Here is a 143,326-nt window from a genome sequence, read left to right on the forward strand (position 1 = left end):
TCCTTTTTGCATTTGAGTTTCCGTTACCTTTGCTGTAGGTTACCTGGATGTGCACAGACCTTCCTCCCTCCCTCCTTCCCTCAAAAAACCACTGAAATCATTTCACTGGCTCTATTGTCTGCATCTGGGTCCTTACGTTTTACCACTCTCCCTGTCTGTTGTGACATTTTGTGTGTGTGTGCGTGTGTGTGTGAGCGATCTAGAATTCGTTGGTATGTCCAACAGACTGTATTACTGCTCACATATTCTACATGTCCCTTTACAGTCTGAATCTTTCAGAGTTTGCAGAACAAATGTTGGCACATACTTGCTCAACTTGCTGAGATGAGACTTCATTCAAGAGTAATTGTCAAAACACTGAAGAGCCAGTGTTTTGCTATGTAAAACACTAATCTTATTAACATCTGTTACATTCAAATTAGTTCAGGTGTGACCTATCTAGTGCGGGACATTTTCACAGGAGCATTTGTCCCACCTTCTTTGATATGACTTGCTTTGTACTCCTTCCTCCATCCAAATGCTGTTTGCAATCAACATGCAGTCACGCATTGTTCTGGTTTTACCGTGCTGATCAACTTACAGCAGAGCAACGTTAACAAGATTGCTCAATCACAGAGGATTAGTTGCTGAGCGCAAACGGTGTCACACTGGGGCTCACCGTCTTGCTATTTGTGGCTAAAGGATTTTCTTTATAAACTGTATGGTTATAGGTAAAGAAGACACTTATCATTCCAGCATCCTCATCAAGCCAGACTTAATTATCATCAGTGAAGGCAGAATGTGAAGTGATCAGCCTATCAGAAGTATTCAAACTGTTGCATTATTGTAAAGCATTGTATGCTGCTTCACTCCTCCATCACATCTGTGGCTCACTACTGTGGAACTTCTTGAATGTCTATCAGTCTTATTTCATTGATTTGGTTAATTTTAACACTGAAATGAGATGAAGTTAGCCTTTTATCCCATTAATCATTTATTGTGAGTGAGGAGGGATCCTGACTCACAATTGGCTGGTTAAACACAATCAGGATATTGTCAAAGGATGATTGTGCATTTGGGAGTTTGTCTGTGGTTTTAAAATGCTTCATCAAAAACTCAAATAATTTGCTTCAATATTTAAAGAGTTGAACTGTGAATTATGTAATTGATTTGTGTATCTGATGTGTTAATAGTAGCACTAATTAAAAAAAAATGTGAAAGAACGGGATCTTCCTGATTTTGTGACATTCTACGTTGCCATTTTTTGACAATTTTAAATATATTGACAGTCATGTCTGCACAATCACCAAGAATCTACATAAGATAAAGCTGACTTGCAAAATTATGAGGGTGGACTGGATTTTCTACGACTCATATGCAACTTTCCTCAAAATAAGTCTGGTGATATTCTATATTTTTCATTTCAACTGACTGCCTTTGAGACCACACTGGAGGTTTTAGTGTTTTAACATTCAAGAAAGGTTTAGCCACATCACAATCAACTGTGACTCAAACCCCGAGAAAGAAAGAAAGAGTGTTTAGGAATGTGCTCCACTGGTGCCAGAATTAAATACAATCAACCATCCAATCTTATCTTCAGAATATTCAGTAATGAAGCGATGGAGACATGGCAATGGGCAAACCTCCACCCTCTCTCCAGCATACAGATTATTGTTTTGGCTTTACTTGTAAAAAAGACAAGGCACACCCAGTCACCATAGATATGCATATGCTGCTTGCAATGCTGATAATCTAATGATTACGTCTGACCCATTTCTTGCAAACAGTAATGAGGGCGGTCAGGTCCTGGAGAATGGATGTGAGAAACAAATGGAATTTGCCTGCAGCCCAGAAGATGTTAAAGAGGTAGCTAGTCGGTGTGAGTTGTTGCTCAACACTGCCTGTTCACTTGTGAGTGTGAAAACTCAGACGTAATTCATTATCTATAAAACAACTGGTGATGGAATTAAAAAAAAAAAAAAAAAAACCTTTTGAATTGAAAAAAAAAAATCTGCAGGAAAGGATAAGAAGATAACTCTCCTTTTAATACTTTTGATATCGTTTTTCTGAAATGTGTGTGTCCACTGGGGCTTTCTGTGCAGTATCCAGGCAGAATAATACAGAATAATATCGAGGCCTCTCTGCACAACACAAGCAAGTGCTGGAACACATCAGCCGCTCAGAGGAGGATCACCATCTTTAAATAGATGCATGATGTTTACCTGTGCTGAACTGGTTATCTCTCTCTCTCTCACACACACACACACACACACACAGACACACACACACACACACACACACAGACACACACACACACACACACACACACTGGAATGCTTTTTATCAACAAACACCCCTCCCTAATTCAGCTCCATAGTTACCAGTGCTGTCCCAACAATGCAAACACACACAAATACAAACACTGCCTAAATAACTAATTCTGGGTTTGGGGTTTTCAAACTTTTGTCCTGAGACAATTTAGCCACTTGGTACTTGTTATTTAGAAATATTCTATGGAGGGAGCAGATTGAATGAGCTTCATTTCAGTTCAAATGACATTCACCTGAATTATGCTTTTAAGTAGCGTAGTTTGTATTTAACACACACGAGGGAAGAGAGGGTACCATGTGTTTTTCTCAGTGTGATGCACATGGTCAGTTTTATTTGGCTTTCTTGCTAATGTTTTGTTTCTTTTCATGGTAAACTGAGACTCTTTTTTTAATTCTCAAGTGTTATTTTTGGATGGGACCAGAGAGGACTGCATACTGTGTCAAACCGCTGTGAGGCTATGCAAGCAACTTTAGCAAACCAGTAAGAGAGCATTTCAAATCAGGAGTTAGAAAATACTTAAGGAGGAAGAAGAGACATTAACTTTGCGACTGCAGATTATTGCTATGTGCGAAATTTCAATATGCCTAAGGTATGTGAAACTCTCTAAACCCATCGTGAGGATGTTCAAGAAGTGGGTCAGTGAAGCTCTGTGTGCTTGGATTGTACTGACAGGGAGGTTTTCAGGACTGCTACCACAGCTCCTGCGAGGACTGCTGCACACCAACAAGCAGCAGGGTGAGTTATGACAATGACAAACGCTGGCTCACAGCTGAACTGAGATGGTTAATGTTGGAAAAAGAAGAAATGTGCAGGAGTGGGGACAAGGACAGGATCACATCTACAAACTTAAATGCCCCCTCTCCATGAACAACTTGCGCCTCATTCAACAACCCGAATGAGCTGTGATGCTGATTAGAAAGACAAATGGATTCTGACCAGACTACTGTGTCTTCACCACAGGAACTTTCCCCAGGGAGTAGGATTCATTGATGGAACTCAGTGTGTTTCCACAGCAGGCACCAGGGTCTAAATTAAGCTCTGAGGACACTATTTTACCTCCCAAAAGTCCCTGCTCAGGGGGTAATACTTTCCAAAAGTACTCTGGGGGTGAAGCTTGCAGTGCTGAACGTTTTTGATTGGTCAAGTCCTCGCAGCACTTTCTTTCAGCCACCATTTTTAAAAATCTGCGACCACAAACCAGGTTGTGTTTTGTTCATTTTAATTGAGACTGCATAGAAATTTAAAGATTGTATGAATTATAAAAGCATAAACTGCCACTTATTGCTTTTGATTCATATGGTTTTTAATGTTGTTTTTTAAAAAATCTCACTTAGGTTAGTGTTGGTCACAAATCAGCAACTGCTAAGACAAAGAAAATTTGTGATGGAAAGGGAAGGGAGGGTTTTATAATGAGCCTTTGCCTGAATCTGATAGAACTGTTGCTGAAACCCGTCTCAGGCCACAAAAAATTTCCATAACAGCAGATCAGGTGAGAAAGGAGCTCAGGAAGATGAAGATGAGGAAGGCTCCAGGTCCTGATGGCATCAGCTCCAGACTGCTAAGGGACTGTGCAGATCAGTTCTGTGGTGTCGTCCTGCACATCCTCAACATGAGCCACAGTCTGGAGAGAGTTCCAGCCCTGTGGAAAACTTCCTGTGTGGTTCCAGTCCCAAAGACTGTGCATCCCAGAGAGCCCAACCCCTTCAAGCCAGTAGCCTTAACTTCTCACCTGATGAAGACCTTAGAGAGGATCATACTGAACCACCTGGTGAGCTGTGAGCTGGACCCCCTACAGTTCGCATATTGACCAGGCATTGGTGTGGAAGACATAGTGATCTCTTTATCACCTTGAGAACACTGGTAACACAGCAGGGGTCATGTTTTTTGATACCTCCAGTGCTTTCAACACAATCCAGCCATCACTGCTCAGGGGGAAGCTAAAAGGAGCTGGAGTAGTCTGTCACCTGGCTGCGTGCACCATCAGCTACCTCACCAACAGACGACAGTATGTGTGGCTTTGTGACTGTGCGTCTGATGTGTATCAATGGGGGAATGAACTTGAATACAGGGAAGTCATCACCAACTTTGTGAAATGGTGTGAACTGAACCATTAACGCCAGCACGACAAAGGAGATGGTGATAGACTTCTGCAGGAAGGTACCACCGACTACACTGGTGAACATCCAGGGTTTGGACGTTGAGATCATGGGGGAGTACAAATACCTGGATGTTCATCTCAACAACAAACTGGACTGGACTGGACTATCAACACAAATGTCCTGTACAGAAAGGGCCAAAGTGGTCATCACCTGTTAAGAAGGTTGAGGTCCTGAGGTCTGAAGTATGTAGGACATTGTTAAAAACTTTTTAGGACTCTGTGGTGGCATCTTCAGTTTTCTACACAGTGGTCTGCTGGGGCTGTGGGAGCTTTGAGGGGGACAGAAAAAGACTGAAAAAATCAGTCAGGAGACATGTCTCTGCTCTGTACTCCATCCAAGAGGTGGGTGAGATAAGTATGTTCGCCAAGCTGACATCAATCATTGACAACCCATCCCACCCCCTGTATGAGATGATGGGGGCCCTAAGCAGCACCTTCAGCAGCAGACCGCTGCAGCCACTCTGTAAGAAGGGTCACTACTGCGGGTTCTTCAGTCCAACTCCAACTGGATTTTTTATTCTCTTCAGTGTCCCCTTTATGTTCCTGCTACTGTTGCTGCTGCCTGTAACTACCTGATTAATAAAGTTTTATCTTATTTTAAAAGGGCATTTTTATCTCTTAGTTAACCACATATAGGAAACACGAGCCTGAGTTTTGGTTGCCAACTTGGTTGAGGGGTGAAGGGAGCTTTACCATTTTTATGCCTAATGACGAGCAAAATACCACCTTAACCTGTAGGGTTCAGCTCATTACCTGCTTGAGTAAAGCTGATCAGCTCAATCTTGTTTATAGCCACTGCTATACCAACCAGACTGACAGGCTTTCCTCTCCAGTGGGTGATGAGAAATTTTGCACCCAAATCAATATTTTGTGCTCACTCATTTTCTTTTTCTTTCCTTTTTTTGAAGCACCACACGAGCGCAGACAGTTCAGAGTGCATTAATGAAGAGTCACAGTGGCGATGAAGGCTGGACAAAGATAGCAGTGCTGGGAAATACTCACAGTGAGCGTCATCAGGGTGTCATGCCAGGGACTCTCCAGTGCTTATTCGTGTCAGAAAGCAGTGGGGGAGGGGAGGAGAGATCAAGAGAATGGGAGGAAGGTAAGAAGAGAGATCACCCTGGTAATTAAAGCAACTGTGCTCAGCTGTCAGTCAGCAGAGAGCAGACTTACATTCACAGGCTCACAAACTCTTTGTACTCCTTTAGCAGCTCTGGCACTCTTTTCTTTGACCGTCATGCTCACATGCACAAATGTAAAAACATCCCATCCATTCCTTTTTATATTGTCTGTGCAGCCCTCAGGGGGTTTCTCCCTCTAAATCCAGGATCCCACATATCTCTTTCAGACCAACAGTATTCAAATTCAGCAGAAGACTCAGACAATCTGCTTCCTTTTCACAATAAAGCCCCGAACAAAACTAACTCTTAGCCCTGCACTTGAGCCTAACTTGTCTTCCTCTGTTTATCTCCAGCCCTTTCAGTTTGTTTTTGTTTGTCTGCCAGCAGGATTTCTTAAACACCAATGAACAGATTTCTTTGTACTTTAGTGGGTAGACTGACCTTGTATACTGCCCACACGCGGGTCATTAATACAAAGGCCGTAGTAGAGAGGCCATGCATTATTCAAACCCTCAGAACAATGTTTTAAATTGTAGTCCAGACCACAGTCTGACCATAACAAATCATGCTGAACAACAGAGATAAATGTAAATTATGGACAGAACATCTACATTTCTCTTTGATGTAATAGTGAATGCATGCAATTTAAAATAATCCACTGGGTTTGAGTAGTTAGCTCCATATTACTATGAAAATGCAGGAGGATTCACAAAAGAGTCATTGAAACAAGCTTGCCATGTTGGCTTAGTGTCTTGGGAGAGCTGTGGTGATTATATATATGCATCTGCTTGTTTGATCTGTCCTGCACAAGTAACTTCTATCTGTGTTAGACCTGATACACTGTTCAATAATGGGGATGCTTTTGTTTTCTCGTCATCCTGAGATAACAAAATAATTAACTAATGATCTCAATATAATAGCATAAAAAAAATAATTGCAAGAACAGCTGTTCTCAGTGTCCGTAGATAGCAGCTTGGATCCTTCAATAAACTTTATTGTGCCAACATATTCAAAAGACTTGTGTCCTTCACCTGGGCACACAGTGTCAATGAGCCAAACTCAGAACCTCCATCAGACAAAACATTTTCACCTGTGTGTGTGTGTGTGTGTGTGTGTGTTTGTGTGTGTGCGTGAGAGAGAGAGAGAGAGAGAGAGAGAGAGAGAGAGAGCATGTATGTGGAAAGGTTAAACAATTCCTACGATGCTTAGAGGTACACTCCATCAATGCAAGGGTCAGCATGTGCCCTATATAGTTAAGGGAAGGGATCACGATAAATTCTTACATTTTATGATAAAAACTGAAATGTAAAGAACATCAATGCATGCTCATCTACAGAAATAAGTCGACAAATGTGCACAAAAATGTACACACATGCTTGAATGCACAGACACTATACTGTACGCACACACTCGTCTACATGCATGTGAAGAACATGGAGGGGTAGAGATGTGAAGAGAGTGGGGGGATGGGTGCATGGGTGTGAGGGGAGAGGGTGGAAAAAGCAAGAGAAAGTGGAAAAAAAGCAACAAAGTGTGTAACTATGTGTTTGACGGACAGAGGGACAGACAAAATGAGGAAGACAGAATATAACAGAGTGGAGTGGAATGAGTGGAGGAAATCAGCACACACAGAGCCAGAGAGAGTCGGGGGACGAGAGAGGAACAAATGTGAGACAGAGCACACGCTGTAACAGACAGAGGAGCAGGAGTTTTTGATTCCAGAGGTTATTGGTCTGAATACTTTGTGGTGTGAAAGGTGCCTTGTAGGAACACTCAAGATGTCCTCCTTCATGCATTCATCCTGCTGCTGGAATACTGCCTCAGAGAGAGATGGGTTTCTTTGAGTGAAAATTCAGACATGCAATTTAGAGGACAAGGTCCAACTTGAAACCAGCAAAACCTTTTTAGGACACTCTCTTTTGTCAAAGGGGATTTACTCTAAGAGTCAATAAGACAGTAATCTGGATTTATTGTTTTTCATATAAAATGTATCCATATATCACCACGCCTGCTTGTGATATATGGATATATTTCCTAGAAGAATATTTATGGACTATCATCTGATTTTCTGAACCAAAGTTGAAGTTAAATCCACAAGGTGGTACTAATGAGAAGGAACAGGTGGTGCAGATCTCAGCCTGATTACAGAATGATGAAAGTATCCAGCCTTGTACGTGCTGAGCAGTGTCGCTCCTGTTTGCTCCTGTAGAATTTCGGCTGATTCACGTGAACCTTGAACCTCCTCCACTAAATGAAGGTCATATTTCTTACTTGCTCCATCAACTTTCTGAATCATATTTTCCCGCTGATAACCTCGGGCACATTTCCAACGTCAATACTTTTTTGGTACAGAGTCCAATCTCCATACAAGGGCTGGTCGGCTTGTGTACATGTGCCAAACTATTGAAATCACCAAACTGTTAAATGACTCATTGTAGCAGTAAAGCACAAACTGGAGGCTATAATCATCCCTGTGATACAGATTTATGCATCGTGAACATATTTTTACTGTCAACAAATATGACAGCATGTCTAGTTAGCTATTGATAGATGTTAATCTTAGACTGGGTGGGAAAGTTCATTTTGGGAAAGTGAGTGTTCTCCCTTTTTTTTCTGAAAATCTACTGTCAAGCTGACTTTAAGCCCAGAAATAATATCAATGAGGATACACACTGGGCATTTGTCTACACACTTGCACTGCCCTCTAGTGTTTAATTTGCATTATAAAACAAAAGTCCACACACACAATCAACAGACCATTCCAGCAGCCTTTCCTTCCCACAAGCAAAATCCTGTCAGTTCATGTGTGTGTACACGCGTGTGAGAGAAAGAGCGAGATGCAGTTAAAGAGAAAAAGCCATTGAAAAAAACACCACAGCAGCAGCAGTTTACAGTTTATGGGTTTATTGGTTTGTGCTGTGGATGCTGCCAAGAACATCACATTGTCTCTGCTGGACTAACACGTTTGTGTTGTATTCTCAGTGACTTGCAGAAAACACTCCTCTGTGGCAACATGACTGGGGTGTTGAGATCCACAGGGCTTCACTCTCTCACAGAGTTCAGTGTCATGAATCAGGAAGAGTCAAAAAATGACACTCTGACTCTAAAACGTGACCAGAACAAAGGATATTCTGGGATTAAAGCTAATGGACACACACCTACATACATGTCATAGAGGTCTAGACCGTCTAGACATGTATAGGATTACAGTTCATGTTTTGGATACATGAAACTTCTCTGGACAGTAAAGGTTGTTTCTTTCCAACATCTTTTTGCTAAGTGCGTAAATCATATGTTTGATGTGAGAGTGGACTCCTCTGGACTAAGTGAAAATGGTAAAAATATAAAAACTAGCCATCATTATGAACACTTTGTATTTACATGGAAATTCAGTATAAAATTAAATATATAAACATGAAGGTAGATTTCTATATTTAGTCTATGTTTCAAATTCAGACTGATATTACAGATTTATCTGTGGACAGACAAACTCTATCCAGAGATATGTTCGTACACCACCTACAGTGCTATATACAGTATATCATACACATGTTGTCCTGAGATGAAACCATGCTATTTGCTCATTTAGACACATCATTTACACTATTGTCATTGTTAAGATAAAGTTTGAAATGAAAGTCTCACAAAAGACTATTGATATACAGCTCATCTCTGACCTTAAAATACTGCTTTCAGCTTTCAAGTAAATACCAGAGAATTTAGCAGTACATTTGTCTTGTTTCACAAAACAGAAAATAAGGACAACAAAGAAAAAAAAAAGAGAAAACATATACATAATCCAATTTCAGGTCATGTCTCTTCACATGCAATGACACAACACAATCATATTAAAATCTGCAGAAAACTTCAGGCAAGTGTGACACAAATACATCATCCATTCACAGCTGCTACTCAGTTAGCGTTATATACTCTTTAACATATTACAAATGAACAAAAACTGCGGAGCACTCAGAGACGTACCTCCCCGAGGCTGCACAATCATCAAAAACTTGTAGCTTTGATGAAAGAAAATATCCAGCAAGTGGATCATGATCTGCATTAAAACACACAGAGTGATGGACAATAATCCTGAGTAGATGATCGTGTCTGTGATTTGAACTGTTTTAAACCTGTCTATGAATGTTTGGGGTTTGTACAAGGATGAATGGTCCCAAGCAGTTCAATGAAATTCAGTGATCATGTTGTTGTGCCACCAATCTGCAAAGTGCTATTTGCAGGATTGCATAGAATTAATATGTGCAATCGAAAAAATGGAAAATTGTTATACCTATACAGCTCATGCAAATATATATTGAACCAGATTTTGTATAGATATACACAATTGGTTAGAAAACATTTAATGGAAAATCTGTGCTGGCATAAATACATGACAAAAAAATGGCACCCACTCCTCATGATTCAGGAGACATGGGCTGGAACAAAGTGCTTTGTAAATGGCCACATGGTGGCACCGTCAGATTCACATTCACACCTGCACTTACAATTACTTCAATAATACCACTAAAACTAAGTGGTTTTTGAGATATTCTGCTGAGGAAAAGATGCAAAAAAAAAAACAGCATGACCTCCTTTTTGGAGAAAATAACAGCAAGTGGGGGAGCGAGGCACACGGATGCAGGTCCCATTTTAATAATCATCATATATGAGAATAAAATCTGTTTTAGTGTTTTAGTGGCTTGGAGAATATGCTGTAGGCTCCTGGCGTTGTAGCTTTAAACCTGGTGCCATCTCTGCAGCTTCCATCCCCTCAGTGCAGATGTCTCATTCATTAACATAACAACAGTAACAACAACAACAACAACAACAACAACAGCAAAACAAGCTCACAATAAAAGTGATCTTTAAAACATTATAAACTCCAGCACCAGCTCGCTCAAGTCCACGAGGCAGTCCAATAATCAAGACTGTCCATATCCTCAACACAAGCACAGTGTGATGGTCCTGGCTTATTGCTGTGACTGTGTTTGTGGTTGAACCATGTCTGTGTGAGGTGGGGGTGTCATGGGATACACAGGAGTGTCATATTCTGTGTAAGCAGGGGGGAGATCGTCAGGCTTAAATTCCAGCTGAAATGCACAGAGAGAAACACAAAGTTAAAATCTAAGTAGCAGTATTTTTGCAGTCAATGTGGCTGAAGGTAGAATCAAAACGGGACACGATGGGATGCATCCTGGTCTGGCTGGTGATGCTTTCCATCAATATTGTGTCTTAGAATCACCTCATTGTAGGAAGGCGGCGCCTCAGAGTAGACAGTAGTGCTGTATCGTGGTGGTGGTGATTGGAGATCCTGGCTGTGTCGAGGCATCCTGAGGTGGTCTTCGCTGTCATTCTGTGACATGCCAGGGAAGGGGATGATATATATCGGGGGAGGGCGATCCTCCTGCTCACTCTGCGTCCGCATCGCCAACTCCCTCTGCTCCTCCCTGAAGCGACTGCACACCTTGCAGAAGGTCGTGCAGAACATGATGGTGAAGCCTAAGCCCAGCATGCCCAGGAATATCCTTCAAGCAGAGGAGTAGGAGGAGATGGATGAGAGGAGGATGAGAAAGAGGGAGATGGGTGCAAAACGGAGGAAGATGGACAGAGTGTGTGAAGTGGTTTGAGGGTGATAGGAAAGAGATGAGGCAAACAAGCAAGTGTCAGTGGGAGTGAGAGGAAAGAAAGGAAAGTGGAGAGATGGAAAAATATAGAAAAAAAACAATAAAAGAGAAGCTGCAGGAAATGACACCTTACGTTTTTTTAATCTGCGATTGACTTAAGCAACAAACATGTAGGCCTTTCTGTTTTAAAAAGGTCAGAAGAAAACAATAATGCTTGAGGAAAAACAGTTTTTCCCACTCAGCGAGGAAGTAAAGTCAAACATGCACAAAATAATAAGAAGAAGAAGAATAAATTACTAAAGAAACTTGCAGCTGAAAAGAAATATCTTACTCTAGGAAGGGAAGGTAGTTATCTGGCATCCTTAGAGCTGCTTGGACAAACTCTTGATGGACCAAAATGAGCGTGGAGTCAGAAACCACAGAACGATCCTGAAAGGTGAGACATTGCGACTGTGCCATCAATGTTTTATTTAACTGAAAAATTTTCATCACTTTAGAGCTCCATAACTTTAGTGTTTGCACATTCTTTCCTCTTCCTGGATCTCTTACAGGAAAATAAATGTGAACTTAAGACCCATAAACTTTTTGCCCCAGAAAAAATTATCCAAGAATACTTTATTGCCCTTCTCTAGACGGAGAGATAATAGTCAACTATCAGCGGTTGGCATTGTTACACAAAGATCTGACGATGACATTTACTCCACTGTGCTGGTAAACCTACCAGGTCAGCAGAAATATTGAGGTAATAGTGTATAAAGAGGTCACTCTATAGGACACTATAACAGTGTAAGATGTGGCATAATCAAGGCAGCATCTCTGGCTTGATTTTTATATCTTCAGACACTCTGGGTTGAGAAGATTGTCCTATCTTTTAAACTGCGTAGACCATTTAAAAACCCAGCGGATTACCGGAAAAATGTGTTGTCACAAAACTGAGAAGATGGCTGTTCCTGGTTCAGCTGATGTTTTCACAGTACAGCAACACACTTATACAGTTCAGCTGGTCAATCAGTGGCATATACTTCCCCTTATTATGTCATATATTTTAGTCATTGGACAGATTATGAAACACTGGCTAACACCCTTGAATCCCAGGTAAATCACTGCTCACGTCATGTCTATCAGAGGGGAGTTGAGCCGCTTTAGATTAAAATCCCAAAAAGAGTTCCTGACTCCTATGTGCCCCTTCATGAGTCTAACACTGAGACCACATTTAAGTGGGTTTGCCTCAAGTCGTAACTGCTGATACACTGTGGCTTAATTTCCTGCCTTGTGATCAAAGGTTTCAGTCAAAAATGATATCAATATTTGTCAACAGCTATAGCCCTTGATCTTGTACTGTGTACATATTTTAAGGTGGTCAAACATCACAGCTTTTTATATACTGAATAGATTATGAAACAAAGCAAGACAACAAGCAAAGACCACAAAAATGACATGAGAGGGGAGTGAGGTCAAAATGCAGGGGACGTGACCGGTTAGCACACTGGAACAGGGGCCAGGTCCGTAAATACTGACTAGACAAACAAACAGCTCCTAATATGGCTCATCTGAGATACTCGATAGTGAGATTCAGCTTTCAGAAATTGAGCTGTTAAGTTTCATAAACGGGAAGCAGAAGCAGAAAGGCCAACTCTTACCTCCAGTCCGGAGACGGCTCTCCTCAGGTGTACGACTGCGAGGGAAAACTCACCAGAGCAGAGTGCAGTTTCTATTGTGGGTGTGCTGATGAGGGGGCGGTGTGTGTCTGAGTGTGTGCGTGCATGCGTGTAACTGAGTGCAAACCCCAGCATGTATATCAACCCATGAAACACTTTCAGATATGTAAGTATTCTTTCCTGTGTATTTTAGTTTATGTTTATCTTATATACACACACACACAGGTGTTTTTCTTATGAATATACACTCACATATATGAATGTTTGTGTGTGTTTTATCAGCTGGGTGGTGTGTGTTTTATTAGTTTGTGCTAAAGGTCCATCATAAGAATTTATGGCAACATTTAAAGATTTAAAGTAACAGCTACCTTTCTGCACAAGGCCTCAGCCGAGAGCTAAATGACCTTAAAAACACGAGCAGCAGAGGACGAACAAATAAACCTTTGAAAACAGATTGAGCAGAAAGAATAAAAATCCTTCAAAAAACAATTATGATCTGCAGGAGAGAGAAAACTACAAGCATGTTTCCCAAGTCAGGAGCACCTTTATTGAGGTTCCCCAGTGTTTACATGAGCATATGGTCAATACTGGTGCTCCAGCGTCAAAGCGACAGGTGAAGACACAGCTTTTATCGCAGACAGCTGCTGAAGCCCTCTGTCTTCTAAAATTCTGTGGAGGAAGAGCTCGAGCCTTATGTGTGTGTGAACGTACATTCAGATCATGCTCAACAATTCAAAAATTCTTGGCACACTTGATTTTCTCAGAATAAATTAAAGAGGGTTTTTTTTTCTTTCTTTAATTCAGGTTTTCACAGGGGCTCTGATATTATGGATCAGGCCAACAGTAAAATTGGGACATTTGCAAAAGACTGAGACAGAGACAAACAAGGACAGTCAGACTTCAGATATCTGGAGTTTTAGTCCAGTATGAGTCAAACTCCTAAACCCCTGCATCCTACATTTACCATAATGCACCTCGATGGCCACACTCCACACACCACCCCTGTTTGTCTTCAAACCCAAACTAAGATAACCCCTGCTGATATCCCGATGACATCATCAGAGGTTATTTTCAGCCTTGAGAAACGTCCCCCAGAGGACCAGAGCACATTATGCAACTGTTGTCTCATGCTGAGTAGGACTTCCGTTGACAAGTGATTGTTGAAAATTGGACAAATACTCCTCAAACAGTTTGGCCACCTGCTGAAGTTTGGTTTTATACTGTGTGAGTGTGTGTGACTGAGCGGAAACACAGGTGACTCAGAGGATTGTGAAATTACCCCAGAATGCCAGAAATTGAATCTTTATTGCTTGCAGAGTGTGTGACCTGCTGATCAGAGGGGTGACAGGGTACAAAGGTTTCATCTGTAAAACTTCCAGCACTTAACATGCAAGGATTGCCAAAACAATGGAACACAGTACAAAAACAGAAATACAAATTGAAATTAAGTCAAATTAACTTTATTGATCCAACATTTTATTCAGCCAACACAACATTCGCCCCACAAAATAACAGAATTGCTCTGAATCCTGTCCTACAGAGGAGGGATTTTACAGTACCATAAAGCACTGCTGTGTTGAATAAAGCCTTCCTTATAGTGCACTTTCTTTTGTCATCTATATGACAATTTTAATAAATGTGCTAAAATGCTGCCAAGAAGGACCAGTGTTGTCAGAATTTATCTTCATATTGCCAAAACTGGGAACTCAAGGAAAAAAACGTATCTTACAGCACTGTTATCTTGAGTTTTAAGCAGATTTAAGCCTTTTATGATTCAATAACCTTCACACTGTGCAAAAACCTTACACGTGCTTTACGGTAACTAAACAGCATTCATCCAGGTTCATAGTCTCACATTTCTTTAGCATTTTCACTGCAGGCTGGAGGCAGTAAGCCTTCTCTCTTTCTTTTTTCTCACGTTAAATGAGATGGAGTGGTCTGGTTCCTAAATATTTGAGGACAAAAATATAATATTTACTATTTTGCACAATGATGCACAATATCTATATTGTTGCTCTCTGCAGTGATAATGCAGCATGAAGGAAACTTTCCAACAATATTCACACAGGAAACACTGTCTGAACATCTTGAACTTCCAGGTAAAAACTCACACACCAACACTTCATTTCACCCAAAACACAAATCCTGAAAACACACACACATACACACACACACATACACAACTCTGAGCACAAATGTTAAGGTGAGGAATGACCCTTTTTCATATTGATGTTACCTCGTCAAGCCTCATATGGGGGTTCTTTAAGGAAGTCCGTTATTTCTCGGATCTCTTTGAACCTGAGAAACACCCCCATTTAACAGCAGCTTCATCTTTAGGCTGTAGTTTACGGAGGTGGCACAAAGTCATTGTTTTGTCAGTCACAAGTAAGTCCTAAGTGGTGACACATAAGTCCCAAGTCAATCAGTCAGGTTTGGGGTCATTAACAACACACACTGAGACGGCTCAGGAACCAAAGGTTTTGGTTTTTTTATCTTTACATTTAGGGAGGGTGAGTCAGGGGTCACTGGTGTTATAATCAAAGCTGACTTGCAAGTCATCAAATCTCTGATTAAACTCTGACTCCAAGAGCCTTGCATCCACGCCTCTTGTTGATTCTGCCTTTAGTGACCTAGTTGTCCAGTCTCCATTTTTTTTGTTTACCCTGAAGCTATAAATCTTCATGCACGGCTCTTCGGCTGCGTCTGTCCAGCCAGGCCTGCAGCAGAGGAAGGTTGGTGTCCATCCAGCGGATGTTATCCTGGATGGTCTCGTAGGTCTGCCGGATACACCTCATCTCTGAACCCGTCTCCTCGGTCAGGGAGCCGAAGAAGCCTCTCACCTGAGCACAGAGCAAAGGAATCAAATTATAGCAAGATAGGAGAGACAGGAGATGTAGAAAACATGTGGACATAAGCCAAAGAGTGGATTTACACTTGTTTGCATACATAAATAATCAGATGCATTTCAAATAAAGAAGCCAGGATGTTGGGGCTACAGCAAACACTCTCCATAGACCGACCCGGCTTACCTCGTCTAACATCTCCCTGGTAGAATACTGGTTGGTCACCCCGGTCACCACGTATGATATGGTGTGAGAGCCCAAGTCAAATCTGCAGCATTGAAGCAAACAGAGTCACAATTCAAAGTTCAGAATACACAACTCTGCTAACGTTTCGTGGAAAAAGTATTTTGAAAGATTTGAGAAAATGAGAGAGGAATGTATTGCATATGCATGACGGGGCTGACTGACTTCTTGATCATGGTGTGCCAGTTGGCTCGGAGGAAGTCCCAGGCCAGTTTATAGCCGTGTGGGTTCTTGCTGACGGAGACGACCACGTCCGGGAGGTCCTGAGTCTTCATCACCTCACCGTGGAGGCTCTGCTCCATCATCCTGCAGACGGAAATAAGAGTAAAAGGAAATGCTGAGCGAAATAGGAGGGACACAAGAGGATAATGAAGGGGCAGAAAGAGATAAAAATTAAGAAATCAGTGGGCGAGAGCGGCGAGGACGACGGTGGAGAGTCTGAAAAGAACGGGGAACAAAGTGCTTGCAGAGGCCCACCACTTGAGCTTGTCCTGCAGGGGGCTGACGGACATTGCAGTCTTCATGCGGCTCTTTACAGACATTTGCAGCGAGTGGCGGTACTTCTCAAACAGGAAGTCCCACCCCTCTGGTGTTCGAGCTCCGATCACAAACACAGCCATGGTGACGTCCACAGGGAGGCTGAAAACAGAGAAGGCTTTCGGTTCAGTAACTATCTGGAAGCTTTTGATCTTACATAAAAGTGCATATAAACCTTAAAAGTTCAGCTCTTTCTACAGGGAGGAAGAACAAATACGCGAAGGAAGCCGCTGGTGTGCTCTTTAGGACTCACCTCATGTTGCCGTCTGAGTCCCTCCACTTGTTAAAGAGCTGCGTGGCTTTGGTCACACAGGGAGCGTAGTTCCTGACGCAGCCGAACAGCAGCAAGTAGCTCCTCAGCACTCGCTCAGACACTGATCCAGAGTCAGTCCACTCCTGTCGGTCAATCAGGCCCCGGAACAGATCTACAATGTAGTCCTGAGACACACATGCAGTCAGTCAGTCTATTTTTACTCATTTATGATGTAAAAGTTTCACTAAAAATTGATCTTATTTGCTTGGTGGATCTGAAGTAAACAATTATATGCAGTAGTATTGTCGATTGTCATCATTTTGGGCATTTTACAAACAAAATAATCAATGAATTAATCAAAGGAATGTGGAAGTGAATTGTCAGTTTTAGCCTGTACTGTAATCATTGACAAAAGAGAAGTTGCTGTTAATGTGCCAGGAATCAGCAATGCACCAGCAAAGGCAGTAAGAGGAAGAAGAATATTTAAACTACTAAAACTTCCACCTAGTCAATGTCCAGCACAGCGCTGTATGACAGGGTTAGAATACTGTAACAACCATTTTCCCCCAAATACGCTTTGATTTGAGAAACCTATAAGTGAGCCTACATCATTACTGAACCACAACTGCACCTGCAATTAGGCTCTAAATTTTAGGGAATGCGTTTTTCTTTGGGCCATCTGCAGTCTACTCAGTGTTTAGACTGAGTCGGTTTAAAGTGTGTTTTTTCAGTCCAGTATGTTCAGCTGATATTCTGTGATTAAATTCCAACAGTGCTAACACTAGACTGGCCTTTTATTTAGTTAGTTTTAAGAATAGCTTTGCTATTGCAACGAGTCTGTTAATTCCAGCTTGTTATAGGCATTATTGTCCACTCGAAACTGAAACAACAACCTGTTCCTGTTTAAATCTGCACAGATTTTGATGCTAAGCATCTACATTTCTTTTACCAGTAACTGGAGATTTCTTCTATTCTTACTGAACTGTTGCTCAGAGGCATCTCTGTCACTTTCCTCCCTTTAAGCTGTCATTCTTGATGAACCATTGTACAGTGTTTTGTTCTCCACCTACAAAACATTCCTTTTTTTCAAACCCTTCATACAAAATAATACAAAAATAACATCTATTTTACTTTCTACAACCATCCAACCATTCAAAAATACCGTGTCTCAGCCATCTGACTGTACTGAATCAAGCTTTTAAACGACAGTGTACATGAAATATTGTCTGCTTTCACTAACCTTCATCTGGTTCTCCACGGCAGCCATGTCTCTCTTCTCCATCAGTTTGTAGAGAGGTACGAGCTCTCCAAAGCCCTGAGTCACAGCCATGATCTCAGTCTCTCTGGACAGGTACAGAGACAGCTCCAGAGCCGTGTCCAGCCTCACCTTCCCCACACTGCAACACACGCGACCACAAATCAACACCATGCTGCACTAATGTTCCTTTTTGCAGTCATTGAATTTTAGGTTGTTTTTTTTTTTTTTAAATTTGGCTGATTAAAAGAACAGTACGGCAACAGTCAATTTCCAAACGAACAAACCACTTTGCCAACATTAACATTACATTAAGCCAATCCTATTCCTTCATTAAAAGTAGTTATCGTGTGACGCAGGTTCAGCTGTTAGTGTTCGATCTTCAAACAGACCTGACCAGCTGGAAGACGTTGTGGATGAGGTTGGCACGGTCGTTGCCTGTCAGGGCTGTGTGGTTGTGTTGCAGCAGTTTGATAATGGAGTTCCACCCTTCACCTGCGTAGTGGACCATGTAGTAGCCGCTCATGTCCACATTGAACTTCACCCAGTCCACCTCCTCCGGCAGGTACAGGACGTCTGCATGGAGGAGGAGTGGAGACAAGCTTTGACATGAAGACGACTTGCAGAATTAAAATTCCATGTATGTGCATAAAAGGTATAAAAAGAACAATGTAAAGGTCAGCATCCTCACACTGAGCAGCACACTCACCAGTCTTTGTCTTAAGCAGGAAGCGGTGGATGGTCTCAGAGGCGCTGGTCCTGTAGGTCAGTGGGATCTGCCACAGGAATCTATCAACACACAACCAGAATTGCATGTGCATTGGTGTACATGGCATGGCTAACCTGCACATTTCTGAAGGCCCCATTCCAGGTGCCGAACTGACTGTCTGCAGTCCCAACTTGTCACCCATTGAAAGTGTTTGGTGTCCCGACTATTTTTATAAACAGGTTTTTACTTCAAATGCAGGAAGAGGGACCTCTGCAAGGACTGACACTCTACATTCATGTTATCTGCCATGGCACCCAACATTTGACATTTTACCCTTGAGTGAGGGAGGGGTCGTCTGTCTTCAGGTAACGCTCCTGACTCAGCCTGACCTCGCGACCTCTGACCTCCACAGTGACCAGCGGGAAGCCCTCCTGCAGTGTCCAGGTGTCCATGATGGCCCTGACATCCAGCTCATCCCCAGAGAACCATTTCTGCGTATGCATACATACATCACACATTAAAATGCTTTGATATCATAAACAGTCACAGATTCACAGCACTGCCATAGACATGAGTGGAATACAAAGATCTGGGAAATACAGAATATGTGTAGTGAGTAGAAAATTATCATGTTTGTAAAATAGTTTGAAAAGAAACAGAAAATAAGATTTTTTTTGTGCTTAGTTGAACTCGTGTGTCACAAAGCATGAAAACGTACTGAAGCTCCAGACTGGCTGTTGCGTCTGGAGCAGAATTCCTTGTGTCTCATTCGGCCTTCGTCCAGATCATCCGAGCTGCAAACCTGGTGGATAGAAGCACAAAAGTTTAGCAGAAACTTTGAGAGGACACATTCTGAAACAGGTCAATGTGACCAGATGTCAATCATCATGCAGAGGTGTCCCGCCAAAAACATTATGACTTTATTGTCCCGTTGTCTTTGGATTTTCATTGTCAAATCCAAAATTTTCAGCACAATTTTCCGAACTTTAAACAGTGAACAGTGACTTAAATGTGACACCAAATACTGTTGAGTATCCCTCAGCCACGGACCAATACACACACACACACACACACACACACACACACACACACACACACACACACACGTCACTCACATTAGTCAGGCTCTCCCACAGGTGGCTGTTGACAGTGTTTTGGTAGCTGTAGCGCTTGAGGTATCGGATGATGCCGATCTCAAAGGCCTCAGGAGTCAAGAAGTCCCGAAGCATATTCAGAATACACGCTCCCTGAGATCAAAATAAAAAAAACACACAGGAATGCTGAAAATGAACAATTCAACTACTTTCTGTTGCACTTTTGTAAGTACTTTCAGCTCTTTGTTAATTTTGCTTTGATGGCATATTTGGGAATAACTAAATTATGCAAATGATGATTCATATAAATAATTGGCACGCCATCCGATGAGTCTGCTTTTAACCGAGTGTCCAGATCGCTGTTTGCACAGCTCCAACACCCGAGTGCATCAACACCACAGGATTGGTCCTCTGACAGAGTGAGGCTGACCTTGTCATACGACACGTCGTCGAACATCTCCTGGATCTGCGTGGGGTTTTCCACGTGGGTGGAGACTGGGTGAGAGGAGCTGAGCGAGTCCACCTCCATGGCCTCAAAACATTTCCCCAAGAAGAAGTCATCCTGGGAGAAAGGAAGTGTATTTACAGGAACATACCCACTGCAATATATTCCAGTGCTTATGCTACACTGTACCATTCATATCTTTCTTATTCTGCCTTCTGACGTTAACTTGGAGAGGCACAAATAGATGGAGAGAATGAATAAGAAAAGATACACTGTACTGTACGGCAGACTCTGACTGCTCATTCACATGTTTCAAGTAAGACACGGGTCGGTTTCCTGTGCTGGGCTCTCACCACTTGCAGCTCCGGGTAGGTGATGTCGAGAGAAACAAACTCCATGAACTTGGCGAAACCCTCATTGAGCCACAGGTCGTTCCACCACTCCATCGTCACCAGGTTCCCAAACCACTGGATGGAAGAAGAGCATTTAACACCACTGGATGGAAGAAGAGCATTTAACACACAAATGCATCTTTAGGTGTTTAAACGGTTAAACGCCACTTGAGACTCTGGATGAGACCAGATCTGTAACTACTGCGCATGCTGATATTTAGCATCAGCTTGCAGCACGAGACTCGGCTTCTAACAGCAAATGTCCGCCCCTACAGGTGAAGCAACTTTATTTTGTACGGAATGACGAACTGTGACGCCAACTTGTTTCTTTTATTCCTTAAAACAGATGCAGGCCAGCTACCTGGTGTGCCAGCTCGTGGGCGATGACCTTGGTGAGACCCAGTTTGTCTGAAGCTGAGGACTTCTCAGGGTCGAAGAGGAGCCCCGTCTCTCTGTAGGTGGTCAGCCCCCAGTTCTCCATTGCTCCTGACTGGAAGTCAGGGATAGCAGCCAAGTCTGCAGGGAGCAACAGCAAGCACATAAATACGATATAAATATGATACATCCACGTCACCTGCTGGTTCATAACAATAACAATAACATGGTAAAAACATGCATTTCCACTGACCCTGTTTGGGAAGCGGGTAAGGAATATCAAAGTAGTCATCATAGAAGTCCAACAGCTTGACAGCAGCATCCAGAGCGAAGGCCGTCTGGTCGATCTTCTCAGGCACAGCGTAGACTGAAATCTGATGGGGAGGAACAAACTCCTCAGTGTTCATGTTACAGCAGTATGTTAAGTTTCACCAACAGATTCATGGCTGTTAGGTTACTCAAAGTGAGAGAGCTAAATGACAGCATGGCCAGCGTCTGCTGTCCTCCTCACCTTCACACCATGCTGGGTGGTCTTGCTCACAGACAGGAAGTCAGACACGATGTAGGCCACCAGGTAAGTGCTCATTTTCACGGTGGTGTCAAAGTGATCCTCCAGCAAACCACCTGGCAGCTCCACAGTTTTTAGCTGAGAAACACAGGTGTGCAGTGAGCGAGATGGAGAAAAGAAAGGAGAGGTTAACCGGCCAATTACAGAGAGAGTACGGTGAATTATTACGTCTTTAAAGCTCTTCATGCTTCTTTACTGTTCGTGTTTCATTGTTTGACAGCAACAATGAAGACAGAACTCAATGTTATTAACCAATTCTTCCGTAATCCCTCTCTTGTACTGAAAGCAAACAGATACTGCTGCATGCATGTGCACCTTAGGCATGTTGGATATGGCTATGTGACGTGGCTCTCGGATAATCCGTATGGTGAAGTTGGCTTTGAAGGCCGGCTCATCGAAACAGGGGAAGGCTGCACGAGCAAAGGTGGCTTCAAACTGTGTGGATGCCAGAACCCTAATGATGCAAATAACAGTGAAATAAAAGTTATATTACCTGTAACATAACATGCTGTAAGAAGACTAAAAGGATCATTAAAGTTGCTGTATGCAGACATTTAATAATGAATCAATTCCATATTTGTTGTATAAATGAGACTCTCATCAACATGACTGATTACTGATATACTTGTGGTACTGTTGGTAGTTCTGTGTCTCGAACACATCAGCAAACCCAATAAAAAGCAGTTCTAAAAAGCCAATCTTGTCTCTCATGGTGTTGATTTATTGCGTTTATATCTCAGATTAACGGGGGACAGATCCAGTGATGTTAAAATGCTATATACAGCTCCTTTAAAGGAAACAGAGAAAAATGAATCATACCGGACTTCCCCGCTCCTGGTGCGGTAGCTGCTCTTGTAGAACCCGTGGTAGCTGTCAGACAAGTTGGCAGCAAACTCCAGCAGAACTTCATACCTCCTTCCTTTGGTCAGCACAGAGTCGGACAGCAGGGCGAGCTGGTGGAACTGAGGATACTCCAGAACCTGGAGAGGCCTCACACCTTCAGGTGCGAGGAGCAGCACATTGGATACCTGCATCTGCTTGGCGTGGAGAACGATGGTGCTGGTGTCTTCGTGCACGTCCAGCTGGATACGAGCAACGCCGCTGAAGTCCAGGGTGGTCAGGTTGGGGTGGATGGTCAGGTCATAGTGGAGGGGGGAGATGGTTTTAGGAAGTCGCATGCGTTCCCAGGGGAATGGCTGGCCATTTGTGGCTACTGGGCCATCTTGGGCCTGGCCTTGGTTTGGTAGCTGCGCTCCTGACGAGGGAGGAAAGGGGACGAAGAGGAGGAGCAGGAGAGGAGCCGCTAACATGGTGGAAGCAGGAAGTCCTCTCACCTGAAATGCAAATATCACACAAACACCTCATTATGTTCAGAAATACTGAAGCTTTATTGTACATTTATTTCTTTTTTTTGTTAAAACTCGATGAAAGCTGAATAATTTAACCACGCACACACAATAAGAGAGACAATGACAACGCACACACACGACAAGTGAAGTGGAAGTGCCACATTTTCGTTTGACACACATTTCCATTCATTTACGGTCACGAATCCCTATCAAGGAAAACTCTTATTTCACCAACACTGAGGCTGTAAAATCATCTGTTCTGACAGTCTTAACAGCAGCCAGCTGTCTCTCAGTTCCTGTAAAACGCTCAGCTCACCGTGTCGTCTTCTCCGCGCAGTTTAATCAGCAATGGTTCAAAGTGAAAGTGAAACAGATGAAGGACGTGTTGCATGCTGGGACACACCAGAGGAAACGGTGTCCTCTGTTTGAGTTCATTAGCTGGATCACCAGGACTTCCAGCTGTGGACAGACGACTGGAAACTCCAGAGAAGATGCTTTCTGATGTCAGGACGTCTGTTCATGTCTGCTGCTGAGACGCACCGTCCAGGAAACATGAGTTACAAAGAGAAACGTTTTCACGACCGTCAAATGCTGCAAAATACCAAGTTTGTCACTCTATAGCTATCAATGTGGACCAAATCAAGAGGGACAGATCGGTAAAGTAGGAAATAGAAGGAAACATCCTCTGACAACAGGAAGTTCCGTGTTGTTATGGTTGCGTTATGATATATTTCACCACTAGAGGGCGCCATTGCTATGATTACCGCTCATTTCAGTCCATAAACACATTGTACTGAACCAACTGAAATGAATTGAGCCGATTATTTATTTATTTATTTTTTACTTATTATAAATTCCTCTGGCTTTGAAAGGAGCTTTTCGTCAACCTCTGAAGCCAAGTGCAACGATGCACCTGTGATGAAGATTGAAAGTCATTTTAATTAAGTGTACAGTTTACTAGAAATGTACATACACAGCTCAAGGGTCAGCAGTCAAAAGAAAATAAAGTTAGAATACTTGACAACACAGCAAACTATAATATTGTCTCACACTAACATTGCTTTGATTGACTGATTGATTGATTGATTGATTGACCGATCGATTGCTTTTTCGTGACTGATTTCATGTGATGCTTTAACATTTGAATTCATTTAAAAATGAAATTAATCGTCTTGGAATTTGACCAGTTTTCTTCATGATCATGATATTTTTCAATCATGTTGTCCTCAAAGTAAAGCAAAACATGGGAATGATTCACTCAGTGGCTCAATAGTCCCAAGAGACAAACATTTTCTAATCAGCCCAAAACATCCTGCAATAAATACAGAATAAGAGAGAATGAGATGGTTTCTTTGTTTACTCCACAAAAGTCACACCCGTAATCCATTCCACTTTTGATTTTTCACTTCATTTTTAACAGGACTGTTATCAAACAGGTTGCACATTGAATTAGAGGAAGTCATGCGCCACCCTAACAAAGACTGTGCTCAGGGCATTGGTATGCAGAATGAAAGACGTGGCTATCCATCGGGCTATTACACTGCAAAAAGAAAAGTCCAAGTCTAAGATTTTAGATCTGGCAAGATAAATCTTCTTGCCAAGCAGTTTTTAGGTCATAGTTTTTGATCATTACACTTGTTTCAAGATTTGTCCTCCTCCATTATCTTTATGAGGTTTTATAACTTGTTGCTCAGGTTTTATTACTGGTTCTGAGTAATTTAATGCTTGAAGCAAAAATTTCCAGAGTTATAAAGCTGATCAATAATGACAAGAACAAAACTGTTTTGTTGAAGACAGAATTTCTGTGCATCCAGACAAATGTATTTGGTTTTAGTCTCACTGCACAACTATAAAGATAACTGTGGCTTCTTTGAGGCTGGATTTCTTTACTTGTTTTAAAAATCTTGTTCAATTAAATCTTCCTGTTCTGATATACAATAATTGTGCTTATTTTAAGGAATATTTCCCTCAATCAATTGCTTTTTTTCTTGTTTCTGAGTTTTTGCAGCATATATCCTGAGACTCACAGTTTAACAGAACTCAGATGATCTGAGTTCATTTTTCAAGGACACGGACAAGGAGGTCTTTGTTACAATATACAATTTATGTACTTATTTATGTGCTTCTGTTGTTGTCTTTAAGTCAATAAACTGACTGATTTACAAGCTATTAATGTAATGAAGATGAGGATACAGACTTCAGAGCCATTTCAAACTTGCCTCAGCTTTGACTGATAAAACATCAGCTCATTCAGCTGTTCAAAATATGACACAAAGCTGAAAAGACAATTTGGCAAACGATTGCCTTCAAGCCAACGTAGTATAATCTAATTCAGTTAGGTTTTGTTAGTCAGTGCGTTCATCTTTTAGGCCAACGTAGCCCTTTGTAGAGGGCCACTTTTTCATCCAGGACCTCCTTTTCAGAAATTTTTCAAATCATAATCTCACTTTAGAATCCGGTGAGGATCTACACAAAAATAAATGAGACATGACTGAATATCAGACGAAATGCAACTTTCCATGTATTAACATAGAGTATTAACATTGAAAATAAAAGGATTTACACCCCCTTACACAAAGAGTAAAGTCCATCTGAGTCTCATCTGCAAACATTAATGAGTAAACTTTACAATGAGCATGTCCCTTTCTTATGGGAGGTCAGCTGCACTGGTGCTGCAGTCATAATCTGGGAATCAGGTGCAAAGATTTTGTCTCGCATAAGTCTTTATTCATAAGCAACGCTGAAACACTCCTGACCTTTGGAGAAAGCTCTCTGTCAAGCAGACCAAAGAGAGGGTGAACTCATCCAAGACCTGATTCCTGGGAAGAGGATGATTAAGCAGGTGTTGATCGGGACTGTGTGCGGTGCTGTCGTACTGACCGCAGGTATTCTCATCGGTCACTACGGTATCCCCAAGAGCAGCAGCTCGCCGCCGTCCTGGGTGAATGATGTGGGGAAAGATGTGGACGAGGGCTTCATTGAGATGTTCTTGTCTCAGGTGGACAACATCCAGATTCAGGAGAACTTAAGGTGAGTGAATGAATGCTCAAATTCAGATTTTGTTGGTCTCTCAATGAGGTTTTTTTTTTTTTTTTTTTTTTTTAATTGTTCATGTGAGACCTACTGAAACAGCCTCCACATTGTCTTAATGTCTAAATAAGCTGAAGGCTCATCAGCAGTGTTATGAGGTCCCCTGTGAATAGCCCTTAGTGTGGACCTTTCAGGTTTTAGACTGTTCAATATCCAACATATAACAGTCAGACTTTTATTATACTCATCTTCCTCCACAGGGAGTTGACAAAAGTGCCCCACATGGCCACCACAGCTGGAGACGAGCAGACAGTGCAGTTAATGCTAAAGAGATGGCAGGACCCCCAAACTGGCCTGGACCAGGCCTGGACAGAAGAGTACAGCGTCTACCTGTCCTTCCCAGACCCCAAGAGGCCCAACACAGTCACTGTTGGTGAGTCGACAAGTTGTTGAATGTGCTGGAGTGAAAGAGGGGACAGTCACACCATCCCTCTCCATTCAGTATGTTTTTAAATGATGAAATTCACTGGTTCATTATCTTTTAAGGGTCATTAACAGGCAGCAGGTCGAGCACAACATTTCAGTATAAGATGGAGAGAGTCAACAGGCTTTATTTCATGTGCTTTGCTGTATGATTTACTGCTGTGAGAACTGCATTTGATTTATCTGCAACATCTGTAGGGTCATCCCAGGGAAGCCAAAGTCCTCAAGCCATTCATAAATTATGACATTCAGCTCATGTTTCCCATCGTGTTGCATCAATACCAACTTTAGCTGGAAGTAATATTTTTTGGTTTTGAAATAACATTTACATTCCACACTCAGACACACAGACACTGACTTCACTTCACTCACTTCACACAGATTAGTTCCAGTTTTGTCAGGAATTTTGGGCTAAGTCCCCAATCAGAGAGATTTTGACTGCATTTCTGTGGTTTCTAACACTGAGCAGGTCTTTATTCTGCCAGCAACCTGATGATTTTTACTTTACTGACTCAGCAGACAAGTCACCATGAGTTGTCCATTTCAGTGAACCCGGCTGGTACTGTGCTGCACAACGCCACAGAGAAAGAGAAGAATTATACTTCAGACCAAAATGATCCTGAGGTGGTTCAGCCGTATGCTGCATACTCCCCTGCTGGACACCCAAAGGTATCTGAAAATCTGTTTAGCTCCTTTAAAGATCCCTGACACCAGCCAACAGGGGTCTGTAGAGTAATTGTTGAGCTTCATTTAAATTTGGTGACAAACCACTACATTTGATTACTAATATATCTTTTAATCCAATGTTTCCTGTTTAAAAGAGGCTGTTTAAATGCCCGTTTGCTGAAATGAAGCATTCATAATTGGGATAATAATAATAATAATAATAATAATAATAATAATAATAATAATAATAATAAGGGAATTAAATCACTGAAACAATGAAAATCACATGATTATCACATCCCTGCCTCACATAACACAAGCTATCCTTTCATGGCCTTTGAGGCTTGTTTCTTCCTTCATCTTTTGATACAGATAATTAATATTTATCTGTTATTGACAGTCATTGTATGGGCTCATACAAATGTTTTACTAATTGTACTTGTACACAAAACGTGTGTTTGACTTGCAAGTCATTACTTGACTGTAACGATGTTCTAAGAATTTAAAATCTTCAAAAACGACAATAAAACTTCTGTTTTAAACAATGGTGGTACAACAAAAGTAGATCTGAAGCTTATCTGGACGTTTAGTTTGTCTATACAACGTGAATACTTTTAAAAGCAAACTGGCGTATGTGACGGCTAAAACCTTGCATGCACCAGTGACATTGCAAGTTGTAATGTAGACCAGCGGTCCCCAGCCCACCACGCACAGAGAGACTGAACAAAAAATGTTTTATTGATCATCAGAGTCTGAAAGAAGTTTTATTTTGAAAATCAGGTGCATCCGCCTGTGCCTCTGCACACATGTCAAACCGCTCGTCTCGGTCATGTGATACGGTAGTAAAAAAAGTAAGCCCAAAAGCTCGCAAAAATGAGTGAAAAACAAACGTCTTTGGAGAGTTTCTTCAGAAAGGGGAAAGGCCAAATGATGAGACAGAAGAAGAAGAGCCTACAAAAGAAAGAAAGCTGCATTTAAGAGATAATATCAGTCCTACTTAAAATACGGGTTTATCGCTTCAGGTGATTCTGACGCACCAAGTCCGCTCTGCGTAATATGTGGCGACAGGCTCGCGAATCAGGCAATGAAGCCTCCTCGTTGAAGAGACACAAGCGCAGGGCTCCCACTAATTACAACAGCTACATTCAGGGTAATGTTGGGTTGTATTTTTAATTATCTGTTTTTATTCGTTTATATGCCGGTCCGGACCGTGGCGCAAAAAAAAAGGGTAGGGACCGCTGATGTAGACTGAGTTAATAAACCAACAAGAGCCCATCTGTTAAGAGTGGATAAGCCTGGTTTATCTGTGATATTACTACCTGTGAACATCCATTGAAGGGAGGAGGCCATAATAAGGGATTTAATGAAAGAGGAGGCTGTGATAAGATAAAGATGTGAAGAAGGAAAGGGAGAAAGGATTCGCAGGAGGCAGTGTGATGTGATGAAGTTTATATGTTTCTTGTAGAAAGTGCTATTTTCCAGCTCTCCCAAGCTACAAAAAAAAAGAACAAAAGGCTGTTGTGATTATCTAAATTTGTGTTATTAAAAGCTCACATGATCTGGCACTGCATTGGTTCACTGGGTTGCTTCTTGACTTGCTGCTGTTGACACAAAGATGAATTTTTTGGTGGTTTTAGGGGAGACTGGTTTACGCCAACCAGGGGAAACCAAGTGACTACCAGCTGCTGAACCAGACAGTGGACCTCAGAGGGACCATCGCTATCACCAGATACGGAGGAGCAGGAAGAGCTGATAAAGTGAGTCACACTTTCTGCTAACTAGTGAGTGACTGACTATCCTGTTTATGTTGGGTCACTGTGTTACTCGCTTTCGAGCTTTGAGTGTCATAAATAGAGCCAACACCTCTAATCCTTAAACGATAGCTTTTATTGAGATAGGAAAGGGTATGAAGGACAAACATTTTACAACATAATTAGTTTACAATTCAGTCAATTCAGGGGAAATGTCTCTTCCATTAACTTTAATTAAAAGACAAATGAATGAACAATATTCAGCTGACAACCAGATGCCATGTGTTTCATCCAGGCCATCAATGCAGCACCCTACGGCGTCGTTGGTGTGCTTGTCTACACAGACCCTCTGGACATCAACGATGGTCTCATGTCAGACATCAATGAGACGTATCCTCACTCTTGGTACCTGCCGCCATCTGGTGTGGAGAGAGGTTCTTTCAAGACTGGCTATGGAGACTTGCTCACACCTTACCTGGCTGCCAAAGGTAAGCAGTGACTTGTGTAAACATGGTAGACGAGGTTCATGTATAACATTGTTTTTCTTTTTTATGGTGTGTTTGCTTAACTACTGCTGCACTTTGGCTCCAATAATATCCGAGGGGGCACTTTTACAAGAGCCACATACAGCTTCATATAAAGATAAAGCTGGGTAATTTTTAATTTTTTTATTTTATCATGTAACTTATTTCTAAATCCTTGAGCATCGTGCTTTATTTTGCAGAGGAAACCTACAGAATTCCTGCAGAGGACATTACAGGGATCCCTCCCATTCCAATTCAGCCAATCGGATTTGAGGATGCCTACATACTAATCTGGTTTGTGATGAGACACATCTGTTTATAGGAACTAATACAGCCCAAAGTTGCTGCTTATGAACTAATTTTAACTTGTTTTTTCCATTGTTCATTCCAGTGAGCTAGGTGGAGGAGCAGCTCCAGATGAATGGCAGGGGGCATTCAACTGTACCTACAACTTTGGCGGCCCAGGGTTCAAACAGACATCTGCTTTCAGCAACAGGTGCTCAACTGCAGACAAATTCAAGCATTAGCTGCATTTAAAGCTGATCAAGGAGCATTTTCTACGGAACAATGCACCTGTTTAAATTCTAAAATAATCATCAAACCTTTCTATTTTTACAAGCCTGATTCCAAAAAAGAGGCTGTGTAAAACATAAATAAAACAGATTGTGATAACTTGTTAATCCTTCTTGACATGTACTCAATTGAAAACAGTACAAAGACAATATATTCAATGCCTTACCTCATCAGCTTAATTGATTTTTGTAAATATATGTTGTAACGTTGTAGCCTGGTTCCACTCCTCTGAATTCTGCACATATCTCCATTTCAGCAATTCAAATAGGAAACATAAAGATAATGAAGTGAAAACAGAATGGCAGTTTGACCTTCATCTTATTTTGTACTAAAGTGTGCCAACGAAAAGCCTAAAATATCACATGTAAAGCAATTACACACTTAAAGAAACATGCAGAAGTATCGTATAGCAATGAATCTTCTAGACTTTTTCAGATCCCAGAGAAGAGAGTAATACATTTCTTTTCTAAATACATCATGTTGGAGAGGCAGCAGTGGAGCAGTGGGACATTTGTCTCCATTCCTTGTTGCTCTGAATACGATCCTCTTTTCCAGTGACGTGAAACTGGACATCTACAACTATGAAGAGGTGAAGAACTCCTCCAATGTGATGGGAGTTATCAGAGGGAGTGTCGAGCCAGGTGAGACTGGAAACCATGTCCAAATCTGCCATAAGACTTCATCTCTTTTCAGCTTGTGATTACTCTGCAGCTGCTCTGTGTTTACGTCCACAGACAGGTACGTGATCTATGGGAACCACAGGGACAGCTGGGTTCATGGTGCCATCGACCCGAGCAGTGGGACGTCAGTCATGCTGGAACTGACCAGAGTGCTGGGCATGATGGTCAAGCAGGGTGAGGAAATTAATACCTGAATGAACGACTAATTGTTCTGCATATGGAGCTGGATAATGAGTTCATCTCTGCTCCTCTCTGTGGCAGGAAAATGGAGGCCTCGCAGGTCAATCATCTTTGGAAGCTGGGGAGCAGAGGAGTTTGGCCTCATTGGGTCTGCAGAATACACAGAGGTGATTGGCAAGAGTTTGTACAAGTGAAAAGATGAAAAAGCAATAAAACACTCCCGAGTGTCAGTCAGATATAACTTTTCTCGGCCTGGTGTGAACAGTAGCTTATGGTGGCTAATGTAAGCTAATGCTAGCAATATTTAGACAGATATTCCTGTTTAAGAAATAGAATTTTGCTGAGCTGAGCGCTTTTCTCTACTTGTGCTACTGTTGCACTAAATTTACCATTAATCCATTGTCCATAATTTGTCACTGCAGTGGCAAGTAGTGAAGTCAGTATTGTTTGTATACTCACAGTACATACAGTGACAGTTATGACCTTGATCTTGTCTTTTCTCCAGCAATACTTCGCCAAGCTCAGTGAACGAACCGTTGCTTACATCAATGTGGATATAGCTGTTTTTGGTAAGATGCTCCACCTGCACTACCTGTCAGGAGTAAAGTAAATGTCTAATGTCTTGTAATAGTCTCAGTCCTTGGGTTCACCTGGAGTGATGCAGCCACTGTAGTTAAGCAAACATTTGGAAATTTCAGGTGTTTCTAAGGATGCTCTTGACGCTATCTTGTTGACAGACATGAACTATTTTGTGGTACACAATGTTAAATGTATGAAGAACTGGTACAATGGCTGCCACTGTAGGTTGTTATCGCTGACTGTGCAAGTTAATAGTGATGCTAATTCAAAACACTTATGTGTCTTCCACTCCTCAGCCAACGCCACGCTCAGAGCTTCAGGGATGCCATCAGTACAGAACGTCATCTTCCAAGCTGCCAAACAGGTGAGCGCTCTCAAAACTTAATTCGTGTCAGTTCGGGATTTTCTTTCCAGCATTGTAACTTGAACAACACTATTGTCCACAAACCACCAGAAACACATAAAAAATGTGTTTGTTTTCTAGGTCAATGCACCTGGACTGGACTCCACATCTGTGTACGACAACTGGATCCGATATTCCAACCGAACAAGCCCAACACATGGAACCATTCCCAGGTAACGATCACGCCTTTCTAATTTTCCCACATTTTGCATTGCAGAGGGCCAACATAAGAGGAGTATGACCATGTAGATGTATGTGTGGATCTGTACAACATAAGCTGTGTTACCCAGAACTTGTAGTCCCAGGAACCACTTTTCAAGAAACTAAAAGGTTCCCTCAGCCCATTGTTGACCTGCAGATTATGAAAAATGATGGTTAAAATAAAATGCTGTGAGAACACGACTAATCAGAAATGTTCCAAAGTTCCCATACTTTAGTCTCTAAACAGGGACTTTTTAGGGACTGAAATAATGTCCCTTGAACTCAGTGTAGACCCTGATCCTTGCAGTGGAAATGCACTGAATTCCTCCAAAGGTTTCTAGTCCCTGGGGAAAGTTCCTGTGGTGGAAATGCAGCTTACATAACTGTGTGCGGCTGAAAGAGAGCTGACGTGCTCAGCAAAAACAGTAGCTACAATTTTCATTTTTTTTGCTCTCCATCATTAGCTCAGACTTATCGGACTGCTTAGATAACCCCACATAGTCATTTTTTATTTATAGCTCCTGTAAATCATTGCAGCTTTCATTATTCGTTCGTTATTTGTGTTGTGAGGTGATTTGCATCTGAACATTCTTCTTTTCTGTCTTCCTTTGACAGAATGGGATACCTGACAGGAGCAGGGAGCGATTACGCTGCCTTTGTCCATTACCTGGGAATCGCCTCCATGGACATTTCTTACACATACGACAGGGTATGAAAGAAGTCCTCATGAACGTGTTGCCTTTGACTTGCTGTAATAGATTTTTGTCTGATGACAGTGTGAGTGCTGTAGAAGCCTTGTATGGTAACATTTCTTCAGATGTAATACAGTTTATTTTTTCCACCTAAACATGTGAGCCATGGCAGGCAGCAACAACAAGCATAACAAATCTGTTCAATCTGTGGTGCAGTGCTGTGGCCTCAGCTGAAAGCCTTATCATTTTATTCTTCTGCTGTCGTTTAGTTTCTCTTCACTGGGTCCAAGACACATTCCTCCTCCCTGCCAACTGGATCTTAAATGTGTTGCACTTTGCTGCCATACTGTACTGTTTTCTGTTTTCTTCTGTTCTGTTTTTTCATTTTGTCTCTTGTTTGGAATAAGCTGCCAGCCAAGAAAAGTTTTTCACATGTGGGAGGAGAGGTCACGAGTGAACTGAACTCATTTAGTCAGTCATGTAACTCCTATCATATGCATGTTTTTCTTCATACAGAGTAAAACAAATGCTCGGATTTACCCTGCGTACCACACAGCCTATGACACCTTTGACTACTCCTCAAAGTTCATTGATCCTGGTGAGCAAAGATGTCTCTCGTGTTATCACATGTGGCATTTTCTTATAAATCACGGATCATTTTTCTGTCACAATAGTACAGATTGTTTTCTTTTGGGCTGTTTCCGAATATGTTAACATTTGTTATAGTTGAACAAAATGCATTGTATTTCTCAGGTTTTCTTGTCTTCAACATCTCATTCTGCCACTTCCTCCTCTCAGGGTTCGTCAGCCACCAGGCCATTGCCAGGACAGCGGGAAACGTCCTCATCCGATTGGCTGACAGCTTGGTGTTGCCATTAAACTGCACTGACTATGCTGAGAGTCTGGAGGACTACCTTAACGTATCAGTGACCCTCTATCAGAAAGAACTACAAGCTAGGAATATCTCCATGGGTAAGCACAGGACAGTTAGAGATATTTCAGTGATGCAGGGGAATTTTTTCTGTTTCAGTATGTCAAGACAAGACTTCAGTGTTGCAAATGGGCCACTCAGTGTTATGTTTTTTATGCTCTTGACTTGTGTGCTTCCATCTTGGTCTAGGCAGCTGGAATAGTCACTTAACTTAATGCATTACTTACTGTTGGACCCAAGATTGATGATATCTCTGAGTGGAACCTGCAGTAACCAAAATGCTCTTTGTAGCAGGAAAACCCTGAAGATATAAGCTCTAAAAAGCGGTCTTCATGCTGCACCAAGAACAGAACAAACAACAGAAGGAGCATCTGTTTCTCCTACTTGTGGTCACAGAGGATTAGAGAGGGTGAAATCTTTGCCGAGAGGCTGCACAGCTCATCTGTGTCTTGTTTCAGAACCACTAAAACGTGCAGTGGCCAGCTTTCGCAGCGCAGCTACTCGTTTGGACCAAGTGATTCTCACTTCAGACCTGGCAAATGAAACGTAAGCGCACAAACATACATATACAGACATGTTGTCATCTTCTTTGTGATGTACAGAGAAATTAATGCCAGAGACCTCCCCCTCCATCTCTGTTCTCTTAGACCGCTGAAGACCAGAAGGATCAATGACCAGCTCATGCTGCTGGATCGAGCTTTCTTGGACCCTCTGGCCTTCCCGGATAAATATGCATACAGGTGAGAAGATGTCTCAAAATAAAGCTAAGCTAACCACAACGTCAGTGCACACAAAGAGTAGGAGGAGATGCGAGATGATGTGTCCTACTGACGTTTGTGAAGCTTCAACTTTTCCTCTAGTGCCACTATGAGTTTGACGATTTTGAATGAAATGTCTTGACCGTAATTGGATGACTTCAGTGAAATGCTGCAGACATTCGTATCTTATGCTGTAATAATTTTGGTAATCCCTAGACTTTTCATCTTGTATACAGTATGTGCAAAACAAAAGACATTCCCATCAGCCTCGAGTGTGCTTTGTGTTTAGTGCTAATTAACAAATCTTTGCATGAAAATTCAGAGGGTGAACATGACAAACATTATACCTGCTTGGCATCGGCATGAGTATAGCTCATGAGCCATTAGTATGTAGCTCACCACGGTGCAGCCTCACCAAGCTGCTAGCATGGCCATAGACTCGTGGTCTTCATGTTATAAAGATACTTGAAACTTTTTCTGGAGATCAATTAAATTCACAGAGCTATTTCCTTTCTGCTGAAAATCTTTTCCATCCCATTTCTCTTCTTCTCTGTCTCCCTCTTACACTCCTCCTCATTGCTTTAGTGTTTGACAGAGATTATCTGATTCATTGTGACTCAACACACCTCTTTATCTAAATTATTTGTTCAATCGCCTAGCATTGTTATATTGTTCTTTATTTCCTTGTGTGATACACAGGCATGTTATCTGGGCTTCAAGTAGTGCGGGCAAGCCAACCTTCCCAGGTCTGGCTGATGCCTACGCTAATGCTGAGTCATCGGGACTGTCCAGCGACTGGGGTGAAGTACACTACCACCTGTCAGTCCTGAGCCAAGCCATCGAGGGCGCCGCCAGCACACTGTTTGACGTCATATAGACAAGGCGGAGGGAGGAACTGTACTTGCTCATTGAAGATGAACAGTTGTTGTTAATACAGTTGCAGTTATTCTTCTCAGTGTACACAAACTGTTAGTGAACGACAATAAATACCACTAAGAACTATAATGAAGAAAACAGTGGTCACAAGTAAGTGGCACAAACATCCACCTGAGTAAAGCTCAGTGTGAGATGTTATCCTGCCATGTTCTTCAAAAAGAAAAAAAACTGTCTTTGTTTCCCTTGTCAAGCAATCAATAACCAGCTCTGATCTTGGTGATGTTTAACTTCATGGAATTTGTATCTCATCAGCTGCACCTCATCAAAACTGAGGACATGACAGGATAGCTGAACATTTCTAAGTGAACGCTGCCATTGCATCTAAATGTGTAAATTTATGTTTAAACTGGCTTTTCAGTGTTGTTTATACATGTCAGTAAACTAATTCATGTTTTTCTATGAGTTTGAAGAGATGTTTCCAGAAGTCTTTCCGTTATTCTTTTTTCTTGCAGAATTAAGATTTTAGTGGATTGGCAAAGGCGAATGATGGTACTCTCTGGATTTCAAAGATCAACCGCAGCACATTTCTGCTGGAACAAGATGTGTTTGACTGTCTGTGTGTGCCAGAGTATTTCCTCTGACAGCAGGCATCTCCCTGAGCCACCAGACTATATGGGAAAGAGAAAAGCAGGCGCTGCAGAGCCATTATAACGGAGGGATGTGATGTAAATTTAATGTGTTTGTGATGCAGAATTGAATAGATCAAGACAGTGCTCTAAAGTGCATATTTGGTGTAATGGCATACAGAGGGATAAAGTTTGAGTTAGATAAATTGGTGCAAAGGTTTTTTTCATATTGGGGTTGTCAGCTGTCGGGGATATCAGCCAATCAGCACTTTGATATGCAAGTGTTCCAACATGAGATGACTGTCAGAGCTCCAAACAGGCTAAAATATGACTTATTTCATGTGTCAAGTCTGGCACATTTCAACAGCACTGACAAACTGCACCTCATTGAAAACCTGCATGTACTCTATGGGCCTCAGCTGCATCCTGTTACAGCCTGCTTCCCCTCTGCAAGCCTGGATGTGGAGCCGCAATACTGGCTCCTGCCACCAGGGGTCAGAAAATGCTTTAAAAAAAAAATCGTACGGGCAAAGTCAGCATTTGGTATTAGTGTTTGTGTCGCTGTCACAAAAGCTGAGTGGCAGTGCTGCCTACAAAACCCAGCCCACTAATAGGTAATTAATTTCACAGATTCGCCTCACGAGGATGTCATCAATGATGCTTAAATTTCCTGTTGGGCTCTCCTGTAAACACAGATCTCTCAGGGACTAGTTTTATCCGGACCCCTCCTCTCAAGGCCACAGTGCTAGTCACGCCCACCTGAGCCCCTCTAGCCGTTGCAGAAACACAACTCTGTGGTAGCTCTGTAGAAATGAGTGGCTGTTTGTGTGGGTTGGTAGGTGTGAAAGGTAGGTGGGTTCATTGATTTGTATCCTTTATTCTCTCTCTCTAAAAAAAAAAAAAAGGTGGTCTCCTTTGGAGGTTTTAGAAGAACACACACACTCATACCCTGTTCGGAACAATACAACTCCAACCTGACATTTACAAATTCCCTAAGCCATCATTAAATACAAAGCTTCACAGGACACAATAGAGTCTTTAAACCTCTCTCTCGTTTGAACCAACCCTACCTCTGCACAACACACCTGATGGTCTCAAACACATTAGCTATGGCTACTTTGAATAAGCCAAAATATAAAACATATTCTGGTTTGTTTAACGCTTTATTGTTTACTACATCTTTCCATATGTGTCCCTTCATTGTTTGGATGTCTTCAGTATTAATGAATGAGAAGATGTGTCCAAACTTTTGACTGGTACTGTATATGTATATATATAGAATTTCTTTCATTAAATTGTGTTCATGTGGTTTTGTCTAGCTGCTGTATGTGAGCAAACAGACATTCTTGGAAACCATCTTTTGGGTGTTACCCAAGGTACACAATTGCAAGTTCAGGATCAGCCCATAATCCCTATTTTTAAGCACACACTTCTGGCATTGTGAACTATGTATTGCAGGAATGACTGGCTGTTTTGTTGGTGAGCTGTATATATAGATGTACCTCCGTATTTTAATCTGTGGAATATTTCCAGAGGATGGCTTCTCTTTTCAGCAATGCCGTACTTGACATTAACACGGTTTGACATCAATATTTGCAGAAGTGCCCAGAACAACCAAAGTCTGTCTCTGCTGGGCCAATGAGCGGTGTCTGTGGTGCAGCAGAAGCCGGGGGAGGAAGCACATTCTAGCTTTAAGGTTCCTCTCATGCAGATTTGTAACCATCTGCAAGAATGGAAATCGAACTGAATGTCTGTTCTCAGACTTCCGTTTGTGACTGTCAGCTGCTTCCTTTATTGTATTCTACATTATTATTTCACGTTTGTCTCTGAGGGGTGGAGGTGGAATAGCCTGTCACATTCAGTATCTAGTTGACTGAAATCTCTTCTTTATTTTCAATAAGATGCTGTTTTGAAGATTAGTTTTAAAGCACAGCACCACCAATTTTACATATGAAGCTCAGTTTCCTTGTCATGGTGAGAATTACCCTGCCTGTGAAACCAGCTATGTCATGTTTTCTTGTCGTCAAGTTGAAAAAAAAAAAACCCTTATGATGTCATGGTGATGTCAACATGGTTATCTCAGTTTGGTGCGTATTACTTTTTATTCAAATTTTTTCAACATGAATATCATCTTTAATCTCTCTCCAATTCAGCGATGCTGTCAAAACTTGTGAGCGTCTTTTCTTTCTCAGTAAACTTCCTCAGATTGCCTTTCAAAACAGAAGTGCAAACTTCACTGGCTTTCCTCCTGACTGTAACATGAAACTCAAACGCAGGCTGCTCTAATGATGGCTTTTCTTGAAGTAGTTAAGTGGAACACTTTGTCAAGAATTTACTCGAAGTAATTACTGATTTAAGAGTGTATTCAAAAATGTGTCATTGGAGGAAAAAGCTACTCCATTCAGAGCAGGAAGCACTTGTTTTTAGCAATTTTTACTCAAAGGATATCCGTCAATACAGAGCACTGAGTTGATACCTTGCATGTAGTGATTAATAAGGTAATATTTTGTACCAGGGTTGGCAGTTTATGACACTGATGAGGAATCTGTATTTAATGCAGAACAGTCACATCTGACTGATAACTGATGCACTTCACTGAGTCAGTAAAGTGCAGTAACAGCAACAATGTGGTAAAAAGAAGAATTTCCACAGTGGCTGTCAATCAAAAACAACAACAAACACAGGTGCTACCCGCCAGGCGCAGAGTTTATTCTTTTAAATATACATAGACTTTTTCCCCATATTAAATACCCCACCACCCTCCCCTCCCTCATCATCCCTCCCTCATCATCCCTCCCTCATCATCCCTCCCTCATCCCATTTCTTCCCTCACTGTCAATTCTCCGCTCTCTCTCATCCCCCCTCCAGAGAGAAAGCTCGTCCGGCTGAAAAACACACTCTACTTTGTGCAGCATATTGCTTATTAAGACATTTGCGAAAACATAAATTAAAAATACTACAGCTTGTTGTTTTTTTTTTCCATTTTCTGCTCCGACATCAGACTGTTCTGAACAGAATCTAAAAAAAAAAAAGAGGAAAATTTTAAAAAAAGAAACAGCACAGTGTCCCTCAGTCTGGCTACGTAAAATGGATTCCCCTGTTTTTCATGACATGGTATGACCCTCCTGGTTTGAAGTGTACACAGTGTCTGTACCACAGTAGGTGAAATGGTAAGAAGAAAAATGTACTCTTCAACTGATGTCCTGAGTTTGGTCAAATCACATGGGTGTGTTTTTTTGTTTTATTTTAATTGTGTTAAATGATAAGACATCCACGATCAAGATGGCTGACGACATTTCAGCCTTCGCTTTCACTAGTGTTTGTGTCTCTGCTCGTCTCCTCTCTGCTGGTCAGAAGGTGTGTGAAACGTGTGGAGGGAGGGTAATCATTCTATTCTCCCCTCAATCAGGGATGTGGTTATTGTTTTGTGGCCTTTCGTCAAACTGAAAGTTGTGGAAATGTTTGGTCCGATGAGGCGGCTGGAGCTGCAGGCAGAGTGAAGGACAGTGTGATACGGCACTAGAGCAAAATTCAGGTGTTTAAGTCACAAGGCATGCATGTTAACACTGAACTCAGAGAGTCGCCACCAGAAGTGTTGACGTGTGGAGTATGTGCTGTGTGTGTGTCAGTGTTCGTACAGATGAAGGTGCTGTAAAAGTCCTGCTTCTGCCTGGGTGAATACCGGACTGCTCCTAGTCTAATATTTCAATTTTTTTTTTTAGAGAGAATGGAAGATACAAGAATGCCGTGTTTGACTGAGTGGTTTTTGTTTTGTCATTCAATGGAGAGCAAATGAATAAAAGCAGGGCTTTTACTACCACCGACACTGTATATAATGTGTGCACCTGTGTCTCGTGTGCATGTTGGCATGTCTCATCAAGTCTCATCAAGTTTTGTGTCTATCATTCTAGCAGTCTGTCTGTGTCCCTCCCTCCTCTTTAGGAAGCACTGGAGGGGCTGCGCTGGCGTTGGGGAGGGTCAAAGGGTCAAGTTGGGGTCACACACGGGGAGAGTATTTAGGGTTTCTTGGCACCTCGGTGAAAGATTTCAGCTCATAAGGGATCCCTGTGTCCACTTCGATGGATTTGCGGGAGAATAGCAGCCGGATATCATTGTGCAAGTAGATCTTCCCAGATTTGGAGCTCTGGAATCTGAGAAAGCCAGGCCCAAAAAAAATGTGTTAGTAAGACACTCTTTCTTTCTTCAACTCGGAAAATTACTTTAAGTGCATGCAAGAGTTTGCCAGTATTCAAAGAAAACATTGCATAGGCAGTATGCACTTAATAAGATTATGCATTTAATTTTCAAGTATGCATTTTAAATCATTATCATAATCTCATGATACTTTTCCAGAAAACACAACACAAGATAATAAAGCAGAATTTAAGCATCAAGTGCGAACAAAACACCAGCTGTAAAAAGCAATGCAGCCAACTGAAGCCTCAGTCATACCTGAGATGTATCAGGTAGCAGAGAATCTTCTTCCTGTCTAGCACTCCGCCCCCTGGAGAGGCCTCGCCTTTCCCTTCAACCCCCTCCTCTACAGGCACCAGAAAGATACGGTGGCGCAGGAAGGTCATGTGATTGACAGGCATGTCGCCAAAGTTGTAGGTCACCAGGAACATCTTCACCACAGTTTTGTTGGGGTTAAATAAGGTCTGAGAACAGATGTCAGAGCAACGTCAGCACTGCAAACCACAAAAAAACACTGCATATACTTTCATTCTTGCAATAACAAGCACATAACCCTCATGTTTAGAACAAATGAGATATTTCATATAGTTTCTCATGGGCTATTTGGTCTTTTCCAAGGCAAAGAATAAGATGAGGATGAAAGAAATGACAGCTCACCACTTGAATGGTCCCTGCTTTGGGTATGCTGTATCCTTTCTTTCCAAGAGGCTCGAGGGATATCACCCCCTGCGAGGGAGAGACAGAGACATGGCACTGATTAAATGTCCTCAATCACTCATGGCTAAATGCCTCGAACTCTTTGGTATATTTTAATAGCTGTGAACTTCTACATCAGGGTCAGGATCTGGATTAAATATGTTCACATGAAACTTTCAGGGAGCAGCAGCATGACAGCAGCATTACAATGGTAATTTCCATTTCTGGTTTGATCCACCGATGAGGCACATCTGTATAGGTTATGCATGTAAAACCAAGTCATTATCAAAGCCACAAAACACAAAAAAACAAAAATAAAAGCGGACTAACTCTAAAATAACTACATCAAGCTGTAGTTACAAAGGCAGCTACGCGGGGAGTTATGTTAAATGTCAATTAACAGTTCAAAGAAGTGAACTAAAAGAGGCCTGACATTCACCACTTTTATACACAACAATTCAAAGTCAACATGAGGCATGAAGCTAAGAAAGTGAAAACAGCTGGTTTCCACATGGTCCAGTATAACAGCAGACACAGTTCAAGACTTCTTGAAAACAGGACTAAAGATGTGCACATGTTATTTGCTCGTCCCACCTTACTAAGGACTTCTGTTAGATGATTACATGTATGATGAATATATAGTATTCAGTGCTGATGTGGGCAGAGGCTTTGAGATATATGAATGAACAGAAAAGCATGGCACATATTTTTTTACATCTGGTTCTGAGCAAGCAAGCCAACATCAATCTTGAAGCCGATTCTATATTTATTATTGTTTTGGGACGTGTTCTGATCTCTAGTTTTGTTTTGTTTGTCTTTCACTGAGTGTATTTTCTTCATGCTATCGAACAAACTACCTGCAATAAACTGTTTTTTGTTTGGTTTATTGTTTGTGCTTGACGAAGCATGCACATAATCACACAATATCTTGCAAACAAACACACACGCTGACACTGACCAGGAAGGGTGAGGGCGCACTGTGCTCTGAGATGTCGTAGTATGTAACCTGCACAGGCAGGGTGACGTGCTGTGGGCAATAAGAGCCGCTGGCGCCGATCTCCGCCGTGAAGCCTTCGATTCGGCCAGACGGGGAGAATCGGCCCTTCAGTATCGACTCCTGGAACACACAGGAAGAGAGGAGGGTTCATGGTCATGAACAGGAGCCATTTGAAACTCTTCATACTATAAACATTAGGGTTCATTAAGGACACGGTTTACTGCTGCACTCTAAGTCAAGTTTGGCCATAGAATCGGAAGAAACGCCCTACTTTGAGTGTGAAATCCATAAAAACCCAAATTTCCAGTATTTATCTTAATTGAAACCAAAGTTCGGCAACACTGAAATAAAACACGCATCAGCAGGTAAACAACAATGAGAGCCAGGAAGAGGATATTTTGAAAGCATTAAACCAGGAACAAACATTATTGTATTGTTACACATTTAACCCAGTGTTAACTTCAACATATTCGGATCCTCTGTCCCAAAGGAAAGCGAGTATCTTTGATATGTTAACCATGTCATTTGGGCACTAACTTATTTTCTGCATTTACTTTTAGTCCTTATAATCCAGGGGGGGAGGCTCAACAACTATATTCAGATATACAGGGTGCATCAAAGCAGCAACAACTTTACAACATTATTATTATAAACATATTAATAATAAAAATGTTAACAATTTAAGTCCAGTTTTAATAAAAAGAAAAAAAAGACACATTGCCCTGAACATCAGGACAGTCACAATGCTGAGCATCAAGTATTCCAAAAATGTCCCAATAACTAGTGGGAAGTTTCCCAAACAAAGACTTAAAACTGTTTTTTTTTTTTGTTTTTTTTTTTATGCTGCATTAATTGCGTTAATTTCTTTATTTGTTTTAGCATTGAGATCATAGGTAGTGACAGTATTGGAAATTGGAAATAAATTGGAAACACCTCTCAATATAATGCAGTCTAGTACAACACCCTTAACTATGACCTCAATAATAAACTCATAATTACATTTACACATTTCCAACAATGACACCAAAAACTGATCATTACAAACTTTGTAAAGGTAGAATTTAGGCTGAGCTATTGTTTGATTTGCATTCGACGGCCCAGGTGTGCCTAATAAAGTGGCCACATAGTGTATATTGTCAAGGAAGAACCAAGACGTTGGTTAAGGCTTCGCAGTCATCTCGGACCTGCAGTTACTTTTGTCTCTTAAATGCCTTAAAATAATCTTTACAATTCTCACCTCAAAGTTGCCCAGTAGCGATCTGCTGATGGAAGATGAGGGCCAACTGGAGCGTGTGGAGCGGCCGGTGTCTGTGTGTCTGCCGCTGCGCAGCTGCCGACTGAATGTGACCACAAGCGCACACACAAAACAGACCGGTGGTTAGTGGTTAAGATTACACTAATTTTGTCTTAACCAACATGTCACATGCCTCTGAGTGTGTCTGAGTATTCAAGTCCAGACACAAAACCCTTTAATTTAGAATAACATACAACCGACGCAAACTCCCACCGTCTTTCCCTGTGTTGGCTCGCTAAAGTTTTAATACTGTTCTCTTTTGAAGGTATGACGGAGCACTCACCTTTTCAGCCGCAGCCCACTTTTTAGCCGTCTCCCTGATCTTGTGCAGTCCGCGGCAGTCTGAAGAGGACAAGAGGACGATTTACGTCAGCACTTAGCTATTCACCAATGAGTAACTTGTTAGAAATATTAAAAAATTAAATTGTCAATACACGTAGAGAAAATAAAGATGCTCAAAGAACAAGCGGGCATGTGTTGTTTTTTTTTTCCTGCGAGACAAATTTGTACGTGTACCTGTGTATTTCAGGTGTCCTCTTACTTACTGAGCACTGACTGTTGGATGCACAAACATTCCCCATTTCCAGGCTGCTGTTCAACATAAAGGCCACGCAGCTGTCAGATGACTTCTCACTAGACAAACCTATGCTACCTGCTAGCCATTTACTAACAACAAACCTTTCACTCATGGTTAGCTTACTGCCGTTAGCTAACCTTCGGCTACACCGGCTCTCTAAAGAGCTTGGAGCTCTTTGTCAGCTTGTCGTCTCATCGTCACACTCGATCAAAACCACCGACTGCATTTTAGAAAATCCTCCCGTCTCCCTTTTCCGTGTCTCCAAAAAATCTTTTTCTAGCCTTTATCTACTGAAATACCACCTGTGGCAGTTTAGTCTTGCTCCTTTTCTTGTCTCACTGTCCTCTCTGTCCCTAATTTGTGTCCTTGAGTCTTTCTTACATCTATCTGCTTCTCCCTCTGCTTCCCTCCACATACACTAAACACCTCTGTAGATCCCACCACTGTATGAAACCTAACTAGTGAACTCTATTGTCACCATTAGCACACTCCCCGTCCCACAAACCCACACACGCAAAGCTCTTTCTGGCCCCCCAATGTTCAAAAATGGCCAATTCACTTCCAGAACCATTTTTTAAGCAGGATGTATGTACATGTATGTGTGTGTGTGTGTGTGTGTGTGTGTGTGTGTGTGCGCGCGCGTTTATGTGTGCATGTGTAGACGCAGCATACTCATGTGCGGGAACAATGGACCCTCCCTCAATGGGCTTTATTCTGGAGCTACTCAGCCTGTTCCAGCGTGGTGTGATAATGAGCCGAGCATCACTTTATTCTTTCACTTTTGCTCATTCTCCTAGTCTCTCTTTACTTAAGCGTCAGCCTGTTTTCCAGGACTGTCAAGGCTCACAGATGTCTTACCATCCACCCCTGACTGAAGAGCTATTCCATATTCTAAGTTTTACACGCCTTCGCATACGGTGGTGTAAATGTTTTTGGTCTAAAAACTTGGTGTTTGCATGCAAATGTGCACATGCTGTTTTTTCATGTATGCTGCAATAAAATCACCTGGAGCTTCTTTCTCACAGTGGTTGTTAATTAATGTTGGAAAACTGCATCATCTGGCCATGAAAAAAGTCATTAGAAAAGAAGCAAACTGTTTTCCTAAAATCCAGTTTCCTTCCCTCAAGTCAGTTACTGCCTTGTTTTTACAGCCAAGTTGCTTAACAGCTTATGTTAGCCATTAGCTAGGATGATGGTTGGAACTCTAGGATGATGCAGTTGTTTTCATAAATGAGACTGCTCAAAGCAATTCCCAGAGAGAGAGATGTATGATGTGTATTTGTGTCTGCATGCGGGTGTGCTGACCTTAGGCCGGTCCCATGCAGTGGGCAGCAGGTGGTTCCAGTAAGGGGCAGCTTTAGCATCAGTGCTGCGACATGAGGCCGGGCCAAGCCCTGGAGCCAGCAATGACAGCCTGCTTCTCTTGGATGTGGAGGGTCCCTCGTCTTCTGAACATGAGTCCCCTGTGTCGCTCGGGGACAGAAGCCTCTTTTTGGCTGGCCAGTGGCCTCCAGAGGAGAGACGGTGGCCGTTAGTACTGGGGGTTTTCTCCCAGGAAGCCAGGCCATTAGAGGAGGAGGAAGCAGCCTGGGTGGCACTTCGCTCTGGTGGGGAGGATTCAAGTCCAACTTCCCATTCGGTGGCCTCGCCTGGTTCCTGCAGCTCTGTGTGGTGTGGAGGGGAGAAAGGGCCTGGAGGGCTGGTGGGACTGGCAGGGTTGGGAGTCTCGTACGTGGACATTTCATATAAGTAGGGACTGGGCTGGCCTCCAGATGAGCCATTACTACAGCTCTCATTTCCAGGGCTCCCTAGAGAGTAGGTGGGTGTGTGGCCCCCATTAGGTGCCTCAGTCCTGGCTGAGCCTCCGATGGAATGGCCCTGGTCACATAGATGACCGTGTGGGTCACACATTGGGGGGGATTTAGGTGAGAGTGGAGCAAACACATCAGGAATGGGCCTGTCATGATTGTGCTGAGTTGGGCGTCGGGAGGGGTTGTGGCTTGGGGAGAGGGGTGGAGACCTTGGTGACAGTCCCCCCTCAGAGTCTCTGTGCTCCATCTGTGTGCAAGGGTATACAGAACCAGGCCCACCAGGGCCCATCGCTAACCCCATCCCAACACCTTGAGCTGGAGCTGGCCCACATAGCACTCCTCCCTCCAACGCCTCCTTATCTGAGGAGTCCCCCAGGTGGGGGCGCTTATGAGTCAACTGGGGCTCCTCTAGCCCCCTTTTCACGCCCAACCGGACAGGCCTCTGTTGGGTATCAGTGTGGGATTCTGTGGAGGTAGAAAATCCCCCCAGCTGGGAGAAAATGGAGAGCTGGTAGACCTTTTGGAGCCGCAGCTCCTCCTGTCCAAAGTGCCTGGGTGCCCCTGGTCTGACCCCAGGGTCTAGGCCCTGTGTTGGAGCTGTAGGTGGAGGCAGGTCCCCCTCCTGGGCTGGAAGCTCTAATGGAGCCTTTTTGTGGGCTAACTCCACGTGAATGTGCCGCATGGTTTCTATGATGGAGGATAAGAGTCTTGACTAAGTTTTGTGCCACAGGGTCAAGTAGGTCCTCACAAGTGCCAGGAAGCAGAGCAAGATGTTCCACAGGAATAGGAAGTCCTATAGTTCCTGCTCTGATGTTGTCAAATAGTGTGAATCAGGAAGCTGAGCCGCACAGCACCTGAGAGGAACAAAATATAGTGCCACTAGTCAGGATGGATTTTCATGAAGTGATTAATGATGGTAGACCGTATGAGTGATGGAAAACATAAAATGGCATGAAAATTTTCAAAGGACAAGTCCTCAACAACAGTGTGAAAATATTTAGGGTCTCTGGGTTCAAAAAATAGTCACTTTAACCAACACTTCTGTTGCATTACATGACAAATGTTATGACTTTTGAATAGAAATCAATGCAACTCATATAGTATGTCTTTTACTGTCTTTTACAGTTCTCCACATAGCAGTACTGACTGACTGTCATAGACATACAGCATGAATCACACCAAGCAATAAATCATATCCATAAACAGTGAGTCAATTCATGTCACTGTATGTGAATATGATGTACTGGTTCTGTACATGCTCACTTCAGCCAGGCGTTACCTAACACACCCATCCAATTTTTACCTCAGAAGAAGTGCAGGACTATATGATAAAAACATTTCTTTATTGCGAGTGCAAAGGAATGGCATGCCTCAAACTGTTGCCTTTGACACACTTTGACACTTAAAATGACTTCACTATGTCACAGTGGTATCTGAACAAGGCAGAGGTAGTGCACCTTTTCCGCCTTCAGAAAATATTCTTGGCACAAAAACAGAGAGGAAATCAGGTATTTATATTTATAGTTTGACTTAACATAACATATAAACACTACTCAGGATCTTTCATCTCTGAAACAGCATGAAAATGCAGCTTTTTGCATTAACTACATTAATGGGCCACTATATATAATATAATTCATGTAAGACATGAGCCTAATTTGTCTCCTGGTTAATTAAAGACAGTGTACAAAATCTGTATCTCACCTCTGTGCCCGTCCTTGTCTAATCCTGCCCGTGTGGACAACCTGCATCTGGCACAACATCTGGAGGTTGTGTCTAAAATGGCCTACTAAAGGAACCCGTCTATCTCCATGGCAGCTGCCACGAAACGACGCCAACATCCCAAGTCGGGTAATCAGGAAACAGTAAGGACTCCAGTGGAAGCAGGAGTGAAGGAGCTGGGCACAGGAGCTACGACCTGAGGAGAAATAAAAAAAGGTTGGTGGTTTGTCGGTGAAGAAAGTCAAACTAACACCATGGTAGATACAATTCATGTGGAATACACCATCGCAAGAAAACTGTGATACACAGAATGGTCTGCAAGTGACTTAGAAATCTTAAAAACACAAACAATAAAACTTACCAGAGGGGCGGAGTGTCAGTAATGCAGGAGGCTCTTGAGAGGAAATGTTTCTGAACAGGAATCTGAGGTGACTCAATTGGGGCTCCCTCTGTGATTGGCTGATAGCCAGACACGCTCTCCTTGGTCACCTGGGTGTAGGGTGTGGCACAGTGTGGCATCATGACAGGGTCATTCCACCCAGAATCCCTGAAGAGACAGAGAGCCATGGAAACATATCAAAACAGTGGTGAGTGAGTTGCTTTTCCTTACACCCTGCAAATACACACACACACACACACACACACACACACACACACACACACACACACACACACGTTGACAGATGTACGGATGTACACATGTGAGTATATCTGAACAGACAGAGGAGGCACACAAACACGGCAAGGAAGGAAGTCGATATTTAAGTCTGTTACTGGATGAAGAAAAGACAAATCAATGAAATAATTAATACATTTCCTCATCATGTTAGTATTCAATAATTCAACCGAGGAAGAGATTTTACTCCCACCCTTTTTTTCATGACCAAAACACCGTGTTTTGAGTACAAAAACCCAAACACTCCGGGCTGATGATCAAACGTGGATTAGCAGTGAGTTGATATTTCCAGTTCTAACTTGGCACTAAATGGTGCAAGGCCAAGAGAAGCAGGACGTTTCCCGACCCACTTGGACCAGAACTTGGGAATGTGGAGCAGGGGGGAGTCGCAGTGAGCAGTCGCCACGGCAACCAGTAGCCCAAGGATAACGGCTCCTTTGTGCTTGGCCACAAAGAGGGAGAAAGAGAAAGCAAGAGAGAGAGGGTGGACGGTGGGGGGTGCTGGGGGGCAGGGAAGGGCGGCAAAGATGCTCCTCCAAGAAAATATCTACTAACACAACAAAATGGCTGTGTGTACAACCATTCAAAAAAATTCAACACACCGTGATAAAGGCTGATGTTCTGTTAACCTAAAGCTGGCAGAAGAAGAAGAAGAAGAAGAAGAAAGCTAATCTGCCTAAAACCCTGCCGGCACCCATGTACACCACTAAAGAAGCGAGTTGGTTCATAGTTGGTTCCCACATTGCAGCAAGCAGTTACTGCACTTCCTTGTATTTCTTTTTGCGTCATTCTGACGAAATTGTGATTATGCATTCAGTCGGGACAGCAGGGTCTTTAACCTCAACATGAGGGGAGGGATCATCAGCCAAAGATGACAAGAGTGAGAGGGATCTAGACAGAAAACTGTCCCCCCATATACATTCTGACCTGATTATATACAACTACAGCAAATGGTATATCATCAGGTAATTATGTTTTGTCAGGAGTGAAGCCTTTGTCACCTGTAATTACTCGCATGACATATGGTCCATATGCAGTCACACAACGCTGCCTTTGGGAACACCCAGGTGGCCAAGACTTACACACAAACACGAGTGCCTCTCCCAAAATTCACAACAAAGCGTTTTACAGTAGTTCACGCGTGTCCATAACATATATTTTGGAACAACCAAAGATGGCTTTCTTTACACCACACACACACACACACACACACACACACACACACACACAAAAAAAACAACAAAACAAGCAACACATTTTGAAATACGTAACACGTTCGTATTCTCACCATCGGAAGCTCCATGCCATGAAATAGCCATGGCCATAACTCATTGTTTTCTTAGTGGAATTATGCTAATATGAACAGGATGGTACATGGCAATGCCTCTATAGGTTCTGGAAATGTTTGGAGTCACATATCAACTACAGCCTAGGCCAGGACATTTGGAGGACAAATGCTGTGAAGCAGGATGTGATAGTTCTCAAGGTGGGGGACACTCCAGGGTGAAACTAGAACAGCCCCAGTCAAACAGGGAGATCTGGTTAATTTCATTTGCAAGACAAAAAGATGGATAGGTAGCATGACAGGTAGCATGACTTGCATATGAGAGTTCAATCAACATAATGTAAGCAATCTCATCCTCTTGTTTGGTGTCCCCCTGAAGACAGGTGAAGTCTCCAGGGTAAGCACCCAGGGGCAGCCACAGGGAGTGGGGGGTGGGGAAAGAATGAGAGAGGAGTCAACAGTGAGTATTTATAGTCATTGCCTATGTTAAAGCTCACTGGGAGTACCCTAGGGCTCTGTGCTAGGTCCCATTTGATTTCTGACCTTATTTTGAACTAGCCGAGCCAGAAACTAGCAGAAGCTGCCCAACCCTTTTCAGGTTTGATCCAGGAGCAAACAGAGGAGTAGCAACACTCAGGCTTAACCCCAAGAAAGGCTTCAGGTTGCGCGGCGTGTGTGCCTGCTCAGACTTGAGAACTTAAGAACTCTGTTACTACACGGCTTAACACTGTTGTGATTTTAATACACTAACACACACACCTGCCCTGTTTGACAATGCTCCCATATTCATCTCTAATCTATTTGTACAATCTGATCTGTGTAAAATACACGTGAACTGTGCACACTTACTGTGCAAATGACACAGAATCATACATTTGCAAATCTGTTTGCGCCAACAGAAAAACAGTTACAACTCTGCAAACAATTTGCAAACATGTAGGTTTGCAAACCTAGATGTTCAGTGGACCAATTTCCCCACTATGGATAAATAAAAAACATTACATTTTCACTATTATTTTTATATTTTTAAAGCTATTATTAAGAGTTATCGCTATATTAAAAAAAATCATCACCCTCAAAATTCATCTCGCATTTCCCTGATTGAATGCTGCTGACATGACGTATGAAGATGTTACACATCATTGTCAGGCAAAGCGCAATCTCGATGTAACATCTGCAGCATCTCTGGAAGTGGAGGAGCAAGCAATCACTCACAAAGAGACAGAGTGAGGGTAGAAATGGTAAGATGACAGGAAAAGGAATGAGAAACGCCTGACAAGAGGAAAGCAGCCAGACAGAGAGAGAGATTACAGCCCAGCCAAAGACCCTGAGGAAGGTATAAATATGGCAGGAGCAAATACAACTCCTGAGTGTCAGGGTCAACTCAGTGTTCACAGCTACACTGCATAAACCAGCCGCTGAGTTGGTTCATAGCATCAAAATTAAGCTTCACCAAACGGCAACCCTGCCTTCATATTAGTGAACCTTTTCAGGCTAAAACAAAATCCTTTTGGGCCACCAGAACCCACTTCTGAGCCCTCCTGAAAATGGACCAATGGACAAAAAAGCTGCAAAATGTCTCTGACTGTCCTCACGAAACAGCACTTAGTAAAATAATCAGACTTAACATTGTAGCTATAATTAAAAGGCTGGAAAATATTTGCGATTGGGAGGAAGCCCACACATATAAAATCCAGCTATTCCTGTTTTGCTCATACATTTTAGATTTGTTTAATTTGCATGTATAAAGGTGGAGGGAATACAGTGTGTGTGGGTGAAGCAAAGACAAATGAAGAAACACATGAAAAACAATAACAGAGGCTGTTTAGGTGCAGAAACCCAATGAGATGATGATTCAGTGAGGATGTGAAGAGGACCATGACAAAACGCATTAAAAAGGGGTACAGTTTACTTTAGGCCAGACATAAATCTGGATTGAACAGAGAATAGACTGAGTCATGCTGACAGAAACATTCAAATGGAATTAGGCTGTAATCAAACCTGGGAAATGACTGTCCAATAGAAAGGAGCTTAGGAAAACAATAGGAAAATGAGATGGGGAAGTAAGGGGAGAACTTGTATGTATAAACTGCACGGATCCAGAGCAGAAAATAAGGGAAATTACTATCCTGGCAATGACATCGTTCATTGTTCAACTGTTCAAAAAACTGTTTTTACTTACTTTTACCACTAGATTTTGTTTACTAAATGCTATTGTAGACTAAACCTAAAAGCTAAAATGCATGCTTCACAAGGACATCCCAACCTCAGCAACAGCATCAAGAAACACCACCACTCCTACTCACAGTCATGCATAAGCACTGAGCTCATGAGACATGGCTGCTGTGGAGCTCAATCGTTTTGTTCAGGAGATGTCACATCCTTAAAGGAGAATATTTTGCTGCTCAGATGTGTTGAAATATGTGCACGGCTGTTCCTTTAGGCCAAGAGAGACTGCGGTCAAGAGGTCAAAGGCCAGCAGTCTTGGGTCAGATGACTTAGAGCACATCATGAGGCCCAGAGGCATTTCATTTCATCATCATGAGAGAGGTGGTGTTCAAGGGCTGACACAAAGGCAAACAAGGTGCTGATCCACATGTAGCTAATGACATACACTCGCACTAGTTTAGTTCCACTGAGCAGTTGCAGTCTGAGCAACTAGTTTGAGATACTCATCAGTCATTGTGGCAACTGGGGCATCAGTATGTTGAACAAAAACATCTGCAAAACAGACAAAAGCACACTTAAGACCCTGTGGCTCCCTGTAAACTTCGAAAAGCTGCACATGGGTGAAATGAAACACACACACACACACAACCTTGCCATAAGAAGGTCTGCTGATGGCTCTGACCGAGGACCCAGCTCTCCGTGAAATGCATGAGAGTGAAGGGGGCAGAGTTCACAGCCAGCACCTCTCCTCAGAACTTACCCTCACATTTGGCCTGTGCAGTCATCCCAACACCCGGATGCCGCATGCATGTGTACACACACACGCAAGCCCAGACACACAAGCACTCACAGCACTGCCATTTTTTCAGCAATTCAAAAAAATGCAGCAAAGGATGAGTAGAAATAGAGCAAACTACTAGAATTACTCTTAATGTGGGTTTGTTTACAATCCTCATCAGAAATGCACCAAATGCAGCCACTGCATATTTCAGATGTTTTACTGCACGCTCTTTGACAATTGCAGCACTCCACCTTTGAGAAATTGTTTATGGGAGAACAGCTGCTCTGTTTACAGCAGTGTGAATTTATGAGCATTTGCCTGCTCCCTAACTAGTTTGGAGAAGCTATACTTTTATTATATACAAACATTTCTTGCATATTATATCATACTTAATACTGGTATGTGGTCCTGTAAATCCACAACATTCAAAAGCCAACAGAGTTGAAAACTTTAACAGAGTAAGACAAGTGGCTTCTGTTGCTGATTTCACCCATTTCAACACAGGTTTTCACATGGTTTTCTTCCCCTACGAAATACTTTGATGGTGCTAAAAAAAGTGTGAATCATTTCAATATCCTAAATCATAGAGACACAACAATGCCACAGTAATGAAAAAGCAAGGCTGTTAGCATGTGCTCATGTTTTCTATTTTTCATCCTAAACACACAAACACATAGCTAATCATTAAGAAAGGCGACTCTATTAAATGCCCTTCTTAAACACTGTGATTCACAATGGTACTAGCATGTTGCCTGATTAGTTACCAAAGCATCTTGCAAAGCATGCAAACTTGAAAATACATATTTTGCCCCAGCCACCTCCCACCAGGAGAGATTGGGGCATTTGTCAGCATTTGGCTTGAGTTATGTCCATCCTGTTTTCAATCTGTGACATCAATTTCCAATCAGTGGCATACACTAAGCTATCATCTTGAATGGGCCTTTTGTGAAGACTCTTGTCTCTAGCTGCTCAGCTGCACTCTGCCCTCCTTGTGTCCTCAGCCCACCCTTTACACCCAGCCTATAACAGAGGTGTGATAGCATCAGCACGAAGTTAGCGGCCTCCCAAATGCCCCGATTGTCTCATCAACTTTTAGCAGAACCCCACCCGACCTACTCCCAGGCTTGTCCTGTGCCTGGAGGCTGATAAACACACAGACACACACACACACACACACACACTTCTGCACACATTCTCCGACACAAAAAAGTTGCTAAGTGCTCCTGCAAACAATCACCTGTTGATTAGATTACGGGAGCCATCTAGAGTTTGGAAATCTGATGAGGCTGTGCACGACGGGATAGAATGACAGCCGACTGAGTGTGCGTCTGAGTATCAGACAAAGACGGAAGACAGGAAGAGACAAAGGAAGACAGAAAGTGACAGAAGGAGACTGGTTACGTTGATTGAAACTGATAAACCTCTGAGCAAGGCGCACATACAGTACTCAGGCTGACGAGTCATGGCAGTCTAAACTAAGCTGGCTCAGTGACATAGTTGCTGAGAATGCTGTTTGACACGGGGTCCCTTTCTGTCTCTCCCTCCCTCCCTCCCTCCCTCCCTCCCTCTGTCTGTATATCTGCCGGCCTATCTGTCTCTCTGTCTGCCTTTCATGTGGCCATTTTAGGAGACGTTGAGTCACCCGAGCGCAGCTGACAATACAACAGGAGCAGCATTATCACACTTGACAGCAGGAGAAGTTGTGACACTCACCCTCTAAGAAAAGATGGGGTTTATCTCGCTGTCTCACTCTCTGCCTCTCTCCTTTCTTCCTCTAATTCGTCTGGTTGCTGGATGGGTGACTCTGCTGCCTTGTCTTTCTGTTCTCCTCTGATTTGTATTTCCACCGGGTCAGTCTCTCTCTCTTTCGACTCTCTGTTCTGTTGCCTCTCTGTGCTTCCTTCCTCCTGAATAGGTGGCGTTGAGAAAGACACAGTCAAGTCAAGTTTTTCTGCTTCCCTCTGCTTGTTTTGTCAGGAGCCCTCCTCGCCTGCACTAGATCTCTCTCTCTCTCTCTCTCTCTCTCTCTCTCTCTCTCTGTCTGTCTCTCTCTCTCTCTCTCTCTAACTCTCTCTTGTTTTCTTCCTGTCTACCTCTCTCCACCCTCACACATACACAAATCAAAAACCCATCAACAACTCTCACCCCCCACCCATCTCGCTTTTTCCCTCCCTCTTCTTGTCTCTCTCAGGCTCCCCCCCGTCCTCGTTCTTCGTTTCTCTCATTCGCACCCCTCCAAATAATCTTGAATACAAAAGCCACTCCACATGCTAGCGTTCCCCCTTTCCTCTCCTCCCATTCCTCCTCACCCTCTCCTCTCTTCCTCTATCTACTCTCAGGCCCCTCCCTCCAACCCTCTCTCTTTTTCTCTCTGTGTTTTCTTTCTGTCGGTTTCCTCTCAGCTGATAGAGCGAGGCATGCTTTGCTCACTCAGCACTGAAGGCATACAGGGTAAAGGGGGGGACGCTTGTAGCCGATTGGCTAGAGAAAAGGGGGGTCAGCTGTACTAGCTGAGGTTCTGATTGGCCAGCGGAGGGAATGAGAGGGGGAGGGGGCGTGGGGAGCCAGAACTCCGCCCACCTGCTCCTGCTTGGCCTGTTCTGCAGAAGTAGAGACGACCAAAGAGCACTTTCCCCAAACAGTGTGTGTGTGGGTGTGTGTGTGTGTTAAATGTGTGTCCTTGAGATCTTCAAACTTGTTTTGTGTAGAGCATTTCACTTGTGTAATCTTGTCCTGTAGCGTGCCAGCCACATGTGTGGTTGTGTGTGTGCGTGCGCGTTAGTTAAAGAACAGTTAATAAAGGAGTTAATGCCTCAGAGATTAAAGATGCAAACGTTGATGCAATGCACCCTCCCCCTTCCTTTACTGTCTAATGCATACTCACACACAAAGGCAAGTGTGTGTGTGTACCATGAACTGTACAAAGCGCCTGTAGCCTACACGAGCCCACAAAAGCAAAAGGCTTATCTGCTGCTGGTGTGCAGATAGAGAATGAAGTGCATGTGAAAAAGTTTATCAGCTGAGTACCAGGAGCAGCCCTCAGCTGAGTGTGTTTTTCCATCTGTGAGCTAATAAGGAACAGTATGTTGACTAGGCAAGAACTATTTTGAACAGAGTGGTGTGGTTAAAGTACACACTGTGCGAGCCAGTGCATCACACACTTGCACTTATGCTCTTTCACCTCACACACACACACTCATTGTGAGTGGAGGTTACGCGAGTAAAAAGCACCGTGCACAGAACATACTTGAAACTGACGAGATCACAGTATTTTGCACGCAGCTTCGCCCGGCCCTCTCGTTACAGACACAAACGCACACCTGCTGTGTTATACATTATTCTTTTTAAGGACAACCAGGGTTGTGTTCTTACCACACGTGTGCTCGTCTCGACAACCCACTAACATCAGGTTGAGTGAGCAAATGATTATGTCATGATCATGAAACAATGGTTTTGACAACTTACAATGTTCAGAAGATGAAACATATAGGTATCATATAGGGAGGATGTTAAGTTACCTGCAGCCAGCAGATAAATTTGCACTCTATCAGCCTAATTGGGCAAGTATTTCATTTTGTGTAGCTGGGGAAAGTGGGTGAACTATATTTTCCACACATAGTTTTTTACTTTGCATTACTGTAATACTGGTAAACCGTCCGCCTGTGTGCAGTCATGCATGTATGAATGTGTGGAGAGCGGCATTTAACAATTTCATTCATTTTCATGAATGTTTAATCTTACGATTGTTCCCTTGATTAATCATTTAGCCTATAAAATGTTGGAAAGAAAGCAATAAACATCCATTATAACTTCCCTGAGGCCAATCTAACAAATTCAAATTGCTTGTTTATTCAGCCACCAGTGCAAATCCCCAAAATATTCAATTAACTATTCAATATCCTGAAATCATCACTCAGTTATTTTTAAAACGTTGCTGAGTAATTTTCTGCCAACTGACTAATTGATTAATTGCTTCAGCTCAACATGTACATACTCAGAGATGGATGCAGTGTGTATAGACCTGTGTGGTATTCAGTTGTTTTGGTGCATGTGTGTGAACTGTAAAAGTGAGCAGAGATGAGGTTTTGAATAACAAGACATGGCTTCAGCCACGTACCTCCAAATATAGAGATGTGGGGATATGAGAGAGAGGGGAGGGGGGAGGTAGAAGGCGTAGAAGACTGAGACAGCACGATAGACAGAGGAAGATAAAGTGACAGAGAGACAGGGGAAGACGGCAATGAGGCAAGATTTCTGTCCTGAAACAGGACCAGCTGCTGCTGTTAACAGCAAAGCCCGTAAAAACTGTAATAATGTGGACTTTCTGTTGGCAAGCAGCACTGTTATTTAGAATCTTGTGTTTCAGCATACACAAACACACACACACTCACACACTTCGGTCCCTTTAAGAGCCAGTGTCACCTTCCATATTTGGAAAAAAAAGGGGCGTGTCTTCTCTACGAAGACCCTCCTCCATTCAAGGACAGTCTAGGTGCAACTGAGGAGAAAGAAGCATTGAAAACACACACTCGCATTCCATCAAACACATGCATTGATGCAATCCTGACTTCAAATCAATGGCAGTGTTTGCTATGATGTCTATATGACGACGTTGGGGTACCCACCAGAACCAAAACAGCCAAGTGAAGAGTGTTGAGCCCAAAACCTCAGTGAGTAAACAGGTTAGTTGCAGTTTTAAATGACCTGTTTTAAAATATTGAAAACAAAGTCCAATTCACCCTCCTCCTGGGGAGGGAGAGAACAAAAGGAGGAGAGGAAGAGGGGAGGTGGAGGAAGGGTGGGAAAGGAAAGTGTGGTTGTCTGTGTGTAAAAAAAAGGGTGGGGGGGTGGAGGGGGTGGTCTGTAAAACATGTTTAAAGAGGCATGGACCCCTGCCCTGCCTGTGTCGGTGTCTGTTTCTACTGGCATGTGCGAGAGTGTGTTAGTAGTGCACACACGAGGACATATGTGTGCTTAGGAGGTGTGCATCTCTCTGATAAGTGTGGGATGGGCTGCTGCCAAACAGTGGACACCCAGAAAGCTCCAGTGTGCAGAAGCAAATATTACAGCTAATATTTACAAGAAAATTACAAGCAGCGCTGTGGACTTGCTGTGATGCAATGTGTTCAGTATCACTGAAGTTGCAGTAGTGTGGTAATGAGGTAGAAATATGGTAGGAACGCTGATGTTTACAGTAACAAGCATCAGTGCCTGAAATTAATCTTGACCTATGAAGAATATATTAGAGTGATTTCAAAACATTGAAATAAATATGACACCCTTCCCATTTTCAGAACTACACCGCTGACAGGATTCAAGTTTAAAGTGCTAAGTTAAAACTGGCTTTCCCACTTATGCAGCTCATGCACGCTTTTTGTCTTAGTCCTCATTTTCTATTTTTAGCAGCCTCAGTTATTATGTGTCACCACATGGCAATAACATTAACGGCTTTCTATTTTCAACATTTCCGCCCTTATTTCTCTGCAGGCCATAGTGTCTCATACATCCCACCTTCTTCCTTCAAGCAGGTGGATTTTACAGCTTGACTGACAGCATGAACCCACCCAAACAAACAAACACACAAACAAAAAAATCCCACAACCAACACTAATCAGATAACCGTTTCCTGCAGGTTGTTTGCCACCCTGAGTGGGTTCTTTACATTTACTTCTCTAGAGCACTGTAATCCGTTGAGATGAACTCTCTCTGGAAGGGCATGTTTGATCAGCTGTGTGTTGATAAGGAAGATCACTAAGTGGAAAAAGAGACATGCCTATTTAAATATGAGTATTTAACTTTGCTGCCAAGAGAAAACCTGTGTGTGAATATGTGTATTTGCTCAGTTGGCAGTTAAGCAACTTAACTGAACATTTGATCAATAAAACCCTGATGGCGATCGTTTTATTTGCTTTGCATTATTCCATATGCAGCTCATTATCAAGTGACTATGTATAGTTGTGAAGTGACATTAGAGATTGGGGTTAAGTTTAAAATAGGCAGATGCAGCAAATAGACATTTCTGAAAGTAAATCAATTTAAAACAATCGGCTGTCCAGATAAAACATTCCTGAAATAGCTTCTGTTTGTTTTTCCATGACCAGATACGTCTCTCCATCCACTTCTGCAATCATTCCCACCAGTCCTTTATTGATCCAATGTGCAGCAGCGCTGAGGGATGACTGGATTCTGCAAGTGTGGAAACTACTTTTGTGCATCCCGTAACTAGGCTGTTGTTATTAAATTTCCTCACAGAGATTACTAAAGTTTGGTGTAATCCAGTTCAATCAAGTCTTCCTTCCAACACCAATCCATCAATAAGAATTAATTATTATATTCCAGTATAGATATTTAACTACTGATCCTAAACATCCTATAGAAATGAGCAGTGGTTAACTCTGTGATGCTTTTCAGTATCTGGTCAAAGTTTGGAAAAAACAAACACAGTTCACTCACTTTTGCTAAAGGAAGATGGGAATAAAAGGGAAGAGAAGGACAAAATCAAGGAGTGATATGTACAAAAGACAGAGTGCAATGGGAAGAAATGCAGAGATGGGGAGGAGTGTGGCACCCTGAGTCTTGGTGACAGGCCGGGCCAGCTCAGAGGGTGGAATGTTCCAGAGAAATATGTTGCCTATTCATGGAGGACAGGAAATAAAGCTCTCTCTCTCCACCTCTCCTCCCTTCCCTCTCAGGCCTCATTCCTTCACCCTGAACTCAGCTGCATGTCTTTTTACCTCTCTCTGTCTCTCCTCCTCACTCTCTGTGTCTATGTGAGTTTCCACCTCTCCCCCTTCTTCTGGCCTTTAGGCGTTTTTATTCCTGTCCATCTTCCTTCAGTTTAAATTAGTTCCCTTTTTTCCCTTTCATGCTTGGCAAACTCACACAGCATGGTGGTGTTGTACCACTCAAAACTGGTAGCGGCTGAATGTCGTCCAGCCTGCCATCTGGGCAGTGAAACAAAAAGAAAAAAAGAAACCCCTTCTTTGCTATGTAGCTCACTAATACCTAACCAGGGCATACTGTCACTATCTAACCAGCCAACCTGACTCATGATTGGTTTCTAGCCAAAGTGGATGGTGCAGAAGATTATGATGGCAGTTAGAGTTCATTTATACCCACATTTGTAGGATGTGTGTTGAGTTTACAACAGCAGATAAAGCAGAAAGCAACCTTAAGGACAGGTGTTCACCTCAACTAAAATACCAGTGAAGCTTATACAAGTGCACGTTTATGAACACACACACACAGAGAGAGAGAGAGAGTGGCTCATCCATTTTGGTGGGGGGGGGGCATTACAGGGTGAAGGGCAGAGAGAGGTCTGCCTAGGGTTAATCCTGAGATCAGTCCAACACAAACACACACGGTTGCAGTCGTTAAGCAGCAGTTAATAATGAGAGGCTTTGGTACCACAAGAGTTGCTGCTCTGCGTGTGAGCCCTGAGGCAGGGCTGCGCACACTTCAGATATTTGCAGAAAGTCCAAACAGGCAACTCGACAAAACACGAGCAGCCTAAGTAAGCTGGACACAGGTCCAACGCATGCTGTTACCTCTGCATGAAAGCTGCCAATATATCAACTTACATGCAAAAACGTATCAGTTTTACTGCTGACATGCTTATCTGCATAAAAATATGATGCTGACACCTTGATTTAGCAGACATCCAGTCCAAGCAGCACATAAAGGTACAATTCATAGGCAATAACTGGCAAACTTGGCATATCTTTGTCTTCCAAAGTGCACCACTACGCACCATGAGGGGCTATACAGAGCTTGGGGAAAGGCTACACCCCTGCTACAGCGCTACAGCCACACTAGCATCTCGGAGAGGCTAAATAGTAGCATCAACATGCTAACATGCTAATAATGACAATGCTAACATGCTAAGGTTTAGCATGCATAATGTTGACCATTTTCACCACGGCGGTTTAGTTTATCATTAGTAAGCACGACTGGGGGATGTCAGTAGTTTGGAGGTATTTGGTCATAATACTGGACAAACAAACATGTTTGATCTAACGATGGTGCCAAATAGGAAGTTATGGAATCGGCAAAGTTTTTATAATTTACCCTGAGAGGCACATGAATTTCTGCAAGTTAAGTTTCATGACAATTCATCCAGTAGTTGTGAAGACATTTTACTCAAAACCAGAAATGCCAACTGCTATGGGTGCTGGAGGAAAAGTCAGGGCAAACAACTGTGTGGATTTGCTCTTAATCCAAACATACAAATCCAGCATGAAAGATAAAGAGTATTATTTATTTCATTATTATTATTATTAATATTATTTTAATGAGTGGGTGTCACAGATCTCCAGAGTGGAAGGTTTTTTCCAGTCTGTATAAAAGCCAATTTGAGCGTTGAAAGATGCATGCACAGGCACAGGCCTGACACACATACTCCACAGCATGGAGAGATGGGAATAAAGGCAGAAGAGCGATGGAGGGCTTTGATGCAAGGTAGGGCGGATGAGACAAATGACAACGTACTGCAGAGTAATGGACAGAGCAAACAAGACAAAGAAGAAAGGGAGAGGGGCAGAGAGTGAACAGGTCTTAGCTTGATAAGCCCTGTGTTGACCTATATAATGCAGAGATGCATCTGCCTTCCAACAGCAGCTCATTGATTCTGGGGCCGGTATATAAGCCATATCAGCTGACTAAATGGCTCACAAGCTCCATACATTAAATTATATTTAGCCTGTATCTGTGTATGCTGAACAAGGTTCCTCACACTGGATTTTAGACAGCCTTTTGGAGAAGGTTGTTCTTTATCTATACCTGTATCTAATTATGAGTATAAAGGCCTGATTTTTCAGTGGAGCAATACGTACCGAAACACATATTTGTCAATGTTCTATATAAATACTTCATCAAGTTATGAGTTTGTGGCTCTCTCTTCCCTTTTTCATTCATTGCTTCCAATCCAAAAACTTAAAATCCAGATAAAACGAGAGTATGTAGCTTTAGTGTCGTGATGTATCTCCGAGTGACACAGGATAGGCAGGTGGGAGATAATAATGTTGGGAAAAATTTGATTTGAACATCATAATTAGGGCACACATCACATTTTGTTATACAGGAAGAAATCGTGATTGGATTTTGATACAGGAATAATTTTTTTTAACATATATTGTTAAATAGGTGGGATGGGATGTTATCTAAAAGGATTAAATAGCAATTTTCCCTTTCATCTCATCTTTACCTCCACAACCTAACAAGCCGTATCCGTCCTTCACAAGGTCAATCAGAAGCAGCACATTAAAATGACATCCAGCACTGGCTGCAGTGGCCTGATCAAACATGGTGGAGCTTTTTGGGTTGTTTGAGTCACCGAGATTATAACACACAGAAATATAAAACCCCAAAGGAATAAAATTCTTAATCAAAACTGCTTATTTGACGACCTCATTATTTTGACTATTAATTCCATAATTGCATTGCTTTGTTGGGTCTTTGTCAATAGACTCCCATCCTTGAAACAGTTTCCCAATGCTCACTTATTCCAAGCGTCCACTTCAAAGCCTTCACTACCCTATAAATAGGTTAACCTGTTAACCACAGTTTATGAACTGAACACAGTCACAAACACATGGACCTTCTAGGTTTGTAAGAGGACTAATTAGTTCTTCTTACTGACAGACTGTTAAGTGGACTAATTGGCCTTTCTGGTAAGCCTGACATTAGGTTTAGTTACAGTGTGTGTGTGTATATACTGTATGTGTGTGTAAAGACCTGAGGTGACGAAGGGTGAGTGAAGGGTTCAGGGTTAAAGTGCAAATCCTAAAATGACTTTATCTCCATGGACCACCTTTTGCGAAAGTGACAAGTAGAAAAAAGGCTTCACGCTGAAGGCTTTCTCTTGTCCTTCTCTTGAGGACATGTGGTTATCATAAGTGAAAATACATGAAAACACACACAGTTCATGGTGCCCTCTGACCTCCTCTCTTGTTAGCTTTATCTTTCATCTCATACTGCTTCCGCTCTGTCCCTGGGTTGAAAGTGGTATCTTCTAGCAAACAGCATCACTTCCCCGAGGGGGTGTTGAGAAGATGTGGGGAATGTCAAAAACATCTAGTTACGATGGATTCACAAGCAATGGATCAAGAAAAATGACAAAAAAGATCTTTATAGTGTCACTAGTTACCACATGCAACACATAAGGAAGCATGTGAAGGACCTTTATTTTGAAGCATCATGGGTAAATCAATAAGGTTTATACTGTTATATAAAAGAGAAAACTACATTAAGTAGAAGCTACTAAGATTTATTTTAAGACAAGGTAGACACTGTTCCTGCCAGTCAACCAGTCAGCACTGGTTCTTGGTAATGGCTTGAGGCTATGTATTAAAAAGCATGTATTCACAGTGACATACACATGCTTAACAACTATTTGTGAGTACCTTCCCTTCTCTCAGCCTTAAACCTAATCCTTAATAGCTAAATAGCTCTTTCTTTAAGATAAGAGATAATTTAACTCTCATAAGGATATCAGTACAAATCGTGCATACACACACACATTGACACACATGATAGATCAATACAGGCCCAGAGCAGTGTTGAGTACTGGATCTAACCCACATAATCATCTGTAATCTCTGACATCAAATCCTGCAGAGACACACTGGAGGGCTGACAACAAGCCTTCATCAGCTCAACACATTTAATAGCCGACCCCACTTTCCACACACACATAAAAAGCGCTGCCAGGTTCACACGCAATAAAGGAGAATTGCAGCCATGAACCATAACCAGTCAGTCAGACAGCCATGAGAGGTATGGAAGGTATATTCCATGTGTTCGAGGTTGAATGTGCAGAAGACCACAGGATGAACAGCATCCCTTAACTTGGAGCCCTTTATGTTACGGATTATCAGATGAACTACACATGAATAAAATAGTATACTGCAGGAAAGGGCGATTTACAGGCAGTGCTAGACAGAGGCTGTAATATTGTTAATCTGGGCCCAATTGATTCAAACAGAATCAGGAGAAATTGGGCTCTTACAGTCTTACAAGGCTCAAGCAGAGTCACGTTGACCATGCTGTATTCATCTAATAAATAGCCTAACTAGGTACTGGTGGCTTCACATGGAGAAAACACACAGCTACTCATGACCACACTCCAGCTTAACTCATTGCACTTTGCTGGGCCATAAGCATGCAGTATATTTCCTTGAGGTTACTGGTAGTTATACATTTTGAAGTATGCAAACAGACCAGTCATCACTGGGGATTCCTGGCATTGTTTTCTTCCCATGCGAAAAACATCCCTCACTCATCCTGGCTGGGTTTCTGATCTCTCCCTCCCTTCCCTTTCTTTTGATGTGAGAGGATTTTTTAAGTGTCTTTGTCTCACCTGAACAGACTTTTATTTTCCAAGTGTGTTTAAGCATTTAGGAATTTAAGTCAAAGAGGCATTGTGAACGGGACATGCCCAGACTCAGGACCCAGGCCTGCTGAACAGCATGCACCTCACCTTCAGGGTTGGTTACAGCAAAGATCTGCATGACGTCACACTCAGCTGAGGACAAAGCCCACTGGTTTCTCCCAGACAGGGAGGTGGGGGGTAGCTGTCAGAGCAAGGCAAGGACAAGCGAGAGAGAAAAATGTCGACTTGCAGATGGATTTGCTGCAGCAAAGTGTGTGTGTGTGTGTGTGCAGAAATATTCTATTTGCATATATGTGAAACAGCTGGATGATCCCATATGCACGTGTGCTGTATGGGTGATGTAGAGTGAGTGCAAGTACATACAAGTGTGCTTCATGTGTATGTCAATGCCATCATGCCCTGCTGCTTTGCAGCTGATCATAATATCACTGTAATAACTGACTCAACTCTAACACTTTATAGATTTTATATATACTGTAAGAAGAGTTTAGTGCCAACATCAATGCTCCCTTCCCTAAATGATGCAATGCAACTCCCAAGTGCAAGCCAAGGGAACAATACGCCCACTGCACTCAATGCTATCCTCTATCCCGTAAGCTTTACAGTGATGATCATCAATCCACCCGCTGAGCTACAGTCATAATCTCACAAATATATGCTCGTGCTGCTTGATCCCTCCTTCTTGCACAGGCCATATATGCACAATGCCAGGAGGACATGAGTGTGCAGTTATGACAAAATAAGATATTTAAACATGCATTTTGACGGGACACGCACACACCCATGACAGGTGATGGATGATTAATACACTAGGATTTCTATCACTTTGTCCCTCACCACCGCAGACTGCACGCACGCACATAAAGGAAGAGTGAGGCAGGCAGACAAAGCAGGGGAACGCCCCCCACACCAAGATATACTGTCAGGTCATCAGCTGGCTTAAGCTGGATTCCACTCAAACTTTGCTCACATTCACACATTAATAAAAAAAAAGATGCCAGTGAAAACCTGCATGTTTAGAGTGCAAACATTTAAATACTGAATAACCTGAACCTTTGTACAATTTCCATACATGGCGACATTTTAAGTTCGTACGATGCAGAAGATAAAGAGGCAACTAGCTAGCAAAAATCGAAGATTTTGAAGCCTACTCACCTAACAAAAAAGGTGGACAGCCTGAACTGACGCGTCCCTGTCGTCTGGGAGTTTGGCCTTTTTTGTTATCTCTCTGCCGTGTTGACTGCTGCGTTGTCGGATTCCAGGTAGCTAAACGTTACGGAGCAAAAAATCCACTTCGAAGCTAAAAGCAGGTTAGCAATCTTAGCTGGATGTCTGATAGGCAAAACAATCGGACAGTTTCAGTCTCGTCCTCCCACTCTGTCTTGCCACATAGCTCGCTAGTTGGCTGACCACGTCCCTTCCTCTCTGTGTCTGTCTTTTTTGCGCTCGCAGCTGTTTTCGTTGTTTCAACCTTTGCCTGAAATTCCTCCTCTGTCCCTTTAAGCGACGTTTCCGGGGTTTGCTCATTAATATACAGAAGGCGGGGCTTCACGGCCAGCTGAGCGCCTGTCATTTAAGTGATTGGCCGCTTCTATCCAGTTTAGCCAATCAGTACCCGGGGACTACGTCTTCTTTAACAATCGCATAATTATTCAAAAATCCCACTCCGTGATTGGTCCACGGATTAAGTCAAGAAACGCCCAGTACACGTGCTTTTTCTCCCCTCCCATTTTTTAGTGCCAAGGACGGCTGTTGCGCTGGAGCTACGGCTGTCAATAAATCCTGTCAAAATTAACAAAAAAACAACAAACCACGATGTGATATGAAAGCCAAACTTTATACAGCTATACAGCACTGACCGCATGTGGTAAAAATGTTTACGGTTTTACGGCAACGGTTCAATTCACAGTCAAATGTACACATGGTAACCCCCTTCTTTTCTTCCGCTTGTACTGAATCATCCATAGCCATGTTGTCACAGAGCTAAGAATAGATCAGCTACACGTTGTATCCCCATATTGCCTTGCAGCTGCACTGAACTCCACGCCCATCTATCCAGAGCACACTGGGGCCTGATTATGCTTTGCTGTGAGAGGAGGCCTGTGCAGATAAAAGAACAGTCCACTGAAAGCTCACGGAGTGACATATAGGAGCATATCCTGCTCTTGGCCATTCATTCATCTCTGTGCTGATGTTCCCCTTTGGCAATGCAACCGCAGCATATTTCACACAGTAATAGCCACTGTACAAATCACCTCCCTGTATTTTTCGTCTGCATCTGTTATTCCGCAATATACTTCGCAGGGGATTGGGACCAAATCATTACACCTATTACAAAACCAGTCGTCAAGTGACAAGCGCCGCAAAATTCTGTATTTGCCAAATTCCTCCTCGTGGATGAATTTCAGAGCAGCTGTAGTTAAGCATGCATGCAGACAAAACTATCTATCATGGGGGCACAAATACCTTTTTAAAGTGCAAATTGGGTGTTCATCATGGATGTAGCATTCTGTCGACAATTTAGGCTCAAGGACGCAACAGAGGGCACTTTCTATAGATTCTTGGTGCAGTGTCCATTTGTTTGCGATGTCCTGTTACCAGAACATTTCTAATTGTTACCTCAACATCTTTAAATTAGCTTCTGGAGATCAAAAATCCCCCTAGTGCTTTACACAAAGACACTTCCACCAATTTACTTCCTTCTTTCTATAACAGATGATAAGAAAACAGGCTGACCTGTCTTCTTTCACAGAGCACTGAATATAACACTGCTGATCCCACTGACACAAAAGATATATGATGCGCTTTTTCTGAACATTTACACTATAACAGTCACATGATGTCTGAAAGTGTCAAACATTTGCATTTTTTCAGCAATTCACCACTTACAGTAACATGTTCTGAAAGGGGAAATGAAAGCTCATTTGGTGTACAGGTTCACTGCAAAACGGACATCTCTTGTCAGAGGTTATAAAAACTCTGAACCGCGGCTCTGGTTGTGTGGATTACTGTTCAGGGTTGCTCACAAAATGACACTAATATGTCAGAATTTGAAGGAGAAAAAAAACATCCACAAAAAAATATAAAAACGCAATCTGCACAAATCATGACATTTTTGCCACATCAGGATAAATATGAACATACATCTTCAAAATAATAAAAGTTCGGTTTCTACCATGTTGTATCTATTGATATCTAATGTTAGTTGTGTGATTAGCGCCCCCTGCTGTTTCTCCTCAGAGCTCAAAGAGCTGCACACTAACCAGTAACTTGCTCATCAGTCCTGGACTTGCTGCAGGAATCTGGGCAGGAAAAGTATTTCAAAGAGGCCTTTTATCTGTGGTGCTTCTGAAGTCGCTGATTTCCATCTCAGCGGCACCAATCTGGTTAAGTGGGCAGCTTTTGCTTTTTCGGAAAAGTTGTTGTGAAGCTGTGCAGTTTTTCTAAAATCCCAGGAAACTTTCTAACATGACCAACAGACACTGATATACACTAAGTTCATATTTTTACTGCAAACTCCCAGTAATATTAGAGAGAAGGTTACATAAATGTCCAAATGTACACACACAACTGTTTGGCTAACAGGAGGGTGTCCAGTCAGCCTGAGCATTTCGACCAAGTGCAACTCCTCAGAAACGCAATACAAAAACTCATTCACATCTTGCAAACTATATACATCCTCCATTAAGAACTATCAGGCACCAGACTCAGTCTTAAGAGACGTCAGAATGTGTTAGCTGTTCGGTCGTCTTTGCTTTCTTTGATCCCTCCGTTCCATGTTCCCTCCTCCTCTTCTGTCTGTTCTTCTGCCCCTCCTCTTGTCTGAACTGGTGCCTGTTGAAAAAAAAAAAGGTCACATTTGCATGCAGAGACCAGTGAAGTTAATCTGCTGAGCTGAGCTGAACACTAAACATTATACATCCTTTTAATGTTTAACCAGGGACAACAGATGAATATCAGCCTTTTGGGCAACTCTGGCTCATATACATATACAACACATATAATAGTTCTATGTTAGTGTCAGGTGTAGTGAAGGGTGTCGTGATCTCACCTGGACTGCCAGCGTCGGCCACTGTTCCACACTCTACCAAAGGAGGGAAGCCAGTTGGCGTCCGTATGTGAGCTGTGATCAAAGTTGGCCCCGACTCTGTTGGGTGGAAGCTTCCTCAGCTTCTCTTGCTCCTCTGGTGAAAGAGAAATGAGGCCATTTTTCTGAATTTTGTAATTCGATATGTGCAATTTTGTTTTTTTCCATACATGTAAGTGCAAATGTTTTTAAAAGATACAGCAGAAGCATTTACATTGTATTTGGAATGTGTTGCTGTGATTGTAAGAAGGCATAAAACCAGCAGAATACAAGACGCACTTGAACTGCTCATGGAGATTATCATCGAGGCTGCAACATCTCTCTGAACAAATAAACTGCTCAGCTGACAGCAAATTTCCAGAACACACAACTTAAGAAACGTCTGTGTGTGATTCTTACTCTGTTTGAGGAAGTCTTGGAGCGAAGGGCCAATCTCCGGATGTGCTGCAGCTCCGGAGGTCCCCTCCAGAGGATCATCCTGGAGCCAAGGAGGGACGGCACCTACAACACACAGATAATACGACATGCTTACTCTTCATCAATCACATGCAAGAGACGTTTTGAGAAGAATAACAATCCTCAGAGGGAGAAGGGGCTGAGAAATGCTTCTATAAACAGAACTTACACATCGAACAAACCTATCTAATCCAGGTGAGATCATATATATTCACCGTACCTGTATGAACATTTCCACTGTTTGATGAATCCTGTAACAGAGAAAACAAGTGATCAAGTGAGGAGAACAAACCAAAACAATTAATTACCAAACTTGAACACTTTCTTCATCAGAGTTGTGCATCTACCTGGTAGCCAATGAAAGTCAGGCCTTGTCCTGCTGCAGCCCACGGTACTTCGACCATTGAGTCAACAAAACCGCTCCCCGCCCGCTGGTCCAATCCCTGAGCTGTAAATTGGGAGCTGCTTCCCAAGGCAACAAGATAAGCACCAAACCAACACTCTCATTTCAAGTTCTATTGATGATAAAATGCAAGATGAATAAGGTGTTGCAGGCAGACACAGCATTACCTGACAGCATCCTCCGCAGACATGTCTGTGCCGTTGGGTCCATTGAACAACTCCGACTCTGCCTCACGCTGATATTGATTCAGGAAAAGCCAACAGTAGTTCATAGAGGAAGTCTGAGCACTAATCACACTTCATCTCAGCTTTTATCATCACGCACTACTTTGCCCCACATGCTGACATGAACCTCTCTCTATTCAGGTCTTGTTTTTCCTTTCCAGCTTCGATCTTGTTCTCAGTTTATAACAAAAATGCTTTTTACTAAAATAAATTTTTGTTTCTGTTTATTTTTTGGTTTTTATGGTAATATGATGAAAAAATTGGCTTGGTCCTTGAACCACCCTTGCCACCAAAGTTTTTAGAATTGAATGGGACTGGTTACTTTGGCATTCACAATCATTTAGCTGGAGAAAAGTGGTATTTCCCATCTTACAGGCAACTCAAAATCATGAATAACAACAGCCAAGGCCACAGTGATGGATACTGCCACTGCATCCTTGGCAAACAAACCTCTAAAAGAGACTGAAGGACTTCTTGGCGATGCCTCTCGTGGGCCCGGATGTTATCAGCTTGCTGTAGACAGGAAAAGAAAAAAAAAAAAACTGATTATCATCAGCAATGTCGGTCTGTCCATCACGTTGGTTCTGAGTGAAATATTTCAATATCTATTGGATGGACTGCCATGAAAATTGATACGGACCAGCCGTAACACTAAGTTTGTTTGTTGCATTACCTGTTTTATGAATTCATCCTCCTTCTCCACAAATGATTCCAATGCGTTTGCCACCTCGGTTTTAAACCTAATCAAAAACAAACAATGATATTTGCAAAGTATCTTTTATTTCCCAAACTTTATTTCCATAAGCTTTTGGCTCACCAGGCCTACCTTTCAGTTTCCTCCTCTGTGACGATGACCTTGTCTCTGAACTTGGGGTCGGCCTTATTGTCCCACCAGAATTTGTGAGTTTTCTTCTTGTGTTCTGGGCTGAAAGCGGATACAAAACAGTTTTATTGCAAAAACTCACATGGACAAAGCATGAGGATGAGAATTTCATCAAGCCCACACACATTTGACAACTTTGTAGTTGTTAGAGAACAATGCATCTAAATTGAGGTATAAACTATGATAGTCAAGACCACAAAAACAAGAACAGACAACACAGATGATATCTCCAAGACTACTAACTGTATTCAATTGCCTCTCTATTGCAAGGGTGGATTTAGGGTGCTTCTAATAATATTTTATAACGATCGCTTGATGGTGTTTTTAATCATTAAACATTGATAGTCTTAAGTAAAACCTATTTTACAAATGTAGCGGCCAACAGAAATAAGGAAATGTCCTGTCAATCTTACTAATTAAATAAAACTTACGTGGCCATGTGTTCCAACAAGCCTCCGTACAGCACAGTCATGTTGCCGTCTGTAACATTTCTTTCAACTTCAAGGCTACAGCAGTAGCACCAGAATGTCTGCTTGTGCTGGGTGCAGTCAAATTTTTCTACTTGGGGTTTTTTGAGTGTTCGGCGAGCTTCCTTCACCTAGGAGACAGCAGATGAAACAAACACGGCAAACAGTAAAACTGATGCAGAGAGGACAGCAATGAAAAGCAAAGATGATGAACGATAAAGTACATAAACACAGGAACTCAAGAAATTCAGAATTATCAAAAAAATATATATAATGTAGATTATTATGCTATAGACAGTATAAATAAACTATGAAAATATTTGTGCAAAAGAAATATTCTGACCCCTCCATCCTTAAATCGTTACTGAGGGAACATAGTGACTTATTAGAGTCTTACTTCTGTTAAAATGAATGACTGAATGAATAAAAGGCAGCCGTGGTAGGTGTCCAAGACATAATAAAAGTATAGAGGTATCAGAACGAATAATAAATCCGTGTGTGTGATGTACGAACAGTTGCAGCATAGGGGAGTTATTTTGACTTTCTATCTTATCTTATCTTATCTTATCTTATCTTATCTAGCTTATGTCAACACTACTGTCATATGCCACTTTTTATCAGACTTTGTTTAAACATTTACTGATCTTGACGCATCTCCTAGTGGCCATTTTATTGACTAAATCAATCCCAAAATAACTACATATTTCAGTGGTCTTATGATATTTAATAATGTCATGTAGCACAAGTTATTAACACAAAACTGCGACGATGTTTTGTGGCTAAAGTTAGCATCGGTGCTAATAAGTGCGCAAATAGGTTCAGCTAAGAGGAAGAAAATGTGAGCGCAAAACACTCCAAGTGTGAAACATCAGTGAGAATAAATTAAAATTAACTTACCTTTTCTAAGAATTTGAGAAGAACCACTCTAAGTCTGCTCTGGTGACTTTTCCCGAAGATATGTCCCTTCCCAGTGAATGTTGTTTGCCGACATATGGCACAATAATATGCACCCATTTAGACAGCGTGTAAGAACCAGAAACTCTACTACAGCTCAGCTGACGCAGGACCTGAGCTAAAACCAAACATTTCGATTCCACTATTTTTCTCCTTCTTCTTTCCTGATGCAACTAATCGGGTGAAACGCAAGCTAGCTTAGGACAGCACTAGCAAGGTTTTCGTGCAACAGGAAGCAGTACCGTCTCAAAATCGTTCCCCTCGGAAGCAGAGAGTATTTGAACAGGGGAGGAACTATAGTCAGGTGGGAGAGCTGACTTTCATGCAGACTCCTGTTTGTGAAGAAAGAGACCACAGTGATGATCAGACTCTGTATATATACTGTGATGGAACACTAAGTGAGTCAGACAAAGAGTCTGTACTCATCAAAGCTCTGTGGTAATCGATCCAACCAGTGAAAGTAAAAGCAGTGGTGAAATGAGATGTGAAGGAAGAAGCAGGAGAAAAGAGACGATACTGTCAGGGTTAAGATTTGTTCATACGAGACTCAACAGCACATTGTTTAAAACAGGAAAACATAATAGAGAACATGGAGAAGAGATATGAAGCCAATAGAAGAGATCTGATTTACAGTGGCATCTATTTTTGTTTCACTGTCATAGAAGAGAAAATGTAGTCAGAATATGTATTGGGAATGGACTCTGCTTCTTTTTCTTCTTCTTCTTCTTGATGCCTTTAACGCTGGTTTGTAGTCCACCAGTAAAACCAACGAAGAAGAAGAAGAACAAGAAGAAGAAGAAGAAGAAGAAGAAGAAGAAGAAGAAGAACAAGAAGAACAATGTCTTCAGTGGACTGTTTGAGAGAGTTTGTCAACGAGCGACTAACTGTTGCTGCTGAGGAAATATTCAGAGTTTTAAAGAAAACTATCGTCGAGTACGAAGAAGAAATCGACCGTCAGCGCAGACTGCTGGATGTCGTTTGGAACCCCGACATAAAGTTACACAGGATAGGTGTGTAAACCCGTAATGATATCTTGACTACAGCCGCACCAACCGCTCTGTATGTGAGGACGTCCTTGCAGAATAACTGTATAATGTTTAACGTGTTCACTAGCAGCCCGTTGGCATGCGAAAATTCTATAATTTGGTGTGAGTGTCATTTATTTTGCAAGCATTTGGTCATAAACCAAGTTACTGCAGCAACCAAACACATTAAATACAACGGCTGCTGACAGTGGGCAGTACGTTACGTTACTTTGTTTGCAAGATGAACAAATGCATCCCTCTTGTTGACAGTGCAGGAGCAGAGGGGTTGTTCAGCTGAATATCTTAGTCTAGTCTGCCTGAATCATTGATTCTTTATCTGACTGAAGTTTGTGTTTAAGTTGGAATCTGTGATCTCGACCATGGCTCTGAAATATCAGTAGTCTAACTCAGCTGTCCCCCAACAAATGATAATAACAGCTGGGTCGAGTCAGCTTGAATTAAAGGCCTGAATCAGTTTTTCAGTATCCTACCCGGTATCTACCCGGTTCGACCCGGGACTGACCCGCGGGAAATTTCCGGGTCGGTCCCGGCAATGTTCTGGGAAAGTTCCGGGTCTGTGCCGGGAAATTTCCGGGTCGGTCACGGCAATGTTCCGGGAAAGTTCCGGGTCTGTTCCGGGAAAGTTCCGGGTCGGTCCCGGCAATGTTCCGGGAAAGTTCCGGGTCTGTTCCGGGAAAGTTCCGGGTCGGTCCCGGCAATGTTCCGGGAAAGTTCCGGGTCTGTGCCGGGAAATTTCCGGGTCGGTCCCGGCAATGTTCCGGGAAAGTTCCGGGTCGGTCCCGGCAATGTCCCGCGAAATTTCCAAACCGGACCAGACCCGGGATCCGACCCTGGATCCGACCCGGGACATGCACACACTAATAATAATGATAACAACTCGGCCGGATCCGACCCGACACACACGCACACACTAATAATACTAATAGTGCTAATAATAATAATAACCCGGGGCGGGATCTGACCCGGGACTCACACTACTACTACTACTACTACTACTACTACTACTACTACTACTACTACAAAAATATTTTATTGATCATAAGAGCCTGACAGGAGTTTTATTTTGAAAACCAAGTGCATCCGCCTGTGCCTCTGTACACATGTCAAACCACTCGTCTCGGTTACGTGATACGGTAGTAAAAAAGTAAGCCCACAAGCTAGCAAAGATGAGTAAAGCTTCTGATGAGCTTCTTCTGAAGGGGAAAGGGCCAAATGATGAGACAGAAGAAGAAGAGCCTGCAACTTCCAAGAAAAAGAAAGCTGCATTTTAGAGACAATATCAGCAGTCCTACTTAAAATACGGGTTTATCGCTTCAGGTGATTCTCACGCACCAAGTCCGCTCTGCGTAATATGTGGCGACAGGCTCGCGAATCAGGCAATGAAGGCTCCTCGTTGAAGAGAAACAAGCGAAGGGCTCCCACTAATTGCAACAACTACATTTAGGGTAATGGTGGGTTGTATTTTTAATAATTAGTTTCAATCAGTTTCTATGCCGGTCCGGCAAACTATTGCTTTACGTGATACCGGTTCGTGGCGCAAAAAAGTTTGGAGACCGCTGGTCTCACTGCTGTGCACTGATAAATCTGTGGTGCTGTCCGTGGTGCTGAAGTAGCAGCCAGATTCGTAATTTCGCCTTCTTCTCTTGGTCCCGCCCTTGTGTCAGTTTTCTCTCGGATCTATAATATTCTACAAATTACATCATATACATAATCAACTCTAAACTATATTGTAGACCTTATACTCCGCAGAGTCCTGTCCTTCACCATCAAAGCAACAAGTAGCAAAGTGTAGTCATGGAAGAGCAGAGAGGCTCATACAGACATATATGTCTATGGTCTGACTAGGACTGAAAACACACCCAAAGCCCAAACCACCTCTGTAACAAAATATTTTAGGGGAGACATGACTACAGATACACTTTTTAGTTGGGGTTAATGTTGAAAATTAACAAATTGGCAACTGTTTGTTGAGATATTCCAGGCTGGACCAAAGTAGTGGGCCGACTGACAGACCAGCATTGGTACATCCGCAGGTACATGCGCCAACATTGTAAAAAGCAAATAGGGAAATCCTGGGAAGTCACGCAACATCCTAACAGTTTAAACATAGTCTTGTATTCATTTTCTCTGCTGTCCGGTTTTCTACCATCACACTACCTGCTTTCTTTGTCCCTTCAGAACTTCCACAGCAATATGTCTCTCGGGAGAAGGAGGTTCTCTCTGTCCAGCAGCTCTGTAACCAGGAGAGGAACTCCAGTCTGGACCAAGAGGAGCCAGAACCTCCACAGATTAAAGAGGAAGAGGAGGAACTCTGCACCAGTCAGGAGGGAGAGCAGCTTGTACTGAAGGAGGAGACTGAAGCCTTTATGTTGACTTCTGCCTATGAGGAAAGTGACCACAGTGAAGATCAGACTGTGTATTTTAATGAAGATTTAACTCAGTGTGCAGCTGAGAAGGAGCCTGTTGTCAAAATATCAATTAAAAGCTTTGTGATACCAGAACCAAACACTGACCACCATCTCATCTCTCATGAAGCTGAGAACCAAGGTCACAAAGGAGGCAAGACTGGAAATTCAGGATCAAGTGGGGATGCAGAGCCAAAGCCGAAGAAAAGACGTCACAGAAGAAGAAGAGGTCCCACTTACAGTGTATGTGAGATTCATGCAAATACTCTCACAGACAAAAAGTCTTTCAAATGTGACACTTGTGGGAAAGATTTCAAGGAAAAGTCCAAATTGGATAGACACCTGAGAGTTCACACAGGTGAGAAGCCATATTTTTGCAACACCTGTGGGAATAGTTTTAGTGACACATCGACATTAAAGAGGCATTTAACAATCCACACAGGTTTAAGGCCATTTTCATGCAAAGCGTGTGGGAAAAGTTTCAGACTTAAGAGTGGCTTGAAAGTCCACCTGAGAACCCACACGGGAAAAGCCATATAACTGCAACGCCTGTGGGAAAAGATTCTCTCGGATTCCAGACTTGAAAAAGCACATAAGAATTCATACAAGTGAGAAACAATGTACTTGCAAAACATTGGAGAGCTCTGTGGTGACTTGACAGTCTCATATGAGAAGAGCCCACACTAGTGAAAAGCCATGTCACTGCACCAATGTGGGAACAATTACTCCATGTTTCTCAGCTGGCAAGGTATATAAGGTTGCATATGGCCAAGTAGTGCAGTGCAAGCATTGGGGAAGGCTTGTAGTGCTTTATGGACAAATAAACCCACAAAAGTGAAGGGGAAAGATGTTCTCTGAATCAATACACTTTTGCAACAGCTACATGTCTGTAATTACATATAAAGCACTTTCCATAAAGAAATGGTCACAATATGTTCAAGTAATGAATGCCATATTCTTGCAACACTTGTGGGAAAAGTTTCATCCAGAAATCAGTGTTGAACGCTCATAGATAAGTCCACACAGGTCAAAAGCCGCATTTTTGCAAAACATGAAGGGAGATCTTTCATGGACAGCAGTGACATAAACGTCCACGTCTATCAATCCGTTTGTGGTTTTGTACTGTTGGACAGTATCTGTAACCTCTGCTTTAGGCTTGTTTAAAGGAGTTCTTAAACCAAATCAGTTTGCGCCACTGAGCTCTGTATTGTCTGCCTGCTCATGCTGGGAGTACAGGATATGGGAAATGTGTTGTACGTTGTTAATAATGCCATCAAGTTTTATTCAACTAACCTAATTTTTTTCCCTTCATAAGACTGAATTATTCATATTTCTGTTAACAGTAGTATTTGTTTGAAACAATCATACTCTCCCAAAAATCTTTGTGACACAGTGAGTGAATACGTCTTATGGATTTTGTCCTGTCCATTAAATATTCTTTTTAAAAATATTTTTATACACCAGTTACATGAACGGATGTGATCTGTCTGATGTTGAAGCCGAGAAACCCTCTCTAGTGGTGTTGGGGGACTTATGCTGTTGTCCTGTCATCTTAAATGAAAATGTTTTCTTAAATTCCAGTTGTTCAGACTGATGTTCCAAAATTAGATTACAAGCAGGAACAACCAAAGTGCTAGCAGTGCAAGTAATGGGTCACAATAAGCTGTTTTGATGTATTCGAACATTAAAGCTTTATAAAGTGATATAAAGTAAGAATGCCAGATTCACACTGGAGTCTACAGCTACTGTACAAGCAGATTCTGTTCATCGAGGCTGCAGATGGGTCTGACTGACGTAAAATGCAAAGTTGAATACTAAAAATGAAAAAACAAAACAAAAAAACAATAAAAAAAACATCATTTTGATGTATTTTTTACGACTACCTTCATTTTATGTTGCACATTCTTCTACTTTTTACTAAATGTCACAGGCAAGTATGTACTTGACATCAATAGATTTCTAATTAAGATTTTTCATGCAACTTTTAAGCGAGACAGACGTACAACCCTCAAAGACAGCGGAAAGAAAAGTGAACTCACTTCCACTGTCGGAAGGTAATGGTGTGACACCTAGCGGAAGTAAACAGTAAGATGCTATTAGCGTTAGCTCTATGGATGTATTGAAGAAGCTGGAAGACCACATTGTAGTTGTAGCGCAGCGAGTTATTTAATTTGTAATTAAGCAACAATGTCTTCAGTTCATTACTTGAAAGAGTTTGTCAACGAGCGACTGACTGTTGCTGCCGAGGAAATATTCAGAGTTTTAAAGAAAACTATCGTCGAGTACGAAGAAGAGATCGATCGTCAGCGCAGACTGCTGGACATCGTCTGGAAACCTGAAATAAAGTTACACAGGATAGGTGTGTAAAACATGACAGTAACACCATAAAAAAGATCAATTAGATTCATAAATAACCTCAGTAATACTGGGTTAATTTGGCTCGCAGGATTGCAGTTTTCCTTTACCATCACAGTCGAATCCCATTTCTTCTGTCGTCTGCCCCTCCAGAGCTCCCCCAACATGTCCGTAAGGAGGAGGAGGAGGTTCTCTGTAACCAGGAGAGGAATTCCAGTCTGAACCATGAGGAGCCAGAACCTCCTCAGATTAAAGAGGAAGAGGAGGAACTCTGCACCAGTCAGGAGGGAGAGCAGCTTGTGCTGAAGGAGGAGACTGAAGCCTTCATGTTGACTCCTGCTCATGAGGAAAGCGATCTCCAGTACCTCTCTAATAACTGTCACGTAGCTGAGAGCCAAGATCAGAAAGGAGACGAACATGGAGATTCAGGATCAAGTAGAAGTACAGAGACAAAGCCAAAGGAAAGACATCACAAAAGTGAAAGTCACAGTTATAATGTATACAGCCCTAACTTGTCAAAGATTCACCGTAATCCTCACACAGGTAGAAAGTCTTTCAAATGTGACACTTGTGGAAAAGATTGCAAGTGTAAGTCAAAATTGAATATTCACATGAGAATCCACACGGGCGAGAAGCCGTATTCCTGCAGCACCTGTGGGAAAAGATTCAGTCAGACATCAGGATTGAAGGCTCATAGAAGAGTCCACACAGGTGAGAGGCCGTATTCTTGTAACACTTGTGGGAAAAGATTCAATCAGACGTCAGTGTTGAAAGCTCACATTAGAATCCACACTGGTGAGAGGCCGTATTCCTGCACAACATGTGGGAGAGCTTTCAGGTATAGCGGTGACTTGACGGTCCACACGAGAAGAGCCCACACAAGTGAGAAGCCGTACAACTGCAACAAATGCGGGAAAAGATTCTCTGGTATATTTGAATTTTCCAGGCACATAAAAGTGCACACAGACAAATAATCTTTCGACTGAACACACTGAGCAACACTGAACAGGATAAGCCATCAAGCTGAAACCCTTCTGGACAGGTTTTCACCCTCTAAAATGAAAATCGCAACATCTTTGAAGAAGAAGAAGAAGACATCCTTATTAGTCACACACACGACATGCAGAGTTAGGGAGGGAAACTGCACACACCATGCTTCTTGTGAAATTCTTCTCCGCATTTGACCCATCCTTGGTCAGTCCTTCCTTCGCAGCAGACCAGGAGCGGTGGGCTGCCAGCCGACCGGCGTCCCGGCACCCAGTTTCTTTTGTACCGTTGGTCAGGTGGTGATCTCTTCTTCACTAAAAACTTTTTAGTGGGGGTTCTTTTTTGTACGTGTATATAAAGCAGTTTCCATAAAGAAGAGGTTACAATATATCATTGCAGTGAAGTAGAATATTGTATACTGTCTATAATGTCATCAAGTTACTAACTGCTTTTTTTCCCCTTCATATCATTGGATAACTCGTACATATGTTAGCAACAGTATTTCTTGGAAAGCCTATACAAGCAGATATGAGCTCTCTGATGTTGAAGCTGAGAAACCCTCTGACGGTGAGTCACTCATGTCGTCATCCTGCCAACCATCATCCTTTACCCTCTGCAGCGTGTCATTTGATTTCCTACGTTTCTGTATTTTGTGAGTGGTTCAGCTTGATATACTTTTGTTGTTTTTGGCTTCAAAAGTCACACACAAACACAAATTGTTGATGGTGTGCTGCATGGTGTTCTCAGCGAGTTTTTGTTGTCAGTGAAAATAATTTCTTAAATTCCAGTTATCCAGACTCACATTCCAAACCTGGATTAAAGGATTATGTTAACTGCAAGCAGGAACAACCCAAGTGCTAGCAATGCATACCATAATTAGTACCTAATGGAAAATGGGTCACAATATGCTGTTTTGATGTATTCTAACAATAAAGCTGATGAAGTGATAATGTAAGAATGCCATATTCACACTGGAGTCTACAGCTACTGTACAAGCAAGAGTCTGTTCATCGAGGCAACAGGATGGGTCTGACTGACATAAAATGTAGAAGTAGTCAAAGTGAGGAATACTTCTTTTCAGAATATTAAATCATAACATGATGCAAGTTGTGTTTTAAGCAGCTGAAGGTTCAGTGAAAGTGTGATATGATAATATTTGGTAGTTTGATTCTTTGAGCTGCCTCATATTGAACAAGTACTTAACCAGTGGATGAATGGAACTACATTTACTCAATAATATACTTGTGTACAACATTGATTGTCCTCAGATGACCATGACTGGATGTAAGTTACACACAAATATGAAATGTTGAAAACTTGAAATGAATGGCAAACAGATTTTGAGGTGTTTGTTCTTTGAGTACTTTCATTTTGTTACATCTACTGTGTATATTTACTAATACTTTTAGGACATTTTACAAGCAAATATACTATGTAGTTCATTACATGTTACTTTCTAAATAAATGTAGAAATTGACATATATGAACATATAAAAACTTAAAATGTGTAATGTTCTTACACCATATGTTTGTGTTGAAAATTAATGTCAGCCATACAGCCCTAAATGAGAGCGGAAAGAAAAGCGAATTCATTTCCGCTGACGGATCTTAAACAGTGTGACACCCAGCGGAAGTAAACAGTGCAGCTGATTGGAGTTTCGGATCGGGATGTGACAGTGCTGTTAGCGTTAGCTTTATGGAGGCACTGAGTATGCTGGGAGACCATATTGTCGTTGTAGCGCTGCTGGTTATTTCATTTGTAATTAAAAAACAATGTCTTCGGTTGAGTATTTGAGAGAGTTTGTCAGCGAGCGACTGACTGCTGCTGCCGAGGAAATATTCAGAGTTTTTGAAATAACTATCGTCGAGTACGAAGAAGAGATCGACCGTCAGCGCAGACTGCTGGACATCGTCTGGAAACCTGAAATAAAGTTACACAGGATAGGTGTGTGTAACGTGACGACAGTCATCCCACCAAATAGATCAACTGGATTTGTATATAATCCCATTTGTTTACATATATACTGGTACTAATTTGCTCGTACGCCTGTGGTTTTCTTTACCCTCACAATAGTATATTTTGTCTCTGTCCCTGAAGAGCTCCCACAGCAACATGTCTGTCAGGAGGAGGAGGAGGAGGAGGAGGAGGAGGTTCTCTGTGACCAGCAGAGGAACTCCATTCTGGACCAAGAGGAGCCAGAACCTCCTCAGATTAAAGAGGAAGAGGAGGAACTCTGCACCAGTCAGGACGGAGAGCAGCTTGTACTGAAGGAGGAGACTGAAGCCTTCATGTTGACTCCTGCTCATGAGGAAAGTGACCAGCGGCTCCTCTCTAACAGCTCTCATGTAGCTGAGAGCCAAGATCAGAGACGAGGCGAGCATAGAAACGCTGAGCCAAAACCAAAGAAAAAACATCACATCAGCCGAAGTCACAGTCGCAATGAATGCAACTCGACCGTGTCAAAGACTGACAGTAGTACTCACACAGATAAAACGTCTTTAAAATGTGACACCTGTGGGAAAGCTTTCAAATTTAAGTCAAAATTACAGAGACACCTGAGCGTCCACACAGGTGAAAAACCGTACCTTTGCAAGTTCTGTGGGCAAACATTCGGTTACATGTCAGTACTGAAAACTCATATAAGAATCCACACAGGTGAGAAGCCATATTCATGCAAAACATGTGGGAAAGATTTCACTCGTAGCAGCGCCCTGAAAGTCCACACGAGAATGCACACAGGCGAGAAACCGTACCTTTGCAAGACCTGCGGGAAAAGATTCTGTGCCATGCCGCCGTTGAAACGGCATATGACAATCCACACGGGGGAGAAGCCGTTTATTTGCAACACATGTGGGAAAAGATTCTGTCGGACATCAGAACTGAATGCACACGTAAGAATCCACACAGGTGAGAAACCTTATTCGTGCAAAACCTGTGGGAAAGATTTCAGACTCAACAGTGTCTTGAAAGTCCACATGAGAACCCACACAGGCGAGAAGCCGTACCTCTGTAAAACATGTGGAAGCGATTTCAGTTGTAGCAGCGGCTTGTTGGTCCACATGAGAAGAGCCCACAGTGGTGAGAAGCCATAGCACATCTAAGATCGCATTCGGACAAGTAGCCCTGTATTTGAAAAACTTGGGAGAAGATTGAGTTTTTGTGATTCATGGTCAAAACACACAAGGACTCACTGGAGTGAGGAGCCACATCATTGCAGCACTTGTGTGGAAAAAATACTCCAATCCCAAAAACCACCCGAGGATCAATATCAATGGGAGGGAGCATCGAGCTGAAAGTGTCCACCCGCTGACTGAAATACTCTGCTGTTACTTCGGAGCAGCTGAATGTAGACAGTTCCACATTGAGATCACAGTATGTTCGTGCAATGAAGAAGTACTTTTTCAACGGTGCCTTCAAGTTCTGTTGAGCTGTGTTTTTGTGTAACAGCTCACTGGCTGGAGGTTAAGTGAAAGTCCGATTTGATGCTGTTTGGTATTTTGGTCCGTGGAGCAGCCTTTTAATGAAAAAGTATATGTATGCAGTGGTTTCTTCAGTTAGCAGACTCACTTTAAACACTGATTATCGTCAGATGGTCATAATCACCTGTAAATTCCACATAAATCTTGTACACTTTCAGTAAAAAAAAAAAAAACCTTTGAGGCATTTGTCCTTTGAGCACTTTCATTGTATGTTACTTCTATTTCACTACATTTCGCAGGCGGAGTTGTACTTTTTTAGGCCTCTGCATTCATTTGACAGCTACAGTATACTAATCACATGCATACAAAAATGCATTGTTTGCTGTTAAATATGATGTCTGTCTATCATTATGTGAACTATGTAAAAAGAAAAAAAAAAGCTCCACTTCAACTCACCGCTACAAAAAATGCTGTGTAAACATCACGGCCTCAGAAACACTGAGAGGGGCTGCTGTGCATGAGATGCATGGGGTACTTACACACTGTTGTGCTGGACAATATGGATGTGAAGGAATGATTCATGTGTGTACTGATGTGGTTGTTAACATGGGTGTCTGCTGTCTATGAGAGTTCACCACATTGCTTTGCCTCCTCCCTGGTGGTGTGTGTGTGTGTGTGTGTAATGTTATTTTGAGTTTTCGGTATTTTACTGTGTCCATGTTTACAGGTGGTGTTCAGATCTTTAATATCTGACTTGTGTTGCAATAAACTTATATATTCATGCAAGGACAACTTTTCTCTTTATTCGTCAAAGCTTGCTTGGAGGATTAGATGTGATTCCTGCCCCTCATGTTCAGACAGGAGAAATGTCACTGGGTTTACGCAGGAAACGGCTCCAAGTCAACTCTCTCAACAAAAATGAGAGGTCATGGAGACAGACACCCACCCAAAAAAGTGCTACAGGCTGGCTGGGAAAGGGAGAGAACAAAAAAATCATGTTTTGGTTGGACAGGAGGGGTAGCAGCAAGAGACTTGGGAGTCTATGGAAAGGAGATTTGTCCAACTGTGACATGGCCTGTTGGCCTGTCTACTGCTGGCAGATTTGGAACAGCTTCAAGTTAAGGCAAATACCAAAAATGCAGATTTAGTGAGTGAGTATTATATCTATACAGAATGTAAATGCACACAGTATGTGCAGGTTTTTATGGACAAATCAGAAGGTCATCTTCTGAGTAGTAGTGCCTTGTCAATCCACATGAGAATCCACACAGGCAAGAAGCCATATGCTTGCAAAACATGTGGGAGAGCTTTCAGACTTAGCTGCCACTTGACAGTCCACATGAGACGGCACACGGAGGAAGAAGCTGCACCTTTGAAAGAGAAGTGAGGAGCCACATACTTGCTGCAATTGTGAGAAAAGTTTTACTCAAATCACATACTTGAAAACACACCTGAGGATCAATATGCACATTAAACCATCAAGCTGAAACTCCTGTGGAGATGTGACCACCGACCGAATGTAAGACGCTTTTGTTCTTGTGACAGCTCTGTAGTTGAATGTATAGTTTCCCATGGAAATACTCATATCTCTGTATCTCTCTGAAACAATCATAATCTTCTATTTTTTTTGTTTCACAGTGAGTGCATGCTTCCTACAAATGGTTGACCCTCTCTAGTGGTGCTGAGACATTTATGTTGTCATCCTGACAACCAGAGCCTTTTTTTCTGCAGCCTGTTAGTTGATTTTATACTTTCATGTACTTTGTGATTGGTTCAACTTGATATATATATTTCTGGTTTGGGTTTTATAGACGACACACAAACACAAACTACAGATGGTGTGCTAACATGGCCTTGTCAATGAAAATGTATTTTTGAATGCCAGTTTTTCAGACTTTTGCTTTCAAATTGATGGATTGGAGGATTTTGTTAACTACCAGCATATGGAAGCATCCAGCTGGTCTGAGTGAACAATGTCGGGGACCAGAAACTGTAGAATATGTGCTTGTTGGTTGCAGGACATATATCTGAGGGAGAAAGGACGGTTAGAAATAAAAAGATTCAGGTTCACAGGAACAGGATTTAAGGGCAGAGTCCTGCAGGGCGGTGAGACTGGATCAACCTCCAAAGGGAATGAGAAAAGTCTGACCCACAGGACAATGCAAGGCTTAACTTCCACCAGAAGGTGGCAGTAATGTGACATCCAGGATGCACGCTGCCGTTAGGAAGAGCTCGAAGAAGAAGGCAGGAAATAGACGTTTACGACTGGAGTCGCCGCGTTAGCCCCGTGGGATTAGCTTGTAGTATAGATAAATTTTTCATTTTCAATGAAACAGCAATGTCTTCAGTGGAGTACTTGAGAGAGTTTGTCAACGAGCGACTGACTGCTGCTGCCGAGGAAATATTCAGAGTTTTTCAAAAAACTGTCGTCGAGTACGAAGAAGAGATCCACCGTCAGCGCAGACTGCTGGATGTCGTCTGGAAACCTGAAATAAAGTTACACAGAATAGGTGTGTAAAAATAATAATAATTGTTATAACAAGACAGAGGAATTCCGTACGTGTACAACTCCAGTTGTTTAAATATATAATGGTGGTAGTTTGTTAGCGCGACTGCATTTTATCTTTGTCATCACAGTAGCCTTTATTGTCTGTCCCTGAAGAGCTCCCACAGCAGCATGGCGGTCAGAAGGAGGAGGAGGAGGAGGTTCTCTGTGACCAGGAGAGGAACTCCAGTCTGGACCAAGAGGAGCCAGAACCTCCTCAGATTAAAGAGGAAGAAGAGGAACTCTGCACCAACGAGGAGGGAGAGCAGCTTGTACTGAAGGAGGAGACTGAAGCCTTCATGTTGACTCCTGCTCATGAGGAAAGTGACCAGCAGCTCCTCTTTAACAGCTCTCATGTAGCTGAGAGCCAAGATCAGAGAGGAGGTGAGCATGGAGACTCAGGATCAAGTAGAGATGCAGATGAAAAGCCAAAGGAAAGCGAAAGTCACTGTGACAATATAGACAACCCAAACTTGTCAGAGGTTCACTGTAATCCTCACACAGTTAAAAAATCTCACATATGTGACACGTGTGGGAAAGCTTTTGACCACAAGTCGAGACTGCAGAGACACCTGAGTGTCCACACAGGTGAGAAGCCATATTCATGCCAAACATGTGGGAAAAGATTCAGTCAGGCATCAGCATTGAATGCTCATATGAGAATCCATACAGGTGAGAAGCCTTATTCATGCAACACCTGTGGGAGAAGATTTAGTCAGGCATCAGTGTTAAACAGTCATGTCACGACACATACAGGTGAGAAGCCGTATTCATGCCAAACATGTAGCAAAGACTTCAGATCCAACAATCTCATGAAAATCCACATGAGGATCCACACAGGGGAGAAGCCGTATTTGTGCAACACCTGTGGGAAAAGATTCAATCAGAAATCAGCATTGAATACTCATATGAGGATCCACACGGGTGAGAAGCCTTATTCGTGCAACACCTGTGGGAAAAGATTTAGGCAAGCAACAGCATTGAATGCTCATATGAGGATCCACACAGGTGAGAAGCCGTATTCGTGCAACACCTGTGGGAGAAGATTTAGGCAGGCAACAGCATTGAATGCTCATATGAGGATCCACGCAGGTGAGAAGCCGTGTTCTGGCAAAACGTGTGGAAAAGATTCCAGGTGTGCCTGTTAGCCCCGATTCTTTCGTTGGAAGCCCACAACAGACCGGAGAAATCTTCAGTTCACAGCCAAAGTATTTAGTATAGCACCGCTTATACCATGGTCTGGGTGCATACTCGATTCTGATTGGCTGCAGAATGTCTGTTAAAAAGTTTTGTAGGACACCTATAAAAAAGTTCCGGTCAAATAGCCTGATTGTTCTCAATTATTGCGCTGGCTCAAACGCTAGTTGGTAACCGTGGCAATAGAAATTCAGAACATACGTTAACATACGTTATTTCACAGTTTATTTATCACAACAGCAAGACAGTAGACAACATGAGTGATTTTATAGTTTCCTTTAACCTATTTGGTAATTTGATAATTTTGAAGACTGGGATGCAGCAGAAGAGAAAGAGAGAAGAGAATATAAGAAGAAGGAGATGCGACACAAGGAGGTGACACCGGAGGAACTGAACAATTTGGAGGATGACAAGGACGAGGTAAACACAAGGAAAACCACGAAATGGGCAGTTAAAACATTAAGAGACTTCCTGGCTCAGAAAAACATGGACATCAACTTTGAGAGCTACACTGCCACTACTCTCAATGACATTTTGCGACTGTTTTATGCATCTGTCCAGTCCACTAAGGAAGGACGAGAATACAGTGTTGCCAGTCTGAGGAGTTTGAGAGCCAGCATTAATCGCCACTTAAGAGACGTCAACATCATTAGCGACACTGTGTTCAAGAGCAGTAATGCGGTTTTTAAGGCGATACTGAAGCGTTACAGAAAGAGTGGGAAAGACACCAGCTTCCACCATCCTCGTATCCCTGAGTCGGACCTTGAGATTATCAGATGTTCATCTGCGCTGTCTCCCGATACGCCCCTCGGCCTCGTCAGAAAGGTGTGGTTTGACATCCAGCTGTGTTTGGCTCGGCGTGGCAGGGAGGGGAACCGTGAGCTGACCATGACATCTTTCAGCATCCAGAGAGACGAGGATGGCGTTGAATACGTCAGCCTGGCGCATAAGCCTGACGCCAAAAATCATAAAGCTCCAAACGACCCACAGAAGCAAAACCAAAGAGGTTTTATGTTCGCAAGGCCCGGGGATCCACTGTGCCCTGTGAAAAGTTTCAAGAAGTACGTCTCTAAATGTCCCCCAGACGCAAAATCTTTTTATCTGCACCCGAAGCGCTCCATCACCGTGGCATCTGATGTGTGGTACTCGAGGGAGCCGATGGGTGTCCACTACCTGGGAGACATGCTAAAAAAAATCAGTGAAGAGGTCTGTACAATTCTAATAATAACGTAGCTCTTTGTATTATGCCTAACCCCTCCTCTGCCCTCATTAATAGCCTGTGTGTTTATTATTGTTTCTTTCAGGTGGGTCTGTCGGGGATTTACACGAACCACAGCCTCCGGAGCACGGCTGTGGGTCGACTCTCAAACGCCGGGCTGGAGACTCGCCAGATCATGTCTGTGACGGGGCATCGCTGTGAAAGCAGCCTTCAGGCTTATTGGGCTCCGTCAGTCCAGGAAAGACGAGAATGGAGCAACATTTTGTCGTCCCGCAACGTCCCAACCAGCAGTGGTCAGGGTCCACAAACGTTAAATCTCCGTCCTTCAAATGTCACTATGATGGACATGCCAGACAAGTTTTACTCAAATCATGTGCTTGAATGATCGCCGAAGGATCAGTATGCACAGGAGAAACCATGGAGCTGAAAGTCCTGTGGACACCTACTGAATGAAATACACTTTTTAAATAGTTATGACTGTAATTGAAAGTAGACAATTTCCCATTGAGAAGAGGTCACGGTATGTTCACGTGATGAAGCACATTTTCAATAACCTTGTCCTTCATTTGACCAGGTTACTCAACCCAAGTGCTCGCATTGCATACCATGATGAGTTCCTAGAGGAAAATAGGTCACAAAATTTTGTTTGTTTTTTTGTTGTATATGTGTATTTTAACAATAAAGCTTTGTTTATACAAAGACAATATATTTCACGTTTCACTTATCTGCTTCATTGACTTTTATAAATATCTGCTTTTTCTGAATTTAATGGCAGCAACATGTTTCAAACAAGTTGGGACAGGAACAGCTGAAGACTGAAAGTTGCAAATGCTCCAAAAACACCTGTTTGGAACATTCCACAGGTAAACAGGTTGATTGGTAACAGGTGATAGTATCATGATTGGGTATGAAAGGGACATGATTGTATAAAGGATATGTTCAGTAAAAGTGTGATTAAATCCCATTTGGTTGTTTGATCCTTGGACCTGCCTCGTGCTGAATGTGCATGTGTGCAGTGGTAGAATGTAACTCCATTTACTTGAGTGCTGTACATATATTTACAACATTGATTGCCCTCAGATGGCTAAGATTGCATATAAATTTCACAGATATAAAGTCTTGAACAGTTTCATCACCTGCTTTCATATCCATATTTGTATGTGCATATACTTCTACAATATTATTTTTCAGAAGAAATTCAAAAGCAAGTATTGTGGCTAAGGGCAAAAAAAAGTTATCCTTCAATCTGAGACAAGAGACATGCCTCTGGCTTTACTCACACGTAAGAAGTCATGCAGATCGACACCCAACCGAGCAAGCACTGCAGGCCGGCTGGGAAAGTGGGGAAACGTCAGGAGATGCAGTAACAAGAGACTCGGGAGTCTGTGGAAAGGAGATTTGTCCACCTGTGATATGTCCTGTCATACTTTTGTGGCCACTGAAACATTGTTGGTAGATTTGAAGCTCCTTCAGGACACTGTTGTAACTAATTACCACCAGAAGAGGGCAGTAATGCGACACAAACGGTGTAAGCTGCCGTTACCCTTTCAACGAAGAAGAAGAAGAAGAAGAAGAAGAAGAAGAAGAAGCGGCGGAAGAAGAAGAAGAGGCGAAAGAAGAAGAACGTAGCTGCATGGAGTTAGCGGGAAAGCGACATTGTATGGTAGGTATCTCATTTCAGTGAAGCAACAATGTCTTCAGTTCATAACTTGAGAGAGTTTATCAACGAGCGACTGACTGTTGCTGCCGAGGAAATATTCAGAGTTTTTGAAACAACTATCGTCGAGTACGAAGAAGAGATCCACCGTCAGCGCAGACTGCTGGACATCGTCTGGAAACCTGAAATAAAGTTACACAGAATAGGTGTGTAAAAATGTATTATTATTATTATTATTGTTACAAGACAGAGGAATTCCATATGTGTACAACCCCAGTTGTTTAAATATATAATGGTGGTAGTTTGCTAGCATGACTGCATTTTATCTCTGTCATCACAGTAGCGTTTATTGTCTGTCCCTGAAGAGCTCCCACAGCAACATGGCGGTCAGAAGGAGGAGGAGGAGGAGGAGGAGGAGGATCTCTGTGACCAGGAGAGGAACTCCAGTCTGGACCAAGAGGAGTCACAACCTCCTCAGATTAAGGAGGAAGAGGAGGAACTCTGCACCAATGAGGAGGGAGAGCAGCTTGTACTGAAGCAGGAGACTGAAGCCTTCATGTTGACTCCTGCTCATGAGGAAAGTGACCAGCAGCTCCTCTCTAACAGCTCTCATGTAGCTGAGAACCGAGATCAGAGAGGAGGTGAGCATGGAGACTCAGGATCAAGTAGAGGTGCAGATGAAAAGCCAAAGCAAAGCGAAAGTCACTGTGACAATATAGACAACCCAAACTTGTCAGAGGTTCACTGTAATCCTCACACAGTTAAAGAGTCTCACAAATGTGACACTTGTGGAAAAGCTTTTAAGTTTAGGTCACTACTTCAGAGACACCTGAGCATCCACACAGGTGAGAAGCCGTATTCATGCGGCACCTGCGGGAAAGGATTCCGTCACGCATCAGCATTGTATCCTCATATGAGGATCCACACAGGTGAGAAGCCTTATTCATGCAGCACCTGTAGGACAAGATTCCGTTACGTATCAGTATTGAATGCTCATATGAGGATCCACACAGGTGAGAAGCCTTATTCATGCAACACCTGTGGGAAAAGTTTCAGTCGTGCATCAGGATTGCATTCTCATACGATGAGCCACACAGGTGAGAAGCCTTATTCATGCAACACCTGTGGGAAAAGATTCAATAGTACATCATCATTGAAGTCTCATATGAGGACCCACACAGGTCAGAGGCCGTATTCTTGCAAAACGTGTGGAAAAGGTTTCAAGCGTGCCTGTGATATGAAAGTTCACATGGGACAGCACACAGGTGAGAAACTGTACCTTTGCAAGATCTGCAAGAATATATACAATGATAAGTCTAAATTGGCACAACATGCAAGATCACATACGCGCAAGTAGCCTTTGTATTTGCATGTGGTCGTTCTCGTCATTCATGGTCAAAACACACAAGAACTAAAAGTGAGGGGCCACATAATTGCAGCAGAGACAAGTTTTACTTAAATCACCTGCTTGAACGATCGCAGGAGGATCAATATGCACAGGAGAAACCATGGAGCTGAAAGTCCTGTGGACACCTACTGAATGAAATACACTTTTTAAATAGTTATGACTGTAATTGAAAGTAGACAATTTCCCATTGAGAAGAGGTCACGGTATGTTCATGTGATGAAGTACATTTTCAATAACCTTGTCCTTCATTTGACCAGGTTACTCAACCCAAGTGCTCGCATTGCATACCATGATGAGTTCCTAGAGGAAAATAGGTCACAAAATTTTGTTTGTTTTTTCATTGTATACATGTATTTTAACAATAAAGCTTTGTTTATACAAAGACAATATATTTCACGTTTCACTTATCTGCTTCATTGATTTTTGTAAATATCTGCTTTTTCTGAATTTAATGGCAGCAACATGTTTCAAACAAGTTGGGACAGGAACAGCTGAAGACTGAAAGTTGCAAATGCTCCAAAAACACCTGTTTGGAACATTCCACAGGTAAACAGGTTGATTGGTAACAGGTGATAGTATCATGATTGGGTATGAAAGGGACATCCTGGAACAGCTCAGTCGGTCACAAGTGAGGATGAAGAGAGGTTCACCACTTTGTGAACACATGATTGTATAAAGGATATGTTCAGTAAAAGTGTGATTAAATCCCATTTGGTTGTTTGATCCTTGGACCTGCCTCGTGCTGAATGTGCATGTGTGCAGTGGTGGAATGTAACTCCATTTACTTGAGTGCTGTACATATATTTACAACATTGAGTACCCTCAGATGGCTAAGATTGCATATAAATGCGTGCCTCTGGCTATACTCACATTTAATAAGTCATGCAGATTGACACCCAACCGAACAAGCGCTACAGGCCGGCTGGGAAAGTGGGGAAACGTCAGGAGATGCAGCAACAAGAGACTCAGGAGTCTGTGGAAAGGAGATTTGTCCACCTGTGATATGTCCTGTCATCCTTTTGTGGCCACTGGAAACACTGTTGGGAGACTTGGACAGGACACTGTTGTAGCTAATTACCACCAGAAGAGGGCAGTAATGCGGCACAAAGGGTGTAAGCTGCCGTTACCCTTTCAACGAAGAAGAAGAACACAGTAACCGCACGGAGTTAGCTGATATCGGTATTGTATCGTAGGTATCTCATTTCAATGAAGCAACAATGTCTTCAGTTCATTACTTGAGAGAGTTTATCAACGAGCGACTGATTGCTGCTGCCGAGGAAATATTCAAAGTTTTTGAAATAACTATTGTCGAGTACGAAGAAGAGATCGACCGTCAGCGCAGACTGCTGGACATCGTCTGGAAACCCGAAGTAAACTTACACCAGATAGGTTTGTAAAACCTTTAACACTGTATGACAAGCTCCCATAATAATGTAGGCCACATATAATCCTAGTGTTTGAATACTTTTTGTGTTATAGTATGTTATAACTTGCGTTGTCTGTCCCTGCAGAGCCTCAACAGCAACATGTCTGTCAGAAGGAGGAGGAGGAGGTTCTCTGTGACCAGGAGAGGAGCTCCAGTCTGGACCAAGAGGAGCCAGAACCTCCTCAGATTAAAGAGGAAGAGGAGGAACTCCGTATCAGTCAGGAGGGAGAGCAGCTTGTACTGAAGGAGGAGACTGAAGCCTTCATGTTGACTCCTGCTCATGAGGAAAGTGACCACTGTGAAGACGAGACTCTGGACTTTAATCCTGACAAAAGTCAGAGTGCAGCACAGAGTCATCGTGGAGACTCAGGGTCTCCTGGAAACCACCAAGACAACAGTCACCTGACGAATGGGTTTAACTCTACGGTGTTGAAGATTTTCCGTAATCCTCACACAGGTAAAAAGTCTTTAAAATGTGACACTTGTGGCAAAGGTTTTAAGTATAAGTCAAAATTGCAGAGACATCAGAGCAACCACACAGGCGAGAAGCTGTTTTCTTGCACCATCTGTGAAAAAAGATTCAGTAACCCGTCAATACTGAACGTTCATAGACGAATCCACACCGGCGAGAAACCGTTCTCTTGCAAAACATGCGGGAAAAGTTTCAGATGTAGCAGTGGCTTGTTGGCCCACATGAGAGCTCACACGGGTGAAAAGCCGTATTGTTGCACAGCATGTGGGAAAGGTTTCAAGTGGAGTAGCTGCATGACGCTGCACATGAGAACTCACTCAGGTGAGAGGCCATATTCTTGCCAAACGTGTGGCAGAGATTTCAGATCGAGCAGTAACCTGAAAGGCCACATGAGAACGCACACGGGTCCGAAGCTGCATCCCTGCAGCGCTGAGGTCTCAGCAGGAGTTTGACCCGTGCAGGTGAGACGTCGTCTGCTTGCAGAACACGGTGAAGAGGTTTCGGTGTAGGAAACAGATGTATAACTTCACAGTTACGTCATCGGTGAGTCTTTGTAATTACATAAATGTCATATGTTAGAGCAACAGCATTTCTCACAACAACCACAGTCTTCTCTGTAAAAATTTCTATTTATATGACTTTGACTATCTCATATGTGTGTTTTCCTTAATAACATCTCACTGAGTTTCAGAGTTTGCCGCCAAATTCAACTGAAGCCCAACAGTTACTCTGCGGACCCCTGTTGGCGGGCGTCAGGGATCTTTAAAGGAGAACCAGCTCAGGATCATCTTAGTCCCAAGTACTGATCCACACATTTGCATCCACATGGTCATACTCCTCCTGTGTTGGCCCTCTGATACAGCATTTATTGTTTAACCGTATTGATTCAAATATCAAACTAAAGTCTGTTCTTCTGTAAAAACAAGTACAAATACAAATTAGATACAGATTAGATCAGAAAAATATCTCTCCAAACAGAGTAAAGCACATTTGTCTAAACCTGGACCTGGTGATGAGTTGTGGACGCATGTAGATCTTTATACTGGAGAGTATTTCCTTGTCCTTCCCTTCAGGTGTCCCACAGCCATCGATCTGTAAGGACGAGCCTCTTCTTGACCTTGAGAGGAGCACCAGTCTGGACCAAGAGGACCAACAGCCTCCAGTGATTAAAGAGGAACTGGAGGAACTCTGCACCAGTTGGGAGGGAGAGCAGCTTGTGCTGGAGCAGAATCCTGATGGAAGTGACCACAGTCTTTTTTCTATTAAACTGAAGATTTCATGGTCTTGAATAAAATGTGTATGTTGCAAACTGTGCACAGATTATTTCCTTGTTTTCAAGTCGTTCCAGATGAGTAAACCCTGGGTGTCCTTAAACATCTGTACCTGCCCGGCAACCTCAATCACACTGACACACAATCATTAAGTGTACAAACGTCTGTCTTATGAATTAAATGTACTAATATTAGGATCCACAAAGGGCACTTGACAAACCATCTATTATATATATACACTCACCGTTCGGTTACTCCGCACTGGGGGTCGCCTCAGTGGATTCATTTGCCATTTTCTGAGGGTTGTAGGCTCTGAGTTCTGGGGATTCATGCTGAAGTCCTGTCCGAGGCTGTGCTTGTGATGAGATACTTAAGATTTCGGAGAAACTTTTTTATAGTTCAACTTTATTGAGATGTGTAGGTGTTAATCTCCCTTTTCCGTGAGTATTTGTTTTTATTGAGGCGGTAAATTCTCACGCCCCCTTTAAATCGGAGTAACATCATATTGAGTCCGGCGGAAGTAAGCATACAGTAAGGACTCCAGCTGTTTAGCCGGCTCAGTTGACGTGTTTCGCTAATTTAAATCAAACGGTCTGGAGTATTTTGTGTCTTAACAAAATGTCTTCCGTCTACCGTCTCAGAAAGTTTGTCAAGGAGAGATTGACTGCAGCCACTGAAGAAATATTAGGAGCCTTTGAAAAAACTATCGTTGTGTACGAGCAGGAGATCTGCCGTCAGCGCGATCTGCTGGATATCGTTTTGAAGCCAGAGATCAAAATACACAGGACAGGTTTCTAATATTACGCTGTTCTTTTGCTCACTGATTGCATCGGGGATCCATTCATTAAAATGCATCACACACATGAATGCATCAGCATTTATAAGCCAATAATACACACACACACACACACACACACACACATGCACTGTTTTAACCTAAGTTTTTCCTGTTCTTCCCTTCAGAGATATCCCAGTCCGTCTGTAATGATGAAGTTCTCACTGACCAGCTGGACCAAGAGGAGCCAGAACTTCCACAGGTTAAAGAGGAACAGGAGGAGCAGCTTGTTCAGAAGCAGGAGAGTGAATTTTCCAGGTTTAGGCCTACTTGTGAGGAAAGTGATCACAGCGATGATCAATCTCTGCTTCTGGATCCGCTGCCACTGGCCGACATCTCTGTTATTGTAATAAAGTCTGAATCTGACATGGAGGGCTCGGCTGTGTCAGAACCAAATGTTGACCGCCTCCTTTCTCACAGCTCCCACAGAGCTGAAAGCCAAGACCATGACCGAGGAAACCAAGAGGATACAAATACTGATCAGACATCAGAGAAAAATCGTTTCAGATGTCTCTTTTGCACCGAGGAGTTTCGGGATTTTTTAAAGTTAAAACTTCACACGAGGACCCACACGAGTGAAAAGCGTTTCAAATGTGACTCTTGCGGGAAAGGGTTCACCCAGAAGTCACTGATGAGGAAACACATGATGACGCACACAGGGGTAAAACCCTTCAGATGCAGAGTTTGTGGAAAGGACTTCAACTCTCAGTCAAACCGCGGCACTCACATGAAAACTCACACAGGCGAGAAGCCCCATGCGTGCGTCACCTGTGGGAAAAGTTTCAGCCGTGGCGCAGACCTGAGGAGGCACAACCGAACTCACACGGGGGAGAAACCGTATCGCTGCGTCCACTGCGGGAGGGACTTCTCTTACCACTCATCTCTCACCAATCATGTCCGAGTGCACACAGGGGAGAAACCGTACCATTGTATTTGGTGTGGGAAAAGGTTTGCTGTCAGCACAACGCTGAAAATACATACCAGAGTCCATACGGGGGAAAAGCCGTATAAATGCAACATTTGTGGAAGGAATTTTGCACATAACACGGGACTGAGATTACACAGGAGGATCCATGCACGGGAGAAACAACAGAGCTGAAAGTCTTTCTCAGAAATGTACAAGGAATCTGGTACTCACACATAGTAAGCTTAGACTGTTCTGTGAGTGAGCTTCAAGATTTGTAGCTAAAACTGACTTGGGGATTAGTCAGACATGGGACTGACATTTGAAAGCAATGGTAATCGTTAGTTGTCGCCTAAGATTCCACAAAAGCATCTGAAACTGATGAAAGCACTGAGATGATGAGAGTGGACAACGTTAACTGACTCACATTTCCCACCCAATAACAAACAGTGCATCCAACAACTCACAGTTAACTTGTGTTCTTTCACTGTGTTAGTCAGTGTTGTCTTATTTTCTACTGTTGTGTTACTTGTTATATTGCACTTGTGTGGATACTTTCCCCTCATAGGATCAGATTACTTTTTGCGTAATTGACCAGATATATTCTATCATATTCAATAAGGTGCTCAGCCTGTCCATTGCTTGATCTCAGATGTTGTTAGGTCCCCTCATCACTGTTTGCCCTGAGGGAATCACCAGCAACAATGTGTTCACAGTCCCTTTTATTTACTGTAAGTTGGTCCAGAACATCACATTGCTGGCCGCACCAAGGTTTCCTCACATGCGGTTATCTAATCCTGCGCCCTCTCAGGAGTAGACTGTAGTGAGTTTCTTGATCATGATTCCTGTGGCTGTTTAAAGGTATGAAATGGACTGGATGTTGATTATTATCTTGAATGAAATACATTCTGGTGTCGCTGTTATGTCACACCGAATGTGCCTATGAGACTTAAGTCAGATTATAACTTCATGCCTGTCATGGAGAGAGCTTTTGGGAAGTACTTTGTACTTTTCTCTTTTTGAATACTGTATGTGTTTGCAGTGCAACATGTATATGCACATGCATGTGCCAAACAATAGAACAACCTCAGCTCCAAAAAGACTGGGATGCTGTGTAAAACATAAATAAAAGAGAATGTGGTAATAGACTAATTCTTTTTTTGACACATACTCAATTGAAAACAGTACACAGACGATATATGTACTTTTATGATTCCACCACTGGTTGTTACAGCATGTAGTACGTGCACACTCCCGGACGGTAGGTGGCAGTATGAGCTATCGACAGTGTTTATATTGTCTCACATCTCATGCGGAAGTAAACAGGAAACAGTGAGCGCATGTCCGCTTAACTCAAAAAGTTTGACGACGCTTCAGCAGGAAAAGATATCTCAGTCATAATTCGACTATGTCTTCAGTCCTAAGTATGAGACAGTTTGTCTGCGATCGACTAACTGCAGCTGCTCAAGAAATACTGGGAGCCTTTGAAAAGAGAATTGAACATTACGAGACAGAAATCGCTCGCCAACGCAGACTGTTGGACTCCGTTTGCGCAACTGAGACAAAGTTACAGGAAACAGGTTGGAAAATCCCCTCGTTCTCTTCTAATGAAGTCGCTTCCGTGTTGAAGGCAGACGAAGCAGAGATTGTGGGTTGCTGGTGTACACACAGCTGTAGCTTACTGCTGACTGTGGGGCTCCTGGTCGCCACCTTTTTAATATGTCCCGACTCACCTGTTACCTGTCAATGCCTCGAGGACTTTCTAGACAGGACTTTCTAGAATTTCTGGTTAGACTGAACTACCCATCAGTATATAAAGTAGTTGAAATTAGCTCAACCTTAAACTTCTTAAGCAGTAAAATGCGACATACACGTGAATGCAGCAGTAATATTTACCCCAAAACTTAAGTTTAAATAGTAAACCACTGACACCACAGACGGTGAGACTTTTACTACAGACTGGCTGTTTACTTTTGTGTGTGCAGTGATGCGTCATAGTTACAGATTTTGTCTCTGTCGTACAATGTAGTACATTCATGGAAAACATTGGGTCATAAATGTAAAAAATACAGGCATATCTATAAGCCAAAGGTTACTCAAACCCAGATATTTTATTTTAGCTACAAATTTTAACTATAATAAACAAGCAGGTACAAAAACTGTGGTTATCAATGTGTCTTGAATGCTCATTCCTTTGTATGTGAACTCCTGTGTTCCAGTTTGCACAGTTTGTTATAGACTTTCTTAAACACAGCTGTTAAATATATGTGCATCATTTCATCATTGTCCCATTCCTTTGTCCCTCCCTTTTAGAGCTCACGCAGACATCTGTCCGTGAGGATGACGAGGCTGTCCTGAACCAGCAGCAGCACTGTAACCAAGAGACAAACTCCAGTTTGGTCCCGCCAGATCCTTCACAGATTAAAGAGGAACACGAGGAAAGGTGTGTCAATCAGGAACAACAGCAGGCTGCACAGCAGCAGGAGACTGATGCCTCTAAGTTGACTCCAGCTTGTGAGGAAAGTGTCCACAGTGGTCATCCTCAGGCTTTGGATCCTGATCAAACAACGGGTAAAGATCCTCAAGCTAACATTTCAAACAAAGATATATTATCTGGATCTGGCAGGGAGAGTTCTGCAGTACTGGTAGCTGAGAGCCAAGATCACATAACTGGTACCCATAGAGGTGCAACACCAACAGGACACACTGAGTCAACACCACATAAGAAAAGCAATGGCGAGAATACATCAGCTACAAGAACAGAGCAGATGTTGGGTAACAAAACTAATTATCGGACATCAGGAACAAATACTGAGCCGACAGAAAATAAATGTAACGATAAGACCACAGCATCAACTAGCGGCACTGTGCTAACACCAAAAGAGAGACATAATGATGAAAAGCCAACATCACAAGCAAATTGTGAGTCAACACCAAATAAGAAAGGCCAAGATGAGAACACAACATCAACTGCAAGTACTGAGCTAACACCAAATAAGAAATGGAACAGTGACCCAACATCACATGGAAATAGTGAGTCTTTGTTAGATAAGAAACATAATGATGATAACACAACATCTGAGCCACCACCACAGAAGAAAGGTAACGATAAGACCACATCATCAAAGGAAAATAGTGAGCCAGCACCAAATAAGAAGGCCGCAGATGGGAGACCAACCTCACCTGGAAGTGTTGAGCCAACGCCAAATAAGAAATGTAACAGTAAGAACACAAAATCTGCCGTAAGCACTTTACCAACACCACCTAAAAAACCCAGAGATGGGAAAACATCAGCTACAAATACTAAGTCAACACAAAATACCAAAAGTAAAGTACCAAATGAGAAAGCTAACAATGGAAGCACAATGTCCACAAGAAGCAAGGAGTCAACACCTCGTAAGAGACCAAGCGATGGGAGCACAACTTCAAATGGAAGTACTAACCCAAGAGCAGTTAAGAGACCTAAGGATGAGAATACAACATCGGGCAGACGTACAAAGCGAACACAAAGTGAGAATTTTGACAATGAGAGCACATCATCAAATGGAAGCACTAACCCACCACCAAATAAGAAAGATGGGAGCACTTCAGGTGGTCGTATCCAGGATGATGATAACCCTTACAAGTGTAACAAATGCGGTAAAGTCATGACTAACATAAAAAACTACAAGTTTCATATGAAATCCCACACTGTTGAAAAGACTTACAAATGCGACACTTGTGGGAAAATGTTCAGGGAGAGTTGGGATTTGAAGAAACACGTAATAGTTCACTCCGTCGAGAAGCCTTTCAAATGCAAAGTTTGTGGAAAGGCGTTCAACCGCCGTTATAATCTCGACCTGCATGCTCGGGTTCACACCGGGGAAAAGCCGTTCAAATGCGACACCTGTGACAAAAGTTTCAGCTCGCGCGCCAACATGAAGAAGCACAGCAGAATTCACACAGGTGAGAAGCCGTACACCTGCAGCGACTGCGGGAAGGAGTTTGCAGATTCCTCGTCTTTCAAAAACCACCTGCGAGTGCATTCGGGGGAAAAGCCCTTTCAGTGTTCGCTGTGCAAGAAGATATTTGCCACCGGGACGACTTTGAAAAGGCACACCAGAACACACACGGGTGAAAAGCCGTATCAGTGCAGTGTGTGTGACAAGGTGTTCGGTCATAGAACGGACCTGAAAGGACACATGAGGACACACACTGGGGAGACGCCTTACCAGTGCAGTACCTGTGGGGGTCAGTTCTCCAACTGGTTAAAGCTCCACAAACACAAGCGGGTCCACACAAGCGATGCACAGAGCTCCTCTGCTGAAAAACTAGTCTGCAGTTGATACACAGAACTTGTGTTGTATGCATATTGTGTTGCATGCAAATCAGCCAGCTGCCGCCCATCCTGTCTCATAATACCACCAATTAGTACCTCGAGAGGCGACAGTCCAGTATGAGCCCCGGAGATTCATGCAAGTTTGCTGCATTCCACTCACTCGTTTCTGTCCCCTGGTGGTCTGAGCTCTCCGTTTGGGCAGAGTCCAGTCAGCTAATAGGGCTGCATGGCTAAAACGGCAGGGCTCATGTTGGTTTGTAATGCAGTGCAGCCTGAGGATGGGCATTCAGTCTAGGTGTTGATTGTGAATAAAGATTAGGATTCCTTGTTTTAGCTGCAGGAGTTCAGTGTATTAACCAGGATGTAGCTGGAATAAAGACTTTCCTAAAACCTGTATATATTTTTGAACACTGGGATTTACATTTTCATGAAGCGTCTAGAAACTGAGCCGAGCTACATGGACCATAATATCAGTTTTTCCTGAGTCACATGCTGTACACATAATTAACGTGTTAATCAAAGTTCATGTTATTGATTGTTTTTGGCAAATGAGAAACACTGTTGTATAGATGTCTTAACCTCTTATTGTGAATGTTTTACTGAACATTTTTTAATTAGCTTTTTTCCCTGAACAGTGTGATTGTTGATGCTTGGAGTTTATACTTTGGGCAGCTGATACACAGACATGAGTCGTGTGCATTAAAGAAATAAAGAATAATGTGCCTCAGGATGAATAAAGCTCGATCTCATCTCATTAACCCTAACTTAAAGATTCACACAGGTGGCCTTACACCTGCAGCGACTGTGGGAAGGCGTTCACTGATCCCTCGAAACCGAAGAATCACCTACGTGTGCATACAGGGGAGGAGTCTTATAAATGTCCTCAATGTAGGAAAAGATTCACAGTAGAACCCACTCAGGTGAAAAGTAAAAGTGAAACTTGTGAAAACAATTTTTCCCCAAAACACATTGCGAGAGACCACACAAATACAGTGGAGAAGAGTTCATGAACAGCACAAAATCTGTGATTTCAGAGACAGATGTGTTGTTGGACACAGAGCCAGCTGCTGTCTGGGGTATAACGAGTTTAAAACACTCCAGGATCAACGGGTTACATTTAATGTATCAGCTGCTGAAAACTTCCAGCAGCATTAACTCACTCGTGGTCCCATTCTGCCATCATGTGGCTGTTTATTTATTTGCACCATTGAATTGCGTGTCAAGGCTGCACATTGCTTTCACGCTGCTGTCAGCTCCCCCTGTGCAGTATTTCCATTGGTATTCATTGTGAATTCATTTGTTGTAGTGACTGAACGTTATTGACACAGAGCCTGACACGGGCAGCCATTAGTAAGATAAATACAAATTTTAGTCCAGCTGTGGATTTGCATCCTTTCTGTTGTATGCACACACAGACACACACACACACACGCCTTATCTATGTCTTTATCTTTCCTCCTCATCTCTGTTACATATACACACACATAATCAAAGGCTCACTCTTTGCAAAATATTATTGTAGTACAGGGATGCCAGAAGCAGGCATGTGTACAGCTGTAGTTTCATGTGGATATACAAAGAGATAAGAAGTGATAATAGATGATTAAAATGGAAGAAAACTGCAGGAACTGTCTCTGTCTGTCAGACCACCTACCCACCTACTGCACATTTATCAGTCTGTGTTGCACTGGTTAATCAGTGGGCCGTGTTTCCAGACCTGCAGTGGCTCCAGTGTCATTTTGGACCATTAGCACCTCGCAGGTGGGTTCATAAATCATCTGGATTGTGTTTGCACAGCTGGTTGCAACCCTCCTCTCTGCAGACTTCTACCTCGCCCACCATATAGATTTCAAAATATTTGTACTCATTCTGGATGACTCGTCTTACTTTGTAAAAAATTCATCATGTGATTGATGGAGTAAGCGTGAGCGTGCCTATGGGAGGCAACTAAAAATCAAACAAACTAATGTACAGTACATTAAAATACATCTCCCCTCTAAACTGTACAACTAGACACCATTTATCTGCCCCCCCTACCTACAGAAATACCTGCAGTATCTTAGAGGACTGTTTCCACCCCTCTTACAGATTACTGACCCCATCCTGGTATGAGATCCAACAGTTTTAAGCCCATCACCACCAGGAGGCGCTGCAGCTTCCTCCCCAGTCTGTCAGACTGCTGCTGCTGACACACAGGTGAGCTCCTGACTTTACATCATTTTTCTCGGTATCTTGTACACGGGTGTAAGTATGCAGCACAGGTCATATTTGATCTTTTTCACTCCGCCTTATATACTTTATCTAAATTCTATTTCTGATTATTTTCACTCCACTCTTAAATCCACCCTTTATATTTATTAACATTTCCTGTGGTTGAAAATACGAAATCAACTTTCTGTTCATTTGTGCTTCAGTAAAAGTTTTTAAATTAATGGTGAAGACGCGATAAGCTGTTACCAATCTGGGGGAAGACTGCGGTACCCTCACATGTTCACCTTTGCATGGCGGCTTACTTGCGCTCCCAGTGCTCGCACCATTACGCTGTTTGCACATTTGTAAACTCTTACGCAAAAAGTATCAATAAGCAGCAAATCATGAGCAGGCTTACCTATCAACACTTTGACTGGCTTTGTGGAGAAGTAATGTATGTGCACCGCGTTCCTCACCCTGTTTGTTGGCTATGCATCGTGTCAGCCACACAGGTGCAGTGCAAGCCGAGTCTCCTCACCTGCAACAGCGTTGGATCACACTCCCCTCGTTCTGCTGAGATGCTGAAGAGCAGCTGCTTCACTTCTCCAAGGTAAGGATTTGCTTGTGTGTTCATATGCAGGTGTTGAGTCCGTGGCCTGGCTCTGTTCAGCCACTTTTTGTGGCCTTGACGTGACAGTACTGTGAACTGCGAGGCTGCTCATGCTGTAGGCTGTGTAATGCAGATTTGATTGTGTTCACTTTCTTGGCATCTGCTGCTTTATTGCTGCCGCCTGTGTGCTGCCTGTATGTTCAGTGGCTGTGTATTTATTTATGGGGAACGATTTTTTGGGGGTGAGATTGTTCTTACTTTGGTTGTTGTTTGGCAACTGGATGATGCTTTCATGCTGTTGATTTACATAGTGGTGAATCCACATGTCGGAGTATGTAGAACTATAGGATAAGTTGTTCAGAGAGAAGAGGCTGTTTGTTTTGTGGAATGTTTCCTTCCATGCTGATTTTTGGAGCTTACCCACTGTCTCACTGCAAACCTGGGTGTGTATAGGCTTTTAGGCCTCTAATTTTGGTTTTAACAAATATGATTTTCCTCGCACACAATCCATTCACAGAATTATTTCCCTTTAATATTGACTTCAGAGGAAACTAAACATGGCTGTTCTTAGACACAGGATGGGTAGCCACACTTCATATGATCACCTCAATCTTCTGCTACACTGCTGTTACGTTCAGCCACACTCGTCTTCTTCATGCGCTTAAATGAGAGGACATTGCCTTCTACATGCCGTGATTTCATGTGAGTTTGAATGTGCATGTCGATCATTGTTTGCTGCTCGTATGTTCTGATCTGCTGCTGCACGCTCACTTCACATTTCGTGATGTTTGGCTCCGTTGCTGCTCTGCTCCTGTGCGCACTGTGATGTAACGCTGCTGCAAACACCTGCTGCTACTGCTGCTGTGATAGCATTACACCAGCACGCACCTGTAGTCTCTGCGTCTACGTTCCCTTTGAGGGGGGATTATTATCTTTTATCTGCTGCGCTGAGCTAGATGTCTGCTTATGGAGAGTGACGAGCTCCGAGCCTGCAGCCATGGAGACACTGTCTCTGCTTTTTAAATCTTATCTCAGAATGGCTTTTCATCCTTTCACACATTTCAGTCTTTTGGCTTTTGCTTCGGTTGCGTGTGAATGGTTTAATTCTCTTTATTTCATTTCATATTTCTTTACTATGCTGTATAATTGTTGCTGCTTTCATCTGATGCAGTTGTCTTAAATACCGACATCACATGTCCAGTCATTTCATTGTGACACCATAAAGCTCTTTGTACCGCTTGCTTGTAAAGTTCCCTATTAATAGATTATGAGTATGATATTTAGGGAAGATTTTCCAAAAAAAGGCGTATCCTCCACAATGCACCAAGACATGAAGTTTCAAGCCCTAACGGCAGCAGCTGAGACTACAGTCATGATCTTTCTGTCGGTTTTCTTCTCCACATCTTCAGATGTGAGCGACAAATTGGGATTGCTCAGCAAGGTGTGTGGTGAGAATGTGATGGATTAGAGCCCAAATCATCAGGAATCAGGTCAGAAAACCTGACTCCTTGGTCTCATTAACAACATCAGTCTCTCCGTCTTCGTTCTCATTAAGCTCAGCAGGCTGGAGCGGCCTGTCACTATGAATATTGTCTGGCTGACGTTCTGTTTTTCAGCAAATCATTTTTTCTGGGTAACACCGTGGAAATTGGATTGGACAGCGGTCAGGATTAAAAGCAGAGGCGTTGTCTCACACTGGTGCCAGCAGAGCCCCTTAAACCAAACACTGCAGCGCTAAACTCAGACATTGTCTAGCTTTACCTTTACCTTCTGTCCACTCTGTCAGGCAGCATCAGCCTCACTCTTTCTCTTATTCACACACACATGTAGATACACACACAGCAAAGTTTAGGTTCCATGAAATAGGTCTATTTCAATGGGAATTTCCCCATCTATATCATACTTTCCAACAGGCTAGTGGGTCTGAAATGGACACATAAAAAGATAAAAAGGATTCTGTATATTTAACCAAATTACATAAAAGCTTAAATGGATTTGTGATGAAACCCTGAGCTCAAAAACCCTGTCTGTGAAATCCATCATGGTTTTCACAAGCTTTCCCTGGTGATTAGCATTGGCTGGAGCGCTGGCTTGCACTGCAAATCAAAACCATATTCGTTCTGGCCCGACACGCTTGTGTGCTCGCAGAAAGTGTCTCACTTGCTAACCCCGTGATTTATAAACGTTTATCTCACCGCAGTGGCCAAATCAAAGGCATGGGAAAAGGGAACAAATTAACAGAAAGGTATTTAGCTTTTCTAAGAGACCTAATTTGGAAAACCGCAGTATTCATAAAGCCACAGTGCATAATTATGTTTTTATAGCTGTATAAACTATAATGTTACTTTGTAATTTCATGGTTACAAACGTAGCAATTTTGAGACCCCAGTTTTGCTTTGGCTTTGTTTGTTTGTGTTTTTGTGTAAGAAGTTATGCGTGTTTTGAAAAACTGAGCTCTAATTTTCACAGGATGTGGGATTTTTTTTAGGTACATGTTGCTTTTGTGTCTTAAAAGCACATGAATGTGGGGAGACAGGTGTGCAGGGGATGTTAGCAGGAGGTTTGATGATTCGTACGCCTGAAACGATCGATCATACACTGTTGACTGTATAGTGTTCTGAACCAGTGCTGCATTTAAACTGTGCCAAAGAAAAGCAAAATCTCACTCTAACACGCACCATAAATGCATGTCTACTTTGTTTGGGGAGAAATCTACTTTGTTTGACTGATTTCAGCCACATTAAATGGCTCTACATGCTCTGATTAGGGTTGTAGAGAGAACCAGAAAATCTGCAAGGGAAATTAAGCTTGATAATTCTGTAATTTTGAATTTAGTTTGGGGAAAATACACTTAAAAAAACAAATACTAGGTCTTATGGCATGTTTTGGTTAAAAGTTTGGAGTGAATATATTTTACATTTTTCTGATTAACCACCAGATAGAAGCTTAAAGCAAAGTGCTCAGTTTATAACTTAGCTAACATCCTCTGCTAGTTTTTGCTAACTAGCTGTTATTGTGTGGGATATAGCTTGATATAGGATGCTATCTGAGGAATTGTAATTATTCTATTTCCATTCATTCTTGTTAAAGTCAGCTCAGTTAAAATTCAACTCAATTGTTGTTTTTTTAGTCTATATGAGAAATGTTTTCAATTATGTCTGCTTTAAAAGGTTTGTTGATATCTGCATATCACATGGTTAACACAGCCTGAGCCAATAACCCCAGTATTTCCATTTTATTCATGTTATTTCCTCTTATTTCTCATAAGTTCCGGTTCAGTCCCCGGAAAAGTTTCCACCTTGAATATTCTTGGAATTTTGCGGCCCTAGCTCTGACTGAGGCCTTTTGTGTGCAGTTAGGATTGGGCAATTTGACCACATGGAACAATCTAATGCAATTTAATACAGCTGTTCTGCCATAACATCTGTCTTTACGAAGCACACAATGTTCGGTTTTTGATGACATGGTTGGAAATGTGCAACTTAAATGTTCATTACTGAGGTCATCGTTAAAGGTGATGCTTTACTGGGCAACATACCATTGAGAGGTGTTTCAGATTTTCTGTTTTTTACATGTCAAAGGCCTTCTCTACCTATGTAATTCTGCCTTTATTTAATGGGGTTATGAATGCATGTGATTGTCCTTGAATTCACTCTATTTCTCGGTCTGCCTCACAGACCTCCAGTGCTTTTACGCTTCAGGCTTTAAACTGATGCCGTTATCCAGACCAATCAGCACAACAAGAGGACAGGCTTTTGTTGCTGCGTTGCCAAATTTACAGCTGAAGTATTAAAAGGAGTACAGTTGCAAAGGCAATATTTCTCTCGCAATATTCCCATGACCTCAGCATAATATTTTAAGAACTGTGAGAGGGGAGTTTTATGGAAACTTTTGACATGAGTTGACATGAGGTAATAGTTGAAAAGATGACCTCGTAGGAAGGAAGCGAGTGGAGAAGGAGCACAAGGCAAAAAATATGATACCGAAAGCAGAACTAGATAATAAATTGAATTAATCAGATAAAAGCCACAACTTTCTGGCCTAATTGAACTCTTATGGCACTTTTCTATAAATGTCCATACACTGGCAAATAAATACAACAACCAATGACATATAAATTAGTTCAACCAGTCAACAGTCCAGTATGTTTAACTGGTCATACTATGAATAAAAAGCAAAAGTTAGAACAACAAGAGATAGAAAACGCACGAACTGATGTACGAGACGATCATTGTTACATTTATACTTATCAGGGGAAATATTGTGGTTGATTTTGATGTAGATTGTGGGTGATAACTTCCAGTCGTACCAGAAAGTATCAAAATCTCAGTTGAGAACACAGTTGGAGCTGCCAGTAACGAGTACCTGCTCATATCCAGCAGGGGGCACCAGTTCACTGGCTGACTGGGCCATGACTGCCTCACCCTGAATCTAAAGCTCAAGTTTCCCCCTACCGCTTGATGAGACGTGGTCAGTTTGTCACCAGGATAAGGATTCAAACTCAGAACAAGCTAAGTTCAGGTTTTATACTCAAAGCACACCTGCATGAGGAAAAAAAGCATCAAAGAAAGCTGATTATTTTAGATTTACCTTGTACAGATATGAACAAACATACAAGCCACACAAAACTTGATTCAGTACTCATACACATTACTTTTAATGATTGTGTAACACATCACACTTACTGCGTTAAAAAGTAGTATTCTTTGGATGAGCTGGTCTGGCTGGGCTCCTGCAGATAGTGTTAAAGCAGCTGTGGGAAAGCAGAGGTGAGCTGGAGGGGTCATAAATCTTCCTCTGCTCACAATGGTGTTGGCTCACTGACCGAGTGACACGACTTCAAAGAGAACCCCTGTCTTCATATGAACTTGTTGCCTTCACTGATACAGGTTTAGCTTGGCCAGCTGTTTCAACTGTGTGCGTGCGTGCGTGCGTGCGTGTGTGTGTGCGTGCATGTGCGTATGTGTCATTAGCGCTAAGCATTATTGGACTCATTACTCCACTGTCTCAGCACTTGTCATATTTGCTCTTCCTTATATGTACAAATAACCAACTGTATATATTGTGTCTACACTGTACACACAGCCCTTATGTATACACTCCCTTTCCAACTCCGCCCACTTCACCTCTGTGTATATCATATTTGATGTTATGTTGTGCATATATATATATATCAAGCAAAAAATGCCAAACATTTGCAGATTCCAGCTTGTCAAATATGTGAATTTGCAGCTTTTCCTTGTGATATAGGACAGGAAACTGAATATCTTCAGTCAGACCTGGACTGTAGGAAATGTAGAGGGCCTTTTTACGAGTTTGTGAAATTTCAGTGACCAAAACAGTGAATCGACTGAGATAACAATCTGAAGATTATCCAAGATTGAAAGTAATTGTTAGCTGCAGCCGTACTCGAGTTAATTATCCCTGTTGGTGTCATGCGTGCATTTATTGTTGCCAAAGTGACTTTTACCTCAGCGTGTTGATGCAATTATAGGGGCTGTTGTTGTGGAAGAAAAGATATCTAAAATACTACAGCACACAAGGTCACCGGCAGCGAAAGTATATGCGCTTTGCAGTGAATGAGTCAAACAAGCAAAACACTGCTTGAATCTTACAGTTCACAGACAGAAACCAAGTTTGGAATCTCGTCAGAGAACAGAACAATAAAATGCATCAAATTATATAATAAAATGTGGCGATGGGATCACATTTTTGTGCCATTTTGTTTCCAAGTGAGTTACACCCACTGGAAAAACACAAAATAATATCTAAAAAGGGCTGCAGCATGAGCTCTGACATCTCATGAAAGACTGGAATTGGCCGCTGAAAAGAAAAGCTTCAGCTGTAAAACATGGAGGAGTTTGGACCGAATCAATCTGAAAAGAAATTTTTGGAACAGGCATTTTCTCAACAAAGTTTGCAAGAATTTGTGAAATGGTTTTCCTTCTCAAAATTCATATTATTGTTGGTTTTGGCATAGGCCTGCACTTTGCTTGCTGTTTGCAATCAGAAGAAAGAAGCCCAAACACCCTTGTGGCCACAGATTAGAATGAATAAAGTGGCTGATTTTTGTGTTTGTTAATGTTAATGTCTGAAGGGACGCATCACATTGACAGTGTCTGACTTCCACTTGTTGTGAAAGCAGTCCAGACTGATCATGTGTCCGGGGGCCTGCGGGGTGTTGGAGTATTCCAGTAACAGCAACGTCCTTCCAGTATCTTCCTGGTATTAGCGTTTCTTTATGGGATCTGTCTTTGTGCTAACTTTGATCTCTCCACTTTACCATCAGCCTTTCTCCCACCCGATCTCATCTCACCCCTCTCCTCTCTTTCCCTCTTCTCTCTCTCTCTCTCCCTCTCTGTCTCTCTCTCTCTCTCTCTTCCCATCTCTTGTGTTGGTTGTCTTTCCGTGTCAGAGACTAAGCAAACAGAGTCGTGTGTGAGTGGCCTCATAACTCCACGTTCCTGAGAGACTGGGAGCTCTCAGACGAGTGCAGCTGCGTCTTCATTTGTCGGCCATGTTCGGCATTCTCCAGATATCTCCAGGAGGCTCCTGGGCTTTTTCTGTGTTCTGGTTTGACCCTGTGCCCCTGTGGAACACTGTGTGGAAGGGAAGCGAAGTCGGACACATTTTCAAGCACAGTGGACGAGGACACATGTGACCGGTTTTCAATCCCAGCTCATTGAATACAGACGTTTGTGTTGGCAGAAACACTCCAACCTGCGCCTGCAACCTGAAAATGAGATGAGCAGCGTAAGATATGAAATGTGAAAAGCTAAACTTATAAACCATTACGAGTTGTTACAGTCAGATGGTGAGACAGATGGGTACACTTTCTGTCAAGGGGATCAAATTTGTGATCGTCACATTACAGCCTCTCTAACCACCAGGCGTCTTTGCGAGCTTTTGAAATGCAGAGTATGTCCATGATATTATGTGTACGTTGGTGCATACTGAGAGATTTCAGCAGTCCTCGTTGGACAGCTTAGAGACTCAAGTGTCAGTGGTTTTATGGCTGTCAGTTCAGTGTCGGTACAGAACCAAAAGCTCATATGAAAATACTCTCAGATGGGATTTAGTTGAAGAAGACGCACAGTTGCCTTTGTCATCTGTGCATGTGCGCACACATGCAGATGTGCACAGCTGCCCCCGCACAACACACACACACACACACACACACACACACACACACACACACACACACCCGCCCACACACTTCTCCCATTACTTGTCTGTTGCCTTTCCACAGAGCATGTTCGCCAGATGCACCAAGAAACAGATGAGTGACGAAGACAGAGAGAGAGAGAGAGAGACAGAGTCTGATTCTGAACCACAGAGGAGCGAAGAAGTAAAAGACGATAGAGATAGCAGGGGAGAGAAAGAGAGGAGTGTGGACAGAGATGTGCGAGTGTCAGATGATTAACACCTGCAAGGTGAAGGAGTGGAGGGGTCAAGGGGACACCGAGGGGGAGGAAGAAAGAGGAGGGGGAGTAGCCAAGCTGAAGAAAACACGTGCTGGCCTCCTGCTGATATCTGTGTTAGCCATGAGACCAGTACAGGTCTCCTCACTTTCTTCACTCCCATCTCTTCACACACACTCTTTCTCACACTCACACACACCATCTGCCCTCTGCTCTATCGCCTCGTGTTTCCTCCCCGCTTTTTCCTTTTTGGTACGCTCCAAACTGTTGCAAACTGCTTTCTCTCTCTCCCCCTCTGTCTTGCTCTCATGCTCTTTGGGCTGTAACCTTATATCTCCAGTTGGCCGTTTATTCAGTTAGAGCTGAAACGGCTTGCTGATTGATGAGCAAAAATGCCAGTGCCAAAATTCTGGAGAACTGAAGGACATGTTTTACTTTTTCGGACACTTTATAGATAAAAAGATCAACAATCAACTGATTTATTGATAATGAAAATAATTGTTAGCTGCAGACGAGTTACATGTGATTTATCTTATTTTGCCCTTCTGTACCTGTTTTTATATATGTAGGAAGCATATGATTGATTTCAACCATATTGTCCAGCTCTAGTTAGTGTTCTGTATATGTACCAAACTATTTTTCCTATGTCATATGTTTCATGTACTATCGCAACATTTCCCTTCTTACAGTACTAAAAAAAGCATCCAGATGGTGCAAATATGGCTTTTGCTAAACTTCATTATAATAAAGTCAGCGAGTGTTGATTCCCAATCATTTCCCCCAGCTGTTAAACTGCTGCCAGCTACGTGTTGTTATGCAGTGTACAGACACTTATCTAAGAGTTGCTTTTTATGTTAATCTTGCAGTTTTTATTCCATAAAAAGAATACAAGTATATTCAAATAGGGTCAGCTTTGAGAGTCTAATGTTAAGGCAAAGTATAAACCATCATGAATCAGTGAATTGTGTATATGTATATAACAACATGATTCTGAGTTAGGTCAGCTCCAAACTTACCTCTACGCTTTGATTCTCGCTGTAAGATGTCCTGACTAGGACTGTTTCTTTATTGATTCACCTGCAAATTAGTTTCTTGATAAACAGATTCATTGTTCCAGAAATATCAGAAATAGCAAGAATAATGCCCATCACAACTTTTCCAGAGAGGCTTTTGTCTGACCAACAGTCCAAAACCAAAAGATATTCAGTATACTCTCACAGAAGACCATTTTAAACTTGAAACCAGTGATATTTTGAAGTTTTCGCTAAAAAAACAAAAAAAACCCAAACCAAAACAAAACAAAAAAACATTAATTGAATATTGCAATTATTGCAGGTTCATTTTCTGTCATTCAGCTGATTGATTTCAGCTCAGTAGAATTTCCTTCTAAATTGCGATATACTATTTTAAAACATCGACATTGCCATTAGCTCCCATGTCAAAAGGGACCTCTTCTGTTAAAGTCATTATAGATAAATAATACAATGACTGATCTACTGCTATTATCTTGTGGCCCTATGACTGATCATCTTTGAAGACAAAGTCTACAAAACAGGTATTTTATCCACCAGGATCCTCATTGAAATAGCAGTGAATAATGTTGACTGAAGTGAGTGTTGACAGATGACATTTGGAAGGAAAATGTATTACAGAAGGAACATTTTGACATAAATTCCTTCATTTGTAGGACTGTAATATGAGACTGATGTTGTGTGTGTTTCTCTGACACTTTTTTACACTCTTGACACTGTGACTTTTGATACTGAAGCACATGAAGTGCCAGTGTTCAGTGTTCGACCTCTGCACCTTGCATATTAACCTTCCACGGCCACGTGCTGTTAATGAATGGTGGGCTTGTGGTTCAGACCAGGCAGATGCCAAGTTCTGGATGTGCAGAGCCTGCCAGTGACCATCAGTTACACAGTTTAGCTGCACTGCAAGTAATATGACGACCTGATGGTCTAATTCGCTAAGAAGTAACATCTGTCAAGCTAAAACATAGTCTGAAGTGTAAACAGATGAAGGTTGTATTGGTTTCTGTTGGAGGCACTCTGGTGGTTTATACTTTCAGCACACCTACAAAACAGCGCAAGCCACCGACCACATCTCTTCCATCTCTGGCCTCACTTTGCCTGAGGTTTCCCCTTGAAGTACCTTTCCTAGCACCTTGCAAGCCGCAAAACACTAACTGACTTGGGGAAGTGACAAATTGAGGGGTTTTGGCAGTCTGCTGGCGGTAAAACATGCCTGTTTACATGGGAGGATCCCACAGAACCACAGACATGTCTCTGACAACCAATAGGAGAGGAGGAGAGGAGGGAAGGCAGAGCTGCAGAGGGAAGAGTATAAGAAGGAGGGAGGAAATTACAACAGACTGCATTTCTGCCGAGATATTAATGCACAGGAATTGCAGGCAAGTCAAACCCACAAACGTGCACATGTAGTGTTCTGGCAACTTGTAGACATTCATTCTCATTTTAGCCATGTTAGTTCGTGAGCATTGTCCTCCCATTGGTCAACTGAAATATCTATCTATGGCATGGGTTTCCATAATATTTGGTACAGACATTCATGGTGCCCACATGATAAATCTTACTGACTTTGGTGATCTCCAGACTTTTTCCCCAGTGCCCCTATGAGGTTAGCATCTGTGGTTTTGAAGGAAATGTCTCAACAGCTATTTGATGGATTGTCATACCTACGTTTTCCCTGTAGCGGCATCATCAGGTCCAACTCTTAATTTTTCTACTGCGTTGGTTTAAATACTTGCAAAACCAATGACATTCCCATCAGTGCCAGCTGGAATTTGTGTTTTGTGCTAGTTAGCAAATGGTGGCATGCTAAACTAAGATGGTGGTAAACATTACAGCTGTCAAACCTCAGCATGTTCACATTGTTATTGTGGACATGTTAGCAGCACGCTGACAATAGTAGTCACGTCAAAGCACTGCTGTCCAAAAGTACAGCCTCAATAGCTGCAGACTCTTTGTCTTGTTATTTTGGTTGACTGATTAAATCCATGTTGGATGCTGCCAGCACCAGAAGTATTCCAAATTCAAAAATCAAATGCAAGTGTCCCTTTTCTATGAGACTTAAGTTTTCTATGGCTTTTACACCAGGCCTCTTCAAACCAGCAAATTACTAAAAGCCATTGTCTTCAGCATTGAGCTGCCTGTGGAGCAGGGCTCAGATTTCCTGACTAAGACAGAACTTTAAGATGCTCTGACAGAAATGTCTGAAAGAGGAGAAACCCTATCCAGCACATGTCATTGTAATTCAGGAATATTATATGATTTAGAGGGTGGAGAGCACAGGGCTATGGAAACACAGAACTCAGTGGCAGGGCACACAAAGGACGTCTGTTCCTTCACAATAGAAACCTTGTTGGCATTTTCTTAGTGCCTTGGAGAAAACTAAAGAGTAAACAACAGTTTGCCGTCGCCCATCTCTGACACTATTGTATCTCTGACAGCCCTGTCCAAATGGAAATAGGGTGGATTTAAATTCATCCAAGACAAATCTCCGCTAGATGCATTATTGAATTTATTCAGTAAACAACTGTATGGCTTCATTGTGAAAATGAGGGATAAAATCCACAAAAATCACCACAAGTGTTGACTGGAGTGCAGCTATGAAAGACAATGGAGCGGTTGGAGCTCAAATCTGTTATTGTGACATCTAAATGTAATTTTCAAAAGGCCACTGCTCCGTCTCTGCTTCCCCATCTGTCTTCTTTCAGGAACAGAAACCCCATTTGCCCTACAGTCAGGTGTTTGGGCCAGCAGAAAGGAAAAAAGTCCCTTTGTTTTAATTTTAACAATAGAGACGGCAGCTCATGGGGAAGGTGTCACTCATGGTGATGAACCCACAGAGAATCGTCACCCATCTCTGCAGTTCTTCTCAACTCCACGGGGCGTTTCTTCTACTTTTCAGATTTCATATATTTTTTTATTCAAATAAAGAGAAGATAATTGCTGTTGCTAATACTGATAACTTAATGAGTCCACTGTGTTGTCATTTCATTAATCGTCATTTCAACGTTCAAAATAAGACAAAACTTTAACACTTTAAACAGCTGGATAAGCCAAACCTGTGTTAGTGAATTCAACATGTTCATTTGAAGATGGGGGTTCTCTTGTCACTAAGCAAACAGCAAGTGAACTGAGGAGGATTTATGACTTGTGGATATCACCTCCGCTTCCCCACAGCTGCCTTTACGCACCCGGCTGGTGACACTCCAGTAGGAAAGCCAGGAAGAGCTGAAACACAGAAACTAAACATTTAATTCCTCTAAAGTTATCATAGGCAACAACTTCAGGGCGTCGATGAAGCATGAAGTAGCTGAAAAACACAATGTTATTACAGAGGGACTGTTTCCACATGCAGTTTTCATTCAAAGCTGGTGATGAAAATGTTTTAAGACATTTTGCACAGTTCATATTACACAGCGTAGGATGACATAATAGTGCTTCTTGTGAAATGTATCTCTAGCAGTGAAAACCTTGTTGTTTTACAGATTGAATGCAATCATACCATGCAGCAATATGATCCACACTGAATTGATATAAATCCGTTTAGCCGTTTCACTCAATATTTTCTTGTGTTTTTTGTTCAAAGTGTGTCTTCTGTATGCTTTGCAATCACAAAACAGACCAAAAAGATGTATGTATACAAACATGGCACACATTTCTCATTAAACAATTGCGTTTCTCTCCTGATTACTGATTTTTGTCCATGATAGAGTGATGTAACTTGGAGGGAACAGGCCCTCATTCAAAGGACTGACCAGGGTTTAATCAATTTGCTGCCATCTTGATTAGCCAGCGATCCACCAATCTGCCTGGCAATCAGCCGCAATTAGCCTGGCCTCAAATAAAATCTCCTTCTCAACCTCCAACGTGCATTTTGTTCAACTTATCAGTCTGGTCCGTGCACCAATGGCAGGGGCTTGTTCAAGTTCCTGTGATTACCTTTGGCGTCATCCGAGCTGCTATCTCCTCTCCTGTGTAGGGAGGCCAAAAATGTGCAGTCATTGAAGGGGGACTAATGGGCCAAATCGTGAATGGTCCAGATGGCTGGGGAAGAAATTGGTCTAAGCTGACAGTTTATCCAGGCATCCGACAATTACAGACTCCTACTGAAATAAAAGGCAACGTTTGGATAGTCCATTTAGATCTTAACAATAGAGAACAAATGTCAAAACACATTCCCACACACAAATGGGGCCATATGGCAGCCATCTTACCTGGGTCTGGTTCAAAACCTGCTATTTAGACTATTTTGGAAAAGTAACATCTGCAGTACTTTACAATTTTTTTCCACATTAAGTTTTAGCTGTAGCTGATCACCATTAAGTTTGTTACAATGCTAGTGAGATAACTTTTACATGTTACCTATAGTAGAAATAGTGTTTTTGTATTGGCACCACTGCTGCTCCAATGCAGTGGTCTCATGTCCGTGCTTATAACTGTCTGATCACAATCTTAGTATTTTCTTTGTATAGGATTTTCTCCTTGTCTGTTATGAATTTCATCAGGTTTCCTCCCACTATCAACGGATATACAGTATTAGAATAAATGGGCCTAAATTGCCCACAAGTCTGAATGTGTGTGAGTTTTACCTTGGCAATAGACTGTGTTTTGGGCGTTTCCATGACTTATGCCTGTTGCATGCTGGCATAGTCCTTTGTTACAGCTGCCCCCTTGAATTTGATGATTCAGATCATAGCCCTGAATTGTCTGAGTCAAAATTGTAAAATGGCCACTTGTTTTCCCTCTGCACAAATACCGTGAGAACAATGCTGGATGCTAAGGCTACAAAACTTTACAAGCCATGTCTTGTGTGAAACACAGCGTCTAAAACAAGCCTTCAGTTGGACATACCGTGAGCATCTTACAGAAAATGGCAGCCAATAGTTTCAGTTCATGTCTGCACAGAATCCAAATCCACTTGCAGAGACTTGAAACTTGCTTGAGATACATAAAACATCACAGTGGACGCCATGTATTCTTTTTGATGTAGTCAGAGTTGTTGTTGCTTGAATTTGCAGACTGCGTGGTTCCCGGTATATTCAAGTGCTTGTGAGAGGGTTGGAACAAGGAGCGTTTCAAACTTGTGTGAAAAAGTATGGTTTGGGTTGGAAAAACTCCACGCCAGTTTGGTGTGGTCTCATGCAGCGAACTCTTTTATGCGGTAAAAATGGACATCTTTTTGACTTCAGCATCGATTTATCCTCTTACAGTACTTCAGCTTGATGACTTCAGATACATATATACGTGTGTGTGTGTGTGTGTGTGTGTATATATACACACACACACACACACACACACACACACACACACACACATATATATATATATATATATATATATATATATATATATATATATATATATATATATATATATATATATAGCTACAAAAGCATGTGGCTGAAGGCTTTAGTGCTCCAAAGCATGAAACTCGGCAGAAAGCTTTCATATCCCTCATTAGTTTGGTCCACTGGCAAGTGATAAAAGATTCTGAACATTCATTTTGAGTGTGTTCAATTCATAGAAAACAAAACAAATAAAGAGTGAATGAATAACAGATGGTTTGGTGTATAATACAGAATCAATTCCCAAACATCTGCTGCAAATAAGCCAGGGAGACATGGAGAGAAATTATAATTATGCGTGGAACTCAAATATAGATGTGACTACGGCTTGATCAAAGCTTTGTTTGTCTTCAGCAACATAATGATACAATAATGTATTCAATAGTATTCTGAATCCGACATAAAACACATCATTTTATAATAATGAAGGAATGACATATTTCAATGTGTAAAGAAGGGAGTGGTTGTGTGTGTTGAGAAATGACTCATGTCTTAAACGTGATGGTGTTGCATATTTGAAAAATCTGATAAAACACAATTTTCATGCATAAATGACTGAGTATGATAACCACGTCCTGCAAGTATGGCAGCGGGTGCACTCATAACTCAGAGTCATGAAAAGGTGGGACTTTCTAGAAGTTTTCAGTTCAAACTATGAAGCTGCATGAGTCACCGCTGAATCAATCATGTGCCTTTTTGCAGATCAGTGAAAAGCAAAACCCTTGTTGTGAGCCAAAATAATCCTTGGAACCAAATGTAAGTATCTAAGTAATGAAATTCATGGACAATTTGATTCCAAGTACATGCTGATCCATAGCAAAAAGTGATTTTCATGGATGAACAATACAACAACTGCATGAGATAATCCCCTCCCAAAGTGATCCCTCTATCTGCACTGTGAGCTCTTCAAATCCTGGTAAACGGGACCCCGAGTGAGATGAGCCCAAAGATAGAACGACAGATTTATTGCACCCCAGATGTGCCTGATTTACAACCATTGTTTAATCTCCAGATTCCAACCACATGAAGGCCTTTTATTTGGAGCCTTAATTTATTGAGCTCAGAGAATGCAGGCTTAATGTTTTCTCTCTCTGTAGAAGATGAGCCATCACGGTGACTCGGGCAGATAAACAGATGCTTGGATTAACATTGATCTTATAAACAGATGTGGAGAAAGGTTATCGCCTAAACGGCCCACATTAGTTTCAGTCAAATATAGAAACCTAGGATCTAAACTCCAACAGCATCCAATATAAAAACTGGTTTGTCTCATTTGTTGTTGCGCATTAAAATGTCAAAATAAAGCTGCAGTGCCCAGTATGATCGTGGACTCGGTCACTTCATCTTCAAAAGTCGGCCTTTTCCTTAAAATCCCAAGTTGAGTTTTTAAGTTAAATTCTATTTTGAGAAGAAATTTAGGAGTCCAAGGGGAGCCCACTCCAAAGCTTTAAGCTTGATTTTAGAGCTGGTAGGCCTGTCACACAACTAATTATACATCATAATATGTCTCCTATTTTCTTATTCCCACCCCTTGGCGTCACAGGCAAGTTCTCATTACCAGATCGGCTGAGCTGAGAGCCTCAGGCGGCTGGTTTTTCCCAGCGAGCTGGGGTTCCTGTGTTGTGGTGGGAGGGTCGGCAGAGGCGACACGGGCAAATGTTGCTGTTTATTTCCATTCTGTCATGTGTGTGAATCTGATTACAGGTCGCTAAGTCAATATTTAGCTTCTGCGGATGGCATCATCGTCGGCCAGTTTATTTTTTCTGGGCCCCGCCACATCTGCTGCCAATGTCATGCGCGGTAGCCGACGTGTGCCGCTACCAGGAAGGAAAGCAAACAATGAGTCTGCAGTCCTGGTCGAGTGAGTCAGGCTAAAGAGTGGTGAGCATGAAACCATGATTTGCAGCTAGAAGTCCGACTGGTTCGGGGATAGCGGTGCTTAGAGCAGTTTGAGGGATGCCTTAATGGATCTGAGGAGGGGTCAGGGAAGTTCATGGTAAAACACTAATTTCTCACATCAGCCTCATTCATATTTGAAAGAAAAACAAACCACAAGTAGCTGAAAGCAAAAACATACTTAACAGAAGATGGAGTAATGTAATGACCAAGTGCACACTTTGGGTTCACTTGTGTGCAAAAGTAGAAACATCTCAGTGTGCTTTACTTTTAGATACATTTGCATGCAGACTTCGTAGAAACTGCAGCGACAGTAATCGCATTTCATGCATTTTTTCGTTTGATTCCCCGCGTGTGAGAATCTTGCATGGGGGCTGCCACTTTATTCCGAGCCAAGAGGAACACTAGGTTGAGGCTTCTTTTCATCTGGCCCTCAGGCAAGAAGGATTTGATATTTATTAAAAATAGAGAGGAGAATATTTCTTCCAGTCGTGACTTCATTACCTCAGGTTATTCCAGTGAGGCGGACCACACACAGTCGCTAGATCTGAAACACCTCCTCTGCTTGTTTGCATGACCTACTATTTGAATTTGAGGGTTCTGAGAATTGTGGACTTTCTGTGCCAAAGATGTGCAAGTCAGGACTTCATTAGACTTGGAATAGTTTTGACGCTGGCTGTTACTTGAACTGTATTGGCAATCGTATTATATGTGTAGACTTGCTCTTGGTTACAGCTATTTTAGCTGTATCGACTGTATATTCTGCTTTTGCATTCATTGTAAATGTGAATTATTCAGCTGGTTTTACAGCTGAATTGTGAGTTTTACTATTTGTTTAAGACATTAAGGACAAAATGTCTCAGCAAGACCTTGGCGTCTTGCCAAATGTAAGGGGCCTATACAGCTTTTTAGGTAGGCGACATACATACATTATACATACTGTGCAAAAAAAAGAACAACTCCCCCAACTGCCAGCGCCCCTCCACCCCTTAAAATCCACTTTCTTCTGCACAACATCTGGATTTCATTGAGAGGAGGAGGTTTAGGGGAAATGAACTCCGACAAGAGTCTGTAGATTTGGGTACGGCCCCCTGCTTTAGGTTCCCTCAGATGGTTAAGATAGGCCTGCAGACAAAAACCTACTGATTTGTCTCACACAGACTTGTACCTGTCCCACCCTGAAAACAAAATATTACTTTGTTGTGATAACATTGGAACCAATTTTAGCATAAAAAATGCTTTCATAGCTTTAAAATATCTACAATATAAGCCTGTCTGTTAAAACATTAAAAGCAACATATAGAAGCAAGTAAATTTATTCCATAATAATACTGTTTCCTTGGTTTGTCCCACATAAAATCTTGTCTTTGCATGCAATGACCCCATATAAAGGGGTTTGTACTGGAGAATTAGTTTCAATAACTTTTGACTTCACAGCAGCTTTTTCATTAAAAATGATTGTAAACCTCAAAGAGAACTGCTGGATTTTCCTATTAAAAAGTGACTCATCATGTTAGCCAGAGTGACCAAAAACAAAAAGCTGGAAAGCTGGCTGTCATCCCTGCAGAAGTCAATGGTCATTTTTACGTTTGGGAAATGCAGAGCACACTTCAGCCTAATGTTGCTGAGACAGACAGGCTTTGTCTATAAACCCAAGAGAAATCTGACCATATGATTGGTAAATCTGGTGGAAAAAGCAGCATGCAATGGCAAAAAGCTGATTGCATGAGTTGATGTATAATCTTAAAACATATTCATGTGCTCATTATCACAAAAGTAGTTTTTTTTAAATTGTGATACTATGAATTTCTTGTGTGCCTGGCTCCAGAGTCTAATCTCTTTGCCTTCATAGCACTGTGCTTTATAACATTAGTCTAGTTTTAATAGATACTTGGGTATTAATGAAATCCTAACAAAATGTAGCACACTCTACTTAGTTTGATAAGCTGCTGCTGTAAACAAAAGCCAGAGGACCCAGAAGAGGAACTCCTGCCTTCATTAGGTGCAAATTGTGTTGTCGCCTGTTGACTCTTCTGTTTTCACAAAGAACTTTTTAATGGTGCTCAAATGAAACACTTCTAGGATATGCATGGCCTTACATTTATGTCAAAGGTTTGTCCTCATAATTGCCTCACCCTCTCTCTCTTTCACTTTTTTTTTCATCTTGTTTTTCTGCCGAAGCACGCCAGCTCCAAATCCAGCAAAATGATGAGAATCAGATCTTTCCTACAAGTGAACGTCCAACTTTCCTTTCATACCTGTAGTGTCCCAGCTTTTATAGTAAATGTCACCTTTCTTCATTGTCGGTCCAGTTTTCTCCCCTTTGTGTTTCGCTGCTTAGATATGAGAGACTCATGAGCCCAGAAATCCTTGTTAAAAGAAAATAAGCATGTTGCAGTGCCTGAAGCAAATAGTTTCACAGTAATACACTGGTAAAGGTTGCATGTTGGCCTCTTTATGAACAGAATTACATCTGTTTTTTGTTGGCCTGAGACATTAATTATATCCCTCTGGAGTTGTCTACACAGTGTGTTGGTGTAATTGATAGGAAGGCAAAACACTGCATACAATACCCACTTTTTCTTTTATGCTCTCGCTTTCCTCTTGAAGATTTATGCTGCGTTTCTGTGTAGTTTACATGTCTTGTTTGATGAAAATGTAACTTTTGCTGAACTTGCTTTCGTGGCCACAAGTTACAACAATAACTGAATTTTGACCATTTGGGGCCAGCAGAAACAAGCTGTGATAACATCATTGACATAATTGTTACGATTTAAGTTGATAGCAGGTAGCTGAGTCATCAGCTTTTCCTCTGAAAACAGCTGCCTTCTGCAATCAAAATTACTTTTATGTGAGTGAAACAAAATAATAAACTTGTGACCTGGACAATGAAAATGAGCTAAAAGATACTAAAACTCCACAGTGCTGCAGGGAACTACAGAGTTGGGTAATAATTATCTGAAGTTTTGTCACTATGAGCGCCCCCTTTCATATACAAGTTGTGATCTGTCGTTAATACTGATTATAGCCACTGTGAAGATCGTCATTGCGCTAAAGATATTATAATAATTCACATCTACAGGGCTTTGATTGCTATCTTTATATTGCTCTTGTTTTGTGTGGACCCCAGTAAGACTAGCGACCAAGCTAATGCTCTGAGTAAAGAATAGGGAAATCTAAAGTTTGCTAACATTAGCTAGCATTAGCCACCTTAAGCAACTGGTCATAACAAGAGGAAGCTACAAAAGCTACATAACCTCACTTTAGGTTTTTAAACAATCTAAACCAAGTTGCTTCAAAACCGTGCTGACTGTACAAATGGCTAAATCAGGAGGAATTTTGGCCATCGTCTGTCCACGTGCTTTGACTTTCTGAGAGGTTTTTATTCTCGTGACAGTAAATTGTGTTTCTTATTTCCTATCAGTCCTGCTCCAACCTCATTACCTTTAAACTTCTGTGGGACTTCATGAAAATAACTTTTCCTTGGCAGGCGAAACACAAAACAAAGTGAGTGAACCAACCACTGCTCACATTTAAGAAGAGCATAAAAAAGCTGATATAATAACGATAGAAGTGAAAAGACCTTTACTTTGCTGTTGGAAAAACTAAATATGTTAGCTTTGATTTTAAGTGTTCCCAGCTGCTCTTTTCTTTTTACTTTAGGCCTCTCTCAGCGGGTCTGCTGCTGTAACAAGGGTGCCGTGCTGTCCCGGGGTCCTAAAACTTTATCATACGCAGAGCAGAGGAGCAGCGTGCCAGCACAGCCCGCTAAGCTCCTCCTTTAATAACCTCAAATATGCGGCAATTCATATGGATGTGGTTCACCCTATTTCTGATGGAAAACTACACCCTGACGCAGGAACCAAAACACTGATTCCATCAGCACAGGGCAGGGCGCGCTGCCAAAACACTGCACTGATTTGAGGCTTGTTCCTGGTCGCCAGTGAGTTACTCAGGTCCTGCTGCCATCGTCTGAAAGGGTCTTTCAGAGGGGATTATAGAAGTTGTTTTCACGTTAAGTCAAAGTGTGCAATGCTGTCGCTGTGAGTTAATATTTTGCATAAAAGACCTGAAGGTTATGCGAGTGGAAGGAACGCTACGTCAGCAAAGTTTAACAGAGTCTGGAGAGCACAGGTGAGACCCTCGAGGCCAAAAATCACGCCGGCTTTCATCCAGGATGCTAAAATACAAATTCCTTGCCAAGCAATCCCTTCTCTTTTGATCATCTGTTCATCCCCTCTTGTCTTCTTTATGAGTTATTTATGTAGATAGGTAGAAAAAATGAGTGACACCTTTACCTTAAAACCCCAACAAACAACCTCCGGAGACTGAAAAACATCTCCATCCTCATGTTGTGTAATTACTTTCAGTTTTTCTTCCAGCCAGATTGTAACGTCTAAGCATTTTTCTGTGTTTTCTACTGTTTCTTGCTGTTGCAAGAGGTTGTGAGGTGTCTGAGCACTCGTCAGTGTTCAGTAGCTCAAAGGGCGGAACCCTTCGGATTATCATCTAAGCTCTCAAACAAAGCTGATCGCTGTGTAAACAAACTTGCCTTTTTTCGCACTTGTTCCATGTATTTGTACTACTTTTTGGCCATGATACTAAAAACAAACAGCTCAGCGACTGCAGTTGCTCTGCTAAGGATTTATCATTTATCTGTCCATAAACTTTTGGCCCTACTCAAAAATAGTAAACAAGGAGCAATTTTAGCCTGGTTGTCAGCCAAGGCAAATGGTTATATTATGATAACAGGCCTATTTCCTGTAGTTAAGATTTTTGTTTAACATTAAGCCCTATTCACAGCCTGCAACTGGCAAGGAGCAGCAGCCCAGTTTCGACACTCTTAACCTCTGCCTCAGCCATCTGACCAGATGTGGGTTCCCTTAAGCAAATTATTAGCGGTTCCTAGTACACACAGGTTCCCTACTAAGTGTTTCCAGCTCAGATTTGGCAGGACATGGAGGAGACATTCCAATGGAGCAACATCATATTTTCCCTTCAGCATAGCCATAGCAACTAATTATTTATTGTGAAAAAATCCATTTCTGAACCCAACGAATGTGTTATGGTCACTCATTATTTTCTGGATGGGAAGAAGAAATAGTGTTTTTGTCACACCGTCACAGTTTTGGAAGATAAATCGCACAAAGTCTCCAAATGTGTGGAAAAAAAGAAGAGAAAAATGAGGCTGCCCTGTGATTAGTCATGCTTGTGTTTGCTTTTGTGAAATGAAATGCAACACAGGAAACATTCGATTCTGGGGACGCTCACCCGTCCCATTATGGTACACTTAATTTGATCCAGTAAACCAGCTCCAGACCCCATAACATGACTGTGTCCTTAAAGTTTAAACTGCTATCATCACATTTGAGAGAAAACGATGAGTCAGTGATCGTGTAATGAATATCTTGGACAATCTTTCTATATTTTCCAGAGCAGTTTTTTCAATGTATCCTCCCTCCTACAAGTCAACATAAATCATTTCATGTGTTCTCATATTACTGCTGTAAATTGGGCTTTGAGGCAAACGCAGAAACTATTTCTTAAGCATCTAGTATTAAAAACACGTAAAGGGAAGTGAATTGAAGCCTCGAGGACTGCAACTAGTGATTCTTCATGTACTTAAAATGTCTTGTTTTGTCCAAGGCTTGATTATCAGAGTGGTTGCAGGTTTTTGCCAAAGTTGACTTGGGTCTGAACGTACAAGTTGGGATGTTGTGTGAAACATAAATGAAACACAATGTGATAATTTGCTAATCCTTTTTTTTTGGTGCTGTTTTTCAAATGAAAACAGTACAAAGACAATATATTTAATGTTTGATTTTTGTAAATGTCTGCTTATTCTGAATTTGATGGAGCAACATGTTTCAAACAAAGCAACAAAAGACTGGGAAAGTTGTGCAATGCTCCAAAAACACCTGTTTGGAACATTCCACAGGTAAACAGGTTGATTGGTAACAGGTGATAGTATCATGATTGGGTATGAAAGGGGCATCCTGGAAAGGCTCAGTCATTCACAAGCAAGGATGGAGAGAGGTTCACCACTTTGTGAACACATGATTGTATAAAGGAGATTACTACATGGGCTCACGAACACTTTGTAAAACTATTGTTGGTGAACATAGTTCATTTGCAAATGATTGCATTCTGTTTTATTTACATTTAAGCGTTCTAACTTTTTCTGAATCAGGGTTATAAAAGCACCCTTTTTTTTTTTTTTTTTTTTTTTACCAGATGAACTTCTCCTCCTGTAGAAAGACATACTTTTGCTGAGTGAGCACTTACTCTCTAACTGACAAGTTAAACCTGCACTGTCTAAATCTGTCTGAGCCCACACCTTTTCAACATGGGAGTGTTGGCAGGGAGGGCAGCCAACAGCTAAGGAAATATTTACAGTAAGAGAACACTCACAGATGGTGGTTGTGTCTCTCTTGCCTGAATTGATGTCGGTCGAAGGTGGTTGGTCTCCAGAATGAACATAAACAGTCAGCTGGAGTAGGAGCCCGCCTGGTGCGAACGCCAAACTCCTCAACACGTAAACATACATCTCTCAGCTTTGTGAGTAAGCGGTCACGTAAAAGGCATCACAGTTGGAGACACTCAGACTTGGCAAGTTAGATTTAAAAGTTGTGATCTGTTTCAGAACAGTGTTTAGTAGTTATCGTGTCACTGTGAGCCATAAGGAACAGGCTGATAACTTTGGGATACTTTTGAATTATGTCACCTCCATTGATTGTCAATAGCCCCACACCCATTAACTGGTAACCAACCAGTTCATTTTGAGCCGAGCAGCAGGCTGGATTGCATCTCCCAATCAGGGTTTCCGTTGCCTAGCCATGAGTCCTGGACAAATGTTCTGGACAAATGGGAGAAATTCTCATCAAATGTTATTTGTCTTTATTGACCATATTTTCCCATGTTTTTGAGTCCAAGTGACTAATGGGGACAACAAGTTTTGAAATTCATCCAGTATTGAGCGAGAGCACTGCAGCCAGCACCCGCAAAATGGACTGCAATGTAATCCCTCCGATGTTTGCACACCATCAATGTTTGTCCACTAAAAGTATTTGTTTTTGTCATTGACAACAGGCTCAGATTGTTATACTAAGTGTCTGACAACCTTATGGAAAATAGATGCTGCAAAGATAGACCTTTAGTTAAAGAGTAAGATCCTTCTTGTTAAGCCAGAAACAGTTGCTATATCTTTCTCGGCAAAGCCACCAGACTCCATTCACAGAAACAGTAATTTTATCTTTGTAAAACTCAACAGAAACACTGTTCCAGCCATCACCACCATCTCTGGTTCGGTCAAAAGAAACCCTTAATTCACTAAATCAGGCGAAGAGCGAGAGAGAAGCAGCAGGGGAATCAGAAACAGCGTGCAGAGCCAGAATATTTTCATCTAATTCTGGAATTATTTGTGCTGGACTGTCTGACTACAGGCACTTAATATGTCAAACTTCAACTGAGTTTCCAGGTAAAAAATGGTAATTACCAGGATTACCAATATAAACCTTGCTCCAAGTCAGCACTGATGAAGTTACAGCAGTCGGTGATCAGAGCAGGGCTGCCTCTCCTGGCAAGCTTGACTTTAAGCTTGTCCTTCTTCTCCTCAAAGTGTTTTTCAGTGTGTTCAGTCACAGTGGCCCTCAATGGCTTAATGTAGTTGGGGTCAAGGTCCCCAGCTGGCTCTTGAAAAGCTCTGCCCTCTACCACATTGATTGACAGGTTGTGGGTCTCAATCATATGGCACAACAAGGATGATGGCCTTAGACCGGAGTGTATCACATTGTGTGTGTACATTCAAAATAACCCATGGATCGACATATGTATCCAGGCACAAATTTTAACCCAATTTCCAGAAAATCTCAAATGGAAAATGCAAGACATGCATTTCCATTCACTACTGTCATGTGGATATAGGAGATGGATGTGTTGAGATAAACAGTCAGTGGTGCAGCTGAACAAAAATCATGGAAAACATCGTGGAAAACATGATGGAAGTGTGGCATTTATGTTTGCTTCATGTATTAATTTAAGGAACGTTCCAGTCTCCTCATCGCTCCAGACAGACCTGAGGTTTTTGTCTGTCCCTGTTTCTCATCTCTCCAATGGACGCTTAAGTCTCGTGCTTTACTTCACGATTGATTTGTCTGTTTCCGTTGCACTTTGTTCACGTTCATCAATGGATCAACTGTTCCCCTATCCTGATTTCTGTGTTTTTGGCAAAGTTCTTACATGATGCATTTGAGAAGTTTGACTTATTTTGTTGAATAAAAGAAAATCTTGTATTCCTCTGTGTGAGGTATCAAAAAAATATAATTGTGGTATCACTGCCAAAACTCAGATGTTGTGTTGGCACAGCAGCTCGGTTGTTATCTTCATGTTCACAGACCATGTAAAGCACATTTTCAGTCTGACTCTCGGGACTACGCGTCTATTGTCTGAACAGCTTCACCACTGTTTTCCAGCTCATGTCGCCGTTCAAACTAGATATCGTTTGACATCCTCACCCAAGATAGAGATGCTAATGCTATCTTTTGGACAGGAAGACTCTCAGAGCGAAAACTGGGGCTTCCTCTCCCTAATTGCACTCTTAGCGATGACTTCCTGTGGGGACTCTGCGAGGGATGTTTGGTCTTGACTCTTCAGATGACCCCAAACCAGAAACCTCAGCACTCATTCTTCTAGCTCATGAAATATGTTCTGGACTCAAACCACTCCCCAGTGGATCATTAATACAGCAGTGTGTCTGTGCTGCCAGCATTTGCTCTCAACCCCGTCTCTTACAGAGAAAACAGGCTGGGGTTAATAGAATATAATCACAGTACAGGAGAATTTGTTCAGCTTGTTCTGTTTAGACTCCATGTTGGACCAATTGTTTGCTCTCTTTTCACACTGTTTGAATTATCCGATTATCGTATATGCTTTTGTTTGCATAACTGTGCATTTTGCACACTCTCCTGGTTTGAAGCCCAGGTTTTTTTCAGGCTTGCAAAACTTTCTCAAACTCCTATCTAAGTTTTTTGCTTGATTCCCTGCAGTCAATCATCTGACTTCTGCTCCCTGCCCTTGTTTGCTGTGAGAACAAAATGAACCCCTGAAGCTCAAAGATAGATTTTCATAGTCAGGTTGTATTTACATTTGAAATTGTTCAGAGCACAGCTTGTCTCTTAGGCTTCCAGGAGTGTACACTGTTTAATCTACAGACACCAGATAAATCACAAGCAGTCTGGACAACCACGCCGGACAATTCTCGCAGGATCAAAATCAAATCTATCAAATGGACGGGTCAGAAAGAGCCTGATAAAAGCTTGCTTATGTTCCTGTAAAAGAAAAAGTCACATCATTGTTGTAAGAAAAAGACAAATTATAGGAAAGTCAGAAAGGGAGGGAAAACATGACTTCAGAAACAGGTTTTAGCTGGACTTTGATAATAACTACAATGTTTTTCTCTGGAAGATCAGAACTAAAGGAACTCCAGTATCAGTGGCACGTAAAGTAAGGCTACACGTGGCGGTGATGATTATTGTATTTTATATGTTAGGGTTGGGTGGCATTCTCTCCAAGAGAACTGTGATCACTGGCATCATTTTAGCCATGAAGCCTTTCCTGGAAATTCAGCATTTTGCCTCTCATATCTGCTTTGTGTCTCAGATGGGCTTCATCAGACATGCTCTGCTGAGTGGCTCTCGCTTCATGGTCCACAAGTTCGGTCTGAACTGCTTTTAAGTTTAGTGCACCTTACTCCTGGAACAAAAGACAACACCTACTTAAGATCAATGCACTTACACCTTTTGGACATTTTAGAAATTTGATCTCCCAACCTACATAACTGTATTTTTAAAAATTCTGGTGACAGCTGGTCATGCAGTATTTTAATGCTTGTGATGTGTGTATGTATGTTCTCTGCTGTCACACAGACCTCACAAACAACTTCTGAGCATCATTAATATTATTAGACTGCAAACCAAGAGCGTGTTAATAAATAATGAGATGAGAATGTAGAGACGGGATGAAAAAGAAGCATCTTGTATAACATCTTGTTTGGATTGCATGTCAAACATTTTTTAATTGTACAAGAGACCCTCTTTTTCCAGTGGTCGTGGTCCAGTTGTTAGTCCTCGTCAGGGTTTGACTGACAAGATTCACACCAGCTCGAACAAAACTTATGAACTGAGCAAACACACCAGATTGAACTGCAGCAGGTAACAGATTAGATGTGAAACTACTTTTTTTTTCTTTGGAATTTGGGTGAGCAGACCCTTTGGGCAGCTGACTGGGTTATTACTGACCCAACAACTTAGTTCAATGATTAACTTCTCCTTATAGTCACCAATTACCCGACATATTGAAATGTGTTCTCTGCTCTTGTGCTCTTCCCAACATTGTGATTATTTACTCAGGTCAAACTCTTCCTTTATTTATATACCACAGAGATAGTCAGGAGAAAGCTCAGATGAAGACAAATCATGATACATTCAAAGAAGAAGACCTGGAGTTACTGCACACTGGGACGTGGAAAACAGTGATAATATATCAATAACAGTTTTGACAAACAGACCAACTCTGTTCAGTGTAACCAGGGCTACAAAGGACCTGCAAGCGTGCTTGGCGCACCAGCAATCCAATAGAGAGCTTTATTTAGACTGTTGCAGGTGGATTTGATAATAAGGTTTCTAAATCTAGTGTGTTGTTTGAGTTACTGCAGAGATAAGTTGTCTTCTGTGAATATGAGTGGTCTGTTTCTGGAAAAGCTTCAAGGTCTATTGCTTGTGTACAACAGAATGACAATGCTATTCTTGTCTGTGTAAATGTTGTATGAGTACTTATATCATGCTGAATATACTTGACCTCCCTGGTAGAGACTGACAAACCACTGACCTTATCTTCAGTCTCATTCTCCAGGTCACCTCATTGCAGACATCAGATGCATTACACTCTAGCTTTATTGCTGAGAGTCATATGAGAATCATAATCAGAATAATCAAATAAGTAGATAGGGATAAATAAGAGCTTGAATCATTCTCATAGCAAGTGTTCACCTCCTTTTAGAACTTGAAGCTGCCTCATTGGGGGCAAGGGATGCTTTACTTGACTGAAAGTCAGCAAGGTTAACGCCTCAGGGCACTACTGACTGAATTCTACTTTTATTTGACACCTACAGCAAAAAAGGTGAAGGTGTTCTACTTTGAGTTCAGCTTAAAATTTGGATCCTGGGCCAATTTTCTGTCTTCAGCCAGAGAAGTCTTCACATTCACCCCTCCAGCAGCCCTGCGGAGGGTAGAATAATTCAATCACTGAAGAATAACACTTGAAGTTGAGACAGAGAAAAAGCCTGGAAAATATTCTGTCTTCAGCACCTTTTATGCAAGCAGAATCCTCCTCTTCTGACTGACAGTCAGTGGGATGGGAAGTGATTTGGTGCAGCATCTTTGATACTGCAATAAGTTTTGTTTTCCTGGCAAGTCTCTGACAGCACAGAGTGCAGAATAATCTCCTTACATGCTCTGTTGCACAGCCCCTGATGCTCCTTACTGTCTCTGCAGTTCAGGAGGATGCGTATGCAAATAAATCAAGGCAATCTGCATTTGTCACACGTGACGCATTTGAGCATATATGTTGTTATGTTGGACTCACCTATAGAATCCATGGTATCTTGTGTTGGGCATAGCCAGCAGGAAAGGTCATGACCTCAACAGAAGTGCAGAAAATTCAACCAAAAGATGTCAAATCACCGGAAAATGATGTATAATTATTTCATCAAATTGGTTTCACCATCAACAAAGGATTGTTGTCATTTTCAGTTAATCCCCTGGTTATTTTATCCATTAATTGTTTGGTCGATGAACTGTCAGAAAACCGTGAAAAACGTTTACTACAGGCCAATTTCCCGAGCTTTATTTGCTGCACAGTTCCTCTAATTCATTTTAATTGTAGCCAGTGATAAATAATGTTCATCATGCTTTTCTTTCCTTGTATTTTTTTTTTTTTTTCTGGCATCAAGATTTAAATGGCACAGACGTTAAATGTTTTCAGGAGGGATCTAAACTGAGAGAAATGAGAGGATGTAATCAGTAATAACCCTAAATGAATCGACATCTAAGGCGATTGCTTGCCTTTTCCCATTTCCTCATGTTCCATCTGTGCCATCATCATCAAAGAGCACAGTTAATGTCCCGTATTTTCCATGACTGCAGCCCTCATCTCTGGGGATCATTTAGTGTCCATGTGCTCCCATGACCTTCAAGCAAAGGAATCACATCATGTCTTACATTCAAATTTAAAAATGGGCTTGTGATTTGATTATGTAAAAAACGTTAATCTCTCTGGCTTTTTCTGTGCGAATGAACATCCATGAGGAGTTTTTCGGTTGATTCTCCGCCACGTCGAGGTATAAATATCATCAAGACTTCAGGAGGGCCTTCTTATTTATCTAACCTCTCTTTCCTGGTCTGCCTTTTTCTCTCTGACGTTGTGGAGACACTGAATATCCCAGGACCACCCGAGTCCTAACTCCCACTCACAGGTGGGGATCTAGTGTTTCAGCTCAAGTTAAAAGTGATTATTGTGTCTCGAAACAACCCTGTCTGCACACTAGCATGTCAAATAAAGCTCTGAAGAGGGTGAAAATAGCCAGCGATGTAGCAGTGCAGCGGATCCTGAGGCCACAGCCGCCTGGCTACCCGCCTGCCGCTTGATGTTTAACAAGCCGGTCATTTAAACACCACTAATAAAACATCTCCTGCTGGGGGGATAGGCTCTTCATAAACCTTCACTTCACAATGTAGAGTGTTCCTTTCCCTCTGCAGCCCTCCTCCCTCTCCTTCGTTTCCCCCGACCAGGGAAAATTCAAACAGGCACTTATGCAGGCGTCATGTTTTTAACTATAATTGGAGTGATAAAAGTGAAACAGCCAACACATTATAGCTGCTGTAACTCATGTCCAGACTCAGGTAACATATAGGAGGATTTACATGCTGTTGTGCCAGAGAGTAAGGCGAAGTAAAGAAAGCATTTATTAGCTCATATTCTTCATCATTAAAGGAGGTTTTTGGATTGTAGAGAGATAAGATGTTAGAATATTTGATGCCATTTTCATACATGTCAGTTGAATATAAAGCTGCTGCTGATTAGCTTAGCTTAGCATAAAGACTTGAAACAGGGGGAAATTGCTAGCCTGGCTCAGTCCTAAGCACCTCTAAAGCTCACTTCGAATCGAGATGTAAAAACAATAAGTTGTGGTTTTATTGGAGACGTGCTCGATTATTTATTGGCGAGGCACCATAACTTGTTTTCTTGCCAAGCAACCAGCAGAGACTCGAACGAGTCCATGAGCCCGGACCTGCTGCCCGCTGACAAATGTTGAGATTTATTCAATCTACATTTTGTTTGACATTTTGAGAAGTATGTTTATTTGCTTAAACATCCTTTAGTATATATGAATTGGAGTGTGCTTTGTAATGTTCTTTCACACACACATAGTAATTTTGAATAAAATGCAAAGAAGCAAGAACAGCGCTGCCTGTTGCCATCGTGCTTCTGAATAGATGTTGGCTTTGCAGTGTCCATGAACCACATGACATCATCGCATTCAACATCTGACTTTAGACAAGTAGAATAAAAGAAGGGTTGGTCACACTTTATTATAAGGTACACATATTCAACACCAACTCGCTGCTTATTAGCATGCATATGTAGCATATTAGCTCTTCTTTAGTAATTAAAACGCAAGTATTAATTCCTTATTCTGGAAATTAAGGAGTTAGGGTTTTTAAGGGTTAGTGTTAGGTTATCAAAATCACAATTCATGTACAACAACTTCCCTACTCACAATCAATTAGGTTATTCTGGGAAAACTCTTAATAGTACTTGTAAAATATGGATTGATAAGGGTTTCACAATGACTGATAAAGAGCCAATATGCTAAAGCAATTATTTTAAGGTTGAATATGTGTACATTGATATACAATGCTACAGAAGGCCTGTTCAGGTAGTTCAGTGAAGACTAATGTCACTTTGGTATAAAGATAAATGTGCCTATTGGTGCTTCTCATCCAAAGCACTGATTTGTTGTTTATGTTTAAGAGTTTATGAGCTGTCAGCCCAGTATTGTTATTCAACTTTAATTGATAACGTGAGTGAGAGAAAATTGGATAGTATCTGTGTATTTGAGCACATGGCTGAAAACCTGGCATTACTGCTATGAAATCACTAGATTATTAGGCCGGAGGATCTGTGGGGCTGCAGATGATGTGTCGTGTCAGCTGAAATCCTGCAATATTTCACACTGGATCATAATGCAGTCAGTGTTGTTTTCATTTTTCCCAGGGCTGTCACGCAAGACAAACATGAGAACACTAGAGAAGTAATCAAACAGATTTGGCAGAAGACTGATGGCATTCTTGTGAGTTTCTGGGGTCCCGGCCTCATGGGGTCGACCTCCTCAGGGGACAGCAGGTCTTGGTCACATCCAGGGCAGCAAGAGAGCTTTCTCCTTTATCACTTTCACCCTGTAACATCTGTTTAACCCTACTGAGGCTGGTGCTGGTGCTACAGAGGGCAATTTGAGACTCTGTAATTCAGAATATTGAGTCATTATGAATGCATAAGATTTTAGTGCTGTTGCATTATGTCAGTATCCTTGTTACAGACTTCATGGAAATTACTTGGATTTGAGGTGTTAGTAAATCAATAGCTGGTATAATAAGTATAACGGACCCAGTATGATGAAATAGCTGAAAAATAAAATTCCAGTCTTTTGCAAAAAAAGTTCTGCTCAAGTTTGACTCACCAGCAGATTTTAGTAATTAGGGAACGACCTCTTGCAGATCTCTCTTCACGGACTGGCGATCCATGACTGGTAGATATTATTTATTACATTATTAGAGTGAGGCCTCAGGAGGGTATAGGCTAAAAGTCCTCAGGGCAGAGAGAGGGGGAGGGGGGATGCTTTATGGAGGGGGGAGGCATTCCTAATATTAGGTTTCCTTCCGTTCAGATGCCAAAGTTCTTCAGTCATTTCAAACCTGAAGTCTTTGGACAAAAGCAGGATTCAAATCATGGACTACAGGTCTCCATAATCAGCTGATGCTTCTAGTCACAGGAAGCTCAGTTTTCTTTACAGAAAGACACAGACTTCGTCTATATGTTGACAAATAGTAATGCAACTTATCTTTTCTTGTCATGATGTGATAAAGTTCTAAAGTTAAAGGTGTTTACAGTGAGCAGGAAATGATTTTAAAAGGCGAGAAAATGACCTCCTGATGTACGAGCATTAAAACACCAGATCCAGAACTTGAATAAATAAGGGCTTTGAGGATTTTCTTTGGTTGTTTTGTTCAAGACTCTGGGTACAGACAGTGATTTTATTTATTTATTTATTTTAAAACATATGTGGGTATTTCAAAATGGCTATCGTGTTGCAGTGCAGTCTGAAGCCCCCATCTGCTTCTGGACCCCTACCATCATATAGCTGCAGCTGCATCCTCTCTCCTTCACACACACACACACACACACACACACACACACACACACACACACACACACACACACCCTGATCTCTCTCTCTCTCTCTCTCTCTCTCTCTGACCAGCTGTCACCACCAGAAGTGAAGGTATCCCATTTCCCTTCAAGTATTTGGCTCTTTGAAATTATGAATGTGAAATGATAAAAGGTGCAACAGATTCTTCCATCTTCTCACCTCCCTAAAGGCAAATCGGCTGCAGATAAAGGGGAACTTTGGCTGTTTTAGATACAATAACACATCAGCCTATGGTTTTCGTGTTGTCAGCAAATCCCATGAAAAGACCAAAACCACTGATGAATTGTTTCTGTAATTGGCTGTGTAGCTGATACTTTGTTTCTCTGTGCCATAGAGCTGCATTGTTGCCCATGAAACTATTAAAAACACACCAGTGAGCCACACTGCTGCACTGACTGACATGTTCCTTCATCATGATGAAGTTTATTTTGAGTCGACCCCATGTGCACCATCCTGGTGTTGTTAGGAGTGGGAATCCCAGAGTAACTCACGATACATTGCACATGATAACAACACTAAAGCAATCCTGCAATACTTGATGCACTGCAAGACAGTCATCTATGATACATCATGATGTCTGTCTAACTCAGGAAGAAAGAACACCCCTGAAAAGGCAAAAAGCAGGAATTATGTATTTATTCACTCCACTGTGGAGTCATGTCAGATTGGCAGGGGAGTCTGTTTAGAGCGCCTGCATGTTTTATTAAAAATATCGTAATTTGCTGGCAGTGTAAAAGAATCACAAGAAGAAGTGATACCATATATTCCTCTATTAATATTTTGTCCCACTCTTTGTTAATAGTAAAGGTATTGTCACCTTACATATTTGCTCCGCTTCCCATTCATTTCTATGGAAGCCTGTAGGATAGACGAATTCATGCGGGCCTTTCCTATTCTACTGCGATCTCCAATGTTTGGTAAAAACTACAATGCAATACCATTAAAAATCCAATTATGTAGTTGTGACCTGCTATTAAAGAGTTAGGTCTTCAGTCGGAGGAATGATAACGACAGCAGAGAATAACTCTGGCCTCATTCTTGAATGGAATAGTGTGAGTTTGTAAAAGTGGGTGTCTCAGTGCCTGTTAGTGATCCTCTGCTATATCTCCTCTGATCAATATGTGAATGTGAAACCTAACCTGCGGTTCCTGCCACCCCGGACCGCATCCTCAATCTTTCTGTCTGTCTGATGGATGCAGGCAGTGGATCTCTCATGGAGGCGGCTCCATGCGGGCGTGCAGCTGCTGGTAGACTGAAGTGACAGGTTGAAAGAGTCAAGAGCTGCAGGAGAAGAAGCTAGAGCATGCTTACTGTTCAAAGAAAAAGCCTTGTTCCTGGCTTATTAAGGTTGCATAAGTAAAAAGAAAGAGAGTGATCTGAGTCTGTCAAATTCAGCTGAGGTGAATAAATTCCTGCAGGCTTTTCAACTGCTCTTCTGTCTCCAAGCACTGAATTAAATGTAATACCTGCACTTGAATGCACTCTCAAATTTCCTGCTCCAAAGCCAATTTATTATTACATTTACTGTGACTTGTTATTTCTAACATGGGGTTGTGGGCTCACTCTCATAAAATGTGATAGATGACTGTTCTTGGCGAAAACCTCATCATGATATCTGCAGTTATTTGTTATGCTAAACTATATGTCAGTCAGCTGTTTTACGAGAACGGATTAATTAAGATCTGAAATCATTTATTAATAATAAAGTCCTCATTTTAATTATTATGATTATATAGACTGTTACTGAAACAGTTCAAAATGCGTCGTCAACCTGCGCTTACATTACCCACAACTCGACTGCTGACTGTTCGGTCAGAAATGCAGGTGTGTTATGCAAGTGGCAGCTAATGGAGCCGCGAGCCTTAAGCAGAGATGAGGAGCGGGCTACAAGATGACTTCTTTCTAACTCCATGCCACCACATTTATTTGATTTTCAAACCAGCCCAGCCGACGCTGACTGAAGTCATAATTGATCAGATTTCATGCAGCTCCCTCTGGAGCCTCACACGGATTTATACTTCTTTTTTTTCCCCACATATGCGTAGCACTCCCCAAGATCTGTAAACACACTTTGATGTGTAAAATCAGTTCCCCTTTAACTACTGATGCTGCTAGAACATTATGTCTCGGTGATGACGGTTGCATGCTCACAACTGCAGGATGGTGTGATTTTGCAAACTTGTAGATTAATCATCTAGGACACAGATCCACAGACAAACCACAGCGTTAAAGGTAAAGTTCAATGCATTAGTTTCCAGAAAAACCACCAGATTAAACTGCTGGCTAAAGTGGGAGAGCTTTCCGTTTGTGTGCCAAGAAACCACTTACTGAAGGGTAAAGGTAGTTGTGGCCTGCTGCCGCCTTTAAAGTCGGCCAGTGGAAATTTGAGAATGGTACAATCCTTAATCTAGTTTTCCTCTCCAGTCTCCTACGCCAGGACCGTATTGGTAGTGTCAGAGGTGCTGGAGGTGAAAGGGTGAGCTACATACTGGTGCAGCGTTTTCGTTTTTTGGTGCCACAGTGTCTGCATGTTACTATATGTGTGTGTGTGTGTGCTTTTAATTTACTGTGCATCTAAAGCAAATGTTGTTCTCATGGTTGCTTAGATTGTAATCACATTTTGGCGAACATGGCGAGGGCCTGACTGCGAAACGCTCATGTTTCAAGGACAACACGCCAGATCACAAGAACACAAACATTTTGTACTGCTGTCAAAGAACAGCATTATATGAATGATTAGCTGAGCTGTAATCAGCAGCAATTTCATGTACTTTATGTCGTACATTTCGTTGTACTACACATTTAAGCTGTGGGAGTTGGATTGGGCAACCACTAAATTTGCCTGCTCAAGGGACCGATACTCCACACTGCGCTTTTGTTTTCGTTGTGAGAACATTGTTAAAAAAATCCCATGCAGAAAAAAAACTAAACAACCAATGGCAGCAGTATGTTGTTTTTCATTTATCAGTTTCTTTTTAAAGTATTCGGAGCTGGGGGAAAACAGTCCATCTCTTGTCCATTGCAGCTGATGCTTGAAGCTTTGTGAAGTAGAACACATATTTTTTTAAGATGATACAGTCCCAAAAGACTATTTAAAACAAATAGTTGAACTCTTACTTATGACTGAAAACTGTAATCCATAGAGCTCTCACAGATATTCTTTTGGCTCTCCGTCTCAGAGGTCGCAGGTTAGTTCAGCCAGCCATCCCAACGTTCCTTGTTTTGGGAAGCTTCTCACTCTCAAGGCGCCTTATTTTTTCCAGAATTTGATGCAACTGCATAAAAAGCTGATGCAACAGAAGAGTTTTTGAGTTGAACCTTGTGTTGGTCCCTGCTGTAGCCCAAGTTCTCCCTAAACAGGCCCCTCAACCAATTTGATCCAAGCAGGAGAGAAAAGCAGACACAAATCTGCCTGTTAAAGCTGAACTGAGAAACGTTTAGGGTAACTTTATGGACGCTATTGTTTTTACACTTTTTTAAATGGAATCCAATTCCTGGAATATCTCTCCATAAAAAGCTGAGCTTGACTTTCTAGACAAGAAACTGACATTTGTTTTTTATGGACGTAGCCTGGAGTTATTAGAAAATATGGAACAGGCGAGCTCCCTGCATTTCTGTGTGGAAGTACGGAAAAAAGAAATAAAAGTCACTTAAATGTGTGTATGGTTTAGGTTTGGAATTTTCCTCACTGTTACAGCGACAGCGACACATTTATCTTGGAATAGTTTCATGTTGACCGAAATGTGTACGGTGCCTATCTGAACATCAAAACCAGGCCCTGGAATCGATGCCAGAAGTTCCCTCGCAAATGAGTCCCATATGGTTTCAACCAAAACAACTCCTTGGCCTTGTCTGAATTTATACAAAACTGTTGTATCTTTGTGGACTACACAGTAGTTTGACTACATGCTTATTTAAATGTGTTTTTCTTAGAGTTAACACTCCTTTGGAAAGTCATCTTTCAGTAAATAACATTGTATGAAATTTGGTTTTCCTCAGTAATTCTTTAATTGATAAACTGTATGGAGTCTGGCTCAGTGCTGTCTGTGTACCTTTGTCTCCCATCAGAGTTACAGATTGCACAGTGATGTCACATTAAGGCGAAGAAAGGATGAGAGTGTTCACATCAGCATTGCTTGAATAATGACAACTTACTGGTGTATACGGGGTTATTATGTGGTTTACCAAATGCTAATTTAGACGTTCTGTTGCAGCATCCCATGTTCCTCAAAAAATGATAATTGACTCAGTTGTGCTAACTTTCTCAGACTCATGTTTTATGCATCAGTGCTTGCTGCCTGTCTGCTTTTGTCATTGATACTGAGCATGGCCTGCTGTGCTCTGCCTGGAATGGCAAGAAGGCTTGAGTTTCCTTCCAGCACATCCCCAGTCCATTACCCAGAGGGCTGTGCAGCTCATTCCATGGCCTTAACAAGACCTTGGAGGGCGCGCATTGGTTTGTGTATGGCTGTGCATTGGATGCTGTGTCTGACTGATCCCAACTTAGAGTGAGAGCTACACCACCAGTTTCTCACCAAAAATATATTTTCTGTCAGCATATACTGCCTTTACCATTCACATATAAGAGCAAGTCCTTTCTTCTGTTCTAATTGTATCTGTTTATCCATTTTTGGTTTGTGTGTATATGTGACAGTAGAAGGAAGAGTATTTAGATCTTTTACATACGTTAAAGTAGAAATACCACAGTATAAAAACACTCAAAAGGACAAGTAAAAGTACTGTACTCAAATTCAGTATTTTCCATAGTAGTAGCAGTACATCAAATTCTGAAGATCATCCGAAATTTTGTCTAGAAAAACCTTATCTATAGAGTAACTTGTAACTGTAGCTTCCAAATAAATGTAGTGAAGTAAGAAGTACAGCCTTTCCCTCTAAAATGTAGTGGATTAGATGTATGAAATAGAAGAAAATGTTAATATTGAAGTACAAGTACCTCAATATGGCACTTCAGTGCAGTACTTGTGTTTATTTACTTATTTACTTTCCACCACTGGTGCATATTGCCAAGAGCGTATCTATACAACTGAGCATATACATACGACTCAGGGCGCATGGGCGTGTCAGCCTTGGTAAAATTAGAACGTCATATTGAGTGTTGACAGAAATGCTGAGAGCAGGGCAGCGCTGCAGGAATTTTGGAGATGACATGGCCTATCTGTCATGAGGTGCAGCTGCTCTTGTCGGGTAAAGGAGGGAGTGGGTGGGGGAACTGGAGGATGTGTAAATCAGGTCTTGCTTGTCCCCAAACTCCAATCAGAGACTTGAGTGGAGCCTGATGGAAAAATCAGGCCACTTAGAAGGAATCCTCTGGACTCTCAAGGCCTCGCTGTGGAGAGTTTGTCCTCTGGACGCCCTAAACATGTACAACAAGAACAACTAACATGAAACTGGAATGAATTCGTGCCTGAGTGGAGTCTTGCAATCAAGAGAAATGGTATCATGATGTGGTAAATTGGTTAATGTTTTTGTAGATTTTTGTCATGTGAGTGCGCTGATGTTTAACATCTGTAGCTGAACAAAATATTTAAATACTCTCCTCTTAATTGTGTTCCAAGGTGCCTGCAAGAGAAAACCATTTAGGAAAGTCAGAGTACTCTGCAGATTCTCAGGGCCAAATGTTCAATATGCCTAATTTTACTTTGATGTGAAAATGCAAATGCACACACACTCACACGCACACAAAAGCACTTCCTTAACACACACCATGTGGAGGCCATGTTATCTCAAGTTCAAAGCATAGCCCGGGTGTCTTTCTTCCTCTGTGAAGAGGCTTACTCAACCCGAGAAAATGCTTTAATGATAAGACCTGAGTGTGCTGGATAATTTGATATCAAAGATTCAAAGACCAGACTTTTCCGTGTGAGGAGGAAACTGTCAGTCTGTGTAGTTGAAGTAAAGCCACAGTTGTTTCAAACTTTATGCTAAACATGCAGGCAAAACATGCTGGAAATTCATTTGGATGGTGCAGTTCTGCTCTCTTGCAAGCTGGTGGACCAAAAAGTTGCCATGTAAGCATACATTCATTAAATCAAATCAAACACACATGAACTCTACGTCTGCTGTCCATTGAGACATAGTGACATTTCACCCGTTTCACCCCTAGTTTTTTCTTAGCTTATTTCTTCAAGAAGATTACACTGATTAAGTTTTGACAGTTATCAGCGTCTGCATACTTTTAAAAAACAAAACAACAACTGTCGCTACATGCCAGATTTGTCAAAACATGTTTGAGGTTTGAGGTTGAAGGGGGTTCAGACGTTACATTACAACGCCTCTGGAAAGAACATTTGATGCCAGTTACAGATAATATCACTTATGTTTTTTATCGTGTGTTTGCGGGTTGAGCTGCGCTGACAGACGAGAAAAGCACTTATGCTTAATGTGATCAGCAAAGCATTTAACTTGGCAGGAGAGTAGAGGATTTGAAAAGACAATGAGAACTAGCGCAAACCATAGACATTGTGTCTTGTAGTGTCATTCTACCCTTTATGTAAGATCCTGTTTGGACTGCATGTCAGTAGGTCTCTGCACACTGTTGTTGTGCTGTTGGTGTCACCAAATTTCCTTTGGCCTGCTTTTGTTGTACTTGACAAGTAGATGGATTGATCAACTCTAAATAAATCCAGTGTTTGCTTTAATTAATACTGCTTTAAATCCAAACTTAAGAAGAAAGTCACAGAAGTCGTAAATGGCACGAGTTTGTAAACTTTCATTGACGTTCCCAAAGACTAACTGACATCAACACCTTTGTCAAGGTATCTTCGAACAAACACACTGACTAATGCCAGGTTTATTCGAAACGTCGCTAATAACTTTTTAAGTGAGAGAGCAGCTGTGTTTCTGCCCTCTAATTTTACCAGCTTGGCTTTGGAGCGCCTGATATTTTTGAGGCCAAAGGTCGTCTTAGGCATCAGCAGCCTCGACTCCAAAAAAGCTTTGAAACGAACTGTATTATGTTAACATCCTTAAGACAATCATGTCAAAGTGGTGAGCCTCACTCCATCCCTGCTTGTGAATGACTGAGCCTTAGCAAGCATTAGCACATTATCACATTCTGTTTTATTTATGTTTTCCACAGTGTCACAAGGTTCAAGGTTTTACGAAATGGAAAATGCCCTCTTATTTTTACCGTTACTATCATAACTTCAGAAACAGTCTAAATGTACATGGTTAGCCTCACTGCAGCGATAACAAGAGACACAGAGACACGCTTTTTCAGTCGTCGCATTCTAACTTTGAAACTCCAGGCTTATCATTAGAGCTCTTGAGTATTCTCAGGTCTGGACGAGGTAGATAAAAGAAATCAGCAGGGGGAGAGAAAGGTCTTCAAGTTGACGCTATCCAGCCATCTGAGCAGGGGACTTTCAGATAGTTCAATGTTGACTGATAAATCGGGCTCTGGTGTTCTCCTTTATCTTCATTCGGGGCGGACAGACTGCCACAGCAAGTATGTCTGGACAGGGAAGGCCAGAAGAAGGAGCAGATTGTTCAGCTGCTGTCGCAGATGGATCAGAGGTCTGCTGTGTGCTGGATGGATGAGTGTGTTTGCCTGTGTTTGCACTGTCTGTATGGGCCCAGACTGCCAGACTCCATACAGAGACAGCCAGGGTGCATGGCTGGATCCAGGAAATGACCGCGATTATGCCAAATGTCCCCTTCGCCTCCATGTCCCTCGTGGTGATGGATATGGTATGTAATAGAGTGTAGATGTGGCCTCACAGTTATTGTCTGCTCTGTCTCTATTGTGCAATCTCTGAAATTAGACACATTTTTCTTCGCTATCTATCTGGATAGGCATTCTTGACCGACATTAATATCTACAGTGGAATTTTACTTTGTGTAAAAGAGTGAACATCTCCCTACAAAACATTTCCACTTAGGTTTGGAGAGGTGATAGGGTTAGCAGGCACCCAGGGGTCATAAAAGGCAAGCCAGAGCACATCCACGCTCACATTCCTACCAGAGGCTAACGGTGTGAGGCAACAGAAAATGGCAGCAGACATGGTCGTAAACTCTTGGCCACCACAGCCGGACACACCCGCCTTTGAACACAAAGAGACACTGGGAGGAATCATGGCTGCACACCTGGATTGGAAACGTTAAGTGCTGCAACAAAAACCAAATAGCCAAGAGGGACAAGCCCAGAGCATCGATTGAAACTGATCAACATACCTCTCACGTTGCAATCAAGTTGAATTCGCTTTATTTATAAGTGAGGTGTGTTGAATTGAGGTGTGTGAAGCTGAAAGCCACAGTCCTGTGACATTATCTAATGTTTAATAGAGTTTTTGAGCCCAGATTTTAGAACGTTCAGTTGATTAGCATAGATATATAGAAAAATGACCGTTTTGAACTTATTTTCTTCGATTTGTCAGAGCTTTGGCATGTGGAAACTGAAGCTTGTGCAAGCTGAAGTGAAGATTCTTGAATATTTTGAACATGTGGTGCCTACTGATGCCCTCTCTTCTCCTGTTTCAGTGAAGAAGCCAGAACCTTCTTCATTGTTTCCAACTCTCTGAGGAAGACTAAACACATTCCCCTACTCCTAATTTAGCTTTTATGTGGTGTTTGATTTACTTTTAATAGTCCTAATGGTTATTTTAAGAGCTCACTGACTTAATTTTAAGACCCAGTGTGTTTTACCCCCCAGACACGGGCAACAGTTCACTTTTTGTGCATAAAAGGTATTGACTCCCTAATCAAACAAGCCTGGATTTTACTGAAGCTGAATAATCAAACCATTAGCAAACCTTGAAATAACTAGAGAGCCCTCATACCTCCACCAGGCTTATTATTATGCATCTGAATTAACGTAGTGTTAGACAATCATGCTGACAGGCAACTGGTATTTAAAGACTGCAGACCTCAAATCTCCAACAAAAATTCAGACCACTGACTGATGGCAATTTAAACTTATCACTGATATCAGAATTGATATTTATTCAGACTTGACCGGTTTCAGTGTCATGGAAATAATTGGCCGAGAAATATTTGTAATAACTACTCTTCAAGCGTCGCTATCCAGAGCTTCCCGTTCCTGCAGATCAATGTTAAATTAGCGGTGAATTCCACTTGACTTATTACTTGTTTATGCAGCGTAAACCAAACAAACATAAACCATTGTAGCAATTATTGTAATGAGAATCTCAAAGCGCCAATGTGGGATATGAAGTAATTCATTTTCTTGGCCTACAGATGTTTTGAAGGAGATGGATAATGAGCCACATGTTGTGTTTATGTTAACAATATCTTTGCAATGCAGCATTTGAATTTCGAAGACATTGCAAAAGGATTGTGTCTTAATAAAATGTTTCCTCTTGGTAGTTTTGATACGGTTTGTTAGAGCTTTTTTTTTTTTTTTTTCTTTTTTCCCACAAACATCAGTGTAATGAGGTCCCAGCAATACTAGTGGCTGTTTACTGCCACTTTTTCTAGATTGGACTGATGCCTAATTATTTCGAGAAGTTATTGCATGCTGTGTGACTTGTGTGGCAGCAGCAGTGGTGGAAGAAGTATTCAGATCCTTCATGTAAGTAAAAATACCAACACAGCAATGTCAAAGTATTCCATTACAAGTAAGAAAGAACAGCATGAAAATCATACTAAAGTAGAAGTACATAGGTTTATGCAGCACAATGTAGTTAAAATATTAAAGTAAAAGCACATGTTTGGTCCTTCTGACTGATATATAACAACATGTGACATAATGAGGTTATTAATACTGAAGCATCAATATGTGAGCATCATGTTACTGGTTTCACTGGACATGCAGCTTGTTCATATTACTTCATATTCAGTTTTATTAGCAGATAAAGCTGAAGGGTCATGAGATGGTTAATGGGAAAGGAAAGAAGAAAAAAGTTCTGATACACAAATCTATTTTCAGTTTTTAGACTTTTTGTCGAACCTTTGTTTTTTGATGAAATACTGGATCATTTGAACATTCACTGAAATGAAACCATGTGAGAGGTTTGGGGGGAAAATTTTGGATTTGGTGGATTTGTTAACCCATGAACATCTGAAATGTGACCCAGACTACACGTTGCTTTTTGTGAGACAGCAGAAGCCAGAAAGGTTGTAAACCACTGGTTTAATTTTTAACAGTGAGTTGTATTTTTAAAGCTTGTTATAGTGCCCATCGTGTCATATCTTCATCTTAAAAGTAACCAGTAGCTAAAGCTGTCAGATAAATGTAGCGGAGTAGAAAGTACAATATCCTTCTCAAATATAGTGAAAGTACAAAGTAGCATGAAATGAAAATGCTTAAATACCTCAAAACTGTAATCAAGCAGAGTTCTTGAGTAAATGTATTTAGTTACTTTCCACCACTGGGTCACAGTTGCTGTGAGCTGCCATGGTAACAGTTCCTCAGAGTGCTTAGTAATCAGACCTTTGACTGGTTCACTGACATCAGTTTCTCCTGTGATTTAAGTGGAGCTCCACATCAGGCAGCACAGTCATGGAGTGAGAGCTTTTCCTCCCAGGAGTTAATGGATGTAGGAGAAACATGTCATCCTGTGTTTGAGTGTGTGTGTGTGTGTGTGTGCGTGTGTGTGTGTGTGTGTGTGTGTGTGTGTGTGTGTGTGTGTGTGTGCGTGCGTGCTCTCCTGTGCACACTACACACTTGCACAAAAACCTTCAAGGTGAGAGTATCACAGATTCTACTTGATCCGCATTATACCAGAGCACGGCCTGTGCACAGTCCAGCTCTGACGATGCACACAGAACTACACACTTGGAAGAAGCCATAAATTGTGTCAGTGGAGTCGTAACCCTGATGGAGGAAGAAGTCGGGCAGACTTATTTTGCTCCTACCTTACGCTGCTGAATTAGCTGAGCGCCCTGATGGATTAC

The 143,326-nt window shown here is 42.0% G+C and overlaps 8 protein-coding genes across 10 annotated transcripts; 5 read left to right on the forward strand and 3 right to left on the reverse strand.

The window, feature by feature from the left end:
* Positions 1 to 14,314: 14,314 nt before the first annotated feature.
* erap1b (endoplasmic reticulum aminopeptidase 1b) lies at positions 14,315 to 23,490 on the reverse strand. The gene is made up of 19 exons (XM_076731684.1): positions 23,248 to 23,490; positions 22,402 to 22,916; positions 21,898 to 22,036; positions 21,526 to 21,660; positions 21,268 to 21,388; positions 21,001 to 21,155; positions 20,601 to 20,714; positions 20,233 to 20,364; positions 19,824 to 19,955; positions 19,427 to 19,510; positions 19,042 to 19,199; positions 18,709 to 18,788; positions 18,392 to 18,575; positions 17,985 to 18,141; positions 16,745 to 16,929; positions 16,432 to 16,593; positions 16,120 to 16,260; positions 15,898 to 15,979; positions 14,315 to 15,708 (listed from the first exon to the last, which is right to left on the reverse strand). The coding sequence occupies exons 1-19, from the start codon at positions 23,320 to 23,322 to the stop codon at positions 15,538 to 15,540; spliced, it is 2,922 nt and encodes a 973-aa protein (XP_076587799.1). The 5' UTR covers positions 23,323 to 23,490; the 3' UTR covers positions 14,315 to 15,537.
* Positions 23,491 to 25,761: 2,271 nt separating this feature from the next.
* naaladl1 (N-acetylated alpha-linked acidic dipeptidase like 1) lies at positions 25,762 to 35,717 on the forward strand. The gene is made up of 19 exons (XM_076731119.1): positions 25,762 to 25,961; positions 26,222 to 26,394; positions 26,992 to 27,113; positions 28,748 to 28,867; positions 29,157 to 29,349; positions 29,586 to 29,679; positions 29,777 to 29,881; positions 30,514 to 30,599; positions 30,693 to 30,812; positions 30,900 to 30,985; positions 31,324 to 31,387; positions 31,694 to 31,761; positions 31,882 to 31,973; positions 32,617 to 32,710; positions 33,210 to 33,291; positions 33,492 to 33,665; positions 34,083 to 34,170; positions 34,272 to 34,364; positions 35,082 to 35,717. The coding sequence occupies exons 1-19, from the start codon at positions 25,762 to 25,764 to the stop codon at positions 35,257 to 35,259; spliced, it is 2,232 nt and encodes a 743-aa protein (XP_076587234.1). The 3' UTR covers positions 35,260 to 35,717.
* Positions 35,718 to 38,566: 2,849 nt separating this feature from the next.
* Positions 38,567 to 64,989, reverse strand: atosb (atos homolog b). 2 transcript variants are annotated; one of them, XM_076731475.1, is made up of 11 exons: positions 64,631 to 64,918; positions 53,800 to 53,993; positions 47,537 to 47,722; positions 47,158 to 47,371; positions 44,948 to 46,307; positions 43,349 to 43,407; positions 43,009 to 43,108; positions 41,733 to 41,891; positions 40,736 to 40,804; positions 40,337 to 40,542; positions 38,574 to 40,035 (listed from the first exon to the last, which is right to left on the reverse strand). In XM_076731475.1, exons 5-11 carry the CDS (start codon positions 46,133 to 46,135, stop codon positions 39,882 to 39,884), a joined length of 1,935 nt encoding a protein of 644 aa, XP_076587590.1. In that variant the 5' UTR covers positions 46,136 to 46,307; positions 47,158 to 47,371; positions 47,537 to 47,722; positions 53,800 to 53,993; positions 64,631 to 64,918; the 3' UTR covers positions 38,574 to 39,881. The 2 variants fall into 2 exon arrangements, with proteins under 2 accessions (XP_076587591.1, XP_076587590.1); XM_076731476.1 differs by lacking the exon at positions 53,800 to 53,993 and having other exon boundaries at positions 38,567 to 40,035; positions 64,631 to 64,989.
* Positions 64,990 to 65,293: 304 nt separating this feature from the next.
* Positions 65,294 to 71,299, reverse strand: cenatac (centrosomal AT-AC splicing factor). The gene is made up of 11 exons (XM_076730453.1): positions 70,893 to 71,299; positions 69,960 to 70,126; positions 69,472 to 69,570; positions 69,319 to 69,385; positions 69,096 to 69,158; positions 68,589 to 68,656; positions 68,366 to 68,480; positions 68,239 to 68,269; positions 67,962 to 68,063; positions 67,527 to 67,659; positions 65,294 to 67,309 (listed from the first exon to the last, which is right to left on the reverse strand). Exons 1-11 carry the CDS (start codon positions 71,007 to 71,009, stop codon positions 67,189 to 67,191), a joined length of 1,083 nt encoding a protein of 360 aa, XP_076586568.1. The 5' UTR covers positions 71,010 to 71,299; the 3' UTR covers positions 65,294 to 67,188.
* Positions 71,300 to 71,787: 488 nt separating this feature from the next.
* On the forward strand, positions 71,788 to 81,940 carry LOC143320671 (uncharacterized). Its single transcript, XM_076730516.1, is given in 8 exon segments — positions 71,788 to 71,959; positions 74,174 to 74,927; positions 74,929 to 75,049; positions 76,331 to 76,334; positions 76,583 to 76,759; positions 76,909 to 77,727; positions 79,514 to 79,687; positions 79,841 to 81,940. Coding segments are annotated over 8 exon segments (3,216 nt in total). The 3' UTR covers positions 80,836 to 81,940.
* A 1,483-nt stretch (positions 81,941 to 83,423) lies between these two features.
* Positions 83,424 to 87,241, forward strand: LOC143320627 (uncharacterized). The gene is made up of 4 exons (XM_076730449.1): positions 83,424 to 83,672; positions 83,825 to 84,295; positions 85,215 to 86,110; positions 86,209 to 87,241. The coding sequence occupies exons 1-4, from the start codon at positions 83,501 to 83,503 to the stop codon at positions 86,506 to 86,508; spliced, it is 1,839 nt and encodes a 612-aa protein (XP_076586564.1). The 5' UTR covers positions 83,424 to 83,500; the 3' UTR covers positions 86,509 to 87,241.
* Positions 87,242 to 87,720: 479 nt separating this feature from the next.
* LOC143320628 (uncharacterized) lies at positions 87,721 to 89,863 on the forward strand. 2 transcript variants are annotated; one of them, XM_076730452.1, is made up of 3 exons: positions 87,727 to 87,986; positions 88,146 to 88,625; positions 88,794 to 89,863. In XM_076730452.1, exons 1-3 carry the CDS (start codon positions 87,815 to 87,817, stop codon positions 89,135 to 89,137), a joined length of 996 nt encoding a protein of 331 aa, XP_076586567.1. In that variant the 5' UTR covers positions 87,727 to 87,814; the 3' UTR covers positions 89,138 to 89,863. The 2 variants fall into 2 exon arrangements, with proteins under 2 accessions (XP_076586566.1, XP_076586567.1); XM_076730451.1 differs by having other exon boundaries at positions 87,721 to 87,986; positions 88,146 to 89,860.
* Positions 89,864 to 90,322: 459 nt separating this feature from the next.
* On the forward strand, positions 90,323 to 99,131 carry LOC143320672 (uncharacterized). Its single transcript, XM_076730517.1, has 8 exons — positions 90,323 to 90,577; positions 90,700 to 91,532; positions 91,843 to 91,885; positions 92,160 to 92,302; positions 92,919 to 93,147; positions 93,321 to 94,286; positions 95,461 to 95,676; positions 96,410 to 99,131. The coding sequence occupies exons 1-8, from the start codon at positions 90,406 to 90,408 to the stop codon at positions 98,419 to 98,421; spliced, it is 4,614 nt and encodes a 1,537-aa protein (XP_076586632.1). The 5' UTR covers positions 90,323 to 90,405; the 3' UTR covers positions 98,422 to 99,131.
* Positions 99,132 to 143,326: the final 44,195 nt, after the last annotated feature.

Source organism: Chaetodon auriga, chromosome 5, assembly GCF_051107435.1.
Source record: "Chaetodon auriga isolate fChaAug3 chromosome 5, fChaAug3.hap1, whole genome shotgun sequence".
Taxonomy (NCBI): domain Eukaryota; kingdom Metazoa; phylum Chordata; class Actinopteri; order Chaetodontiformes; family Chaetodontidae; genus Chaetodon; species Chaetodon auriga.

What these genes read in the sequence shown, in the direction of transcription:
- erap1b (XM_076731684.1), bottom strand. Translation starts at nt 23,322, where the DNA reads ATGCAACACGTCCTTCATCTGTTTCACTTTCACTTTGAACCATTGCTG. An exon ending in CCTACCCGGAGCTGCAAGTG is followed by an intron (nt 20,365 to 20,600) that starts GTGAGAGCCCAG and finishes CCTTTCTCCCAG; the next exon opens with GATGACTTCTTCTTGGGGAA. An exon ending in TGGCACACCATGATCAAGAA is followed by an intron (nt 15,980 to 16,119) that starts GTCAGTCAGCCC and finishes TCAATGCTGCAG; the next exon opens with ATTTGACTTGGGCTCTCACA.
- naaladl1 (XM_076731119.1), top strand. Translation starts at nt 25,762, where the DNA reads ATGATTAAGCAGGTGTTGATCGGGACTGTGTGCGGTGCTGTCGTACTG. An exon ending in GGGCATGATGGTCAAGCAGG is followed by an intron (nt 30,813 to 30,899) that starts GTGAGGAAATTA and finishes TCTCTGTGGCAG; the next exon opens with GAAAATGGAGGCCTCGCAGG. An exon ending in ACACATGGAACCATTCCCAG is followed by an intron (nt 31,974 to 32,616) that starts GTAACGATCACG and finishes TTCCTTTGACAG; the next exon opens with AATGGGATACCTGACAGGAG.
- atosb (XM_076731476.1), bottom strand. Translation starts at nt 46,135, where the DNA reads ATGCGGCACATTCACGTGGAGTTAGCCCACAAAAAGGCTCCATTAGAG. An exon ending in AGTGGGCTGCGGCTGAAAAG is followed by an intron (nt 43,109 to 43,348) that starts GTGAGTGCTCCG and finishes GGTCACATTCAG; the next exon opens with TCGGCAGCTGCGCAGCGGCA. An exon ending in AAGCAGGGACCATTCAAGTG is followed by an intron (nt 40,543 to 40,735) that starts GTGAGCTGTCAT and finishes ATCTGTTCTCAG; the next exon opens with ACCTTATTTAACCCCAACAA.
- cenatac (XM_076730453.1), bottom strand. Translation starts at nt 71,009, where the DNA reads ATGGGTGCATATTATTGTGCCATATGTCGGCAAACAACATTCACTGGG. An exon ending in ACAGAGGAGGAAACTGAAAG is followed by an intron (nt 69,386 to 69,471) that starts GTAGGCCTGGTG and finishes GTTTTTGATTAG; the next exon opens with GTTTAAAACCGAGGTGGCAA. An exon ending in CCAAGACTTCCTCAAACAGA is followed by an intron (nt 67,660 to 67,961) that starts GTAAGAATCACA and finishes CTCTTTCACCAG; the next exon opens with AGGAGCAAGAGAAGCTGAGG.
- LOC143320627 (XM_076730449.1), top strand. Translation starts at nt 83,501, where the DNA reads ATGTCTTCAGTGGAGTACTTGAGAGAGTTTGTCAACGAGCGACTGACT. An exon ending in AATAAAGTTACACAGAATAG is followed by an intron (nt 83,673 to 83,824) that starts GTGTGTAAAAAT and finishes CTGTCCCTGAAG; the next exon opens with AGCTCCCACAGCAGCATGGC. An exon ending in TAAAAAAAATCAGTGAAGAG is followed by an intron (nt 86,111 to 86,208) that starts GTCTGTACAATT and finishes TGTTTCTTTCAG; the next exon opens with GTGGGTCTGTCGGGGATTTA.
- LOC143320628 (XM_076730451.1), top strand. Translation starts at nt 87,815, where the DNA reads ATGTCTTCAGTTCATAACTTGAGAGAGTTTATCAACGAGCGACTGACT. An exon ending in AATAAAGTTACACAGAATAG is followed by an intron (nt 87,987 to 88,145) that starts GTGTGTAAAAAT and finishes CTGTCCCTGAAG; the next exon opens with AGCTCCCACAGCAACATGGC.
- LOC143320672 (XM_076730517.1), top strand. Translation starts at nt 90,406, where the DNA reads ATGTCTTCAGTTCATTACTTGAGAGAGTTTATCAACGAGCGACTGATT. An exon ending in GCGCTGAGGTCTCAGCAGGA is followed by an intron (nt 91,533 to 91,842) that starts GTTTGACCCGTG and finishes GGCGGGCGTCAG; the next exon opens with GGATCTTTAAAGGAGAACCA. An exon ending in TGCACGGGAGAAACAACAGA is followed by an intron (nt 94,287 to 95,460) that starts GCTGAAAGTCTT and finishes CTCAAAAAGTTT; the next exon opens with GACGACGCTTCAGCAGGAAA.